Source organism: Peromyscus californicus, unplaced genomic scaffold (genome assembly GCF_007827085.1).
Source record: "Peromyscus californicus insignis strain IS unplaced genomic scaffold, ASM782708v3 Scaffold_10__1_contigs__length_136768540, whole genome shotgun sequence".
NCBI classification, from domain to species: Eukaryota; Metazoa; Chordata; class Mammalia; order Rodentia; family Cricetidae; genus Peromyscus; species Peromyscus californicus.
In genome coordinates this window covers 61,517,439-61,639,334 of record NW_026294391.1, presented here as the reverse complement: position 1 = coordinate 61,639,334, position 121,896 = coordinate 61,517,439, and the positions used below count along the sequence as shown (strand labels likewise).

General features: G+C 44.2%; 1 protein-coding gene and 2 pseudogenes across 1 annotated transcript; all 3 read right to left on the bottom strand.

Annotated features, from left to right (window-relative positions):
- Positions 1 to 5,941: 5,941 nt before the first annotated feature.
- Positions 5,942 to 15,724, bottom strand: Fgf16 (fibroblast growth factor 16). The gene is made up of 3 exons (XM_052745668.1): positions 15,451 to 15,724; positions 7,692 to 7,795; positions 5,942 to 6,325 (listed from the first exon to the last, which is right to left on the bottom strand). The coding sequence occupies exons 1-3, from the start codon at positions 15,722 to 15,724 to the stop codon at positions 6,080 to 6,082; spliced, it is 624 nt and encodes a 207-aa protein (XP_052601628.1). The 3' UTR covers positions 5,942 to 6,079.
- A 545-nt stretch (positions 15,725 to 16,269) lies between these two features.
- Positions 16,270 to 71,077, bottom strand: LOC128116857 (mitogen-activated protein kinase 3-like; annotated as a pseudogene).
- Positions 71,078 to 72,687: 1,610 nt separating this feature from the next.
- LOC128115163 (E3 ubiquitin-protein ligase RBX1-like) lies at positions 72,688 to 73,156 on the bottom strand (annotated as a pseudogene).
- Positions 73,157 to 121,896: the final 48,740 nt, after the last annotated feature.

The window sequence follows — 121,896 nt, the reverse complement described above, 5'->3', positions numbered from 1 at the left end:
CATTTCTCTGAACTGGCCACCAGGGTGTTGACACATAGACCTACTAGAAAAGTTCTTCTATGACCAATCACGACCTTCTGAGCCTTCTGTCGAGTAACAGAATTAGATGACAGAAAATGAATGTGCCTTTCAAAAGAGCAGCCCTCCTGCCTGGTCCCCTCTTCCCTGCTCCGCTGGTCCTCCCCAGCTTATGACGTGCTGAGGGAAGAATAGCAGCTCCAGCCATTTAGGAGAGGAGGAAGATGATTCTCAAGAACCAACCTTTGGAGGGAGAGGAAGGCTGGGGCTGCCCCTAAAACAACTTGGACTGAGCCCAGGTGGCCCCTGACCCCACTGCAAAGCCTGAGCCTGATACATTTCTTACTGTGCCCACAGGGATTTGGTGGCAAGCAGCACAGAGATTTGAAGGTGAGAGTGATTCCCATTCTTTTTTACGTTCTTTGACTAAGTTCCTTTGGGAAGGCCCTGCCTTGTAGCTGCATTGAACTACTGTGTCTTGATCTAGTGGTTCAGTACCTTGATGGTTTTTGAGCATAAATGCCCCTCGTGGCTTGAATGCCTCTACCAAGAGTCCTGTTAAACTTTAATCTCTAGTTTGAGATGTTAAGAAGGTAGAGACTCACTAGCTATGTTGCTGCATGCTTGTCATCCCAGCACTCTAGAGCTGAGGCAGGAGGATTTAGAGTTGGAGGTCATCCTAGGCTACACAGCAAGACTCTTTTTCAAACTAACAAATGAAAGTGGAAACTTGATCTGACTGGTATCTGGTGGTGGGGAGGGTGGTGGTGGTGTCATGGAGGTAATTAAGGTTAAGGAGATTTTAAGGGCGAAGCACTAATACCATAGGAAGATGGCTTCTGTCTTGCCCTGTGATGCCCTGTGCCACCTTGGGACTCTGCCTAGAATCCCTGCCAGATGCAGCTGTCTGATCAGGAATTCCCTAGCTTTCAGAACCCTGGGCCAAATGAATGCTTGTTCTTCATAAATTAGTCTCTGGTATACAGTTATTGCAATAGAAAATAGAGCAAGAGGAGCCAGAGAGACAACTCAGCAATTCAGAGTATTGGCTGCTCTTCCAGAGGACCTGGATTTGAGTCCCAGCTTCCACATGTTGTCTCACAACCATATGTAACCCCAATTCCAGGACATCTGGTACCCTCTTCTGACTGCCTTGGGCACAAGATACATACATACATACATACATACATACATACATACATACATACATGTAGGCAAAACCCCCATATGCATAAAATTTAAGAAATAATAATTTTAAAATGAAGAGAAACAAGCAGAACAAGATATTCAGGACAGTGGCAGTAGGGGGACCCCCTTCTTTGTAAGAAGGGAGTCGAGCAATGCTGCCCCCACTTGAACCTTCTTGTCAAATTTGAAGCTCGCTCTCAGAGCACCAGAGACACCTAAGACCCATATCTTTGGGGTAGAGCAAGCAAGCAAGAGCAAGCATGCAAACACCTAAAGACTTGTTAGCATTTTCACACAGGATGACAATGCCCACCAGTTCTTATGTCAGATGCTTTCTGGCTACAGAAACTCTTAAGGTACCCATCTCTAGCTCTTGAAGGATGCCTCAAGGACCAAATATATATGACTAGACATATTATTTTGGGGAGTTCGGGCCCAGGAGGTCTTCTTTGAACCATTAAAAATCTCATGAACTCCAAGTTGGGGACCTCTAATCATCACTGCTTTCCTTGGCAAAGACAGCAATTGGGCAGCACTTCTAAGTCTTATGTATTCTCTCTAGGACCAACATTGGTGTCAGGAGACTTCTGGGAGCCTTGCAGAATAAATAGGTGGTAAGTGAATACTACATCCTACCATTTATCTAGTATTTACCCTGTGTATGCTAAATGACAATATTCTTGTCAAGTGGTTGTCTAGTCTCTGCTTGAACACTCACAGTGACAGGGAACCCTTTATCTTTCCCTTGACACACTTGTTTGTCATAGTCTTATTTAGGTACACTTAGAACTTGACATAGCACTCTAGATTATTCTGTTCTTTCTAGATTACTAAGTTCTTTTGTGCCTAGGATTTGTATCATATGTATGCATATATACAGAGACATGCATGCCCATTTACTCAATTGCTCATTCATTCTTTCAACTAAATAGTGTTTATTCAAGATTTCTCAAGTGCCTGTTTTGCCCCAGGAATGTCCTTAACCATGAGGAAGGGATACAGAGACAACTAAAATGTGGTCTCCTTACCTGGTTTCATCCAAGACCAGGTTGCAGAGCTTACTTTTCTAGAATTCTCTTTAGGTTGGTGCAACATAACCCACTGTTTCAGCACTTTGGGGATATGGTGTCAATCTGCTGCTGATTGATGGAGTGTGGGAGCTCATGTGTCTTACCTTCCCATTTCCAGACTTTATCTCTCCTTTGGAAAACGAGAGTAGCGGGGATTACTAGTCTCTATCCATGTGCCCCATTGATTTCACCCTGAGGTAATCACCAAGAGCAAGCCCCCTGCTGTGGCATTCTTCTAGTCTTGTCTCTTCTACTTCTATCCAGAGGGAAGAAGGACTGACTTGGCATTTGGGGTATTTCTCTGTCTCACCGCTATGGCATTTTTCTTGCACATCCTGCTCTGCAATATGGTACCCATGGTCTTTCCAAGCTGGAGCTAACGGGCCCATTTGAGTAACAGTAGCCCTGTTTACAGAGAAATGCCACTCTCTTTTTGGTTACAACAGATTTCATGTATCTCACAAGATGTCACAAGCTGTGGCTGGGTATCAAAAGTTCTAGGTAGCTGAACACTGGTAGATAGCATAGGTAAATTTTAGGTTTTAAAACCAAACTGCAGAGCCAGTGAGATGGCTCAATGGGAAAGGTACTTGCTGTCTAGCCTGACAACTTTATTTCAATCCCCAGGTCCCACATGGAAGAATTAGAGAACCAACTCCTGCAAATTGTCCTCCGACTTTCACACATGGCACATGCATGCCTACAGGCAGACAGACACAAACACATACATGTACAGGCTAGATAAATAAATAGTGTAATAAAAGTGAATTAAAACATAAAATCAAGGCGCATCCAGGCATGATGGTGTATGCCTGTAATCTCAGCCCTTGTGAAGTAGAAAAAAGAGAATCAATTGTCCAAAGTCATCTCAGCCATAAATCCAATTCAAGGCAATCCTGGGCTATATAGAGACCTGTCTCAAAAAGCAAAGACAAAAACAAAACAAACAAAACAAACCTAACAACCCAAACCAACAAAAATCACGGTTATCAAGGTGGAAAACTGGGTGTGGTGTTACACATCTGTAGTCTTAGCTCTCGAGAGGCTGAAGCAGGAAGATCACTTGATCAGAGGAGCCTGAGGCCAAGCCTGGACAGCATAGCAGAGCCGGGGCTCTCACAAACCAAGCAACCAAGCAACCAAGCAACCATTAAGGTCTGATGCTCATTACTGACATGATAACCCAGGTGAAGTGGTGCACACCAGTCAAGTCAGCACTCAGGAGGCTGATGCAGAAGGATTGTGAATTTGAGGCCAGCCCAGGATACGTAGTAAGTTTCTGGGCCAGCCTGGGATACATAAGGATACCCTGTCTCAAAAGCACGTAAATTTTTAAATGTAGCTGTGTTTTAATCTTGAAGAATTTTACAGATAGTGTCTCCTTCCCATAGTCTAACATAAACAACAGCTCTTTGTTTTCCTTAATCCTGTTGGTTCTTCAAAGCAGACATTATCCTTGTTGGAAAACACCCTAGAATGCCTAGACCACTGAAATGTCCACTTTGGGGAATCCACCAATCAGTATGCTAGTTAATGATCATACATGCCATGAAATAACTTTTGTGTTTGTTTGTTTTTTGAGACAGGGTTTCTCTGTGTAGTTTTGGTGCCTGTCCTGGAACTCACTCTGTAGGCCAGGCTGGCCTCGAACTCACAGAGATCTGCCCGGCTCTGCCTCCTGAGTGCTGGGATTCAAGGTATGCGCCACCACCACCCGGCCTGAAATAACTTTTTTCAGCACTAGGAATTGAACCATGAATGGGAGGTAAGGATTCTTCCACTGAGCTATAGTCCCAGCCCTCAGTATAGCTCTCACCACACAGTCGAATTTGGTACGTCAGGTATGTATCCCCATAGGTGTGGCTTCTCTATTGGATACCTAAATTTGGGTGAGCTTTTATAGCTCTTTTGGTTTTGGTTTTCTATGGTGCTGGAGACAGTGTTGGGGATGGAATCGAGGGCCTGGCACATACTAAGAAGCATTTTATCATTGATCTATATCAATAATACTGGTTTGCTTTGCAAGTGAGCTGGTATATAATCAGTCTGACTCATACTTTCAATTAATTAGAAAAATAGTCAATGCTTATATGAGGGGCAGGATGAGAAAGAACTATCCTAAATCCTAAACCTTTGCCCACCAGGCCTTCATACTGTTTGTGTGCTCAACAAGACATTTCTCCCTTTGATTCCAATCTCTTCTACCCCTATTTCTGGAAACACCAGTCAAGAGTCCAGGAATTTGAAGACAAGATACCTTAGGACTGATCTGGGAGAGCGCTCCGAGGTATGCGTCCTTCTCTGGACTAACACTATCCAACCAATTCACTTATGAACCATTTGGTTGCAAAACCAAAGTCTCTTTAGGGTGTTAGTTCTCAAATTGTATCATGCTGTGCTTAGGAGTTCCCTGGAAAGTTTGATACCATGCAAGGTGTCTGGCAATGCCCCAGATTTCTGCTGATTTCTGTCTCTGAGCAGTTGCCAGGTGAAGCTCCTGGGCAAGAGACCATGAGCTCTGAGCACTGCTGCTCTAAGGGGATGTGCTGACAGTTTCCCAGAGTCCTCCAGGAGGAGCCCTGGCAAGAGATGCTGGGGGTGGTCACAGCCAGGGGGATAATATCTTCTTAAAGGGAAGCTGACTGGCTCAAAAACTCCTCTCCTTGCTGAGTACTATTTTAAATTGCTTTACCTTCACATCTGAAGTAAAGGTCCACCAATTACATCTTTGCCCTTGGGGCTCAGGGCCCTCATCAAGTCCCTAAGGAGGATTCCTCTATGCCCAATCCTAAATGTTTACAAATAGGAGCTTCATTAAGAGCTGTTGGTTGAGGCCTGCCTTCCTAAAGTTCCAATAAGTCATAGAACCAGAAAAGTGGGCTAGGTCTTGAAGAAGGCCCTTAGATAATGCTGCCACACTGGATGATGGCGTCACCCAGCCCAAGCTGCATGAGCCTGCCCTCAGGAATTCTAATGACCTAGGGAGAAAGAATCTGGTCAGCCTTTCATTCTACTGAATGCACGAATCAATAGAATTAGACACTGGTTTATAACATAAAGACAATTTTATTGCCGATAAAAGCCTTTAATAACTCATTTTTTCCTGTCTCAGTAGGACCTTATTCTTTCTGATGAAAATCCAGTCATAGCATCTCTCATTAAAAATAAAATTATTTTGAAATAAATAAATATATAAAATAAATAGCATATACATTTCATAAATAGTTTGTCCTTATGCACAGTATCCATGCTTACATTTTAATATCATTTCCTTACAACCTATCCCATACCTCCCACTTTGGTGGCAAGAAAACTGCATGTCAGGACGAATGAGAGATCTGCAGAGCCAGGGCAGGGACGGCTTGCAGCAGGGCTGGAGCCCCTAGGCGTGTCCAAAGGACACTTTCCCAAAGCTCTGTAGGTAGCATCTGTGGCAGATTCCTTGGTCTTTCATTTGCACCCCATCTCAAAGTATCTGGGTAGATTGTGAGGCAAGACAGCCTTGGCCCTTAGTGGGGCCCCCTGCTCTTTGTCATGCCACCTCATGGGAAAGAACACGAGTAAAGCGAAAAGTATATACAAGACTCCCTCTGGCCCACCCCTCCCCCCACGTCCCTCCCCAAAATAACCCAACCTTGATATACACTTCGAACAAGGGGACAGCTGGGTTCAAGTTGAACAGTAAGTGCTTCTCTGTTATCTAATTGATAGGAAGGAAGGATTGAAAAGCTACGAGTATAGTGTTTGCAGAGCCAACCATGGCCACAGAGTACATGGGTCACAGAGGTGGCACTAGAGGTCCATTACCTATAGCGGAAGAGGTCTCTGGACATGGAGGGCAACTTAGAAGGATCTACTGGCCTGGGTAAAAAGTGAGTGAATTTCTGGTGTCGTTTAGTCCTGTATCCCTCCCGGGGGGAGCCGTCTTTATTCAGGGCCACATAATACTGTCTTTCCGAGTCCGAGTGTTTGTACAAGGTGGAGGCATAGGTGTTGTACCAGTTTTCTTCAAATTGTTCCCGGAAAACACATTCACGTGTGAGTTTCTTCTGTGAGGGTGAGAAAATAAAGCAGAGCCCATTATATGACTATTCTTCCCATACCAGTTTGCTGGTGGAAAAACCCTGAAATAGCAACAGCACATCGAGATTAGAAAATTTCAGTCCTGTCTCCCTATGTGACCAAGGGAATCTTTCTTCCAAGCAGCACAAAACCCTCCTGATTGTATCTTCTTCATCCTCCTTCACAAGCCACACAAAATGTTTTGAGTGGGATCTTTCCTGAAGGGAAGGGATTTGGAGGAACTGGCCTTGACTGGCTCTTTGAACCCCAGAATTTCCATTATGGTCTTCCAGTGCCCCTTTGGCACCCACCGAGCTCACTTCCTACTTAGGGCTAATAATGTTGAATGCATTGAGATTACAGTCACCCACATCAACTGGCTGGCAAAGGCCATGGGTCTATATAAAGCTGCATGGGAGGTGAGTTGTGATCTCCCCTAATGAGCAGCCTGTCAGTTGGAAAGCTCAGAAAAGATCTCCTTGAAAAGCTCCTCCAATCTGGCTACTTCAAGCTGGCAGCTCCTGGGTTTCCTGCTTCTGGCCCTTTTCATACATGATCGGGCCACCATACTGTTTGCTGGGGTGCCCGATACCAAGTGCTGGGGACAGGCCTATCTTCTAGGTGTCAGAGAAAAATGTGTTCTGATTTCATGGGGGTGTAGCCAGCCAGAAAGCATGCTATGTGACTCAAAGGTCCGAGCCAGGATACTGGGATCCCCTGAAAGGGTTAAGGTCAGCAAAGTCACTTACCATGTCCCAGTGCTGGGCTAGCTTCCAGAACATAGAAAATGTATTGCAGCCAGCCCATTCCTAGCTAGGAGTTGGGGCTGTCACCAGTCTCTAAGACCTTCATTCTTCATTTGTTGGTGTTATTTGGCCTTTGGGGTTCAACTGAAGCAATCTGGAAATCGGGTCGGGGGGAGTGGGCTGGGTTGCTAACATCAAATTCTTATTGGAAGGCTGGCTCTTTCACTGTGTGTTCTTTTGTGCCTGCTCATCAGCTACTGCTCTGGGTACCCATTAAAACTAAGATGTGCTCTTTAGAAGTGTTAATGCTCTAAAGCCTAAGTGGCTACTGACAAACCAGCATGGCTTCCTGTTATCACAGCACTAGCAGGCCCTCTGATGAAAAAGGGAAAAGCAAACGTATCACAGAAATCCTTGCTTGGGTGGAGGGCTGAACGAGCGGAGGCATTATGGAGCATAGCCCTGAGCAGCCAGGAACAAGAAGACACCAATTCTTTACAGTCATAAAAGGGCTTTCAAGTGCTAGATAAACAATTTTATCCTTTGCCTTAGGCTGTCCAAACACTGATGGTAATAGCCTCTGATAAATAGAAAAGCTGAAACTTACCGATCCATAGAGCTCTCCTCGTTCATTCATGCCTAGGTATAGGCCAGAGTCCACTCCTCGGATGCTGATCAGCCCCACAGCCAAGCTGATAAATTCCAGAATTCCTGGGACAAAAAGTACACCACCATTCTGTTACTAACATGGAGCTAGGAGAAAGCTGGCTAGTTAACAAGAACTACAGGCAGACCTGGGTATCCATGGAGGATCATCTGATGAACCTGTCCTTCGCAGCAAGAAATGAAAACCCCAGAGAAAGTGCTCAATCTCTCCAAGCCCCAGTTTTCCCATGTGTAAAATGGGGAAACAATCCTTTCCTCCACTTAACCCTGTGATTTTCTTTATTTTGTGGTGCTGGGCTTGGAACTTGGGGCATGCTAGGAAAGAGCTCTATCACTAGGCTATACCCCCAGGCCTCATAGGTATGCTAGGGTGAGGAAACCATGGGAAGGCTTTCTAACAAATGCCCCATAATTACGGCATCAGTGCAGTGGAATACCTCATTTTCAAGAAATGGTCAAGCAGTGTTCCCAATGCCAATCCATCCTGCTCCTCCTTGGCACCCACCTGCATTCCCTCGCTGCCCTCTAAGCTGAGTGTATTTTTCGCCCTCTCAGCTCTCATGTCCTTAAACACTGCACAAGGCTGTCAACTGCCTGTAGTTGACTAACGAATGCCACACAGGCCATGCACTAAGTTTGTCCACCCTGTTTATGGCAGGAGGGAAGAGTTGGCCTGAAAGCATTCGCAGCTTGTTCAGCCCCAAACTGACAAGTTTGTCAATCTCCCGCCCTCTCTCAAGAATTTAAAGTTGAGCCACGGCTGAGTTGGCAGGTAGTATTGGACTCCAAACTGATTTGAGATGTTGCAACTTTAAGGGGAAAGGGAAGAAATTAGAAATGTCCTTTTCACTGACAAGGTTAGAGGTGAAGATTTGAAAATGTTTTCATGTATCCCATGAGAAAAAAAATCAATTATGAAGAGGGTAACAGGACATAGAAACTAAATCAACAACTAGATTCTTCTTCCTCCTCCTCCTCTTCTTCTGTTTGTTTGGTTTGGGTTTTTGAGACAAAGTTTCTCTGTATTGCCCTGGCTGTCCTGTAAACCAGGCTGGCCTCGAACTCACAGAGATCCGCCTGCCTCTGCCTCCTGAGTGCTGGGATTAAAGGCATGTGCCACCACCGCCGTACTAGATTCTTCTTCGATATTCCTCCCTCTAACGACACTGTCAGCAGAGACCAAACACTGGACACAACTGTCCGAAAGCACACACGGAGCCCACACACCTAGCTATTTTTTCATGGCAAAAGTGCAATGATTAAAGGTAATCGTTTAAGTATTCTACATAGGAGGGGGAACTGATCTCACAAAGACAAGGAAGTTGAGGCTGTTGAGATGGCTGGGAGTGTAGTAAAAGTGTTTGCTGCCATGTCTAATGATTTGAGTTTGATCCCTGGGACCCACATGATAGAAGGAGAGAACTGACTCCTGCAAGTTGTCCTCTGACTTTCACTGTGTGCTATGGCACATGCATCTCTCTCTCTCTCTCTCTCTCTCTCTCTCTCTCTCTCTCTCTCTCTCTCTCTCTCTCTCACACACACACACACACACACACACACAGACCATAGATAAATAAATACATAAATGTAATAAAGTTTTTTTTTTAATGAGAGAGAAAGTAGCTGCCAGTGTAGCCCAGGCTAACCTTCTGCCTCTGTCTCCCAAGTGCTAAAGTGAAAACTTAGAAGCACTGCATTCTGCAGTCAGGTTGAAAACCCCAGTGGGGAGTTTTCTGTGAAGTTCTAGTGGCTAGCCTGGCAATGTAGGGAGTCAGTCAATCATGGGAGCTTTGCGGGTATGTGTTTGTACGGCTCATTCTGATCTCTTAGAAGGATCTACAGTTCTGCTGCCTGTCTATGGGACCCTGGAGGGTTGGTCTTCTGCTTTCCATATTCAAATCCTCCTTGTTTTACCCTTATTCTGATTGTCAGTAGCTTTTCAACAGTTGTTTATTATTGTTGCTGCTGTGTGTACTGTGTTTGACACACAGGTGTGGAGATCAGAGGACAATTTTGGGGGACCACTTCTCTCTGTCATGGGTTCCAGGGACTGACCTCTAGTCCTCAGGCATGCGCAGCAAGTCCTGACTCTTAGTAGCATCAGGCTCCTGACTCTTAGTAGCTCTTGGAGCACAGTGCAGATGGTTTCAGGAAGAGAATGCCATGTGCCAGAAGGAAAGAAGGAGGGAAGGAAGGAAGGAAGGAAGGAAGGAAGGAAGGAAGGAAGGAAGGAAGGAAGGAAGGAAGGAAGGGCAGATGTGATGATGGGGCCAACCAACAATCGACTTAGTGAGCACAAATCTTCAGTTGCTCTGAAAGAGGCTCTGCCCTATTAAACATTTTAATAAACAACTCATCAGAGGACACGGGAACAAGGCTTCCCATCGCCCCAGAGGACACACAGGTGAGAGGGATGAGATACTCAAGAGCCAAAGAGGTTTCAAAAGGTTGGAAAACCGGCTGGCTTCAACAGAATACGCATAATTATAGCCAAAGAAAGTATTGCACCTTGGTCCCCAAAATGAGCTTCACAAGAGGTTTGTGTTTGGGGGTTTTGCCGAAGGAGGGTGAGCATCACATGCACACAGCTAACTTCACCCTTTAGTTCCTGGCCCCTTACTGTAGTTGCACTGTTTGGGGACTTTCCCATCATCTAGCTCCCTCTTTACATCTCTGTATCCTACCTCCATCCACCCTCCACTTCAGAACTGAACTTCGGGCCTTGCCCATGCCAGGGAAGTAATCTACCACTATCTACCTAGCCCTATGGATTTTCTTGAGAGTGTACATAACTTTCGTATTTCTGTGCACTTACAATTCTTTTCTGTTTTGGTGTTGAAGAGTGAACCCAGTACCCAAGTATGTTGCATGTATTTTAATGATATATAAGTCTGTCTGTCTCTATAGTGGTAGAGTATGGCCCAGTGAAACTTAAACAGCAATGGCTTCTGGGATTCCACTGAGCAGTTAGCTCATTATGATGGTGATTAGCAGGATTATTGAAAAGCTAATGTAGAGTTGACAAGTGGCTCAGCAGGTAAAGACCCCTGCTTCCAAACCTGCCCACTTGAATTCAGTTCCAGGACCCCACGTGGTAGAAGGAGAGAACGTCCTCACACGTGCGCGCGGCTGTGGCTGTGGGTGGCGGACATGCCTGGCCCAGCCCCTCACTCATTCTCTGTCTCTGTCTCTGTCTCTGTCTCTGTCTCTGTCTCTCTCTCTCTCTCTCTCTCTCTCTCTCTCTCACGCACACACGCGCACACACACTAATTTTTAAAGTTAAGGTAGGCCTGGCAAGGTGGCTCAGTGGATAAAAGCAATGGCTGCCTAGCCTCCAACCTGACCTTGACCCCTGGGACTCACGACAGAAGAAAGAACTGACTCCTGAAAGTTGTCCCCTGACCTCCACACATGCACTGCTGCTTCTCCCTCCTCCCCAATGCACACAAGGAAAAAATAAAAGTTCAAAGAGCTAATGTAAAACAGCTCAGATAAAAATTAAATATTATCTGGGTGTGGAGGCATACATTTGTACTGCTAATACATGTGGGTCTGAGGCAGGAAGTTAGGCCAGCCTGTGCTGCATAGGGAGACCCTGTCTGGAAAACACAAAACTGAAACAGAAGAACAAATGAACACCAGGTAAACTGACATATGCCCATAATCTCAGGGATTAGGAGGCTGAAAGGTGAGGGTCCCAAGTTTGAGGCCAGCCTGGGCTACATAGTGAAACACTGTCTTAAATCATTTAAATTTGTTTTCGTTTTTGAGACATGGTCTCACCTAGTTCCAGGCTGGCCTGGAACTTGAACACTCTATGCAGCTAAGGATGACCTTGAACTTCTGATCCTCTTGCTCCATCTCCTAGGCATTGGGATTCCAGATTGTGCACCTTGATGCTTTTTTAAAAATTAAAAATATATTAAAACCTAGTGTAAAACAGAAAACAAAAGTGGGGGTAGGCTGTATTCAGAAAGATCTAGTTACTAACATGAGAGAAGGGACTGCCCTACTCTGCTCTGTCCTGGCAGGATCATGCTGAGGTTCTGTGTCGGTCTGCGTCTCCAGAGGGCTTTGGAAAAACAGAAGCATGCTCAAAGTAGAGTGGCCTATCAGGCAAGGAGACCCCAAGCGATTCTTTGATTCTGTTCTGGGTGCTAAACTCTGAGGGACCCCAATCCTTGCTGCTAAAGATCTTTGCTTTGCTAAGGCAGGTTACCTCTGCGCCTCCAATCACAGCAGCTGCCCCTTTCTCTAAGTATCCGATGTCTCAGGCGACTCTGAGCTCATTAAGGAGCAGAGGGCAGCCTGTGATCTCACTTCCAGAGTCCTGGTGTGAGAACAAATCATGAAACTCAAGAGGTGTGGCCATTTGAGTCACCACAGTTTTTTCTCCAACTCTCTGTGAACCCTGATGCCAAAGGACAGATCATACAGGATGTCGCTTGGGTTGTGTCCAGTAACAGGGGTCTCCAACAGCTGGAATCATCCCTGCCCAGCTGTCTTGGGGCATCATTTGCTTTTGCCAACTTTCCTATTAGTTGGATTCAGACTGTGGGAACCCAGTGGCACATGATGATGGAACAGATATTTCTAAACCTTCTCCTGAATCCCAGCCAGCACAAAAGGGGAGAGAAAACAAGCCATTTTCATATTTTCCCAGCTACAGCTGGACAGGGGTGTTAACAGCAAAGTGTTGAGGCAAAGTATTAAGTAGACAAAGTTTGTCATCAGTTCTTACCCCTTCGAGGCCCAAGGACCTCCATCTCCTCTGCCTCATCTTGACCTGCCCACCTTACACTCTGGCATTTTCTTGACAGTTTCCAGACTCTTCTCCTCTTACACCTCTCTCCCCAGGGCCTCAATCAAAACGGATCTCTCCTGGGCCCCACTGTTTCAGGACCTAGCTAGATGACTGGCTAATGTGTCATTTAATCTGGTTCCCTCAGCCATCCTGTCAGACCCATCGGGGCCAAGACAGTGCTGCCCTGGCCCTTTGCCAACTACCAACCAGATCGCTCAAAACCCAAAGCAGCTGCAGCAGCTTGCTCCATCCCACCTGGCAGTGGCCTCTCCTCCAGTCTGGCTCCCAAGCCCTGCTCTGTCAGTCCACAGGTGCCCCTCAGGAATGTCAGGCTCCCTGTGAACCTCATGTAAATGCCACCAGCCAGGCGGGGACTGAAACACTCCTGGCTACTGACTGCAGATGGAGAGCAGGGAGCATGTGCGGTGCCAACAGGTTATTATTTGGAGTCGGGGCTGCACTTGGGCTCAGCCTGACTTGTTTAGAACACATGGATTCCAGGGTAATCCTTGGGGGCCCTGCTCTCCAATTACAACAAATAGCTATTTACTTTACATGGTCTTCGGAGACTCCCTCCTCCCCCCAAGCAGAAATCTATAATATTTTATATCTTAAGTCTGGCCTACTTTACCCTGCTGGAATGTTGACTGCTAAAGCACTTATGGAATGTTAAAGTTTCAATTTATTGAATACTCTGGCTGATTAACTCAAATGTGGAGGGCGGAGAGTGTGAGCAAACTCAAACACCACCTCGTCCTGTGCCAAAAGCTAAACTGAATAAGAGTGTGTTTGAAAGTTGGCAGGGGAGACTACGAAGGGACAGCTTTGACCAGTTATCATTTCCTTTACAGGCAATACACGGAACTGCCGAGAGAGCAGGGGGGGGGGAAAGGTGATGTGGAGGTGGTCTCAGGAAGCTTGTTTTTTCAAAAAGGCCAAACCCAAGCTGAAGCCGCCAGTTAAGCAGCAGTGCAAACATCCCTTTCTCGGCCAGCTTTACTTCCTTTGGTTTCTCCTTAAACTTAACACCCTTAGCAGGTCTGCGAGATGAAAAGAAATCAAGATGTGTCTTTAGGGAGGCAATTAAAGACCACTTATTCCAAGAGCCTATTACTAATTTATGTTGACCTTGTGGATTACTGCGCTCAGCTCAGGCACACAGTCAGACTAACACTTATAGCAGCTCGGAGCAGTGCACAATTTCACCGATTTCATCCCCCCCGCCACATTTCATGACTGTGCTTTTATACATATAAATGCCTACACATATATGCGCTCCTTTTTTTCTATATGAACCAGTCCAGTATCTTTAGGCCATTCCCGAGAGCCTCTGAGTTCAGGGTGGGAGTCCCATTCCTTACGAAGAAGAACAAAAGGGGACTGCAAAATCTCAAACGATGGAAGGGAAAGAAGCCAAGCAAACACTCCCTCTCCTCCCACCCCACCTCATCACCCTTTTGAGGACCTGCTGCAAGTTTATACAGACACCTGCACCCCTCCATTACCCCTCCCAACCTACTGTACTCCAGCTCTGTTTGAGTGCATTTTTCCAAGATGACATAGACCTCATTAGGGTTCCTGCCTGCTCCCAGCAAGGAAGACCAACCCTGGTCCCAGTTGTTTGCTAGGCTTGGCCTTAAGCTGGCCCTTGTCTGCCCGCGGCCTCCCCCCCCCCTCCATTTTCTTTTCTTCTCTCTCTCTCTCTCTCTCTCTCTCTCTCTCTCTCTCTCTCTCTCTCTCTCTCTCTCTCTCTCTCTCTCCTTCTTCTTTTTAAAAACTGAGTACTCCAGATGCAGCTCTAGAAAAGCAGGTAGAATGGGAAGATGGGAAGGATGGGGGGAAATGAAGCATGTCTTGCTTGAGGGTAGGCGTAGAAAATGCCCTTCTTGCATTACAAGGACCTTGGGAGGAAGCAGAGGACATTGAGAGGTGGAGGAGGAGAAAGGGTAACTGTCACAGCACCTGTTTGATGGCTTAATAGACAATAGGAAATTGAAAATAAAAATGGCGAATTATTGAAGAGGGAACACATTTGCTTAAAAGCCTAAAGATTTCTGTCGCAGATCGAGGTTTATATTAATCATGTAATTAGTTCTGTATGTAGGCAGGCAGCTGGGTGCTCTGAACAATCTGTATAGTTTAGGGCAGGCAGAGGCAATCCTGCCTGGAGATTAGACATTTCCTGTCCTGGGCCCAAGGGACACCTGTTTCTGGGGCTGACAGTGGGCTCAGGACAGTTTCCTCACGTGGGCAAGGAGTTAGTTCTGAGCAAAAGATGCCCAAGACTGGTGTCCTTATGCGATAGGTACGCGAGTTTTCCCTAGATTTTCAGGTACCCGGTTCATGCCGTGCTGCCTGCATTGGCTCCTACCCTGGGCAAAGCCACTCCGAGGATGGCTAGTACCATGGCTGCCAGGTCCCTGCCAGATAAAAGTGATCCGGGTGCGGGCCGCCGGCCACCACGCCCATGGCCCGTGAAGGCTCCTGCTCTGAGCGAACAGCTGCTACGGGCCTGCCACCCTCGAGGCTCTGCCAGCCTCAGTCCCCTTGCCTCCTAGGCGAGGACTCCCGCTCCTCTCCCGGCTCCACCTGCTTCCATCCGAGGCCCGACGTTGGGCTCTCTCGAGGAGCCCCTAGGTCCCGGAGGAGGGAGGGTGGAGCGGGTGGAAGAGGCCGCACCGCAAGGCGCCTCCGCCCCCTCCGGGGAGCGTCGCGGGGCGCGGGGGGCCCTCGGGTCGCCGAGAGGCTTAGGGCCCTGCCACCGCGTCCCGCCCCGACGGGCCCGGACGGCACCCGACCCGGAGAGACTCGGTGGGCCCCTGCGCGACAGCACCGCGCCGTCGGCTCCCCAGTACGCGGTCCACCCGCCTCCCTCTCCTCCCGGCCGCGTCCTCACCGAAGCGGCTGTGGTCGTGGCGGGTGCCGTGCACCGTGCCGTTGGGGAAGATCTCCAGGTGGAAGCCTGTGCGGCAGTAGAGCTGGCGGCGCCGCAGGATACCCTTCAGGTGGGCGAAGTCTGTGGGCGAGCCGCGCTGCAGCTTCCCCTCGATCTGGCCCAGGCGCTCGTTCAGGAAACCCGGGGAGTCAGCTAAGGGCACGTTCCCCAGAGACGAGGAGAAGCCGTGCAGGTCCCAGTCCAAGGAGGCAAAAACGCCCCCCACCTCCGCCATGGCGGGGCTGGCGGCGGCGCGGGCCGAGCCGGGGCCGCGGGGCGCGAACTGCCTCTCCCCGCGGCGGGCGCAGGCTGGTCGGCGGCGCTCGCTCGCTCGCTGCTAGGCTCCGTGCTCTGCCCAGCTGCAGCACACGTCTGTTCGCGTCCAAGGAACTTTTTAGCGGCGGGGAGCGTGGGGCAGCGCGCTCCTGACCTTGCTCTCAGTTAAAGTGCGGCTTCCCCTCCGCATCCATCTCTCCTGGCCTCTCATAGCTGGCTTCGTGGAGCTATCAGATGCAAACGGCACTTTATATACGTACCCACTCCCCTTCCATTGACATATTGGATATTTAAATACAAGCCACACCTCACTGGCATCCCCTCAGAGATTGGTGTGTGGGTTCTTTCCTTTTTTCCCCCCTTCTCGTATCCATTTGGCTCTTTTTGGGAGAGGGGGGTGGAGGGGGAGCGAGCGAGCTTCACTCCCTCTTTTATTATGAAAAAAAAAATGGCAGGAAAAAGCTACACATTGCAGTGAGGCATAACTGCTTTTGGCAGGTTTTCTTAAACTGCTGATGAAATAACGGAGCCCAGTACGTGGAGGCCATCGGCGCCCACGGCCACGCAGGCCGGTTCCATAGGGGTCTGCCAGTTGGTCTGCTGCAAGGGCCATCCCCACCTCCCATGCATCCTCTGGTTGCTCCCCTCGGGGAAAGTGCCTGAGACCGGGGCTCCGGGAGGGCGTCCTCGAGCCGCTGAGCCCCTCTTCTCTGGCCCATAAGAGGCTGCGGAAGGGGTGTCTAGCCCGGGACAGGGGCGCTCCGGTTCCTTTGTTCCGCTGTTCCCTAGTTCCACTCCCCACCTGTAGGTCCACAGGGGCTGAGGAAGCAAAAAAAGATCCTGAAGCCGAATGCAGTTGCAACAGTAAGGACTGAGAGGTGGTTAAGGTCCCTGCTGACACCAAAGCCGGGAGGGGGTGGGGGTGGGGGAGGCTTAAGGGGCTTGGGGAGGAGCGGGAAACCTCAGAGGGGAAAGAAGACTTTTAAAAAGAGATGCTGTGGTTTAGGCATAGAAGGGGGGTGTGTGTGAGAAATAGAAAGCGATCTTTTTGAAAAATGATCTCCATGGCTTTCTGGGCACACTTTTACAAGGCTCAAGAGAGCAAGCTTGATGAGAGGCCATTGGAAGCCTGGTGGGGGCTTCCCCCACCTCTTTTCTTGTTGGAAACAGGTGTTTCCTCGCTCTGTCCTGTGCCCTGTTCCAAAATACTCTATCAGGAAGAGCGGCAGTCGGGGTGGGAACTGGCGGTAGCCAGGACGACAGGCTGGGTGGAGAGGACCTGGCGAGCAGGTGCCTGTCTGCCGCGAGCCCCTGCTCCTCTGCCCCTCACCTGAACCCCACGGTCCCTCTGGGGCTCTAGCGCTCGGCCTCCTTCTTGCCTATTAAATGGCGTTGTTGCTTGCAGTTTTCACACGCAGCAGGCGCTGGCCGCTTTCCCAGGTTCCAGTAGTGACTGAACCCCCAATCCTACCCTTCCGCGCCTTTGCTGCGCCTCCTGCTGGAGACCCCGCCGAGCTGCAAGTTCAAATTCAGAGTTACCATAAAATGAGTAAACAAGATTCCCCACAACTCAGGGCAATTCGAGGCCCTACTCTTAAGTTCCCATGTGCGCTCTGTGCTACCTTCCTGTAGCAATTCTTAGTTTGGAAGAACATTGTGGCTTGGCCCTGCTGTGCCTCTTTAGCTCAGAGGGAACCTCCAGGGCCAAGCACAATGCCTGACACATGCAGATACTCAAAAGTAATATTATGCTCTCAGTAACAGAGAACACAGATGCAAGTTATCAACCAGATGTAGTAGACCCACAAATGCAAAAGGTGGAGTCCAGAGGCTGGAGAGATGGCTCGTGCTGAAGAGTGAATATTTCCCTTCTAGGGGACTCAAGTTTTGTTCTTGCCACCCACATTGGCTCATATATGCCTACAACTCCAGCACCAGAGGATCTGATGCCCTCTTCTGGTGTCCACAGGCACCCACATACATGTGCATAGGCACATACATGTACATGTAATTTTTAAAAATAAAAAAATCTTTAAAAGGGTGCAGTCTGCATTAGAATACGTTTAAAGGAAACTACAGGCTGTCTTGGATTACTTTAAAAGTATTCCAAGTAAGAGCTTGGTATGGTGGCACCCACCTGTAATTCCAGCCCTTGTGGGATTTAGAGTGAGGCCAGCCTGAAATGCATAGCAAGAACCTGTCTCAAATGAAGGAATGAACAAACAAATTATCCAAAGTGCTGAACACAGTAACTTACACTTGCAATCTCAACAGTTTGGAGGTGGAGGCAGGAGGATCATGAGTTCGAGGCTAGCCTGGACTTCTTGAGACCCTGTCCCAACAACAACGAAACAAAGGTTTATGATGTGTATATTCATGAAGGAGAGAGAGAGAGAGAGAGAGAGAGAGAGAGAGAGAGAGAGAGAGAGAGAGAGAGAGAGAGAGAGAGAGAACTGATCTAGGTATCTAGATAGGGGGTCCTGGACCCATTCTGAGCTAAGGTGATTCTTGTAATGAATGGGCCCTGAGGCAAAGATGGGAAGAATTTTTTGCAGAGTCAGAAGGATCACTTCCAAAAAGGAGAAAAATAGTAACAAAAGAAAATGAACAATTTTGTTAAAAACTAATTCTTGAAGATTTTAATAAGTGTCAAATGAAAAGAAAAGTAGATGAAACAACTTCAATAAGCACATACTATAAAGGATGGAGATGTTTATAATGAAATAAGTCACATTTTTACATATTTTTCTTTTATTGGACATAGGTTCTTTTCTTTTCTTTTTTTTAAAGATTTATTTATTTATTATATATACAGAAGAGGGTGCCAGATCTCACTACAGATGGTTGTGAGCCACCATGTGGGGGCTGGGAATTGAACTCAGGACCTCTGGAAGAGCAGTCAGTGCTCTTAACCTCTGAGCCCTCTCTCCAGCCCCCAAAGATTCTTTTCTTATACAGCATATCCCAATTATAGTTTCCCCTCCCTGTACTCTTCCCGGTTCCTCTTCCCCCCTCCTCCTCTCTGGATCCACTCCCTTTCTGTCTATCATTAGAAAAGAGCAGGCTTCTAAGAGATAACAACCAAATATGACAAAATAAAATATAAAAACATAAAGCAAAAACTATCACATGGCAACCCAGCAGGAGGAAAAGAGTCCCAAGAGCAGGCACAAGAATCAGAGACCCACTTGTTCTCACAATTAGGAGTCCCATAAACATACTAAGCTAATAGCTGTAACATATATGCAGAGGACCTGGTGCAGACTCATGTAGGGCCTGTGATTGCTGCTTCAGTCTCTATGAGCTCATATGCACCTTGTTTAGTTGATTCAGAGGGCATGGTTCTCCTGGTGTCCTCCATCCCTTCTGGCTCTTAAACTCTTTTTGCCTCCTCTTCCATGGGATTCCCTGAGCTCTGAGGGGAGTGATTTGATGGAGACCTCCCATTTAGACTCTCTCTGTGTATGTCTGGCTGTGGGTCTATGCATCCATTCCCATCTGCTGCTGGGAGGAAGCCAATCTGATGATGACTGGATATATACTCGTATAGCAGAATATCATTAGGAATTATTTTATTGATTTTTTTCTAGACCAGTAGTGTTGATTTTACCCTAGGTCTCTGGGATATCTAGACTCTGGTTCATGGAGTGGGCCTTAAGGTCAAATCAGACATTAATTGGCTACACAAGTTCTGTGCCACCATTGCCCTAGCATATTATTCGGGAAGGACAGATTTCAGGTCAAAGGTTTTGTGTCTGGGTTGGTGTCCACATTTCTCTTTCAGTATCTTGAAGAGTACCTTCCTGTAACAAAGAGATTAGAATGTAGGGGTGAAGGCTCCATGTAGGCACCAGCTAAACTTCTCCATGTTTAATGAGTTGTTTGTGTGTTGTCCTCAGCAATGGGACCCTGGTGTCAGTTTTTCGAGACCTAAGTTCTGTCTTAGCAACAGCTGTAGCCGGAATTTTCTCCGGTCCTACCCAGCCCCACTATCCTGCATTCCTTGGATCTCGCCCACCCTGTGGTCCCTCAGCTGCTTATAAAATAATCATTTAGAGGCTTAATATTAATTACCAATTGCATGGCCTATGACAGGCTTCTTGCTAGTTAGCTCTTATAACTTAACCCATTTCTATTAATCTATAAGTTGCCACGTGGCCATGGCATTACCAGTCTGCTGGCATCTTGCTGCTCCTTCTGCGGTGGCTGGCATGTCTCTCTTCTCCTTTCTTCTCTCCATATATCTGCTTAGATTTCCTGCCTGCCTCTAAGCTGCCTTGCCATAGGCCAATGCAACTTTATTTATCAACCAATCAGAGCAACACATATTCACAACATACAGAAAGACATCCCACAGCAAACAGCCAGGATTGTTTGGGGATTTCAATGGGACCCTCTTGGTCAACAACTCAAATGAATGCAACCTAGCCCTGCCACAGGAAACCCCGCCTGGCTATGAGAGATGGCTAGTTGAGACTCTGTATCTCCCATTACTAGGAGTCCTCATAAGGATCACCCTCATAGATTCCAGGAAGTTTCCACTGCACTATATTTCAACCCCACCCCTAAAAGTCCACACAATTTTAGCCATCTCTCCCTGTACTCTATTCCTCTTTCCCATCTTCCCACCACCTGATCCCCCATTCTTCTCCTGGCCCATCCCCAGTCCACTAGTAAAAGCTATTCTATTTCCCCTTCCAGGGAGATCTCTAAGCACTTCTTAGACCCTCCTCTTTACCTAACCTCTCTGGGTCTACGGATTGTAGCTTGGTTATCATTTACTTAATGGCTAATATCCTCTTATAAGTGAATAAGTACCATATTTATCTTTCTGTGTCTGGGTTACCTCACTCAGGATGATTTTTTTCTAGTCCCATCAATTTGCCTACAAATTTCATGATGTCATTTTTTAAATAGCTGAGTAATACTCCACTGTGTAAATGTACCACATTTTCTTTATCCATTCTTCTGTTGAGGGACATCTAGGTTGTTTCTAATTTCTGGCCATTATGAATATAGCTGCTAGGAACACAGTTGAGCAAGTTTCTTTGTGGTAGGATAGAGAGTCCTTTGGGTATATGCCCAAGAGTGGTGTAGCTGGATCTTGAGGTAGATCAATTCCCAATTTTCTGAGGAACCACCATATTGATTTCCATAGTGGTTGTACAAGTTTGCACTCCCACCAGCGGTGGAGGAGTGTTCCCCTTGCTCCACATCTTCATCAGCATGAACTGTCACTTGTGTAATTAATCTTAGCCATTCTGGCAGGTATAAACTGGAATCTCAAAGTAGTTTTGATTTGCATTTCCCTGATATTTGAGGATATTGAACATTTCTTATGTGTTTCTCAGCCATCTGAGATTCCTCTATTGAGAATTCTCTGTTTAGATCTGTTCCCAATTTAACAATTTTAAAAAATAATTTAATATTTTTATTTTATGTACATTGATTTTCTGGAATTACAGACAGTTGTGAACTGCCATGTGGGTGCTTGGAATTGAACTCAGGTCCTCTGGAAGAGCAGCCAGTACTCTTAATCACTGAGCCATCCCCCATTTTTAAATTGGATTATTATTATTTATTTTTTATATATCCAGTTTCTTGAGTTCTTTTTTTTTTTTTTTTTGGTTTTTCGAGACAGGGTTTCTCTGTGTAGCTTTGTGCCTTTCCTGGAACTCGCTTTGGAGACCAGGCTGTCCTCGAACTCACAGAGATCCGCCTGGCTCTGCCTCCCGAGTGCTGGGATTAAAGGTGTGCGCCACCACCGCCTGGCTTAGTTTCTTGAGTTCTTTATATAGTTTGGATATTAGCCCTCTATCAGATGTGGAGTTGTTAAAAATCTTTTCCCATTATGTAGGTTTCAGCTTTGTCTGATTGACAGTGTCCTTTGCCTTACAAAAGATTTTCAGTTTTGTGAGGTCCCATATATGAATTGTTGATCTTAGTGCCTGTAATATTGGTGTTCTGTTCAGGAAGTTGTCTCCTGTGCCAATGCATTCCTACTTCTCTTCTATTAGGTTCAGTGTAACTGGTTTTATGTTTAAGTCTTTGATCTACTTGGACTTGAGTTTTTTGTGCATGGTAGATCCATTTGTATTCTTCTACATGTAGCAATCCAGTTTGACCAGCACCATTTGTTGGAGATGCTTGCTTTTTTCCAGTATGTATTTCTGGCTTCTTTATCAGAAATCAGGTGTCCATTTGTGTGTGGATTTATATCTGGATCTTCAATTCAATTGTGTTGATCAATGTGTCTGTTTTTATGCCAAAGTCTTGCAGTTTTTATTACTATAGTTCTGAAGTATAACTTGAAATTGGGAAGGTTGAGACCTCTAGCAGTCATTTTATTTTTCAGGATTGTTTTAACTATCATGAGTTTTTTGCTTTTCCATATGAAGTTGAGAATTTTCCTTTCAAGACCTGTAAAGAGTATTGTTGGAATTTTGATGGGGATTGTATTGAATCTGTAGATTTGCTTTTGGTAAGATTGCCATTTTTACTATGTTGATCCTACCTATCCAAGAGCATGGGAGAGCTTTCTATCTTCTGATATCTTCTTCAATTTCTTTCTTCAAAGACTTGACATTCTTGTCATACAGGTCATTCACTTGCTTGGTTAGAGTTACACCAAGATATTTTATATTATTTGTGGCTATTGTGAAGGGGGTTGTTTCCCTGATTTCTTTCTCAACCCATTTGTCATTTGTATGTAGAGGACTACTGATTTTTTAAAATTAATCTTATATCCAGCCACTTTACTGAAAATGTTTATCAGCTGTAGGAGTTCCTGGTGGTATTTTTAGGGTTCCTTATGTATACTATTATATCATCTGCAAATAAAGATACTTTGACTTCTTCCTTTCCAATTTGTATCCCCTTGATCCCCTTCTGTTGTCTTACTGCTCTAGCTTCAAGTACTGTATTGGGTAGATATGGAGAGAGTAGATAACCTTGTCTTGTTCCTGATTTTAGCAGAGTTGTTTTGAGTTTCTCTCCACTTAATTTGATGTTGGCTATAGGCTTGCTGTAAATTGCTTTTATTATGTTGATGCATGTCCCTCGTATCCCTAATCTTTCCAGGACTTTTATCATGAAGGACTCTTGGATTTTGTCAAAGGCCTTTTCTGGACATAGTGAAATGATTTTTTTTTTCAGGTTATTTATATGGTGGATTACATTGACAGATTTTCATATGTTGAACCATCATATGTTGCATCTCTGGGATGAAGACAACTTGATCATGGTGGATGATCATTTTGATGTGTTATTGGATTCGGTTTGCAAGTATTTTATTGAGTAGTTTTCCATCAACGTTCATGGGGTGTCTTAGTTAGGGTTTCTATTGCTGTGACGAAACACCATGACCAAAAAGCAAGTTAAGGAGGAGAGGGTTTATTTAGTTTACACTTCAGCATTGCTGTTCATCACTGATGGAAGTCAGGACAGGAACTCAAACAGGGTAGGATCCTGGAGGCAGAGCTGATACAGAGGCCATGGAGGGGTGCTGCGTACTGGTTTGCTTCCCTTGGCTTGTTCAGCCTGCTTTCTTACAGAACCCAGGACCACCATAGGTTGGGCCCTCCCCCATTGATCACTAAATGAGAAAATGCCTTATATCTGGATCTCAAGGAGGCATTTCCTCAGATGAGGCTCCTTTCTGTGATGACTCTAGCTTGTGTCAAATTGACACACAAAACTACCCAGTTCATGGGAGAACTTGGTCTGTGATTCTCATTCTTTGTTGAGTCTTTATGTGGCTTGGGTACCAGGGTAACTATGGCCTCTGAAAATGAATTGGGTAATGGTTTTTATGTTTCTATGTTGTGGAATAATTTGAGAAGTATCGGCATGAACTCTTCTATGAAAGTCTGATAGAATTCTGTGCTAAAAACACCTGGCCTCAAGCTTTTATTGTTTGGGAGACTTTTAATGACTGCTTCTATTTCACTAGGGGTTAAAGGTCTGTTTAAGTTGCCTATCTGATCTTGATTTAACTTTGGTAAGTGGTATCTATTGAGAAAATTGCCTGTTTCTTTCAGATTTTCCAATTTGATGGAGTACAGGGTTTTTTTTTTTTCTTGGTTTTTCGAGACAGAGTTTCTCTGTGTAGCTTTGCGCCTTTCCTGGAACTCGCTTTGGAGACCAGGCTGGCCTCGAACTTACAAAGATCCGCCTGGCTCTGCCTCCCGGGTACTGGGATTAAAGGCGTGCACCACCACCGCCCGGCTGGAGTACAGGTTTTTAAAGTATGTGCTTATGATTCTCTGGATTTCCTCTGTGTCTGTTATATCTCCCTTTATGTTTCTGATTTTATTAATTTGGATATTCTCCCTCTGCCTCTTAGTTTCAATAAGGATTTGTCTATCTTGGTGATTTTCTCAAGAACCAACTCTTTGTTTCATTGATTGTTTGTTCTTTGTTTCTATTTTATTGATTTCAGCCCTCAGTTTCATTATTTCTTGCTGTTTACTCCTCTTGAGTGTAATTACTTCCTTTTGTTCTAGAACTTTCAGGTGTGCTGTCAAGTTGCTAGTATGAGATCTCTAAATTTTTTAGGTAGGCACTTAATGCTATGAACTTCATTGTGTCCCATAAATTTGGGTATGTTGTACATTCATTTTCATCAAATTCTAGGAAGTTTTAAATTTCTTTCTTATTTCTGTCTTGACCCATTTTTTTTCATTCAGTAGAGAGCTGTTCAGTACCATAAAATTTGAGCTTTCTGTTGTTTCTGATGTCCAGCTTTAATCTGTGGTGGTCTGACAGGATTAAAGGAGTTATTTCAATTTTCTTATATATGTTGAGATTTGCTTTATATACCGAGTACATGGTCAATTTTAGAGAAGGTTCTGTAGATGGAGTTTTCCTGCCTGGCCCACAGTCAAGGCAAATCTCTCTCACAGCTGCTCAGACCTGACGAAGTAAACACAGAGACTTACATTGGTTACAAACTGTATGGCCATGGCAGGCTTCTTGCTAACTGTTCTTTCAGCTTAAATTAATCCATTTCCATTAATCTATACCTTGCCACATGGCTCGTGGCTTACCGGCATCTTCACATGCTGTTTCTCATCATGGCGGCTGGCAGTGTCTCTCTGACTCAGCCTTCCACTTCCCAGCTTTATTCTCCTCCTTGTCCCGCCTACACTTCCTGCCTAGCCACTGACCAATCAGTGATTTATTTATTGACTAATTAGCAACACATTTGCCATACAGAACATCCCACAGCAAGGTTCCATGAGGTGCTGCGAAGAAGGCATATTCTTTTGTGTTTGGGTGAAATGTTCTGTAGATATCTGTTAGGTCCATTTGGTTTATAATGTCTGTTAGCTCTGTTATTTCTCTGTTTAATTTTTTTGTCTAGATGAACTTTCCATTGGTGAGAGTGAGGTACTGGAGTCTCCTATTATCAAGGTGTGAGGTCAGTATGTGATTTAAGCTGTAGTAGTGTTTGTTTCTTTTACAAAAGTGGGTGTCCTTGTGTTTGGGGCATAGATGTTAAAAATTGAAATGTCATCTTGGTGGATTTTTCCTTTGATGAGTATGAAGTGTCCTTCCCCATCTCTTTTGATTAATTGTGGTTTGAAGTCTACTTGATTAGATATTAGAATAGTTAGACCAGTTTGCTTTTGGGGCCTTCTTTGCTTGGAATATCTTTTTCCAACACTTTATTCTGAGGTAATGCCTATCCCTGATGTTGAGGTGTATGTTTTAGATGCAGCAGAAAGTTGGATCCTGTTTTTGAATCCATTTTGTTAGCCTGTGTCTTTTTATTGGGGAATTGAGACCATTGATATTGAGAAGTATCAATGACCAATGATAGTTGATTCCTGTTATTTTGTTGTTGTTGGTGGTGTGTGTATGAGTGTGTGAGTATGTGGGTGTGCACGCACTTCCCTTCTTTTGATTTTGCTGGTGTGAAATTATTTATTTTCTGTGTTTTCATGGGTGTAGTTAACCTCCTTATGTTGGAATTTTCCTTCTAGTACTTTCTATAGGGCTGGATTTGTAGATAGATGTTTAAATTTGACTTTATAATGGAATATCTTAGTTTCTCCATTTATGGAGATTGAAAGTTTTGCTGAGTATAGTAGTCTGGGCTGGTATCTGTGGTCTCTTAGAGTCTGCAGCACGTTTGTCTAGGCCCTTCTGTCTTTTAGAGTCTCCATTCAGAAGTCAGGTGTGATTCTGATAGTTCTGCCTTTATATTTTACTTATTTTTTCCCCTTGCAGCTTTTACTATTCTTTCTTTGTTCTGTATGTTTAGTGCTTTGATTATTATGCATCAAGGGGACTTTCTTTTCTGGTCCAATCTATTTGGTGTTCTGTAAGATTCTGGTACCTTTATAGGCATGTCCTTTTTAGGTTAGGAAAATTTTCTTTTATGATTTTATTGATAATATTTTCTGGGCCGTTGAGCTGGGATTATTCTCCTCCCTCTATTCCTATTATTCTTAGGTTTGGTCTTTTCATAATGTCCCAGATTTCCCAGATGTTTTGTGCCAGGAGTTTTTTAGATTTGACATTTTCTGTGACTGTTGTATCTATTTCTTCTACCGCATCTCAATGTCTGAGATTCTCTCTTTCATCTCTCCTATTCTGTTGGTGAAGCTTGCCTCTGCAGTTCCTGTTCAAATTCCTAAAATTTTCATTTCCAGAATCCCCTCATTTTGGATTTTATTTATTGCTTCTATTTCCAATTTCAGGTCTTGAACAGTTTTATTCATTACCTTATACTGTTTGTGGGTTTTTTTTTTATTTCTTTAAGAGATTTATTCATTTCCCCTTTAAGGACCTCTATCATCTTCATAAAGTTGGTTTTAAGGTCATTTTCTCGTCTTTCAGCTGTGTTGGAATATTCAGGGCTTGTGTAGTAGGATGATGACTGGGCTCGCTCGGGTGGAGACAGATTGCCCTGGCTGTTGTTGATTGTGCTCTTACACTGACATCTAGGCATCTGGGGTTGGCATGGATATAGGTCTAGGTGTTGATTTCCAGGTTTGTCTTCATTGGGTGGGTGTTTTGTTCCTTGGTTTCTGTTTCCTCTCTGGATTTTCAGAGAGAGTGATGGTTGTGTGTTGCCTGTTTTCCTGGCCTGTTCAGCTAGTGTGTTCACAGGGAGTACCTGGTGGTGTTGGAGGCTGGGATAATGGGATGAGTTGGGGGAAGGAAGGTTGGAGGAGAAGGTCTTTGTGATCTGTTGGAGATGGGGTCAGAGAGGAAAGGGAGATCATAGTGGCTTTCCTGTTACAGAGCTGGGGATGAGACTGGAGAGGTGTGGGTCTGCCTTCAGCCTACTTATTGCTCTGGGAAGAGCTGCACTTAGGTTAGCAGGGTGCACCTGGTGGAGTTGGGGTCTGGAACAAATCAGAAGTGGGGGGAGGGAGGTTAGGAAGGGACGATTTGTGGGACATCTGCCTTTATATTTTACTTATTTTTTCCCCTTGCAGGGACTTATTATTATTGAAGGGACGGGAGATGTGGGCAGGTATGTATGAGGGAAGGCTGCCATGGATGTTCTCTTGCAGTACTGGGGACAAGACTGAGGAAATGGGTCTGGTAGAACAGAGAGAGAGAGAAAGAGAGAGAGAGAGAGAGAGAGAGAGAGAGAGAGAGAGAGAGAGAGAGAGAGAGAGAGAGTGTCTGCGGGCAGCCTACTTGGTTTTCTGGCAGGAGTGGCCCATGGTTTAGCAGGGGTGCCCGCTAGAGTTGGGGGCTGGGATGCAGGGATGAGTAGGGGGAGTGAAGTTAGGAGGGGATGGTCTGTGGGATCCACGGAAGAATTGGGCAGGGGAGGAGAGAGAGGCTGTAGCTGGTGTTCTGTTGCAGTGCTAGTGCTGAGACTGAGGGATTGGGTCTGGGGGAACAGAGAGCAAGTCACCCATTCAACAGGCTTTTGTATTCTTTGTTCTTCATTTTGTTGGTTTGGTTTTTTTTTTTTTTTGGTATTTTGAGACAGGATTTATCTCTGTAACTCTGGCTGTCCTGGAACTCCCTCTGTAGACCAGGCTGGCCTCAAACTCACAGAGATCCTCCTGCCTCTGCCTCCAGAGTGCTGGGATTAAAGGTGTGTGCCACCTCTGCTAGGCCAGTCCTTTAGCATTCTTTTTTGTCTTTGTTTTTCGAGACAGAGTTTCTCTGTGTAACATCCCTGGCTGTCCTGGAACTCACTTGTAGCCCAGGCTGGGCTTGAACTCAGAGATCCACCTGCCTCTGCTTCCTGAGTGCTGGGATTAAAGGTATGCACCACCACCACCTGGCTTCTGCTTTCCACTTTTAATTTCGCTCTTCTAAGGATGGGTGGTGGGACCTGACTTGGGACACAGGCTGTGACCCCTAAATTCAATAACACAACCACAGTTGTCAGACCTGAAGCCCTAACTTTATGAAGTTCAGAGATTGAAGAACCCCATTGTCCATTTGGAGCTTTTTTGAGATTAAGCTGACTGATGCTTCTATTTTAAGAAATATTTCTTTAAAAATACTTATTATTATTGTGTGTGTGTATATGCTGTGTACACAGCACTTATGTGAAGATCAGAGTATAATTATAGTTTATGGAGTCAGTTCTCTTCTTCTACCTCACATGGGTCCTGGGGATTGAACTCAGATCATCAGGTGTTTGAGGCAAGCCTTTACTCACTGAGCCAGCCATTTGCTGCCCCTATTCTAAGTAATGTTTCTATGAAGCATTTCAGACAGCAGAACATTCATGAAAGTACTTTCACAACCTTGTGGAGTAAGAGGTGCCACTATTTCTGGACTCAGATCCACTAGAACTGACTACTTTCAATTAATGGATTTGGTGATTATGCAAAATGGGATATATTTCAGCCCAGTGAAAACCCTCACTGTAAACTAATTGCTAAACAGTCTTATTAATAAAATACTTGGAGCCAGAAATTGGGGTTAAAGCCTGAGAGAGATCAGAAGAATAGAAAAAGCCACAGCTAACCTCACCTCACCAACTCTGCAGCTTTCGAAGTGAGCTACTTTCTGTCTACCCACACCTATATGCCTTTCTGTTCTCTCATTTGCTCTCTCAGCCCAGCTACATCACTTCCTCTTCCTGCCCAGCTCTGTCACTTCCTGTCTGTCTGTGTAGACCTCCAGACCTCTATGGTTAGTGCTGGGATTAAAGCATGTGTGTATCACCATGCCTGGCTCTGTTCCTAGTGTGGTCTTGAACTCACAGAGATCCAGACAGATCCCTGCCTCCCGAGTGGTAGGATTAAAGGTGTGTGCTACCATTGCCTGTCTTCTATGTTAATATAGTGGTTGGCTTTTTCCTCTGATCCTCAGGTAAATTTTATTGGGAGACACAGTATATTGGGGGGACACAATACATCACCACACCCTCACTAGGACCCAGCCTTAGGCTAGTGCTGGGCTGGATGAATGGGATTAGAAGAAAATGCACATTACAAAAAGAACCCATCAGGCTTGGTGGCAGATGCCAGTAAAGCCAGCTACTCTGGAAGCTGAGGTCAGAGTATTTCAAATTTAGGACCTGCCTGTCCTACAGAGTAAGTGCAAAGGAAACCTGGGCAACTTAGTGAGAACATGCCTCAAAGTTTTCAAAAAGAAGGGAGGCTGTGGATGTAGCATGCATGAGGTTCCCTAGGTTCAGTCCCCAGTACTGAGGGTGATGGCGCCAAAAGAACACAAACCTTCATTGGATTCAGGGCATCATTTAGAAAGGGCTGATAAAGTGCATCTATTCCCAAGAGACCCTGAGGCTGAATGATGGAAAGTATGCAGCATGGTCCAGCACATGGAAAATGTTCACCCCCCCCATTCCACCTTCCTTCTTTCTTAATAGCTCCCAAGACATGGAAACAACCCAGTAACCTCAGTATTCAAAGCCAGCCTGGGCTATAAAACAAGGCCCTGTCATAATGAAGAAAGGAAGGAAAGAAGAAAAAAGGGAAGAAAGAAAGGCAAGTCTTTTTTTTCTTTGCATGCATAGGCATTGGACCCAGGGCCTTGCACATGCCAGATAATCACTGAGTTCTACTCTCAACCCACAAAAGAACGTTCTGACCTCCACTCTAAGTGAAGCTGGGAACGGGGCTCGAAACAGCCTGCTGGTCTTGATTCCTGGAGGAAGGAGAAGGCGCTGCTGAAGAAGATGGGTCTCACCAGTCCCTCCCCCACCAATCCATGACCCTCCACTCAGGAAGCGGCAAAGCATGTGTAGCGCTGTTACCCCACCCAGTTCTTCATTTCCCCAACAACTCAGAAATGTTTTCTCCATTGTGGTCAGGTTTCCCTGAGAAGGCTCAGGAAGAACTGCAAGGGGGAAGGACAGCCAAGGACATCAAAGGTTCCTGTTTATAGACCATGTGGTAAGCCTAGATGATTTGCATATATTATCTCCAGTGAGCCTTATCGCAAGTGTAAGAAACAGTTTTATTTCCATTTTACATATACAGAAAGCGATCCAAAGGGATCCAACACCTAGTAGCAGAGATAAGACTTAAATCCAGGTGTATTTCCTTTGGGGGAGGGGTGCTGGAGCTTGAACTCAGGGCATCACACATGATAGGCAAGAGCTCCATCATCGCATTCCACCCACAGGCAATCCAGTTACTCTGAATCTTGATCTGAAGTGAGTCCTTGACCAAGCTGCTGGACCACCTCAGTTTACTTCAAAAACCTTGTGTTGCTCTTCTGCCCTCTTTTCTCCTCCTTTCCATTTCCTGAGGCCAGCAGGATAGCATAGTATGTGAACCCTCCATCTTGAGTGTCAGACTGCATAAGTGCAGCACCACACCATCCTAGGAGTTGGAATCTCGAGTTTCCTCCTCTCTAGGATACTACAAACGGCAGGAGCTGCTATGACATTTAAATGAAATAATATGCAGCATGTCCTTAAAACTGTGCCTGGCACATAGTAAAATGTCATTGTTTACAGTTTATTTATTTATCTACTTACTTGTTTGTTTGTTTATTGTGTGTCTGGCATTCATGTGTTGATAAAGAGCAGACTTTATGAGCTGATTCTCTGCTTCTACCATGTGGGTCCCAGGGGGTCAGGCTTGGTGGCAAGTGCCTATACCTGCTGAGCCATCTCTCAGACTCTCAATTTACATTTCCCCAGCTTCGATTATGCTTCTTCTTCCAGGTTCTTTAAATGATGCCGCTTCTTTTCTTATGGACAGGAAGGCATGAAGAGCACTTCCTACTCTTCTAGAGGGCCTGGGTTGCATTCTCAGTACTCAAGTCCAGCAGCTCACAACCACCAGAGAGATCTGATGCCTCTGGCCGCTTGGCGCCTGTACTCATGTGCATATCCTCGCACATGGACATGTAATTAAAAATAGTAAAGACAAATCTTTAAAAATGACACTCTGCTTTTTGCACCTAAGGACAGGTGAAGTATGAAAGAAGCTTGGCTTCCGGTGGGGTCCCTCTGAAGCAAGCAGCTCTAACCTTGCTTATCTTTCTGTGGTACTGAGTCCCTCTTATTCTTTCTGGGCTTTAGAAGACCTGTCTGTCAGAAACAGGGCAACCACACTGTCAGCCCTGGGTGGGCAAACAGTAAAGGAGTAGAGGCCGGGGAAAGTGGGAAGTCGCTCATTGGTATAATTCATTCATTGGGTATCTTAAGCTCCGTACACTTTTGTAAGTGCCTTATGTTTAAATTGTGTCCTAACACCGTGAAGTAGATGCTATTGTTATCTAGGTTTGTAACAAACATTAAAACTGAGGGTAGAGAGGTTAAAGTCACTTGTTGAATGCCATATAGCCATGCCATATGGCGGGGGTGGGGGAGTGCAATTTAGAGACCTGGAGTCTGGTGTCAGTGATCGCTAATGATAAAGCCACTATCTGTAGAATGTTGAGGCTTGATGCAAAAGAGGAACTATCATCCTGGCAAGGATGAACCCAAGTTAAAACATTAGTCTTTGGTGGGTGTGACTCAATGGTAGACCATTGGCCTGGCATGCTTGAGCCTGGGTTCCATTTCCAGTACTGCAATAAAGGAGGCAACATTTCTCCCTTCCCCTCCCCGCCTTCTTGTCTTTCTTTTGTCCTAGGTATCGAGAGCTTGAGAAGTCTTCCAAAAGCCCAACTCCCTTCAATCTCCCCACCCCCAACACTGGGGTCCAGAGAAGAAAGAAAAGCTCTCCGGTTGAGATGAGCCCCTCATCTTTCCTTTCTGCTCAGTCTCCTGCAGTGACACTGAGGAACAAGTCTCCTTTGTGTCTGCTGTCATTTTCCTGTGGGCCTACCTGTAATGGGGGAGGTAATGGACCATTTATTCTGGCTGTAACTTGACATTAGTCGGCAGGTGATGACATCTCTGTGGACCGATCTATTAGTTCTCTGAGAGGAATGGGACACTATGGAATGTGGCTCGAACACTGGCAACCTGCACCACATCTCAGGCTGGTGTGTGTGACCCTGATGACCCTGAATGTGAATATCAATGGTGGCTGTGTGCATGTGGGGCTGAGTGTTGAGGGAGAAGGGTGGGCGGAGGCCTATGCTTGCTTTGTGTTCCCTAATGGGAAGTGTACTTCTGTTTATACTTGTGACGGTGTGAGACATTTGCACATGGCTGTGTAAAATCAAGAGTTTAGCTTTAGGTTTATGGCGTATGTAAGTCTATGAATTTAGGGAAGTCTCTGAGAATTTGAATGAAAAATAGACATGATGGTTACAAAGTTGACAGCAGACAAAGGAGACTTGGGGCTCAGTGTCACTGCACGAGACTGAGCAGAAAAGTAAGATGAGAGGCTCCTCTCAGCCAGGGAGCCTTTCTTTCTTCTCTGGACCCTAGAATTGGGGATGGGGAGATTGCAGGGAGTTTGACTTTTAAAATTCAAGATCTCTCCCTGCAGCCTTGATCAGAGTCTTGCTATCTAGCCCTAACTGGCCTGAAACTCTATGTAGACCAGGCCTTCCCTCCTGCCTTTGCCTCCTTGAGAGCTGAGATCACAGAACACCCAGCTCAAGCTCATTTCATTTTTATATGAAGTGTTTCTTTTAGCCTAGCAGCCTGAGGGAGACAGAGATGTCAGACGGTGTGGGATGAACTGGCCTTACAGCATTTCTCTGTGTAAATGAGGGGAATGCAGTTAGCTTGAACTCAGCCCCTGTGTGTGTGTGTGTGTGTGTGTGTGTGTGTGTGTGTGTGTGTGCGCGCCGCGCGCGCCACAACACATTTATGGGGGTTAGAGGGCGAATTTCAAGAGTTAGTTCTCTCCTGCCACCGTGTTGGGGCAGTGTCTCCTGTTGGTGCTGGGCTGTGTGGATCAGGTAAGCTCGTCCGTAAGTTTCAGGTCATTCTCCCGTCTCCACTTCTGGTCTACCCATAGAATTCTGAGAGTGTGGATGTGCACCACTGCATCAGACCTTTGAATGTGGCTTCCGGGGACTGAACTCAGGTCGTCAGGTTTGCACTGTGAGCACTGTTAACGTCTGAGCCGTCTCACCAGTCCTGCCTGAGCTCAGCTCTGTGGTTTCTGGTGAGCAAAACATTCTCTCTGTAAAGGTCCTGAGACTTTGCTATTTGTGAGGCACACATGCATGCATGCATGCATGCTCTCACATGTGCATGCATGCATGTGTGTGCTCATCATTTACAGGTGACAGCTGAGAAACACATTGTTACTCAGTGCACTTGATGCTATAGAGAGGAACTCCAGGGTCTACCCTGTCCTCAGAGCTTCCTAGCCACAGCTTTCCCTCAGGACAGCTTGTAGGAGCCTCTGCAAAGCAAACAAGGCTAAAACAGACAACAGTCAGCAATGACATACAGTTAGGACAGTAGACACAGGACAAATAACTAGCTGGGAAGAAACGACATTCAGATAGAGGTGGGTTTTGGTTCTAGCTGTTGCTGCAAAGGCACTGAATGTAGCTTTGGCTGAATTATTCATTACCTGTGGGTCCCTGCTGTTATACCTATGAAAACACAAGGTTGAGCTAGATCAGTCTATTTCAAACTTTTATTTCATTTTTTTTTTAGCTGAAGCAACCAAAAATGAAGTCTCTGGAGTCTGGTGTGTAATCCCAGTGAGTTTGGAGGCTGAAACAGAAGGATTGCAATGAATTCCAGAGCAGCTTGGGCTGTTGGGTCTAACTCTGTCTCAAAAGACAAAAAAGCAAGGGCTGGAGAGATGGCTCGACGGCTAAAGTGCCTGCCAGGCAAGTATGAGGCCCTGCACTTGGACACCAAACATTGATGGAAAAACCTGGATCCTGATCACTCGCCAGACACCCTTGCTAAATGGTGAGCTCCCAGTTCAGTGAGACTATGTCTCAATAGTAAGGTAGAAAGGGAAGCCGGAGAGATGGCTCAGCAGTGAAGAGCATGCGTTGCTCTTGCAGAGGACCCAGGTTTGACTTCCAGCATCCACATGATGGCTCACAAATGACTGTAATTCTCATCTAAGGGGTATCCAATGCCCTCTTCTGGCCTCCCATGCACTTACGGATAGGCAGTCAAAACACTCATATACATAGAATCTTACAAAAATAATGTGCAGATGCATTAAAGAAGACACATTGATCTCTGGCCTCCACATGTGTGCGCACACACGTGAATGTTTGATGCAACACATCTTCATGAACACACACACACACACACACACACACACACACACACACACACACCATGAACAAAACAAATGTCCATTTTAGCTAGGGAAGTAGGTAAGCCAAAGCGACCTATTCAAGCTCTAAATGTATCCTTTATCCTAAACATGTGTCTAAAGTTTGCATTCTTCTTCATGACATATCTGTATTTGTTTCAATAATGAAATGTTTTTTAAATTTCTTATATTAGAGTAAAATCGACATTTCAAGAAAGCATATTGCGTTCATCCTGTGGTGTCACAAAACCCCTTGGCTCCCTGCCATGGATCCCAAGGTGTATATGTGCCCCAGTTTAAAAGTCCAGGAGGCAATGACTAAGATTCTTTAGAGCACTAACATTCTCCTCTGATGTTCTGGGAATGCCTGTGCTATCCTTGGTAATTGCTCCACAGGGTGCTGGAGGAATTTATATATTGGGACAGGATCTCATGTATGCAAGACTGGTCTTGAACTCATGATCCTCCTGATTCAGCTTCCCTGGAGCTAGGAATACAAGCATGAATCACCATGCCTAGCTCTTTTTACTATTTTTGCTGTGCTGAGGATTGAACCCACAGCCTTGGGCACACTACCTAAACACTCTACTACTAAGCTGCACCTACAATCCTTAGATTTAATTTTCTAACTAATTATGTAAAAAGAAAGGAACTCCAAAGTCATGTATAGTGGTATAACTCTGAAATCCCAGCACTTGAGAAGTGGACAGGAGGATCATGAGTTCAAAACCAGCTTGGGCTACATAGTGAGACATTGACTCAAGCAAACCAAATAATAACAAAACATCTTCTCATAAGAACAGGAACAGTGGCTTTATTTCTAGAAGAGGCATTTTCAGTGTGTCTTTGCTGCCATTTTAAGTATAGAGCCCAGCTCTTTTCTAAGCACCCTCTCTGAAAGATCAAGTAGGATTGGTATGGGAATCCATATGCCACCTCAAGTCGCTCACATATAACAGGAGAGGTACAGAGTTGACCGGCTTAAAGTGATCAATTATTAGTGCTGCAGAAGGTAGAGAAGCAGGAGCCTGATATGTTTCCTCGAGGATGTGTAAGTCAGGTTGCACACAGACTTGAAATCCTCATGCTCCAGCCTCCGAGCTGGGACTGCACATGTACACCACTAATTGGCCTCCGCTGACCCACTGCATTGCACATGGAGCCTGGGCCATCACGCCTGCTAGGTAACCACACCTCCAGCCCTCTTTATACTCAACTGCCTCTCTCTCTTTTAGGGAGTAGAAAATCCCTGCAGCAAAGTAAAACAACCCTTAAAAGAGGATTTGGGGTGGGGGGAAAGAATGGAGGGAATAAAATATTTTTTTCTGAGACAGGGTTTCTTTGTGTAACAGCCCTGGCTGTCCTGAGATCCCCCTGCCTCTGCCTCCCCAGTGCTGGAATTAAAATCGTGTGCCACCATGCCTGGTTGAAATAAAATATCTTAATGACCCTATATGTTGTCATCTGATCTATTCTGGAGGATGTTTTTCTGTATGCTGTGAATATATGTTGTTCCCATAAATAAGCTGCTTTGGCCTATGGCAGGGAGGAAATCCAAGGAGAGAGACAGGAAAGAGAAAGGTGGAGTCTGGAGATAGACAACAGCCTGCCACCCAAGGAACAATATGCCAGCAGACCAGTAAGCCATGGAACACGTGGCAAAACATGGATTAATAGAAATGGGTTAATTTAAGATAAAAGAGCTAGCTAGCAAGAGGCCTGCCATAGACCATACAGTTTGTGAATAATAAAAGCCTCTGTGTGTTTACTTGGGTCCAAGTGGCTGTGGGACCTTGAGTGAGAGAGATCTGTTTGGACCATGGGGTGGGCAGGACCTGAGAAACTTTCTATTTCAGATCTAGTCTGTGATTGGATGCAGACTATGTAAGTGATTTAGATTTCTGGTGTTCTGGGTGCATGCTGTTTCCTCTAAGTCATTGGTAGATGTGCATTTTTCCAGGCATGATGGAGCACCCCTATGATATCAGCACCAGGGAAGCTGAGCCAGGAGGATTTCAAGTTTGAAGCTGGCCTGAGCTACACAGCATGACCCTCTACAAAAAACCTAAAACTGAGAGTCAGAGAGAGAGAGAGAGAGAGGGAGAGGGAAAAGGAGAAAGAAGGAGCCTCCTTAAACCAAACAACCAACAAAATACCCCAAACTCTAATTTTCCTCTGCAGAAAATTGAGCAGAAAAGGAAATCTTGGGAGCAGGATTAGGTGAGGGTGTCAATGCGCCCCTGGCTACTTGGTGATGTGATGTTCAAACTTCCTTAGAACAGGTGGTCTAAGGAGATTCTTGCATAGAGGGAGCAGAGCCAGTGGGGACTGAGGCTTTTTGCAACAGGCCCCAGGGCAACTCACTCATAGGCCAGTAGTGATGCCGTAGTTTCCAGGGTGGAGAGCGGAGCTGGGATCCGGGGAGGCTAACAGCTAACCAGAGGTAAGTGTCTAGGAAGGGAACTGGCCTTAGGGAAAAACAGTGAGAGGTAGCAGGGTGTGTTAACAGTATGTTAGAAGTGGGCAAAGTGAAAATATTGGCATGACTAAATAGAAGGTGGTAGCATGCATAAAGCTTAGGTTCAAGTCCTCATGTCAATAAAGGGAAAAGAGAGGAGGAGGAGAAGGTAGGGGAAAGAATGAAGAAAGAAAGAGGTGATGAGAGGGGGAAGGGCAGAAACGGATGGGTGCTGATTACCTACAGGAAACCAACAAATAATGTCTGGATTTGGAATACATAGAAACTTAAAATTCCAAAGAACTGCCATGAAGTTCTTAGTCGGGTGGGGATTGGAGGGATTGGGAGGGAAGCCCTCCTCTAGGGTCTGGATGAATTTAGATGTCTAAGGAACTGTACAGAGCCTCAGATACTGAGGGGGTAAGATGAGAGCCAATTATAGAGACTGAAGCAGGCACACATCCATGGAGGAAGGGAAAAGAGCCCAGTTACTAGAACCTAAATTCTTTTTTTTTTAAATTTGAGACAGGGTCTCACCTTGCAGCCCTAGCTCACCGGGAACTCTCTATGTAGCCCAGGCTGGTCTCAAACTCATAAAGATCCACTTGCCCCTGCCTATCAAGTGCTGAGACCGAAGGTGTGCATCACCACCATCACCTCGGCTGAAATTAGAGATCAACTCAGAGCTATCAGCAAAGGGCTTGCCTAGCATGCATGAAGCCTGGGGTTGTTGGTCTCTAGCACCAAAATGAAACAAAATATGTTAAAAATTACTAAAAAATTAGTCTTGATGAGTTATAGATGGAGAGCTTAGATTTTTGTTTTTGAGACAGGGTTTCTCTGTGTAGCTTTTGTGCCTTTCCTGGAACTCACTCTGTAGCCCAGGCTGGCCTCAAACTCACAAAGATCCTCCTGCCTCTGCCTCCCGAGTGTTGGGATTAAAGGCGTGTGCCACTGCCGCCAGGCCTCCCTCTGATTCTTAACATACCACATCCAAACAATAGAGTTTGGATTTTAAATGTCTCCCAAAGGCTCATGTGCTGTGGGGAAGTGGTAGAACCTAGTCAGAGGAAGGTAGGCTCTTGGCAGTGTACCTTTGAAGGACAGTGGGACTTCAGTCCTGCCATGTGCTTTCTGGTTCTTTTAAAACTATATCTCTCCTGGGCATATACCTAAAGGATGCTCAATCATACCGTAAGGACACTTGCTCAACTATGTTCATAGCAGCAGCATTATTTGTAATAGACAGAACCTAGAAACAACCAAAGAATGGATAAAGAAAATGTGGTACATTTACACAATGGAGTACTACTCAGTGGTAAAACAACAACAACAAACAAAAAATAAAAAAACTAATGACATCATGAAATTTGAAGGCAAATGGATGGAACTAGAAAAAAATTCATCCTGAGTGAGATAATCCAGACCCAGAAAGACAAACACGGTATGTACTCACTTCTAAGTGGATATTAGCTGTAAAATAAAGGATAACCAGGCTACAATCCACAGCCCCAGAGAGGCTAGGTAACAAGCAGGGCCCAAGAGGGGACATGTGGATCTCTCTGGGAAGGGGGAATAGAAGAGATCTCCTGGGTGGACTGGTAGAGATGGGAAATTGAGGGGTTGGGTTAGGGGTGGGTGGGTGGAGGAGGCGAGTACTGAAAGAGATGGCTGGAAAGAGTGGGAGCATTTCAGGGTAAGGTAGAAACCTGATGCAAGGGAAACTCCCAGGAATTCATAGCAATAGTGGATACATAGCCTGAAGTGGCCACACCCTGTGATCAGATTGGTGACTACCCCAATTGTCATCAGGGAGCCTTCATCCAGTAACTGATAGAAACAGATACAGAGATCCACAACCAAACATTAGCCCAAGCTGGGGGAATCCTGCTGAAGAGAGGGAGGAAGGATTGTAGGAGCCAGAGAGGTCAAGGACATCACAAAAAACCCCACAGAAACAACTAACCTGACTCATAGGAGCTCACAGAGACTGAACCATCAACCAGGGAGCCTGCATGGGACCAACCTAGGCCATCTACATATATGTGACAGTTGTTTAGCTTGGTCTACTTGTGGGACTCCTAACAATGGGAGCAAGGGCTGTCCCTAATGCTTTGGCTGGCTCTTGAGAATCTGTTCCTCATACTGGGTCGCCTTGCCCAGCCTTAATACAAGGGGTGGGGAGTGTTTACTCTTACTGCAACTTGATATGCCATGCTTTGTTGATACTCATGGGAGGCCTGCCCCTTTCTGAGCAGAAACAGAGGAGGAGTGGATTGAGAGGGGCGGAGGGGGGTGGGAAGGTGGAGGGGAATGGGAGGAGAGGAGGGAGGGGAAACTGTGGTCAGGATGTTAAATAAAGAAATAAATAAATAAAATATTGAACTTTAATTTATTATTGTTACTGTTTGTGTGCATAGAGGGAGGTTGCACACACGTCATGGCATGTGGAGGCCAGAGGACACTTTCAGGAGTCAGTTCTCTTCTTCCACTTTGGTTTTGATGCAGGATCTCTCTTGTTTCTGTGATGCTGATTACAGACAAGCTAGGCTGAGAGCTGCCAAGTGATGCTCCTGTTTCTGCCTTCCACCTCTTCATATGAGTGCTAGGATTACAGATGTGCACTACTGTATCTGGGTTTTCCTGTGAGTTCTAGGATTTGGACTCAGGTCACTAGGCTTATAGGGAAAGTGCATTGACCTGCTGAACCATCTTGCTCACCTGCCTTTTGGATTTAAAAAAATCTTATTTTTATTTTAAGATTATATTTTTACTTATTTATTTGTGTGGACATATGTATGCCATGGTGAGTATATGGAGGTCAGAGGACAAGTTTCCAGAATTGGGTCTCTTCTACCATGTGTGTACTGACTCATTTTATGTCAACTTGACACAAGCTAGAGTTATCTGAAAGTGGGGAACCTCAGTTAAGAAAATGCCTCCAGCCGGGCGGTGGTGGCGCACGCCTTTAATCCCAGCACTCGGGAGGCAGAGCCAGGCGGATCTCTGTGAGTTCGAGGCCAGCCTGGTCTCCAAAGCGAGTTCCAGGAAAGGCGCAAAGCTACACAGAGAAACCCTGTCTCGAAAAACCAAAAAAAAAAAAAAAAAAAAAAAAAAGAGGAAAAAAAAAGAAAATGCCTCCATATATTCCGGCTGTAGAATATTTTTTTTAAAATTAGTGATTTATTGGGGAGGTGTGGGGGCCCACAGAGGCTCCCTAGTAAGACCTTACTCATGGTCAGAGAATCTGAGCTTGCTTTACCCAGCAGGGCTGCATAATGGGATGATTTGGCTACAGGCATGGTTACCAGGTATTTTGAAGGGTCTACACTTGGCTGTACATTGTGCTTTGATCTTGAAAGGGGGAGGTCTTTTGCCTTGCCCCTTGGCATTGTATAAAAAGCCCTTTGGAATAAACCTTGAGACTACTGAGTATTGACCCAGGGCCCTCCCGAAGCTAACCTGTGTCTGTCTTTCTTGTTGTCTCCACCTATATTTCTATTTAATACTTCCTCATTCCTCTCTCCTCCCGCCAAGAACCCTTCGACAGGTCAGAGCTGAACTCTGACAGGGAGGGTCCAGCCCATTGTGAGTGGTGCCATCCCTGGGCTGGTGGTCCTGGGTTCTATAAGAAAGCAGGCTGAGCAAGCCATGAGGGGCAAGCCATAAAGCAGCACCTCTCCATGACCTCTGCATCATCTCCTGCCTCCAGGTTCCTGCCCTGTTTGAGTTCCTGCCCTGACTTCTTCCAATGATGAAGAGTGATATGAAAGTGTAAGTCTTTCCATTCCAAGTTGCTTTGGTCATGGTGTTTCATCACAGCAATAGTAACCCTAAGACAATGTGGGTCCCAGAGATAAAACCTGGGTCATCAGGCATGGCAGCAAGAGTCCTTATCTGCTGAGCCATATTGCCAGTCCCAACTTCTGACTCTTAATGAGATGAGAGGTTTCACACTACCATGTTCTGCTTCATGCCATTGAAACTTGGCACTCACATCAAAGATCAAAAAGCCATGGGTCTGCCTGGTCATGGACTGGAACCCCTCAAACAGCGAGGCAAACTAGTCCTTTTCTTTTTGTAAGTTAATTATTGCAGGAGTTTTGTTGTACTGAGGGAAACTTGATAAACACACCCAGAGTCTGGCTTTTGTAAAGATGGAGAATAAACCCATCAGTAGTGATAAATGGCCCTAGGTCAACAAGACATATTGATGGACAGATCATCACAGTGTTACCCAAACGAGCCCCTATAGGCACACTATTGCTCCAAATCTCCACAGAAGAGTTCTGAGGGACACATTTCCTCAGCTCCCTGGTCTTTCCCATCACCCCAAGAAGGGGATATAAAACTGTCCTTTCAGGGCGTTAACTTCACTGGCTCTTGACTGTCTGGACTTCCCTAAGCCCAGGCCTTTCTTGATTAGCATCTAAGGCCCACAGTGGAGGATGAGGTCAGCCTGGTGTGAGATGAGATGACAGTGTCAGGACTTGGCTGCCCATAAAACAACTGTGTTTAAAGCTAAATTTTGTAATCTCCTAGTTTACCCAAGGGGTTATGTAATACAAAGCCTTGACCATGAAGCTATTTGTAAAACTGTGACTTTTGCCTGAACAGAGTGTGGAGTATGGGAAGGAAGACTGGGCACTGGGGAGGCAACCATGGCTCATGTGGTGCCAGGGCAGGGCCAACCTTGAAGGTTTGTCTTAAAGTGACAGAGGTCAAATCTTCAGATATAAAAAGCTCTATCTTCTCAAGATTTCCAAAGTAGAGGGTGTTTAACCTACTGACCTCGACCTGAAAAAGAGAGAGAGAGAAAAAAAAGAGAGAGAGAAAACCCCAACGGAAATTGCTCAGCTTCTTAAACCATAACTGGGGCCAGCTGGCTGCTTACTCCGGATGGGATAACTTGCCCTCCAGCAAGGGTTTGGAGCTTGGCCATCCAGAAGAGTGACAGTCTTGGAATCAGATACCATAATTGGTATACCTCAGGCTCTCTTGGAGTCCACGAGAGAATTTGTAAAGGCATTATGTATCAGATAAAGGCTTGATAAGTACTGGATGTGGCATGCTTGTAGGCTTGGCTACTTGGGAGGCAGGGGTAGGAGGATCTCTGGAGCCCAGGAATTTGAGACTAGCCTGGGCAACACAGTGAGACCTACTCCAGCTCAAACAACAACAACAACAATAACAAGGACAATGAAGAAATCAGGCCAGGTGCAGTGGTGCATGTCTGTAATCCAAGCACATGGAGCCAAGGGCAGGAGACTCATGAGTCCAAAGCTAGCCGGTCTACATACCTTGTCTCAAAAACCAAAACCAAGAGATGCTGGACAGATCTCAGTGTGGATCTGTCACTCATCAGCTGTGTGACTTTACGCAAATCTCTGAATCCTTCCAATTCTGTCTCTTTGGCTGCAAAATTGAAACAGTATTTCAAGTTAACTCATAAGTGATTGCAGGGCTAAACTATGATAATGTATGATATGTATATCATATGGACTATATAAGCTACATACATGATCTGGCAATCTCACAGTGAGTAAAAAATAAACAATGTAAAAGCCAGAAGAGGGTGTTGGATCCCCTGGGACTGGAGTTCAGATGGTTGTTAGCTACCATGTAGGTGCTAGGAATTGACTCTAGGTTCTCAGGAGGGTCAACCAGTGCTCTTAATTGCTGAGCCATCTCTCCAGCTACTCCACTTCTTTTTAGATAAGGTCTTGCTATTGATGAGTCCTTTGATTCTTTTTCATTCCCGTAATTACTCAAGGAAGTGGAAGTTTTGTTTGTTGAGACAGGATCTCTCTACTTCGCCTAGGCTGCCCTCAAGTTAGCAATCCTCCTGATTCTGCCTTCCAAATGCTGGCATTACAGGCATGCACCACACTAGGCTTCTGACACACAAAAATGTGACCTATACTTTTGTTCCTGGTTTCTCTCTAACCATTGTTCGCACATACATACGCTCCTCAGTAGAAGGTACTCTCTTCTCAGGTATGCTATCTGAATCCTCCACACCCTATGTTTGTTTTCTTAGAAAATCCCATGACCCTTTGGGATGGAGCCACAAGGAAGCCATGATAAACCCTGCTACCCATGCCTACCCATGCTGCCGCCTTCCTTTCCATGCTTGGGAGATAGATGAGCTAGCTCCTGATTCACTGACAATGGTGAGAGCATGGGCTCGGAATCGCTCAGTCTCTTTTCAATCCCTCTCACAAACAAGTGAGCCTTTCCCCTTCTTTCGTACCCGTGTCACTGCTTCCCCTCTGTCAGTGAATGTCTCTTCTTGTGTGGTGGATGGGTTCTTCCCTTTACCTTAGCTCATTCTATCCATAATTCCCTTTCTCTTCCGCACCTTCAACCTAACCATGCACTTCCTTTACTGATAACTGCAGGAGTTTCTTTTTTTCTGAGACAGAATCTTGCTACATAGTGAAGGCTGACCTCAAATTTGTGATCTTCTTGCCTCGGCCTCCTGATGCCCTGAAGGCATGTGCTACCATGTCTACCTGCAGGAGTGTCTTTTAATTCTTTTTAAGGTTTATTTATTTTATTTTATGTGTATGAATGTTTTGCCTGCATGTATGTATGTGCACCCTATGTGTGCCTTGTGCCTGAAGAAGTCAGAAGAGGGTTTTGGATCCCCTAGAACTGGAGTTACAGATAATTGTGAGCCGCCATGTGGATGCTGGGAACAGAAATCAAGTCCTCTGGAAGAACAGCAAGTGCTCATAACTGCTAAGTCAAGTTGCAGGAGCTTCTTTGTGTGTGTGGGGTGGGGTGGGGTGGGGCGGGGTTCGAGACAGGGTTTCTCTGTGTAGCCTTGGCTGTTTTGGAACTTATTCAGTAGACCAGGGTGGCCTCAAACTCAGAGAGATCCACCTGCCTCTGTCTCCAGAGTGCTGGGATTAAAGGTGTGTACCACATGCCCAGCTTGCAGGAACTTCTTTATTGGCCTTCCTGCCTATATCATGGTCCTTCTCTGCTGCAACCAGAGTGGTCATCCAAAGACATGTCTGAGCACGTGAGAATTCATCCATTACTTGCCACAATACAGCAGCACAAATGATAGGGAATGTAATGATATATTTTATTTCATTCATTTCCTGAACATCATCCAAACTGCTAGAGATATGGGCTCTGTAACCTAGGATAGAATTCTTTGTGCCTCGAGAAGCTCTTCCTTGGGGAATAGTGCTGGGGATTGATGGATTTCAGTCCGCTGCAGAGTTCTGAGTCATTACTGTGTAATCAGTCCCTGCGCTTGGGGATCAAGATCCAGGGCAAAAGGACAGAAAGCTGCAGGAAATAGGACATCTCTCCATCTTTGTATTGCTTCTAAGTTTGCATTTATGAAGAATGATCTCGCTATGGTACCCAGGCTGGCCTTGAACTTATCAATGCTCTTGCCTCACCTCTGGAATGCTGCTAGAACTACAAGTGTACCCCTTACTTGGCTTCTTTCTGTTTTTAGAATATCTATTATACTGTGAGACTCCTCTCTGGTGAGGCCAATGAGCATCTATTAGCTCCTGAGTTCCCCCTCTGTGACAGAGAAAGACATTGAGCCCCAGGGCCCTGGGTTCAATCCCCAGGACTACACACACATAAAAAAATATGATCTCAGAGAACTTGCTTATCTTGATCCCCATGTTATGAACTTATATAATGTGTATATCTTATATATGAAGTTTCTTTTTTCTTTTGGGATAGGATCTCATGTAGCCCAGGCTAGCTTTAAACTTACTGTGTAGCCAAGGATTGACATGGTTTGTTTGAGATTAACAGAACCTTTCTCAGCTTTTGGTGAGCTTAACCCTGGCAGCTAGGTATCAAATAGTCATGGCTACCAAAACCACCCCGGAACTGGTTTGTTAATTCATTGCTTCACACCCAAGAAGAATAAGGGGCCACAGACAAGGACTGAGCAGAAAGAATGTAGATTAAGAAAAGTGAGAAAGAACTCCAAGGGACTAAGTCCACCGAATTGCCCCACCCAGTGGTCTATTATGAATCTTACTGTGAGAATTAGATGGATACTGAGCTCACCTTTATTGAGATTGGTTATTTTTGAGTGTATTGTGAGTTGAACCCATGAAGATTCCACATGTTCTATGCATGTTCTCTTCGCCCAGCTGGACAGGTGATCATGTTACTTGTCCCATCAGGAGAGTAGTCAATCACATGTACTATGTGACTAATTCGTGATCCACTATGAGTGGTGATCTGACGTCCTGCAGAAAGTTAGCGATTGTCAAAGGATGACCTTGAACTCTAGCTCCTCCTTTCTCTGCCTCCTCATGTTGGGATTACAGATGTGTGCCCACTGTGTCTGGTTTATGGGGTGTTGGGGTCAAATCCAAAGCTTCCTGCATGCCAGGCAACTGCTCCACCAACTGAGCTACATCTGCAGCTCCTGAATTATCTTCCATGTGTCAGTCACTATCCTAGATTATACAGACCCACTCTGTACCAGTCCGGTATTGTTTGACACCATTTTATAGATGAGGAAACTGAGGCTTGCCAAAAGGTCACACAAAAACACAGGACACCTAGTCTTAAACCCTGGTGTGCTACTTCAGAGGTCTTCCTTTTGTGGACTTCTTGCAACCTATTTGAAAAGTTAAGATTGATTTTTTTCCTCTGCTTGCCTTCCTCCCTTCCTTCCTTTCTCCCCCACTCCCTTCCTTTTCTCCTCTTTTCCTCTCTTCCTTTATTATTTTTTGAAAGCATAGATGAAATTCAGGGTCACATGAGTATCAGCTATGTGCTCTGCCATTGAGTTACAACACCAATCAAAGGGTGCCATCTCTAGCTGGGCGGTGGTGGCGCACGCCGTTAATCCCAGCATTCGGGAGGCAGAGGCAGGCAGATCTCTGTGAGTTCGAGGCCAGCCTGGTCTACAGAGTGAGTTCCAGGACAGTCAGAGCTTTGTAGTGAGACCCTGTTATTGGTTTAAACATTAAGGCAACTCCATGTAGTTAAAAGGGAGGTTTATTTTGTGGGGTAACTTACAAGTGAAGGGATAGGTTACAGGGTCTGGGAAAGGTGAAGTGCAGTCCAGCAGTGTTCTCTGGAGAACTCTGCTCAGTCTACCTTCAGCATCTAGGATCCAGGAACCAAGAGAACTGGCCCATCCGGATCTCGGGTCTTAAGGGCTCCTGTCTCGGCTCCGCCTTGTAGGTGTGACAGTTACTGAAGCCTCAATGGGGGTAGTACTTCCAGGTCAAAGCTGGAACAGCTACCCACTACACCCTGTCTTTAAAAAGAATGTGAAAGAAAGAAAAGAAGGGAGAAAAGAAGAGTGCCACTTCTAAAGGAACTCTTAGATCTTTATACTTTAGTCAATTAAAAATATTCGAGTCTGTCCACATATTTTGCATGTCACTAATTTCAGTTTAAAAAACTGTTTTAGGGGCTGGAGAGATGGTTCAGTGGTTAAGAGGACTTGATGCTATTTTGGACCTGGATTCAGTTCCTAGCACTCACATTGGGCAGCTTGAAACCATCAGTAACTCCAGATGCAGGTTATCTGTCATTCTCTTTTGGCCTGCAAGAGGAATGAACACACACAGTAAACTACACATACAGTCAGGTGTGCACGTGCACGTGCGTGCACACACACACACACACACACACACACACACACACACACACACTACTCAATAATCCCATTTAAACAACTATTATATAAAATTTTCTTTTTAAAGCCATTATTATGACATTTTATTTACTTAGTGGGGAGAGCAGGAGCAAACATGAGCATGTGGAAGTCAGATGACATCTTTCAGGAGTTGGTTCTTTCTTTCCACCAGGTGGGTTCTGGAGGTTGAAGTCAGGTAGTCATGCTTGGCAGCTGGCACCTTGACCTGTGGAGTGACCCTACCAGTCTCTATTATATAAATTAACAAGCCCCTGTTCTTGTCAATGAAAATGTATTGCCAGCATTCGTCATGATAATCATCATAGCCAGCGGGAATGGTGATAGCGAAGGTTCTAGATCATCTCTTTGGGTGAGAGTCTTGATTAAGGCCACAGACTGTGTATACTAAAGCAGTCATTCAGAGCATTATTACTGGAGCTCTCCTGGCCCTTGGGTCCATCTGCTCACCCACATCATGAGAAAATGTCATAATATATATGAGAGTGGGAAAATGAACTTCTTGACAGTTTTGAACAAATCTGGGGAGTGAGAAATGCTCAACTGGTCTCTGCCTTTCCCTTAGCAGTGTTACTACTTATGGAAAAGATGTAACATTAGGATGAAACAACAGCTTGGAGTATACATACGGAAATTTAGATGTTGAGTCCCTTGTGGAGCTGGGAGGTGAGTCTTTCTCCTGACCTAAGGAACATTTTCGCTCCCAGCATGGGATTTCTTGTAGGTAGCCTAACTCCAAGAAGACCTTACAATGTCACTGTGCTGGCTAGTTTTTTGTCAAATTGACACAAGGTTTAGTAGTTAGAGAGAACACTGAAAAAATATCTCTATGAGATCAGGCTGCAGGCAAGCCTGTAAGACATTTTCTTAATTAGTGATTGATGGGGAAGGGCCCAGCCCATTATGGGTGGTTCCATCCCTGGGCAGGTGGTCCTGAGTTCTGTAAGAAAGCAGCCTGAGCAAGCCATGGGAGGCAAGCCAGTAAGCAGCACTTGTCCATGGTTTCTGTGTCAGCTCCTGCCTCCAGGTTCCTGCCCTGCCTGAGTTCCTGTCCCGACTTCTTTCTATGATGAACTATGATCTGGAACTGTAAGCCTAATAAACCCTTTCCTCCTTGAGTTTTTTTTTTTTTTTTTTTTTTTTTTAGTCATGGTGTTTCATCACAGCAATAGAAATCCTAACTAGTAATCCTAGCAATCACTTTGCGTCTGCCTTAGGAAACTTTCAGAGATGTTCTCTTTATGTGGCTCAGCTCTAGTATTTTGGTAAAGTACAGATATTATTAAGAGGTATCTCATTCTAATGATCCCAGGGTGAAGAGCAGTTGAAGAAGCAGAAGTCATCAAGTTCCTCTCTCTCTCCGAGGCAGGATTTTGTTGTGTTGCACTCGTGGTCATGAACTCCTGAGCTCAAGTGGTCTTCCTATCTCACCCCAGCTGGGGCCACAGGTGCTCACCTTTCTCTAGGTTTCAATGAGTAAAAGGCTGGGGCCAAATCAGCCTGTCGGGGCTGCTGGAGTAAGTGCTCCCCACGGCAACCACTCAAAGCACAATGCAAGAGCCTTTGGCTTTCCTGAGGCTCCTTGGCTACTACAATGGGTTTTCTCCCCTCAAAGACAACTGCTGCTCAGTGCATGGACAGTTTCTGGAATGTTACACACTCTATGGTTGGGCTCTGCTATAATTAATGATTTCTTACCTCTGAGGCTTCTCCTCTAGAGAGTGGGGTCTGACATGGGTGGAGTCCCCAAATGCCAGATGTCTTGTGGTGACAAATGTTGGCGTCTGATTTCTGGAGAACTGAGTTTCACACTTCAACTAAAAAAAGGGGGGGGGGTGTAATGTGCTTAAGTGCAGTTCAAGACTCCAGGAACACCTCCAAGATGGAAGAATTATGCTGAGCCTGTGCCCCTACTTCTGCAGCTCCTTCAGTCCGCCTCAACCCCTCCAAGCCCACTCTTTCACGATGCTCTCCTCCTCCAATAAGTACAAGTAAACCCAAAGAAATCAGAGAAAGCTCTCTCTCTCTCTCTCTCTCTCTCTCTCTCTCTCTCTCTCTCTCTCTCTCTCTCTCTCTCTCTTGTGTACCATGATACACCTATGGAGGTCAGAGGACAACTTTGTGAGCTGGTTCTCCCTCTCTAACTTTACATGGGTTCAGAACTCAAATTCAGGTGTCAAGTGGTCAGACTTGCACTATAAATGTCTTTATCCACTGAACCATCTCCCCCCTCGCCCCTCCCGCACCGTGCTGGCTTTCTCTGATTTTTTTGGGTTTACTTGTATTTATCGGAGGAGAAGGAGGAGAGCATCATGAAAGAGAGGGGTTGAAGCACACTGAAGGAGCTGCAGAAGTGTACTATAGTTTTGCAAAGTGTTATTATTAGGGACACTGGGAAACTGTAATAGAAATGTATGTATTTTTCTTTGTGTGTATGTGCAGATGTGTGTGTGTGTGTGTGTGTGTGTGTGTGTGTGTGTGTGTGTGTGTGTGTTCATCTGCTGATGGAGTCCAGAAGTCAACCTCTCTGGTGATGCTCCTCAGGAGCTACCCACCTTGTTTTTCTTTCTTTTTATTTATTCTATGAGTCTTTTAAATCATGTATCTTGATCCCATTCATTTCCCCATCCCTTTGCATCCACCCTTTGCTCTTGCACCCCCCCCAAATAAAACAAAATTTAAGAGAAAAAAAGGAAAAAAGGGGGAAAAAATTAAAAATCTCATCAAGGAAGCTACAATGTGACACCCTTTGTCAGCTGTAACAGAAAAGTGGCCCTTGTATCTCGCCTAGGCGACACAATAGAGCTGGCCCTGATGGTGCAGGTGTTCGAGAGCCGACCCTGAAGGCATGAAAGCAGGAGAACCAGCCCTGCCCCTCACTCATTGCAGCAAGAGGTGAATTAGCTGGGGCAGTGCTGGAGAGCTCACCCTGGTGGTGAGGACAGGGGAGAACTGGTGGGAGGATCAACCCTGCCACTGTCCGGGCCCAGATCCGGGGTTATGACTTGGTCTGCCCCTGCATCCACCCCATCTATGATCTGCTGGAGCACGTGAAGGGACCTGACTCGCAGACCCACCTTGTTTTTTGAGATTTAACAGCTCACTGGGACCTAAAGCTTGCAGATTAGACTAGGCAGCTGGCCAGTGGGCCCCAGAGTCTTCGGCTCTATAACACTGGCATAAATGCTAGGTAGCCACAATGACTAGTTTTATATGTATGTGCTGGGGATTGAACTCCGGTTCTCATGCTTGCAAGGACTTTACCAACTGAGCTACTGCCTCAGTCCTTGTGTTAAAACCCTCCTTCCTTTTCATTTTTTTTTTTGACACAAGGTCTCAATGTGTAGCTCTGGTTGTCCTGGAACTCACTAAGTAGACCAAGCTGGTCTCGAACTCACAGAGATCCACTTGTCTCTGCCTCCCATGTGTTGGGATTAAAGGCATGTGCTGCCACACCTGGCCCCTGTATTTTTTCTTATAGATGCATATGAGTATACAAAGTGTTAAAATCAAAGTGTTACTTGCAAATGAGTGAGTGTGGGGCCAGAGAGCACTTGCTGCTCTCCCAGAGACTCTGAATTGAGTCCCCTGCACCCAGGTCCATAAGCTTACAGCCAGTTATAACTCCAGCTCCAAGATATGCTCTCTGCCCTCTGCACACATGTAGCACACACAGAGAAGCACACATTTAGTGTATGTATGTGTGTGTACCACATGTGTGCAGGAGCTCATGGAGGTCAGAGAGGGCATCGGATTCCCTGGATACTGAAGTGACAGGAGGTTGTGCACCATCATGTGGGTGCTGGGAATGGAACCTGGGTCTTCTACAAGAGCAGGGAGTGCACTTAACCGCTGAGTAATATTTCCAGCCCAACATTACATGTAATTATTAAAAATTAAAAATTCAGATAAAAAATGATTGTACATATAATAATAAAAACAATCTGTACATTTTTTTCTTTTGGTTTTTCGAGACAGGTTCCTCTGTGTAGCTTTGGATTTTGTCTTGGAACTCACTCTGTAGACCATGCTGGCCTTGAACTCGCAGAGATCTGCCTGCCTCTGCCTCCCGAGTGCTGGGCTTAAAGGTGTGTGCCACCATCACCGAGCTCAATCTGTACATGTTTTGGAGACAGAGTCCCCCTATGAAGTTGAAGCTGGCCTTGAACTTGGAACCTCTCAAATGCAAGGATTGTAGGTGCTTTCTAGCACGGTTGACAAATTACACACTTCAAATGGGTGAATTGTGTGATATGTGAAATATATCTTTGTAAATCTGTTATTTTTATTTTTAATTAAAAAAGTTTTATGCAATACAATTTTTCTTTTTTTTTTTTTACTTTTTATATCCTGACCACAGTTTCCCCACCCTCCTATCCTTCCAACCCCTCTCCCCCACCTCCCCTCTGTCCCCCCCCCATCCACTCCTCCTCTGTTTCTATTCAGAAAGGGGCAGGCCTCCCATGAGTATCAATAAAACATGGCACATCAAGTTGCAGTAAGACTAAGCACCTCCCCATGTATTAAGGGTGGGCAAGGCGACCCAGTATGAGAAGTAGGGTCCCAAAAGCTGGCAAAAATGTCAGAGACAGCCCCTGTTCCCACTGCGAGGAGTCCCACAAGAGGACCAAGCTATACAACTGTCACATATGTGCAGAGAGCCTAGGTCAGTCCCATGCAGGCTCCCTGGTTGTTGGTTCAGTCTCTATGAGCCCAGGCTAGTTGATTCTGTGGGTTTTCTCCTGGAGTCCTTGACCCTCCTGGCTCATACAACCCTTCTTCCTTCTCTTCAGCAGGATTCCCCAAGCTGCATCTAATGTTTGGCTGTGGGTCTGCATCTGTTTTCATCAGTTGCTGGATGAAGCCTCTCTGATGACAATTGGGCTAGGAAGAATCCCAGCACATCCCACAGGCAGGACAGACTATAGAAGGTTATGTGGCTGGGTTGCTGTCCCAGTCCCTCCACTGAAGTCTTGCCTGGTCACAGGAGATGGCTAGTTCAGACTATGTATCACCTATAGCTAAGAGTCTTATTATGCAATATATTTTGCTCCTATTCTTTCCCTTCCTCCAACTCCTCTCAGCTCTCCTCCCATACCCCATCTACTATACTTTGTTCTTTCTCTCTCTTAAACAAAACCAAAACAAACATTAAAAAGTATACATACTCACACCCCCCAAACATGGAGTCTGTTTTGTTGGTAAACTACTCCTGAGCATGAGGCCTGACTTGGAGTGTGGTTGATATACCCAGTGTCACGCCATTGGAGAAAACTGATTTTCCCTCCCTGAGAGCAAATAGCTTGCTGGCTACGAGTGGGACTTTATGTCCGTCCACTTCCCTTTCTCAGTGCTGAAGTTTGCTTTGCTTTGAACCTGTGCAGGTCTTGTTGGTGCTTTCACAATCTCTGTGAGTTCACATGGGTATCATCAGGCACATTGGCTAGGGAAGACAGTTTCAACTCCACCCTGAACCCCGGATCCAGCTCTTACAATCTTTTCACCTCCTCTTCTGCAGAGATCTCTGAGCCTTGAGGGGAGCAGTTTGATAAAGGCATCCCATTTGGATGGAATGCTCACACTGTCCATCTGTAGATCTCTGTTAATTACCATCGATTGAAAGAAGATGCTTCTCCGGTGAGGGCTGAGTGATATACTGATCTGAAGCTCTTGTTGGAAGTCTCAGCTCAGGCTCCAAGCAGCCCCCATGAGTGTAGTGTGGGTGCCAGGCTAGTTGGCAAGGGAATGTACTTCTATTTAGCAGTGTGGTCTAGTCCATGAACATAGACCTCTATACAGCTGGATTTTTTTAAAGTGGGCTCACAGATCATCAAAGAAACCTACTAAACAACACAAGGTGAGTTAGTTGCTAACCTACCAGGCGACCTTCATGGTGGACTGAAAGCCATGCCTTCCTCAGCCTTTGCAGATCCTATTTTTTTTTTTTTTTTTTGGAGCTGAGGATCAAACCCAGGGCCTTGTGCTTGCTAGGCAAGCGCTCTACCACTGAGTTAAATCCCCAACCTGCAGTTCCTATTCTTGAGCCAATTCTGAAGGGACAGGAGACATCTCAGTCACTTCAGAGCGCTGGTGACTGCCTGGAGAAAACGTTCCTCTCACAGTGTGGTCCAGTTCATCTGCTGGAGCTCTTGTTCTTTGCATGGTGGACCAAGGTCAGCAGTCAGGGTCTGCATTGCTTCCTAGCATGCCAAGTTCCTCCTTTGGAAACAGTGGATGAGGCACAGCTGGAAATGGGACTTCTATAGCCATCTGTTTAATTGGGAGACATTCTGCTGCTTGCCACCCACATTCTCTGACTGTGATGGGAGGCGGTAGCTACTGTGCCTGCCTGCTGTCTGGGACCCTGCATCCCTATACCTAACTGACTGCTGAGCCCCACATGACTGGTAGCCAAGGTGCATTTTTCTATACCAGTACTACTTCCTTCAGGGCCCAGCCAAAGTGATCTTGGGAGTGGCTCAACCCCATGTCTCCTAGGGCCGATATTGCTCTCCTCCCTCCTCACCTATACTGCATGGGTCACACCCTGACACACAGAAGTGACAGTGAGCTGGCAACCCTATCAGCTTGTCTTTACTGCAGAGACCACATGCAGAAACTACTGACGTGCTGAGCCTGGTGGCTTGCATGGGCTTCTGATTAGAAAGCAGTGTGGATAGGGAAGTGTGACGTAGCTGTCCATCCCAGCCTTCCTCAGTTGCGGATCTTCCCGGGGAAGTGTCCGATAGGCTTTTGTTGAGGACTCACAAAGGAGTTGGGGATGTGGCTCAATGGTAGAGCACGTGTCTACCATTCAGGAGGCCTTAGGATCCAGGTGCAGCCCCACCCCACCACCGGAAAAAAAAAAAGACAGAAAAGTCCCCAGTGACTTGGCAATTTGGTAGGACCAGTCCTGGAAGAGTATCTTGTCTGGTAGCCTCTCCTGCAGAGACAAGCCTGGGGCTCTAAATCCTGTGCCAGGCACTGCTGCTTCTCTCCCCACCTTTGGGCTACTTAGAATGCACGGGTGTCTGTACTGTCATGTGTGATGAGTTCACAAGGGCTGAGTTTACCTTAGAGTGTAAGGGAAAAAATTCCTCTTAATTGAATCTCTTAAATTTAGGAAGGAGCCTTACAAATGGCCATCATCAGAACTCACCATCCTGAAGCAAAAGGTCAGGCTGGAGGGATAATTGAGAAGTAACTGCCAGTGCCCTAGAGCAGACCACTGGGCTTGCCAGGCCAGCAAGGCTGCCACTTTTCACTAGGCAAACTGCTCCCTGCTCAACTGTAGGATCAGGTCTGCTGGAGTATGAAGAGACCAACCTTTGATTCTCTCTTTTTGTTTGATTCACCGTCTACATCTACAATGTGGTCATCAGCATTTCTGACTCATAATTTGTCATTTCTCATTTTTTATGGTTATGGAAACAACAAACACTTTCGTAAGGATTTAGTCTCAAGCAAAAAAAAAAAAAAAAAAAAAAAAAATAGACCTGTGAAATTCTCTTCTGAATAAAGCCTGCAAAGCTTAGTGGGTGAATGCTGACATCTATTTAGTCTTCAAAGAGGACTTTTCCTCCTTCTATTTTTGTGGTGCTGGGGATTGAACCCAGGTCTCAAACATGCTTAGGCAAGCATTCTACCACTGAGCTATACACATAATGGTAGCCCGCTACCTTTGTAGCCCTGCTCTAAGGGACACTGAGAAGTCTTTTTGTTGTGATGAATGTGGAAGCAGGAAATCTGACAGTTCTCTGTTCCATTGACTATAATGAAACCTCTTGGAATTACTATTTTCATGCAATCCTGATCAAGTCCCCTGGGGAACAGCAGAAGGAATTAATAGTCCCTCTCTTCTAGGCAAGGTCTCGATAAGTAGCCCAGGCTTCCCTCAGAACTTTGGGAAATCCTCCAGTCTATGATTCCTTAGTAGCTGGGGTTAGCGTGAACCACCATATCTGGCTTTCAGCTTTGTTGTTGTTGTTCAAGATCTGAGTTTTGCAGAGAAGTTTGTTCCAGATGAGTGAAGTGTTGTTCATTTGAATTCCACAATTTTTGTCTTGGTGGTTTGGGTCTTTTTTTTTCTCCCCTCTGGAACTAGTAAAGTCCATTGCTATGGTCAAAGGTGTGTGTGTGTGTGTGTGTGTGTTTGTGTGTGTGTGTGTGTGTGTGTTTGTGCGCTTGTGCACACGCATGTGTGTTGGGTCAGGTTGTAGAGGTTTAGGCATAGTCATAGCTGGACTGTTTTAGTAGCTCTGTTTTTTAGGGAACATTGAGAAGAGGCATCTTTCTGTTGTGGCGGTGGATATGAGAGTCAGGAAATATGCCATTTCCCTTACTGAAAATAAGGAGAGCACTTGGAATAGCTATTTTCCAGCTATCTTTGCTTGGGTCCTCTGGGCAATGGTAGAGGGAACTAACATCTGTATACACGTTAAACTGGCCCAGAAATTCCTTCAAAACAGTTGAAGTCCAGAGGCTTTGGAGCCCAAGCCAGGCACCTGGGAAGAAAAGAGGGTGAGCCCAAGGTAGGGGGGTGCAGAGAAAGAAGCCTCTCTTCTCTTGGGACACCAAATCATCCTGTGAAGGCATCTTACTCATTTTCAAACATTGGGCCATCCCCCCATCCAAATTGTTGTCCCAGCTTCTTTTCTTTCTCTTTCTCACATCTCACTCTTTCCCCACCCCTCTGTCAACATAGTGAGGGACATTTGTGTAGATAGGGTGGCCCAGTACTGGAGCAGCATCTTTGAAAGTGGATCATGTCGCTGCCTCTCCTGCTCTGCAAGCTGAGCCTTTATGGCTGATCCATTGAGGCCCTGTTTGTCCCTCTCTATGCTGCTCTTTTTAGGAGACTGAAAGAGAGCACTGGAACTGTAGCCCTCTCCTCTGATAACCCTGTTTCTCCGCAGTTTCGCTGACTCACTGGGGAGAATCACACATCTTTTTGGATGGAGCTCTTGGCTGGAGTCAGAAGGCCTGGATCGTGCACTCAAAAGTGATGCTAATTCAAATACTTGGGCTTCTAAGATTTTGCCTCTCACATCCCCCTCCTTTTCCACCTCTGCTCCTCAGGCATCAGTTAACTGAAAAGCCACACCCAAGGCTACACTCTTAGCAAAGGAGCTAAGTTATTGTTTTATTTGTTAACATAAAAGATACAATTGTAGAGTCCCCAAGAAAGAATAGGGTGGGGGGTATGGTTCTGGAAGTATAGAATGTTGCAGAAAAAGGTAACCCCCTCCCCACTCAGTCGTCACAAGTCCTTCCTGTCACAAACTATGATGGCATTTCGATTGCCATTAAATGTGGAATCTGGCCCAGAAGCAGCCTGGGTGGCAGCAGGTGGTAGGCAGGACGTATCCTGCATTGTACCATCCTTCCCTTAAGACTGAACACTTAGCAGTAGGGTTCCAGTCTGCTTTGTCTTGTCCAGCTGTGAAAGGTGCAGGGATGCAGCCCTAGCTGCCTTCCAAGGAGTGCCGGTGCTATCTGGGAGCGTGGAGGCTGAGTCATATTTTGGGAGAGAACTGTGTTTTTATACCCGCAATGTAGGGTGTTGCCATACTATTAATCATTATTATGGTCAAAAACAAACTCACCCCGCAGTTATGACAAATCTGGGTCTTGGCTCTTTCTTGTCCCTACATTGTCCGTCTCTTAGTGTCTGCCTCCTGAAGCGCATGTTAACTCTCTATTGTCAGAAGAGGCAGTGCTCTTTCTTTAATTTTAGTAAAACACATGTTTTGACAGGGTCTCCCTACGTTACTCAGGCTGGCCTGAGTCTCCTGAGCCTCTTGCCTCAGCTTCCTGAGTAGCTGGGCTCACAGGTGTACTACCACACCCAGTAGGCAACTACCTAACATCGTTTAGGGATGTAGCAAAGTCCTCAATGGGATTGGAGTGGAGTGGATTCTACTTTTGTCACACAGAGGACAGAAGCCAGTGCTTCACTTATACTAGGTAAATATTCTACCAGGAGCTTCATGCCCCATTCCAAAGTACCTCATTTATTTTGTAAATTATGATTATTTTTAATTTTTTGTGTCTGGGTGTTTTGCCCGCATGTATGTCTGTGCACCACACGGATGCCGGAAGAGGGGGTCAGATCCTCGGGAGCTGGAGTTACAGATGGTTACTAGCCACCACGTGTGTGGAGGCGAGTGGAAGGGGTTGGATCCCCTAGAACTGCAATTACCAATGGTTGTAATCCACCATGTGGGGCCTCTGGAAGAGCAGTCAGTATTCTTAGCCACTGAGCCATTTCCCCAGCACCCAAAGTACCTAATTTAAGAAAGTGGGGCTAGCCATCTGGGCATGGTGATGCTTGCTTATAATCCCAGCATTCAGGAGGGTAAGGAATGAGGATTGTGAATTGGCTTCTGAATTGGGCTACACAGTAGATCTGTCTCCAAAACAAACAAAAAAATGCAGACCCCAGCAGGCCTGGTGGTATACATCTACAATACTAGTACTTAGGAGGCAAAGAGTCCAAGGCCAGCTTCAGCAACAGAGCAACACCTTGTCTTGTCCTCCTCATTTCACCTTCCCCCTAAACCAGCAAACCAAACAGACCTTCTTCCCTATCGCTAAGACCTAAAATTCCCCCTAGTCAATACACAAATGCTCCACAAACCTCATTAATCACTTGGCACCTTTTGTTTGCTTCTTTTGGGACAAGGCCTTGACATGTAGCTCAGACTGGCCCTGAATTCATCTTTTTGTCTCAGCCTCTTACTACTACGATTATAGGCCTCTATCATCCCTATCAGCCGCTTCAGTCTTCATATTAGTGAGCTTTTATTACTACTTCCTCCACAGAGTACAGAACACAAAACCAGGGGAAAATCTCATCCTCAAGGAAGAGAAGGCCACAGAGAGGGGCTGCTGGCACAGGAGGCAACTTGATGGTTTTGCCATAAAGCAGTTTTGGATCTAAGTTATGGCCACAGTTGAAGTTACTATAGTTACTGTAGTTAGAGGTTAGGTCATAAAGGGAGTACTAAAAGGAAGAGCCACTGGAAAAAGGTTTCGAAAACAGGGTCTTGGTCTGTAGTCTAGGCTGTCCTTGAACTTCAGAGCCTCCTGACTCAATCTCCTGTGTGCTGGGATTTCAGGTGTGACCTGTACAAGGCTCGTTATTGGAAAAGTTTTTGAACTTTTTATTGATTGATTCTTTATGGATTTCATATCACAAATCCTGATCCCATTCTTCTCCCTGCCCTTTGTATCTGCCCTTACAACCCCTCCATCTCCAAATAAAAGAAAAAAAAATGTCATCACAGAAGCTGTAGTGTGACACAGTGTACCCTTTTATCCACATATCTTTACTTGCATGTGTTCATTTCAAAGAGTCATTGGTCTGGTTCGAGGCCTCTGGTTTCTGCTACACCATCAATACTGGGCCCTAACTGGGCCTCCTCTTGGGGCTGGCTCACCCACACCTACACCACCAGGGCCAGCTCTCCTGTGTTGTTCAGGCCAGGGGCAGGGACCATTCTCTGAGTGCTGCAGCTGGTGAGAGGCAAGGCCAGCGCTCTCTCTGGTGACCACAGGGACAGCTCTCCCACCCGCCACAGGCTGCAAGGGGCGGTAGGGGGTTGTTTTCTCTCCCTGGCCCAAGCCACCATATGGCAGATGAGGGGCGGGGCCAGATCTCTCATGCTTATGTTCTCAGAGCTGGCTCACCTGGGCCCTGGTCAATAGGGTCAGCTCTACTGTGCTACCCAGGTGAAGTCCAAGGCCTGCTCTCCTGACTGCTGCAGCTGGTGAGGGCCAGAGCCAGCTCTCATGCTCTCATAACCCCGGGGCCAGCTTTCCTGCCTGTAGCAGGTGGCAAGGGGAAATTATTGAAAATTTTTTTTTTTTGTTTTTCGAGACAGGTTTTCTCGTGTAGCTTTGGTTGTTCTGCAACTAGCTCTGTAGACCAGGCTGGCCTCAAACTCACAGAGATATGCCTCCCTCAAACTCACAGAGATCTGCCTGCCTCTGCTTGGGATTAAAGGTGGGTGGCCACCACCACCTGGCAAGTTACTGAAATTTAATGAGCCGTTTTTCAGCCTGGGGCTCAAGCCCTGGCTGTAGAGCAAGAGTGTGTGTTTTAGGCCGAGCTCAGGCCTTGCGCAGTTTCTGTAGCCAGGCACTGGCTGCAAGGTCTTTGCGTCCTACAGAGCCAGAGAAGCTGGGGAACAGTAGGTGACTCCTGGAGAATTTAGGTTCAGGGAGAGGCCTGAAAGCTAGGGCCAAGTGTGCTGTTAGATAGTACCTAGTCTGCCAGGCTAGGCCCCACCCCTTGTAATCTTATCCAGTGACCCAGAAATCACTTTCCTCTTTTCTGGACCCCACTATATCTTGAACAAATCAGAAAATAGGGCAAATGTTGCCCTACATGTCCTTTACCTGGGCTTAGAGGAAAGCAGATAAACCAGAAGAAATGTCCTGAATTATGGTCTCAGTAACCATTTTCCCTGCCATTTATCCATATCTATCATCGTTGGGGTCATGGTAAAAATCACCTCTCAGAGGGTGTCCTTCTAAGCCCCGTGTTAGGTAGCGTCTCCCAGCACAGCCATTTCCCTGTTTATTGTCAGCATGACACCTATCACCGCCTCAGCTTGCATTTACTGGTTGTTACTTTTCCATGCCCCCATCCTATGGGAGGAGCTCCATGAGAGAAGCCCCTCACTTTAACTCCGTGGCCGGAGTGCGGCAGCACTGGGCAAGCCCTTCCTCTTCCTTCCCTTTTGTACCTCTGTTTAGAGCATGTCCCCTTCCTCTGCTGTATTCTGCCCTGTCCATCTCATCCTTCTTGTCCCGCAATGCTGGAGTCAGTGTTGTGCTCCCTGAGCAAGGCCTCCTGCATGATAGCAGCACAGAATTTTCTTCTTTAATGACAGCTTCATTGTCTATGCTTTGGATTTTGCCCTCCGTGCCCGGCTCCTCTCTCCCTTATTTTCTCCTTAGTTTTGTCCCTCTTCTCTTTTCTCTTTCCTTTCCCATGTCCTTCCGTTCCTTCTTCCCCTCCGCTACCCTTGAGACAGGATTTCACTATATAGCCCAAGCTGGCTTGGAACTCACTATTACAGGTCCAGACTGAACTGGAACTTGTGGCAATCCTCCTGCCTGAGCTCCGGGGTTCTGAGAGCCATCAAGTCAGGAGATGACATATGCATTTTATGTAAGATGCTTCTGAGCCAACAAAGCTTGACAGCCTGGTTCAGCCCCTCACCTCTCCCTTGTCCTTGCCAGGATTCTGCTTCCTTATAGATAAGATGAAGAGGTTGGGCAATGTGACCTCTCAGTTTTTAACATTGGCAAATTTATGTTCTGGAAAGTTCTGGAAGATAATGTCCTTGGCTTGTCTAACTTAGAATCTCTACAGAAGCCTATTCAAGAATAGTATCTTCAATGTAATGGTGCTTAATGGGTGAGTGAGTGGATGGAATGAGTAGCCAAGAGGCAAAGGTTACAGAAGGCCGTCTCACAACAAGCCAGAAACAACAGCATGGTCAACCACACTACCCAGGCCTGGGTTAGAATCCCAGGCTCTGCCAAGTTGGTGCTCTCCAAGGCTTCTTTTCCTCAATCTGTCAACCTGCGGTGTTACTGGTACCTACTGCTTTGGGCTGCTGGAGGACAAAATGAGATAATGTCTACAAAAAAAGTCTGGCACACAGTTTTTCCTCACCTTTTTTTTTTTTTTTAATTAGCTCACGCCAGTAAGGAACAAACAGTTCGTTTTCAATGCAGCAGAATCTGAACTTCAATCACGTCCCTGCCTCCTTGCATGCTTGGAAGCCTGGCTGACCTGAGTTAGGGCTTGGGAGCATGGTGCTGGTGTCTTAGAGCATGTTCTCATGTAACCACTGGCTGGGAGAACCAGTGTGGAGGCAGATGAAGCTTATCAGCAAGGCGAGAAGACCACAAGGAGAATGTCTCTCTTCAAGCCTCAGCTGCTGCAGCAAGACATCCCCACCTACAAGTTCTCACATGGAGGTCTTTGCTTGCCATTGTTACTGCTTCCTGAGGGTCACCGGGGGTAGATTCGGTGCCTTGAAAGTGGGGATGATGTCTTGACCACCTCTGTAGCCTCTGTATCCTGGACAAAGAACTTACTGCCTGAGTGGAGCAGAGGTCCGGGAGTGTTTTTAAAGTGAACTGATGCACTGATTAGCTTTGGGAAAGTCAATTAGCCTCTGCAAGCCCAGGTGCCTTTTCTGAGGACTCACCCGGGTTACTGTGAGGATCAAGCCCTCTGTTATCTGGAAGAGAATCACTGTAGCTGCTTTCAAGCTTCTTCCTTTACCTAAACCTATTTACCATCCCTTTCAGGACTGGACTTTCTGTTCTCTAGGCTGTTTTGTCACCAAAGCTAGAAAAAGGCATCGGTGCTGATGTGTTAATAGGTGTTAATTGGACGATGTATTTACATTTCAACAGGGAGCTTTTCCAGGGTGGGCAGGAATGAGTAATGGTGGTGGCCAGGTGTTAGCGCTGGGGAGGCAGGGTTTGTTGTTGGGGACGGAGTGGGCTTCTGAAGCCATTTCTCAAACTGCTCATGCAGGGGCCCTGTGCTTTTTAGTCAGGCAGCAGGCAGTGAATTTGCATTCAGAAAATGCCTGAGGCCTGGGGAGACACACTGAAGACACATCCTACATGGTCTCTAAGAGTAATGGAAGGCTGGCTAACAATTTACCTGCTTCCTCTCGGAGCCCTGAGTCACACTGACTCAACAGGCCTGATGAACTTGTTCCAGGCTTGGAGACCAGTCCTGGGGCCCACAAAAACCACTATCCTGGAAAGATTCCTTCCTTAAGTCCCCCTCGGCAGCTCCTGAGGCTTTGCACATGCTCACCGAGCCTGGGGCTTTTGCTGGGTCGAGGGTTAAACTCCTTTGGAAAGAGGTGTAATTTGGGGTTAAAAGTTCCTCTGGTGCTATTAATGTTGAGCAGAAATAGGTTCTGTGCCTGAAATATCAATGCATGTGTTAAAAACACGGGAGGGGAAGGAAAGGGTTTAGCTGGCTAAGGCTAGCTGGAGTTTACAAGTGTGGGCAGGAGCACATGTGGACATGCACAGGAGTGCACCGCCATTGTTATTTCTCAAACCAGGAACAAATGGCTAACCGAGGTACCAATAACAGCTAAGCAGTCGCTGACTGCCAGGTTCTTCTGGATCCCTCAGTCTCTACCCTACTCCCTAACCTAAACTCTCCAGCCCAATTATTGGGCTGGGCTGTCCTTCCCCCAGCTGTCCTTCCTTATATAATCCAGTCATTTTGCAACACTGGTCCTTTTTTCATTTTTTGGTCTACCCTTTACTCTCTTGGCCAGTCTCTTGGCCCAGGCTGCCCCTCCTGGTTGACAGCTCCTCTCCCCTCCTCTCGTCTGCTCTCTCTCCTCACATGGCCCAGCTCAGTCTGGTCATGTCCACTCAGGACTCTCCCAGATGTCTCTGCCTCTGGCTATGCTCTCCCACATATCTACAATAAACCTTGTCCCTCATACCTAGGAACAGTCATGTCCTTCCCTTTTTATTTTTCTTTTCATTCAGGCATGAGTCTGTTTCTGAATGTGTGTTCTGTATGTATGCTCTGTAATTTATCTTTTGGTTCTTTTCTGGAGTTGGTTGTGGAAATATCCTGTTTTCTCCCCATGGTGTCAAGGTTGGAACCTAATACCTCATACACGCTAAGCAAGTGCTCTGCCCCTGGGCTTCTCTCTAGTCCTGGTTATGAAAATAAATTGATTTTCCTTGCTGCCTGACATCTAAAGAAAGCTACCACCTAGGCTCCTCCAAACGTGGTTCCTGAGGCTGTTGAACTACCCAGGACATGATACAGCTACTCTGGGTCTTACTGTTCTCTGCTCAGAAGGCGCTGTTCCTGAATACATTCTGAACATACTCCCCATTTATGTTGTCTCTTGCTCACTGCTCCTGAAGAAATGCGAAGAAGAGGAGCCTCATGGCCCTTCAGTTTGAAAATGACTCTACCTACAAAGGCTGAGAAAGAAATCAATGTCACAGGTGCAGATGGAGCCCCTGCTTGTAAGTACATGGGAATGTGTATTTTGTGAGAGATCCAGATGGATCTGGTCTCTGAATGAGGCTGGCTACAGATAAATGTGGGTTACTCAAGCTGAGCAGTACTCAGCAGGTGATGAACAGATGATTTTCGTAGAGTACATTAGAACTGTAGGCTAATTCCTGGTTCGGCCTCGGCATTAGAATAGCTACTCGGAACGCCTTTGGCAGTGGGGTGGAGAGTAAGCAGAGAGAGGCAGGTCTCCTTGGAATGAGAGTAGAAGCTACCAACTGGGATCGAAGGCTCAATCCAGCATTCACACTCCATGTGACCTACAGTCTTTTGAAACATTTTGCATTGGTTGCCCACATGTAAAAACTCAGTGAAAATAATAGGACCAGGTAACACTGGGCAAGTTGCCTGCTTGGCAATGATCAGGATCAGGTCTACTGAATAGTGACTGGCACACTGAGGTAGGATCTGCACTCCCATCTGCCATGGTTCCCACATCTCCTGGTCTTTTATACCCTGCATATTTCCCTTGTGTTGACCCTCTGGCTCCTTTGGGCTAGTTTGTGTCCCTGGGCTTTTAACACTTCTCCTGGTGGCAAAGGCCATAGGCAAAGGCAGGGGATAGGAGACCAGCTGAGACATTGGGTCTGAAAATAGGCAAGAAGCCTGAGAGAGGCAGCCCGAGGTCCTCAATGGCCATCCTGTCAAGGCACAGACACTATAGCAATAGTGAACCTGGATTTCAATGTCCAGTGAAGACTGAGGCAGGAATCTTGGTGAGCAGGGATTTAGACAAGTTGAAGGATACAGCAGCGTGTCTGAGGTCCAGTGACCATGCATGCCACAGTCGTACTCAAACCCTCAGTGCCTTCCCTTCCTGTTGCTTTTATGAAAACGAACAAAGCCGTATTGTGGTCAACAAGGTATTGAAGTTTAGCCTTGCCGGGGCAAACTCTGCATCATGGGCCCTGTACATTTGGAAAAGCAGCAATAATCAAGATGCTCCCTAGCCTCGTGTGAGGCTAACTGCAAAGGGCCACTTTGTGTTTACATCTGAAGAAGGCAAGAGCCATCTCCAAAGCACCACATGTGGTGGACCACACACCTTCAATCTCAGCACCTGCAAGGATGAGGCAGGAGGCTGAGTGCTTTAGTTTGCTTTCTGTTGCTGTGATAAACACAACGGCCAAAAGCAACGTGGGGAGGGAAGGGTTCATGTGGTACACTTCCAGGTCACACAGTCCATCATTGAGGGAAGTCGAAGCAGGAGCTCCAGCAGGAACTGGAACATAAACCATAGGGAACGTTGCTTATTGGCTTTCTCCCACTGGCTTGCTTAACTAGCTTTTTTATACAGCCCAGGCCCACCTGCCTAGGGCTGGCACTACCACCAGTACTGGCACTGCTGGGCCCTTCTAAATCAATTAGCAATTAAGAAAATGCATCACAGACGTGCCAATATGACCAATGGAGACTCTCTCAGATAACTCTCAGCTGTGTCATGTTGACAGCTGAAGCTAACTAGGAAAGCCAGTCTGGGCTGCAAAGACAGACCTTGTCTCAAAAGACAAAATAACCCAACCAACCAAATAAACCCCCAAATAGAAAACAACATGGAAAAAATACCCCACAACAATAACAAAAAAGCCATGCCCACTGGAGAGAGGAGTGAGTTTTAGAATTCTGTGTTTACACTTGCGCCATGGATAGTATTTCAGAACCAAAGCCACAAGCTCCTCTTGTTTCCCTGTTGCCGAGAGGTGAACAGCTTTGCTGAAAGTCACCCAGTAATTGAATCATTTGTGCACTTCCAGGGAAAAAGGTCACGAGAGCCAATTAGAGGGATGCTGTGCGAAGCCAGCTACTAAATAAATCCCCTTCAGTCTGGCCTTCCCAATTTCACATCATTGCACAGGGTTGTGAGCAGAATCGGAAGTTTGTGTTTGTCTTACCAAAAAACCATGAGACAGGAATTGGTAGAAGGAAATGAGTTTATTTATAGTTTGGACAAGAAGTGAGGAGAGAAAAACTCTTGGCGTCTCTTTGCCTTCTCTGTAGCAGTGTTACAATCTACAGATAAGATGGACAGAGCCAGAAACCATGTATCTGGAGACTTGGTTGTAAGGTAAGTTATTACAATTGTGAAATTGTTTTTTTCCTGGGAGGTAGTGCTTTCTTTGGCACACCTTCCTGGCACAAAGGAATTTCCAGGGATTTCCTGGAGAAATTTTCTTTTGGGTCTCTGTGGTACCCTTGTAGATGATGAGGATTTGTTGTTTCCTAAGACAGCTAGATTGGCTGGGCTGGGCTGGGCAGCCTCAGGGATGGAGAAGACAGCCCTGCTCTTTGCTCTTTGGTCTGTTTTGCCCATGACATTTGTCTCAGCAGGGAAAGCCTGTCTCAGTTACACATCATCTGCACACTTCTAGGAACTCTTCTACGAACTGGATGCATCTGAATCCAGATGCCAGTTGTGTTCCCTGCTCTGGCTAGGGCCTCTACATGCTCAGCCACCAGTTCTGAGAATAACACAAAATTGTAGATCAGAAGGGTCTGTAGCCAAATGTGACTTGGCCAGGTTCCCACTCTTGTTTCCTCCCCATGCCTCCCTTTAAAGGCTTCTCTTAAAACAGTGGTTCTCAATCTTCCTAATGCTGTGGCCCTTTAATACAGTTCCTCATGGTGTGGTGATCCTCAACCGTAAAATTATTTTTGTTGCTACTTCATAACTAATTTTTGATACTGTTATGAATTGTAATGTAAGTATGTGTTTCCTGGTGGTTAGGCGACCTCTATGAAAGGATCCTTTTGACCCCCCCAGAGGTGTTGTGACCTACAGGTTGAGAACTGCAGGCTTAGACCTTCTGGGCTGCTGAATGGCAGAGGGTGAGCAGCTCACAGGGATAACTGACCTTTGCTTTGGATCGTTCTTTTGTGGTACATAAGGCAATGCCTATAAAAGGCTGCTTTCAGCATACTGCTTAGAGCAATCACTGGTATCATCCTAGAACATGGTCACAGGGAGACTGTTGTAAGGCAAATTAGGGGTGGGAGGGAGTTCTGCATCCAGTGAGTATAGCCCTATGAAACAGCTCCTGGGCTGTAGAGGTATATGTAGGTTATTTTTTTTTGGGGGGGGGGGCTGGTGCCGTCCAGCTCCCAAATAAATACATGGAGACTTATTCTTACTTATGAATGCCCAGCCTTAGCTTGGCTTGTTTCTAGCCAGCTTTTCTTAAGTTATCCCATCTTTCACCTTTGGACTTTTACTTTTCTATATACCTTTATTTACTTCTTACTCTGTGGCTTGTTGTGTAGCTGGGTGGCTGGCCCCTGGAGTCCTTCTCTGCTCCTTTTCTTGCTCCTCTATAATGAGAAATCCACAGTCTGCTTAAAAAGTGAAGGAATTTATTAGGAAGGAAAACTCACTACAGAATAGAAGATTTATTGTAGGGTCCTAGAAGGCTGAGGTACAGTCCCATACTGATCTTCCGCTTGAGTCCATCCCAGTATCCAAGCCCAAGAGGGAGAGAAGAGGGAGGCATAGTGCAGCTCAGATCTTAAGGGTAGCCCTGAGGCTATGCCCCAGGGGCAGGTACTTCAAGGTCATAGGTAGGTAGGACACTTACCTGCTATATTTCTAGGGGCTGTTTTGTTGTAGAAGCCATAGCCAAACAGGGTTCCAGATGCCTTCCTCACACAGTATAAAGTATTTATTTGCATCTTAGCAAGTGGCCTTAGCTTGGTTTAGTTTCTAGTCAGCTTTCTTTAACTTAAACTATCCTGTCTACATTTGCCTCTGGGCTTTTCCCATTCTCCTACTTCTGTAAATCTTTTTTTATTTTTTATTTTTATTTTGCAATACGATTCAGTTCTACATATCAGCCACGGATTACCTTGTTCTCCCCACTCCCGCCCCCTCACCTTCCCCCCCAGCCCACTCCCATTCCCACCTCCTCCAGGACAAAGCCTCCCCCGCGGACTGAGATCAACCTGGTAGACTCAGTCCAGGTAGGTCCAGTCCCCTCCTCCCAGGCCGAGCCAAGCGACCCTGCATAGGCCCCAGGTTTCAAACAGCCAACTCATGCAATGAGCACAAGACCTGGTCCCACTGCCTGGATGCCTCCCAAACAGATCAAGACAATCAACTGTCTCACCCATTCAGAGGGCCTGATCCAGTTGGTGACCCCTCAGCCATTGGTTCATAGTTCATGTGTTTCCATTCGTTTGGCTATTTGTCCCTGTGCTTTATCCAACCTTGGTCTCAACAATTCTCGCTCATATAAACACTCCTCATTCTTGGTAATTGGACTCCCAGAGATCCACCCGGGGCCTAGCCATGGATCTCTGCATCCAGATCCCTCAGTAGTTGGATGGGGTTTCTAGCACGACAATTAGGGTGTTTGGCCATCCCATCACCAAAGTAGGTCAGTTCAGGCTGTCTCTCGACCATTGCCAGCAGTCTGTTGTGGGGGTATCTTTGTGGATTTCTGTGGGCCTCTCTAGCACTTTGCTTCTTCCTATTCTCATGTGGTCTTCATTTACCATGGTCTCCTATTCCTTGTTCTCCCTCTCTGTTGTTGATCCAGCTGGGATCTCCCGCTCCCCCAAGCTCTCTTTCCCTCAACCCTTGCCCTTCACTACCCCCACTCATGTCCAGGCTATTCATGTAGATCTCATTCCATTTCTCTGTCTTTGGGCGATCCCTGTGTCTTTCTTGGGGTCCTGTTTTCCAGGTAGCCTCCCTGGTGTTGTGAGTAGCAGTCCAGTCATCCTTGTTCCACATCTAGTATCCTCCTATGAGTGAGTACACAACAAAAAACCCAGGATAGCCAAAAGAATCCTGTACAATAACACAATCTCTGGAGGCATCATGATCCCTGACTTCAAGCTCTACTATAGAGATACAGTAATAAAAACAGCTTGGTACTGGCATAAAAACCGACATGTGGACCAATGGAATCGAATTGAAGACCCTGACATGAATCCGCACACCAATGAACATATAATTTTTGACAAAGAAGCCAAAAGTGCACAATGGAAAAAAGAAAGCATCTTCAACAAATGGTGCTGGCATAACTGGATATCAACATGTAGAAGGCTGCAAATAGATCCATATCTATCACCGTGCACAATACTTAAGTCCAAGTGGATCAAGGACCTCAACATAAATCCAGCTACTCTGAACCTGCTAGAAGAGAAAGTAGGAAGTAGTCTTGAATGCATTGGCATAGGAGACCACTTCCTAAATAGAACACCAGTAGCACAGACACTGAGAGAAACAATAAATCAATGGGACCTCTTGAAACTGAGAAGCTTTTGTAGAGCAAAGGATACGGTCAACAAGGCAAAGCGACAGCCTACAGAATGGGAAAAGATCTTCACCAACCCCACATCTGACAGAGGACTGATATCCAGAATATATAAGGAACTCAAGAAATTAGACATCAAAATGCCCAACAATCCAATTAAGAAATGGGCTATAGAGCTAAACAGAGAATTCTCAACAGAGGAAACTCAAATGGCTGAAAGACATTTAAAGAACTGCTCAACATCCCTAATCATCAGGGAAATGCAAATCAAAACAACTCTGAGATACCACCTTATGCCTGTCAGAATGGCTAAGATCAAAAACACTGAAGACACCTTATGCTGGAGAGGATGTGGAGCTAGGGGAACTCTCCTCCACTGCTGGTGGGAATGCAAGCTTGTACAACCACTTTGGAAACCAATATGGCGCTTTCTTAGAAAATTGGGAATCAATCTCCCCCAGGATCCAGCTATACCACTCTTGGGCATATACCCAAGGAATGCTCAACCACACCACAAGAGCACTTGTTCAGCTATGTTCATATCAGCATTGTTTGTAATAGCCAGAACATGGAAACAACCTAGATGCCCTTCAACTGAAGAATGGATAAACAAAATGTGGTACATATACACAATGGAATACTACTCAGCAGAGAAAAACAATGACATCATGAGGTTTGCAGACAAATGGATGGATCTAGAAAAAATCATTCTGAGTGAGGTAACCCAGAGTCAGAAAGACAAACATGGTATGTACTCACTCATAGGAGGATACTAGATGTGGAACAAGGATGACTAGACTGCTACTCACATCACTTCTGTAAATCTTACTCTTACTCGGCCATAGCTTGATGTGTAGCTGAGTGGCTTGCCCCTGGAGTTCTCCTCCTTCTCTGTCTACTTCCTCTTTTCTCTTCCCAGTTTTCTCCATATATGTATATATGTGTATGTATATATATATTTTTTTCTCTGCCTGCCAGCCCCGCCTATTCTTTCTCCTGCCTTGCTATTGGCCAGTTCTTTATTAGACCATCAAGTCATCAGGTGTTTTCGACAGGCACAGTAACACAGCTTCACAGAGTTAAACAAATGCAACATAAACAAAAGTAACATGCCTTAAAATAATATTCACCAACAAGTTTGGATTCTCCATGTTGATGATACAATTTCTGTCATCCTGGAATGGGGAACCCCAGGATACATGGAACGTGGTTGAACTGGTCCAGGTAGTGTTTGCCAGGGAAGATGGGTCAGTTGGAGAACATCTCAGCCAGAATGCTGCCATCAGACCAGATGCTGATAGACTTGGTGTAGCCAAGTGTGATCTTTGGGCCTGGGTACTAGCATGTAGACACATACCATCAGAAAGCCAATGTGATCATACTCAGGGCCAGCAATTTAGGCCAGATCTTAAGGTTGCAGTTGTAATGTGGGAGGGCTTCAGTTTCCTGTGGAACACTGGCTGAATGTGTGTATGTCCTAGAGTCCCTGCAGGATCTGGTAGAGGAGGTAGCAGATGTGGCCATTGCTCAACTGCTAGCTCTTGAGCCGTTTGTACAGGTTTGTCTCTATTGTGTCCTGCATGATGTAAAGATCCCTGAAAGCTTTCAGGGTGGGTGTCTGAAGAATGTCTCTGATGCCTAAGATGCTCTCTCTCATGGTGTCATCACAGCAAGATCTGAATCTCCATCACTGTGTGTCCTTCCAATGTTTGAAGGGCTGATCTCTTGATGGCTATTGGAGTCTTGTGTATGTGGTCATAAGCTGAGCTGACCATGTGTATGCACCTTTGTGAAGTGCTGCCGATCTTCTAGAAGGGTTACACCTTCACCACTTCTCCCAGGGACAATCCCATTGGCTCCTGGGGGCTCCCCACACCTACCTCCCCAAAGCTACCCTTACCTTGAATTACTATCTCAGTGTAGGGCCTGCCAATCTGGGAGCTTCTGAAGGTTGGCCAGCAGGGTAGAAGTAAAAGAATTCTAGGTGAGAGTTTTGTTGTAGAAGCCATAGCCAAACAGGGTTCCAGATGCCTTCCTCACACAGCATAAAGTATTTATTTGCATCTTAGCAAGTGGCTCCATTCATTTAGAGATGAAAGAAACTGTTTACAGAAAACCTGGGCCTGGACCTCTGGATTCACCAAGGTCAGTTGTGGAAAAGTTTGTTCGAGTCTGAATATGCAATGGAAGATGTTAGACGTTGAATATTAACCTCCCCCAATAAGGCACTTCTGAGCAAATCTAGAGTCTTTATTGTGGGTATAGTGAAAACGAAGTAGAATCTTGTGCTTTCTTGCTGGTTCTGCCCCGGACAGTAACTCTCTTCTACACAACTCCTAAAGTTAAAGCTGTGGAATGCATTACACAGCCTTGTGTTCTAGTTTCGTCCTATTGCTGTGATAAAACAGTCTGGCCAAAAGTAACACAGGGAAGAAAGCGTTGGCTTGGCTTATTCTTCCAGGTCACAATCTGTCACCAAGGGTCAGGGCAGAAACTTAAGCAGGGACTTGAAGTGGGTATACTACTTGCTGACTGGCTCTTTGGCTCACTCAGAAGGCTGATGCTTAACTAGCTTTCTTATATGACTCAGGACTACTTGCCTAGGGATGGTGCCACCCACATGGGCTTGGCCCTCCGGCATTAATTAATAATCAAGATCATTCCTCACTGACACCTCTTCAGATCAATTTTATCTAGGCAATTCCTCAACTGAGGCTTCTCCTCTGAGATGACTCTAGGCTGGGTAAATTTGATATTTAAAGCTAACTATAATTCCTTATAAATTTCAAGGCATTATACAAATGGAAATAAGTAGTTATCACCCTGGTATGTGGAGATCTTTTTTGGTATGGATATTTAAAAAGTTTGAGTGGTTTATTAGCGTATGTTAATTATAGTTAATACTGGGTTTGTTATGTTTTCATACATGTATGTGATGTATGTGAGTGGGAGAGGAAGACACTGACAAGCTCAGAGGTGAAGGCAATGGGAGGCTCTGCCTGAGCAGTGAAGCATATAGGGAACAGTAACCGCATCTGGCTGCTGGAGTAGTTTTCATCAACTAAGAATAACCCTGGAGTTTGACAGCTGGAGTCTGAGGTCCGCTTGGGCCACCTAGCTGCCATTCATGGGTAGAGAGCCCCAAGTTTCTGTGGCTCCAGAAGTCTACCATAGCTGCATCCTTTCAACAGGTTGATGAATACTTTGAAGGTCTTGAAAATATGAAGACATGTCCTCTGTCCATATCAATCTCAGTGCCACAATTGCTTGTCACTCGGGAGACATCCCCAGATAGAACATTAGCTGACCCAGGGGGTGCAATCTGAGGAGTGTCAGGAGGGGAAGAGAAACTGCCCAACTCATAGGCTGTAAAGCTAATTGTGCATGACAGAGGCCCTTGGTATGAAAAGAAAATGAAGACAACTCTGCTGGACATTGGACAGTGTCCAGTACAGGTTCAAAACCAGTATGTGCCATAGGAAAGACAAGAGACCACACCCCTTCCCCCCACCCTGTGCATGTAACTGTCAGTTTCTAGTTTTTGAGCATCCAAAAAAAAAAAGCTGTTTCAACATTTCACCATCCTTTTTCTGTCCCTTGTGCTTATTGTTTTTCTTTTTATCATATTGTCAATAGAACTCTTATGTTGTGGGACTAGAAATATGTCTTTAGGGGCTGGAGAGATCAGCTCAGCAATGAATAGCATTTGCTGTTCTTGTAGAGGGCCCAGGTTCAGTTCCTAGCACCCATGGGGTACATCATGTAACTCCAGTTCCGGAGGATCCAGTGCCCTATTCTGGCCTCTGCAGGCACGAGGCATAAACATTTTACACACACACACACACACACACACACACACACACACACACACACACACACACACACACACACAAGCAGGCAAAGCATCTGTACACAAAACGTCTTAAAATATGTTTTTATTCTCCTTCATACATTCATATGATTTTATTTATACATTTTCTTACTGCTGGTTAATCTTTCTTTTTTGCTCACTTATTTTTCATAAAATGTTTCTTTATCTTATGCTCTCTTTTTTATTAACATAAATATTTTAATTAAAATTAACTTGGAAAACCAAAAAGACAGCATTGTTTCACACATTTTTGCAATCTTTTTCTGACAACAGAATACAGTTGGAGTCTCAAATCTGCTTCAGCTGACCACTGCTTTGACTGAAGTAAATGAAGAATGCTTTCACCTGGAACTGTACTGTAGGAAGGAAAACCGCCCAGGATTTCAGAACCCCTGCAGAACAATTAGCCACACAAGAACCACAGCAACAAAACGGTTTCTCAGTAGAGACTGCAGCCATTGACAGCATCAGGCTGGCAACTCCTTCCATGGCCAGCATGTTTAAAGGAAACTTGAGCTCTTGTTAATTCAATCTGAACTTTTTTTTTTTTTTTTACTTATTTAGGCCAACAACGGAACCCAGGGCTTTGGACAAACACCCTACTATTGAACTATACCCACGAGCGCACAAATAAGAATTGTAGTGTTTTAGAGCTTACAAAGCCCAATTACTCATTCTTAGGCTTCCTCATGAAAGACGAAGGCCCAGAGCAGACCTGGCTGGTCCAAGGCTGTCACTTCCTCATTCAGCTGCCCAGTGCTATCTCAAAGGAAGACAAGTGATCCACATTTCCAGACTTTAAACAGATTCCTTGTGTGTGCCCTTGTGATGCCCCCGCAGGACAGTTCTGTTCTGGTGTTGAACAGTGCACTTTTTGAGGTTGTTTCTGGCATTGAAGATGCCCCTTCTCAGGTCACTCTTTCCACATACATGAGACAGCAACCATTCTCAAACTTAACAACTTTATTTGACACAAAATACAATATGGCTGTGGGAACAGCAAACTCCCAAGACAAAGGAAAGAAAAAAAAACCACGGCTCTATCTAATTTATAATTAACAGGAAGGCGAGTCACCACACGAGTAACAAACGGGTAAGCTTTAGGGAGAGTCTTTTCTAGTGACCATACTTTTGGAATTCCCACTCTCTGTTGTCCAACGGACACACCTGCCTCGTTTTGAGCCATCGAGAGATGCAGTGGAAATGAAAGGCATGATTACAGACGCCCCACGCGACGGTACACTCTTTGGAAGTAGCAGATGACTGGTTGGCCTGACATTTAATGCAAAGATCCATAATATGGTTCCTTCAGATATCAACCACAAAATCCCAGGCCCAGAGGGCTACTGCATTCCACTTTTTCACTTCAAAGTGCTTCTTGCCCGCACCGCTGTTTGCGCCGCTAGGGTACCCACATCCACCGCTGCCGCCATTTTGGAAAGACACTGCCTGTCGCCAGCCGGGCCCATGCTCTCTTTATTATATTTTTAGTTGTAGTGTGACTTTATCTTATTGAGCTTTTGTTTTGTTTGCTTAAAACTACACATTAAAAAAAAAAAAACCAGTCTCATCATGTAGCTCAGACTGGCCTTGAATTGCTGTGTGGCTGAATGTGGTCTTGAACTCCTGACCCCCCTGCCTCAGCACTCCAAGTGCTTTATTACAGGTATGTGCCACCATACCCAGCTAAGAACTCATGTTTGTTTTTTTATTCTTCTTTTTACATTTACCTAATTTTGTTTTCAGACTCTCTCATTATTGAAAAATCTTTTGTTTTACAATATTTATTTTTTCAAAAAATGATTTATTTGTTTTTATTTTATATGGATGAGTATTTTTGCCTGCATGTATGTGTGTCCACAATATGTGTGCCTGCTGCCTGCAGAGGCCAGAAGAAGGCATCATATTCCTTGGAACTGGAGTTACAGAGGGTTGGGAGTCACCGTATGGGTGCTGGGAACTGAACCCTGGGAGCCATCTCTGCAGCCCCATTTTTTCTTTATCTTTTCTAATCTCTTGCTGCTTTCTCTTCACTCTCTAACATTTTTCATTCCTCTTTTTTGTTTGCTTTTTAAAATAATATTTTTATTAATTATTTGGCAATGTATTTTGACCATATTCACCCCTCTGGCAACTTATTTCCTTTGTCTTTTATTTAACCTTGTTTCTCCTCTATTTTCACCCTTTTCTACTTTCTTCATCTATCTTGCTCATTTACTATTTCTAATTTTACTGCAAATCATTTTTAAAATTAATTTTTATGTGCGTTGGTGTTTTGCCTGCATTTATGTCTGTGTGAGGGTGTCAGATCACAGAGTTACAGATAGTTGTGAGCTGCCACGTGGGTGCTGGGGATTGAACTGGAGGCCATTTCTCCAGCCCCCTAAATAATTTTTAAATGTCCTTCACATTCTACAGTATGTTTCCATTTGCTTGAGGATGTGCATCGGTGATAGTAGCCTTTAATCAGCTTTAAGTACATTTCCTATATTGTAAAGGCTGATGTTGCTGTTACAGCAGTTTGTTTTCTCCTGGTTAAGTAGAATTGAGCTGCTCAATAAGATCCCTAAATCAAACAGGAAGAACACCAACAGATTATCAAACTGTATCACAAAAAACACATGAAACATGAAAAAGTAAATCAGCATAAGTCCTCTTCAACTACCAACTCAATGATACTGAAACACTTAAAATGCTAGATAAAGATTTCAAAAGTTTACTAGTAGAAATGATCAATGACCTTCAGGTAGATACAAAAAAGATCATTTCATTAGGAAAGTCAACAACATAGAAGAAAGAGTAAAGAAATAGATGTAAAATTCAGCAGTAAGGATGAAGACGTCACCACCCTGGAAGAAAAATTCCACAATAAGAATGAAAATAATAACATGGAAGAAAAATTCAACAAGGAAGTGGAGATTTTGGAAAAACTCCTAGAAATACTGGAAATAAACCTTAATGAATAACAACAACAACAACAAAAAACAACAACAGTAAAAAGCATCAATTATAGAGTTGACCAAGCAGAGGAAAGACTATTAAGGATGGAGAATAAGGTCAAGGAAACACTACACTCAAACACCAATAAGGGAAAATAAAACAAAACAAAGAAAACACAGAAACAAAATACTGAATGTGACCCAAACATCTACAACAGCAAGCCTATGAGTTCACAGGACAGAAGAAAGAGCTGAGATAAAAGCTAAGAGAATAACAAAATTATAGCATAAAATTTCTCAAATCTAGACAAAGAAATGGATATCCAGATTCAAGAGACATTTGAGTCCCCTTATAGACAAGCAGAAAAGAATCCCTTACAACATATCATTGTTAAGATGCGAAGTGGATGGGAGGGGGTTGGGGAGGGGCAAGGGGAGCAGGAAGAGGGAAGGGACGGGGAACTGTGATTGGTGTGTAAAATGAATAAAAAAATAAGCAAACAATATTAAAAGCTGAAAAAAGGGAAAAGCCAACCTACTTACAAAAGTATCTGTTAACATCAAATCTCTCACCAGCAACATTAAAATACAGGAGAGCATGGAATGGTGCATCTTAGGTCCAGAAAGTAAATGACTTCCAAGGATGATTGCTATATCCAGAAAGGCTATCTTTAAAATTGATTGTGAAATAAGGACATTTCAAGACAAGCACAAACTAAGGCAGTTCATGACTGCCAATCTAGAACTGCAGAAGGCACTTAAAGGAACATTACATGTGCGAGCCCACGGAGGTTCTCTAGTGAGAACTTACTCAGGGTCAGAGAATCTGAGCTTGCTTTACCCAGCAGGGCTGCGCAAGGAGATGATTTGACCACAGGCATGGTTACCAGGTGTTTGGAAGGGTCTACACTTGGTTGTACGGTGTGCTTTGATCTTGCAAGGGGGAGGTCTTTTGCCTCTCCCTTTGGCATCTTATAAAAAGCCCTTTTCAATAAAGAATGAGGCTGTTGGGTATTGATCCAAGCCCTCCTGAAGCTATCCTGTGTTTCTGTCTTTCTTCTTGTCGGCTAGGTGTCTCTATCTGATATTTTCTTATTCCTCTCTCCTCCTCCTAAGAACCCTTCAAAAGATGGGAGCTGGACTCCCACAACTACATATGGAGAAGGAAGGAAGGTTGTGAGAGCACAAGACAATACATTTCCTGAGAGGTACAGATGAACAAAAGAGAGATAGGAAGTAACGCATCATGTCCAACACAGTGATTCAGCAAATAGTAACAGGAGAGAAAGTAAAGAAGCAAACAATAGTCCACCTTACAACAAAATCACAAGAATTAATAACATCTCTCCACAAAACATTGAATATAAATAAACTCAAATCACCAACAAAGAGGTGCTGATTCCATTAAAAAACCAAATCCGACTATCAGTTGTCTCTAAGCAACATGTTTCGTTGGTATAGATACTCACAGACTGATAGCTAAAGTCACTCTATCAAGTGAATGTAAGCCAGAAACAAGCTGCAATAGCTTTTTCTGATATTGGAGAAAGTGGCCTTTAGACAAGATTTGACAGAAGATTAAAAAGGCCACTTTATAATAAAACAAACATTCCACCAAGAATATACAATTCTAAATATCTGTGCACTGGATATTGTGGTTCCAGGTTTCATGAACAGACTCTAAAGGACATAAAAAGTCTAAGAGCACCTGTTACAAGAAAAGTGAATGACTTCTCTATTCCACTTTCATTTTTAGATGCCACCACACTGCAGATCAACAAAGAAACAGGAGCATTAAAGTGGACTTAACCAATATCTACAGAATATTCCACCCAAAAGAAATGTACACATTCTTCTCAGCAGCCCACAGGACCTTCTCTCTAAATTTGATCATAGAGCTTCAGTGCAAGCCTTAAAAATACAACAGAATCAAAGCAATTTCTTCTATCTTTTTGGATCATGGTGCAATAAAGTTAGAAATTGATAGCAAGAGAAATCACACAAATACTTGGAGACCGAACAATATACCTGTTTTCTTCAATATGCTCTTGAATAAGAAGTAAGTCATTGAAATCAGAGAGGTGATTAAAAACTTCTTAGAATCAAAAGAAAATGAAATACAACTTATCAGAACCTTTAAGATATATTTAAGACAGTTCTTTCTAAAATTATTTATTATTATGTATGTGTATGTATGATGTTTGTGTGGAGAGTAGGCATGTGGCACACACAGCACTCATGTGGAGGTCACAAGACTCTGGAATTGGTTCTCTCTTTTCACCTTTATACTCTAGGGACTGAACTCAGCTCACCAGGCTTGTATGACAAGCGCTTTATCTTGTGGGACCTCCACACTTCCATTTTAAGTTATGGCAGTTCTAAGAGGACAGTTTGTAGCCATGAGGGCCTACATTGAAAAAATTAGATCTAAAATAACCCAGCGGTGCAAGTCAGGTCTTAGAAAACAAGGACAAGCCAAGCTCCAAAGCACTAGGCAGCAGGAAACAATGAAGACCAGCATGGGAATTAATAAAACGCAGAGTAAAGCAACAATGCATAGAATCTACCCAAGAAAAAGTTGGTTGTTTTCAAAGATAAATAAGATTGACAACCTCCTAGCCAAGCAGACCTCAGACTGGAGGAAAGAGAGAGAAAACTCAATAAAATTGGGGATAGCAAGGGGGAAGTTACAACAAATTCCAATGAAATCTAGAGGAACTTTGGGGAACACTTTAAAAAATGCCTAGACACATATAACTTGGCAAAAATTCAACAGACTTGGGACAAGCAGTGACATCAAGGCAGTAGTAAAAACTTCCATACAAGGAAAAGCTTAGCATCTTCCAAACTTTTATAAAGAGCTAACACTAGCACTACACAAACTATTCCACAAGACAGAAAGAGATGGAGCACTTATGAAGACAGTGTTATCCTTATGCCAAGACCAGATAGAACATCAAAGAAAGTCATACATCAATTTTACTGATGAACACAGACACAAGAATGCTCAATAAAATTCTTGAAAATTGTATTCAAGAACACATTAAGAAGACCATGACCAAGTTGGTTTCATCCAAGGAATGCAAGGTTGTTTCTACATATGCAAATTAATAATTATAAACTAGTGTGTTAATGTTAGTGTTATAATGCCTTTGGAATGTTAGGATTAAAGGTGTGTGTGCCACCATTTTCTGGCCTCTATGCCTAGTGGCTGTTCTGTTCTCTGACCCCACATAAGCTTATTAGGGTGCACAACATATTGGGGAACACAATATCACCACATTTCCCCCTTTTTTTGTCTAAAATTAAAAAAGCTTATAACTAATACAAGAAAAACTATATCCAATAAGTATATACAATATATACAGTCAAGAATTACATTAACAATGTCTAGTCCATTAACATTTGACAGATTCAGACAAAAAACTCCATTATATATATTAACAATGTCCAGTCTATTAACATTTGACAAATTCAGAAAAAAAACTTTTCATTACTTATTCTATTTAAAACAAGTAGTTCCTTTTTAAAAGTAGATTCAATAATCTCCCTTTTTATCTTATCATATCCATATTCTTTTTTTTGAGTACATCCAAAAATCTACCTTTTATCTTATCATTTCTTTATCTTCCCTTTTTTCAGAGTAGATTCAATGATCTACCCTTTTCTATATCTTTTTTCTTTTTCTTTTTTTAAACAAGAACCCCGAATCTAATCTCCTTTGTTTAGTTTTTTTTGCCATTAACAATTAACAACTTGTAACCAACCATCGTAAAAATTGACAATATCCATAACTCATTAAACGACCAAAAAACACCCACCCCACCTTTTGGGAATGTGGGCATCATTTTCTTAAAATTACTTCCTGCTTTCTGAGGCGAAGATATCTTTAGGGGATCTTGAAAAGAAAATTTTGGGTTAATTGTCAAGTCCTGAGAGAGTTAGCTATATCATTTGTCCATTCTCTGCATAATGGGAAAGTGCAGGGTTTGTCTTAAGTCCTTGCTCCAGTAGTCTGTGAATCTGGATGGTCTCAGCTAGCCATCTTGAAATTGTCCTGAGCAGTTTGTAGTTCAAAGTAGATCTTACCGTGGTGTTAATCAGCTCAATGGCTTTATCATAGTTCATATGGAATCATCTTTGTGGGGTCCCATCATCCTTTTGAAGATTTCAAAGTTGCTGTTAGGCGTGGTCATGGTTCCTGCAGACTTTTTTTGTGTGTGTGTGCCTCCTCTGTGGTTTGGAGCAATCACAGTCTGATGAATGTGTGTCTCTCGGAACCATGAACATTCTTCCCTAGAAGAGAAAATCTTCACAGCAATTTCTCCCCACCATTTGTCTTGCCAAACTTTTCCAAACTGACCTTGGCCGATGCTTTCTTGTAACATGATGGTCCTGGCAATTCTTCTCTGAACAAGCAGCGGTAAACCCTTTGTCCCAGGTAGCAGCATCACCACAGTCACCAACACCATGAGAAGGCGCCAGTAACTCAGAGCAGCAGTCGCTGCCTCCATGGTCCCACCGCCACCGTTTGTGGCTCGTGCTTGGCTGCAGCTTCTCCTTAGCAAGCCTCCCAGGCTGGCCTCCAACTTGGAATCCTCCTGCCTCTGCCTCCTTCAGCAAATCCTACCAGCGTGAACCACCACTGGCTGAGGGCAGCTCGGGTCTGAACTGGGGCCCTTAAGGCCACAGGCAAGTAGCTTTTTCTCGAATTCGTACCACTGAACGTTGGGCACCAGATGTAGCATGAATTGTTAGAAGGTCTTATTAATAAAAACAAACCTGGAACTGGGTATTGGGGTTAAAGCTGGGAGATCAGAGAAGCAGAACAAGCCACAGCCACCTCGCCTCACCAGTTCCTCAGCTGATCCTGATTCCTCAGACTGCAAGCCTCTGAGTCCTCACCTGAATGGATCTCAGCTGAACTGCTGCTCAAAAGCCTAAAAGCTTAATCAGCTCTAGTTCCTGGCCCTCACGCCTTGTATACCTTTCTGCTTCCTGCCATCACTTCCTGGGATTAAAGGCGTGTGTCACCATGCCTGCCTGTTTCCAGTGTGACTTTGAGCTCACAGAGATCCAGACAAATCTCTGGAGCAGTTTGTAGTCTGCTTCTGGAATGCTAGGGATTAAAGGTGTGAGTACCACCATTTTCTGGCCTCTGTATCTAGTGGCTATTCTGTTCTCTCATCTCAGATAAGTTTATTAGGGTATACAATATTTTGGGGAGCACAATATCACCACAGGAGGGCCTGGCTTACCGTGGGGAGTGCCACCTCTAGGCTGGTGGCCCTGGAAAGAAAATAGGCCAAGCAAGCCAGTAACCAGTGTTCTTTCATGGCTTCTTTATCAGTTCCTGCCTTGAGTTCCTGACCTGACTTCCTTTCATGTGGAATTGTAAATGAAATAAAGTCTGTCCTTCCAAATTGCTTTTGGTCATGGTATTTTATTGCAGCACTAGAAACCCTAAGACAGGTGCTTACTTTCAGCAGTGTTATTCAATATGGTTCTTGAAGTTTAAGCTAGAGCAATAAGACAAGAGTACAAAATACAAGGAATAAATCAGGAAGATAGAAACAAACAGACTCATAGCAACCAATAAGACTGAACCATTAAGTGAAGTCTACTTTGGACTGGGTGATTCACTGCTGAAGGATACCAAACTTTCATTAAGACCAAACACTATCCCTCTCAGACTTTCCCACCAACTCATTCTACAAAGCTTGCGTTACCCTGATACCAAAAATGGAATAAAGACACTACAACAACAAAAAAATTGTGGACCAATTTTCCTTGCTGAACATAAATACAAAGATCCTTAAAACATAAACTTCGACCATTAGAATGTATGCATACAAATTCAATATCAATGAAGCTGTCACAAAAAAATCAAAACAGGGATTGGTAATGTAGCTTGGTGCTAGAGTGCTTGTCCAGTGCTCCCAAGACTCTAGGTTTGACCCTACTACATTTGGGTCCTCTGCAAGAGCATGTAGTTTCCAGCACCCATGACATGCAGTTGCCTGTAACTCTAGCTCCAGGGGATCTGATGCCATCTTCTGACCTCTGTGGGAACCCTCACATAAACTGTATACATGTACATAGCACACATATACACACAAATAAAATAAAAATCCTTTAAAAATTGGCTAAAATAAGAGGTTAAGGGTAGGCATGGTGGTACATGCTTTTAATTTCAGTACTTGGGAGGAAAAGGCAGGCTTAAATTCTGTGAGTTTATAGCCAGCCTGGTCTACAATAGTGAATTCCAGGCCAGCCAGGGCAACATAGTGAGACCCTGTCTCAAAAAGCAAAACACCCCCAACACACACACACACACACAAACAACAGAAAAAGAAGTTTCTTCAAGGGTTCTAAATCAAATCAAACCATGCTTGGTGGTACATGCCTGCAATCCCAGTACTTAGGAGGCTGGTAGGAGTAGTTCAGTTGTGGAATATTACTTTAATAGGCAAAGATGTGTTACACTTGCTCATGCTGTATTTGTTTAATTATGTAAAGATGTGTTGCATTTGTTTTACCTTGCCTGCCTAAGGCACCTGATTGGTCTAATAAAAAGCTGAATGGCCAATAGCTAGGCAGTAGAGGGATAGGTGGGGCTGATGGGCAGAGAGAATAAGTAGGAGGAGGAGTCTAGGTTTGAGAGAGAAGAGAGAAGGAGAGAGAATGAGGGAGAAAGAGAGGGAGATGCCTGGGGCCAGCCAGGCAGCCACCAGATAGACAGACACAGAGAAGGACATACAGAATGACAGAAAGGTAAAAGGCACTGAGGCAAAATGTAGATGAAGAGAGTAGGTTAATATGTTATAAGAGCTAGTGGGACAAGCAAAAGCTAAGGCTGAGCATTCATAATTGATAATAAGTCTCTGTGTCATGATTTGGGAGCTGGTTGGTGGCCCAAAAGAAAGCCTGGTACATTCAATGACAAAGGTTATATATAGGGCATTGTCTACAAAATTATAAGAGAATGATGGATCTTAGAATTTTATATATTGTCTAGACACTTATTTGAATATAACAGCAACTGGCAGATGAACTGACAAAAAAGTTGCTCAAGGGTGGAATCTAGCCAAAGAAGAAAGATTTAAAAGAACTCCACAATGGAAAAGGCAGGAGGAAAGGACTAGATAGAAGCAGAGTCAAGTTAAGCACAAACCAAGATTAGATCATATGGACAACATGTTTCAAAACAGAACACAAATATAAACTGAGGAAGATAATACCCTCTTTTATTTTAGAGACAAGAGGGATGTGAAACTTCCTTTGTCCCTGCCTCTTCCTGCTGACTTGGCAGTCTTTCTTTTTGGTGTTTGGATAGATTATGATGGACTGTTTTTCAGGAGCAAGCAACTCCAAAATCCTAGTGGTTCACTAGTACCAATCCTATTTGTGCATGTTGTGTGTCTAACACAGATTTCCCAGGGTTTCATTCCAGTCCTATTGGAACCCAGCCTGACAGAAGGGAACTTTTTGCAGCCATCATCACAGGGATATCTGTTCCTCACTGATCTGAAAGTTTGGAGCCAAGGAATTGGAGGCCAGATTTGCACACAGATTTTTGGAGAGCTCACACTGATAACAAAAACTTTGGCCCCAAAGTGAGCCTTGTCGCTTTCTAGACAGTTGCCGTGTCTTAACTGCAAGGTGGCAAGAAAGCATAATCTTCCAATGTCTCTGGTAGAAAAAGATGTCTAGATGTGGCTGGTATCTAGAAGGTTCTACTGTGGCAGTGCCTGGTATTACTCTACTATCTATACTTCCTGGATGGGGAGTTCATCACTAAAGTGCAAGAGGTCAGGAAGGGTTGGTCTCTTGTCCTCTAATGATATTGAAAAGACCCACAGTGTTCCAGAGCACTAAGCCAGTAGCATAGAGCCAGTGTGGTGAACTTTGAGGTCTTGTGTATATTACAGGAAACCTTGTTCTCAAAGACACAATGCCTTTAAAAAGGTTTTAATCTATTCTTTGAAAATTTCATATAAAATATTTTGATCATATTTAACCTCAACTACTCCTCTTCCCCTCTTTCTCTCTCTCTCCCTCTCCCTCTCCCCCCCTCTCTCTCCCTCTCCCTCTCCCTCTCTCCCTTCTCCTCCCTCCCCATTGAATCCAGTTTGTCTTGGCTGACTAACCCTGAGTACAGGACATGCCTTTGAGTGTGTTCCATACATCAGGAATCACTCCATTGAAGAAAACCGACTGTTGTTGTTTTTTTCTTCTTTTGGGGGGCCTGCCACCCAGCTCTCAATCAAATCACACATAGAGGCTTGTACTTAATTATAAATGCCCGGCCTTAGTTTGACTTGTTTTTTTACCAGCTTTCCTTAACTTTAAATTATCCCGTCTATCTTTTACCACTGGGCTTTTCCTCATTCTTTTACTTCTGTAAATCTTACTCTTACTCTGTGGCTTGCTGTGTAGCTGGGTGGCTGGCCCTTGGAGTCCTCCTCCTTCTCTGGCTACTCCTTCCTCTTCTCCTTCCAGATTTCTCCTTCTAAATATTCTCTCTGCCTGCCAGCCCTGCCTATCCTTTCCCCTGCCTTGCTATTGGCCATTCAGTTCTTTATCAGACCATCAGGTGTTTTAGACAGGCACAGTAACACAGGTTCACAGAGTTAAACACATGCAACAAAAACAAAAGGAACACACCTAAAATAATATTCTACAATTGACTTTCCCTCTCCCAGCAATAATCAAATGCCAATAGCTCCTCATCTAGGAGTTGGACTTTGTACCCACCTCCCCTCCTCCATGCTGGGATTTTTGGAAAGACTCAATGTTTTGCCATTGTTCTCCATGTCTGTCTATAGATGTTTACCTTGGTTTCTGTCCAGGCTCAGCTGACTTCATTGGTGTGGGCCTGCGGAGGCAGAGCCTCACGAAAGGAGCTATGTGGTATAATGAAGCAACTCACAAAATGACAGACAGGAGGGAGGGAGAGAGCAGTTTGGTATTTTTGGTTTGCCATACTAAACAGCCATACCTTTTCTGATTTATCAATGTTAAATGTAAGTGTACATTAAAACATTATTACTTTATTTATTTATACGTTAGTATGTGTATGCCATGGAGCAGTCAGAGGACAGCTCTGACTGAGAGAGCTGGTTCCTTCCTCCTACTATGTTGGTCCTGTGGATAGAACTCAGGCTTGGCAGCAGGAGCCTCTACCTGCTAAGCTATGCCACTGGCCCAAGTATATATTTTTATTCTACGTGTGTGTTTTTAAAAATCAATATAAACTTACTAAATAAGTGACCATGGCTGTAGTTTGGGACTCTCTTGTCCCTTGAAGGCCTACATGTTAAAGATTTGATCCCTACCTGGAGTGTCATTGGACGTGTTGAGACCTTTAGGAGATAGGTCCTAGGAAGTGAAGAAAGGTCCTTGGGAGCATGTCTTGGAAGGTGCTTTTGGAATGAGCCTTTGTTTTTCTGTCTTAGCCACCATGAAGTGAGCATCTCTACTGTGTCCTCTATGCCATGATGGTCTCTCTCACTGCAGGCCCAGAAGCACCACAAATAGTATTCTACTGGTTAGAACCTCTGAAACCAAACAAATCTTTCCCCTCTTAAAGTTGCTTATTTCAGGCATTTCACCTTCATAATTTTGGGGTTTTCTTGAGATAGAATTTTTGCTTTATAGCCCAGGCTGGCTTGGAACTTGTGATTCTCCTGCATCAGCCTCCTGAGTAATGGGATTATGTACCACCACTATCAACTCTTTTTTGGGAGGACAGGGTCTCACAATGTAGCCCAGGCTAGTCTAGAGCTCATTATGTTGCTCAGGCTGCCATTGAACCTGTGACAGTCTTCCTGCTTCAGCCTTTCAAGTGCTGGGATTACCGGTGTGAGCTTTCATACCTATCTTTTTTCCTTCTTTTCTTAAATTGTGCTTTGTCATGTTAACCAGGCTGGTTTTCTGTGCTCAAATGATCCTTCAGCCTCGGGTTCCTGAGTAGCTTGGGACAATAGGCACATGCATGCTGCCATGCCTGGCAACAATCTCAGGTATTTAACTGAGCAATGCATGCTTACATAAGACAGAAGGCTTCTAATATTTTGGTTTTAACAAAACTGAGGAATTAATTCAGTTTACAAATCATTAAAATAGTTTTTGAGACAGGATTTCACAATATAGTAGGTGCTGACCTCAAATACATGATCTTCCTGCCTTAACCTCCTAGTACTGAGATTACAGACATGTGCCACCATGCCTGGCTATTGTCAGCCCTTTAAAAGTGTTCTTTCTCCAAGTGTTCCTAACCGGCATGCAGCAAAGACAGATAACAAAGATAACATGGTTGACAAGAAAACTGTATGGTTTTAGGCCCAAGTGACCAATTGCCTGGCAGGGTAAAGAGTAGAGAAAGTTATCTCTTTTAGGAAAAAGCCTCTTATTAAGGCAGAGGTCCTTGAGAACCCAAGAAGTAACTCATGAATAAAGTAACTCATACAAGTGGGGAGAAGAGGGGAAGGAAATAACATAACACGGGTTGGTTGCCTTGCTTTTCTCAGTAGCAATTTGGGGAATGAGGCTTGGTAGAATAACACTAACAATAGCATTTGTTTCACAGTACTGGTGTAATGGTTCATCTTTCCTGTCAACTTGACTGGACTTGGAATTACCTAGGAGACCCACCTCTGGGCATGTCTGCAAGAATATTTCCAGAGAGGTTTAACTGCTATGGAAAGGCCTACCCTATGTGTGGGCTGGAAGCCCAGGCTTAATGAAAATGGAAAAAGGATAGGAATGCCTGATGAGCACCAGCATTAATCTTTCCCTGATCCCTGGCCTGTCCAAATGTGAGGAGTCCTAGCTATATACTTCTGCCACCATGAAGTCTGTCGTTCCTTCTCTTCAATGATAGACTGTACATTCTTAAACTATAAGCCAAACTAAATCTTTCTTCCTTAAGTTGCTTTTGTATGTAGTCAGAAGTTTCTCTGGTCCCACCTAGCCCTGCAGTCCCGCAGCCACTTTTAAAATAATCACTCAGAGGCTTATATTAATTACAAACTGTGTGGCCTATGGCTTCAGTTTCTGGCTGGCTAGCTCTTTCATCTTAAATTAACCCATTCCTATTAATCTGTATGTTGCCACGTGGCCATGGTGTTACCGGTCTGCTTGCATCTTGTTGCTCCTTCTGCAGAAGCCGGCATCTCTCCTGACTCTGCCCTTCTTCTCTATCTCCGCTTGGATTTCCCACCTGGTTGTAAGCTTTCTTGCCATATGCCAAAACAGATTTATTTATTACCCAATGGGAGCCACACATATTCACAGCATACAGAAAGGCATGCTACAGCATTTGTCAAGTATTTTTGTCACAGCAACAGAAAAGTAACCAATACAGATCCTCATACATGCCAGGTGAATGTTGTACCACTGAGCTATACCCCCAGACCCTGACTTTATTCTTGCTTCTCTGATCCATTTCTACCTAGGTGTTCTTTAGACAGTTCTGTTGTTGTTTGTTTTTATTTTTTGCTCTTAGCTCTTTGGGGGCCTGCCACCCAGCTCACCCAAATAATGATACACATGGAGACTTATTCTTTCTTATGAATGCCTGGCCTTAGCTTATCTTATTTCTAGCCAGCTTTTCTTAATTTAAATTATCCCCTCTGTCTTTTGCCTCTGAGCTTTTACCTTTTCCTATTTCTGTCTATCTATTCTTTACTTCTTATTGCATGTCTGACTGGGTGGCTGGGTGGCTGGGTGGCTGGCCCTTTCTTTTCTTGTGCCTCAATCTTTCCTCCTCTCATTTTTCTCCTATTTATCCTCTCTGCCTGCCAACCCCGCCTATCCTTTCTCCTGCCTTGCTATTAGCTGTTCAGCTCTTTATTAGACCAATCAGGTGTTTTAGACAGGCACAGCTTCACAGAGTTAAACAAATGTAACATAAAATAATGCAACCCACATTTGCCTCATTAAAAAAATGTTCCACAGCATGAACAAATACAACACATCTTAAATTAATATTCCACAACACAGTTCAACTCAAACTTGTCTTGACTCACAAGGCATTTCTTCAAGTCTGTGGGTGTCTCTATCCTCCAATGCCGGTACATGCTACTGGAGGGCAGAGCCTGGATTCTTCCTCTGTCTTCACACACTGGAACTAAGCTAAGAGCACAGTGTGAAGACTAGGTCTTCTTTTTACAGAAGCCACAGTGAAGGCTGTTCTTGCCAGAGGAACGAGTTAATAGCAGATACAAAGGAGGTCTGGGTGAGGCTGAGCACTGATGTGCTTTGTGCCTGAATGTGATTCACACACATTGGGTGCTCCAGCCCTGTACTCTTGGCACCCCTAACCTCTCTACTCCAGTGCTTGTTCATGCACATATGGACACATGCCCAGACCTTTCTCCTGTCTGCTGGGGAACCACCCCCCCTTTCACACATTCTTTACATGCCTCCCCCATCAGCTTCAATTTAGATAACCTTCAGACTCAGGGAACAGAGTTCTGGATGGGCCCTGGGAAGACAATGCATGTATTTGTGCATGCATGCCTCTGTGTATGTATGTGTGTGTGTGTCGCTGAGGATGGAACTCACGTGCTCTACCACAGCTCTGTTATTTGTTTGTAGATAGGATTTTTCACTTGTGCAAAACTCTGTGGAGGCTGGCCGGGAAGTCATCATCATTCTTGTTTTCTAGATGAGCAAACTTGGGCTTCAAAAGAGGAAAAGGTGAGTGTAGAGTCTTGGACTGCTCATTTCTGGCTCAGAGATTTGCCATTGCCTGGCATGGCAAAGCCAAGAATCACTTTCTAGGAGGTCCTGGTTTCTAGGTTAGGTAAGCAGCCAGCACTTTAGGGAGACATTGCTGGGTGACTGAGCTAGGATTCTGTTTGCTTTGCTTAGGAAATGATGGGGCAGTCAGAGAGCAGAGGCATATGAACTGCCGTGAGAAGGGAAGGAGGGACTTTGTGTAGCAGCCCAGGAATTCCAGTCAGGAATGAGACCCTTTCCACCTGCTGCTGTCCAAAGCGCCTAACGCCGTCATGGAATTTGCGTGCAGACAGCTAGGTTGGACTTTGGAAACAGAGGATGAAAAACGAGTTTCCTTCTCTCTGTTCACAGAGGCCAGCCAAGAGCCAGATCCAGAGCTGGAACCAGGCCTCAGATCATAAAGTGAACAACAGAACCAGTCAATTATCGGTTTCAAGTCCGACTGCCTCCACTTATAAGGACTTTGGAACTTGGGGAGGCTCCCCTGTGCACTATAAACCACAGAAAGTTAGACTCGTGGTTGTCAAGACCCCAGATGGAATGGCAGACACAGGCAAAGGTGGAGTGGGAGGCAGAAATGCTGCTCAAAATCTAGTTAGAAAATTGGTACTCTACTCCTTCCATTATGTCTAAGAACTCTGATTAAGGCCTGATGTATGTTATGGAGGTGGTGTTGAGTAAGCAATAGCCAGACACTAGGTATCTTAGAATTGGGGACTTCGAGTTTTAAGAGATACAATTCTCTAGGACCTGGGGCCAGTCTGTAGCTTACTTCCATAAGAGTGCTTTGATTTGTATTTCTGTTACTTGTAATTTATGTTGGGGGCTGATTGCTATTGTCATGGTATTCAGAAATGTTCCTTTGGGAGATGTATGGGGCCTAAGGACTCCACTGTCATGAGTAGGCAGATGCTGGTATTGTAGAAGTAGGCTTGTATTATGAGTGGGTTTGACCCCTCTTGCTCTGTCTCTCTCTCTATCACATCCACTTTCTCTGCCCCTTGTGGAGGGATTCTGCAAAAGGTCCTCATCAAATCCTGTCCCTCAATCTTGGATTTCCCTCTCTCCAGTACAATGAGCTAATACATTTCTTTCTCTATTCTTTTGATCTTGGAAGTAGTATTATGGGTACCTATTTAAACATTTTGTTTATTTAAGTATCATCTTTGTGTTCTTTTGGAAGTTTTTAAAACAGATTTTGACCATATTCATCCCCCCAATCTTCCCAGATTTACGTCTACCTCCTCACCTCTCATAACTTTGTGCCCCTCTTTTTATAACCCACTGAATCCAGTCTGTGCTGCATATGCTCTCATTGGTGAGGGGTCATCCACTGGAGAATGATAACCTATCAGGGACCACACCCTTAAAGAAAACCGACTAACTTCTTAGAAGCTATCAGCTGTCAAAGGCTCATCAATTAGGAGTGAGGAGCATGTGAGCCCCTGTCTCTCCATGCCAGAATGTTGACTGGCTTGATCTGGTGGAACTAATAGATTTCTGTTTGTTATAAATTGTCCAGTCTGTGAGGGTTCTGTCACAGCAGAAACTAAGACAGCGTCCCAGGACACTGGTCCTCTAATCCAGTCTTGACCTCATGGGAGCCAAAAATATACCATGAAGTATCAACAAATCACTTATTTTTACTCTTGGCTCTTCTACCGATGAATTATGGGACAAAAGGCATGCCTGGTTATCCTTCTGGTTCTCAATCGCCTTCTCTGTTAAATGGACAATAATGCTGATATACTTCACAAGACTGTCGGGAGGGTGAAAATGTTTTATAAACCATAAAGCCCAGTGCAGACATGAGGATTTAATGTCATTATTACCATGTGATCTTCTGGCTATAGAGAGAGCAAGGAAATGCCAGTATAGAGGGGAGATCTAAACCAGTTTATTTTAGTCTAGAGGATCTCTAAGGAGGGGAAATATATGGTGGGGGGAGGCAGCCCTCTCTCAATGATGTATGGTCTCCTGGGTGGATGTTTCCTTGTCCTCAGGGTGGGGGTGCCAAGTCGGCCCTTCAGCTTCGGCCATAACTCGTTTTGGATGTCATCGTCAGTTGTTTGATTGCCTGGATGGAATTTGAACAGGCAAATAAAACTAAGTTCAGGAGGTAGAGTCCCACCAGAAGTAGGTCAGCTTTACATCAGAGTGAAGCTAGAATCCATAAATACCGGCTGAGCCAACAGTCAGCTCAGCTATAGAGGCAATGCAGAGGCCAGAAGTGTTTGACTAGGAATCAAGCAAGCAGCTCTGGGTTGGCTCGACTGACTAGTCAGTTCATCTCACACGAGTCTCAGGGGTTTATGTTCATTATCAAATGAGAGTATGTGAAAATCTCTCCTAATATGTAAGGCAGGGTATATGTGGAACATATTATTTATATTGTTGAATGGCCTGCTCCTCCGAATTCCCATTCCCTCAAAATAGAAACATTTGCCTCAGGTGGTCAACAGAGGGTAAGCAAAAGGTCACATGTCCAAGAACACTTTGGGAAGATTCTCTGGGCCCCTACCAATAGTATAAAAGAGAGTGCCAGTTGCTGGGGGTGGAGACTGACCAGCCAAACTGCAGAAAGAAAAGTGTTCACACCACCACTCTGGAGCTCTCCAGGCAGCTGGTGGTCCAGAGGCGCAGTTCTCCGGGATGGTCTTAGATGGACTTTCTGGTGATGCTTCTGCTTTTGAGTTATCCCTGCTCCGTGTAAGGAACTATACTTCTGTTAGTAACCCCAATAAGAACTCACTTTCCACCACATTGGACATTGGTGCAATCTTTACTTTGGTCTGGGCTCCCTTTCTGGGAGTAGATGGGTGTGTGTTGCATCTCCCAGGAAGTCTGCCACACAACAACATGATGCACTTCAGTGTAGACAATTGTTACATTCATTATTCTGTTCTGAAATGTGGGTTATTTTAGTCGCAGAGGAGATCAAGTATGTTGGAGGGATATGTCACTCCATTTATTGAATAAACAATTGGCAATGAAGGAGCAGTTGGTTTTTTTTTTCTTATCAGTTTATGTTTTTATCAGATTATGTTGTATTTACAGAATCACTTTTGAGGAGCTGGTTTATTTAGTAGTAGGGGAAATCAAAAATCTCTACTCTGGTATTGGCTTTCTTTTTAGTGTGATGAAAAGGTTCTAGCATTAGCAAGTGATGATGGTTGGACAACACTACAATTAAAAAAAAAACACCAAAAAAACTTTAAAATGGTAAATTTTGTCTTGATGAGAACAATGTAAATGAACTTCACAAACGAGTTCTAATTGCAAGTCATGCTGGCAATGAAGCCTGGCTTTGAGGCAGTGACAGCAGGGTGGATGAGTCAAATGCTACTTCTTACTGGATGAGGAGAAGGGATGGAGAACTGGGGGAACCGTTACTATCAGTGTCAGAGAGGGAGAGGGAAGAGCGGAAGAGAAGAGAGAATGAAGCCAACAGCACCTGCCACAAGCACACAAGATGTAATCGAGGTGTAAACATTCCCAGTGCATTTTTTTTTTGCAATCTCAACAGGAGGCCCCACTATTGGCTCCACTGATGAGGATGTCCACATTTTCTTATGTGAGGGGCAGGACAACCAGATATAGTTGCAAATGCAAACTTAGAGTAATCAAGCACTTTTGCATACTGAAAGACTAAGATGCATTTTCTATATGAAAGGTAGAAATGTCCTGGGCAAGCCAGGTTGTCCTAAAATTGGTACCCTTGCAAGTAGAGAGGGGAAAAGGGATGGAGGATTGTGATTTAGGTGACAGTGAAATAGTGTCCCTAGATGCAATAGCTGAGAACCATCAGAAGAAAGAAAAACAAAAGTGTGTCTGAGGTGTGTCTAGCAATGAAAGCCGTTGTTAAGAGGTTGGGTATACTTGTTACTTTTCTCACTGCTGTGATAAAACACCATGACAAAGGCAACTTAAGGAAGGAAAGGCTTATTTCATCTCACAGTTTGAGGGTACAGTCCATTATGGTGGGGAAAGCAAGGTGTATATTGTGTCCACAGTCAGGAAGAAGAGAACCATGCATGTTTATGCCCAGCTGGATTTCTCCTTTTTATGTAGTCGGGGACTCAAGTCATGGAGTGGTGCTTCCTCTAGTTAGGGTGGGTTCCTGCCCCCTCAATTAATGTAGTCAGGGTAAGGTCTCAAAGGCCTGCCGGGATGCTCCCCTAATCTACAGAATTCCTCATGGGTGTTGGCCAGAGGCTTGTCTCAGGTGGTTCTATACCCTGTCAAGTTGGCAATCTTAGTCATCACACTGGTGAAGAGGAAGCCATGAAGGATGACAGAGAAGGCCCTTTGGTGACAAGGGATGCCAACCTCAGAGGGCACAACTCTCAGCAGCAGTGGCTGTTTGAGGTGCAAAGCTCAGGAGTGTGCACTTGAACTAGGAAGCAGGGAAAACTGGGTTCCTGGCTCTCTCTCAAGAGGTAAGTTGGTGATTCATTTGTTTTGAGGTTGACGGGTTCTTACACCCGAATCTTAAATGCCAATTGAAGTTAGGTTTGCTCTGGGACTTGAGCTCAAGATAAGACATTACTTCCAATGTTTACTGGCTACCTACCTTGAACTAAGTTATGTGCTAGAATATGTTAGAGATAAAGTGGTAAATAGGATTGACTTAAACCTCTGCCCCCACTGGAGCACTAGCTGGATGTGAGAGACTCTAGGAGGGATAACTAACATGGCCCTGGGAGTCAGGGAAGCTTTTCCAGAGGAAGTGAGATGGTCTAGGCCTGGAGAATAAATAAGAACTTGCTAGATGGTGGACAACAATTTCAGGAATAGGGAACAAATAGCATGGGTAAATACAAGAGAGAACATGTGCATTTGGAGAATTATGATGTGGTCCAATATAGCTAGAATGGACTGTAATCCCCCAGTGTGGTCCACAGAACATCTCTATTTGAGTTTCATAGGTTCTTCTTAAAATTTTTTTTTTCTCCATGCTGGCTCAAAGGTTAAGAGTGAGTGCCATGCTCTTGCAGAGAACTATGTTTGGTTCCCAGCACCTGAAACTTCAGCTCCAAGAGACCGTTGAACCCCCTTCTGACCTCTGTGGGCACGCACGGGTACAACATGTGTGTGTGCATGCATGTAGACAGACAGACAGACAGACAGACACACACACACACACACACACACACACACACACACACACACTCTTTTCCTTGATGAGAAAGGAGTTGTTTAAGACCTAGTAGATTAGAGAGGCACCCAAATTTTGAAAGGCTTAATTCCAAGTATTTTCACAAGTTGAAAGATTGCTTTTTCTATGTCCCGGGTCTCAGTTCCAGAGCTGAGTGGATCCACATCAAGAGAAACTTGTTACCTCTTGAAAGCACACTGATTGTAAAGGGACCCACTGAAAGGGTTTGGCCAGAAAGTGACTTGAAGTGAGCAGTCATTTAGAAAAGTTATAAAGTCTTACAGACAATGATGAACCAAGGAGATGGCTCGGTGAATCAAATGCTTGCTCTGCAAGTGTGGGGACCTGAGTCCCAGGCCCAGCTTTAATGTCAGAAGTTGGTGTGCTGGCACATGCCTGTAATCCCAGAGCTGAGGAGGTAGAGGTGGGTGATTGCCTGGAGCTAGTCTAGCCAACTGTTGAGTTCCAGGGAGAAGACCCCATCTCCAAAATCAAGGTGGCTGGCTCCTGAGGAACAGCACCTGTGGTTGAATGTTGACTTCTACCCACAAATGCACCTGTACCCATATGAATACACTCCCATACACTTAGTACACCCGCTCCCAAGTATACATGAACACATTGGCACATGCCCGTTTTCTGTTTCTCTCTTCACACACACACACACACACACACACACACACATACACACACACACACACACACACACACACACACACACACACACACAAATGATTGTGATGATAGATTCATTTTTAAATTTTAAGGTTTGTAACTTGGAAATCTGGGAGGCTAAATGTAGTATGGTCATTCTTTTCCTTGAGTGACCCTAGGACCTGCTCAGCAGACCCACCTCAGTGAGTGAGCAAGGCAAGATCACAATTCCTGAGGTAATGTGCAAAAGGAGAAGTCAAGAAGATGCTAATTGGCACATTAGTTTGCAGAAGTCGCAGGAAGCCAAGCATGACAGACAATGGAGAGCAAGTGCCATGAAGCAAGTGGGGTATATTCTGGCTGGAACCTCACCCACCCTGCCAGTCCCTTGTGACCCATGGATAATACAATAATTCCTTGCCTTCTAGGGATGGCTACCTAAGCTAAGGTGATCTGAAGGGCATCAAGGGCTCCACAGAGCAATGCTGTGTGAACCTAGGATTTGCTAAGCTATTATCTAAGAAGCATTTTTCATTTGGGTGAGGGACTGACTCATTTGGGGAGGAACCTGGATCTTGGAGATGTGTGGTGTGGCCTGACCTTCTAGGGTCAGCATGACTTGCTCAGGGTCAGTCCTCCCACTCTAATTGAGATATTTGCTGCAGGTGAAAGAAACAGCTGCTCTTGTCCAGAGTAAAATAGTCACAAAGAAACCTGCTCCTCATTCTGTCTCCCAGCTTCCCAGAAACGTCTGAAGCCCAGCCTTGGAGCTGGTATGTACTTTTAATTATTTCAAGAACTGGCATCGCTTGCCTCATAGTAAAAGTGTCATGAAATTACTGTAAAGTTGCATGAGTTTGGGCCATAAATCTTATTCACTTCAGTTACATCTCATACCTTAATTCACTGGAGTATAAAATGCCATTTACACTAGTTCTTAGTTCACTTAATCATAATTAAATGACCTCAGAGGGCAGTAATTCGTTGAGGCCTTGGCTTTGATGTGACATAAATAACAAACTTGGTTTGCCATGTGGATGGGTTCCTCCACACTTTTACGTTGACCACAGACCTCGTGGAGCATATAATGCCGGCTTTTTGGGGTGGGCATGTGCTCTGGTTACACGGAACATCTGGGCCACAGATGTGGTTGAGGGGACCGTCTAAATGGTCCCCTTTAGAATTTTTTTCACCATCTTTAGGCCCCTTCTTGATTCTTTGAATTCTCTGAAGGAAGAGTCCTGCTGAGCCTAGGGAAGAGGTGATGAGGACTCACAGTCCTGTAGTTTCTCATCCTTGTGTTGTTTCCTGTCTTAAAGGAGCCTCTCTAAGGGATCAGCTACTAAAGGACTTTCAGACTTCATGTCCAGTTATACAGTTCCTAAAGCCATGTCTTGAACATATGCTATGACTTGTCTCCTGGGATCCAGACCTTCAAGTCCATCATCCCTGGGACCATTGCCATGTGGTCACACCATTTGACTTGGCAAAACCTTGTCTTCCCAATCAAATGGCTTCCTCTCATCTTATCCACCATCATCAGTGGTACTATCACCCTCTTGGGTTCTTAAATTCTAACACTTAAAGCTTATGTAGACAATAATAGTTGCTGAATCCCCAGAGATGTCCACATCCTAATCTCCAGGTGACATGGCAAAGGGGAATTAAAGTTACAGGTGGAATTAAGGTTGCCAATCAACTATTTAAAGTTGAGGGGTTTAGTATATAGTTCAATGGCTGAGCTCTTTTCCTGTCATGCATAGGCTCTGGTTCCATCTTTAGCACTGCAATAACTAACTAACTAACCAACTAACTAGTTAACTAAAGTGGCTTATGATTTAAAATAGGAAGATGATTTCACCTTTTCTCATTGGACTCAATGAGATCACAAGGAAGGAGGAAGGAAAAAAGAGAAGAGGGAAGGAGAAAGAGAGAGCGAGGGGGTGGAGGGAGAGCGCACTGTGTAAGAGAGATTCAAGGTTTCAGAGTTTGAAGGAAGAAGATGATTGTAATTCTAGGGCTCTGGAAGCTGATCAAGGAGGATCACAAGTTGGAGGCCAGCCTGAGGTACATAGGGAGTAAAAGGCTAGCCTGGGATATTGACTCAGACCCTCTCTCAAAAAATGGGGAGGACAAGAAAGTATAATTTAGGCAGTGATTGTGATAAAAGAACATTATCTGTTTGTATGGAAATTACATCATGAAACACCTTACTTTATAAAATTAATATAGGCAAATAAAACCCTGAAAATATTGCTGGTCCCAAGTATTTTGGATAAAAGGTACACAACCTATATTTTTCAAGTACTGTCAATTGTGTAGATTTTCATGAAATTATTATTATTTTTTACCTTCTTAAAGGAAAAGTTCCTGCTTTAGTAATTTATTGTTGTTTGGAAAACCCACACCAAAACTTAATGGGTTGAAATATCAATTTATTATTTATTATGCTATTGGACTGAGTAGTTCTGGCCTGGGTGATTCTTCTGCTTTAGTAACTTTGTTGGGATCCTTCTGTGATCACAGTTCAGCTGCTGAGCATGAGGTCATGTGTATATCATTACAGTACCATATAGAATAGTTTCACTGCTGTAAAGATAGTTTGTTTATGCACCCTTGTCTCCTGTCCCAATATCCCTGGCAACAGAGATCTTTTTTACTGTCTCTGTAGTTTTGCCTTTTCTGGAATGTCAGATGATTGGAATTACACAGGGCAGCTTTTGCAGACTAGCTTCTTTCACTTAGCAAGGAATTTGTTTCCCTTTCCTTTCTGTTGGCGTTTGGTGGCATAAGCAGGCTAAAGATAGACCTAACTTTATCCTTGGAGCCTTCTCCCTCTTGGGATTTCCTCCAGGCATTGTGTTTGGAAGGCATTTGAATAAATTTCATGAGTAACCCAGACGGGATGAGAAAATAAACAGACAATTGTGCCAGCCATTGGATGTGTCTGGCTAACTTCTGAAAAACAGCTGTGGTAGATCGTTAAAGTAATTGTCCCTAATGAATCATGCCTCCTAGGATCTGCCTGCTTTAACGGTTCCCTCCCTCTTCAACTCTTGGCTAAGTAACTTGCTTTGGCCACTGAAACATTAGCAAATGTGACATAAACAGAAGCTTGAAAACCCCTTGTGCATTGGGGCTGTCTTCTTGCTTCTGGGAAGTCTTTGTGCCACATATGAAAGACATGAGGCTGGCCACTCTGAGAAGGAGAGGCCACATTGAGGGAGATAGAGACCTGCGGATGGGAAGCATTGACTGTAGCACACATGAATGAGGCCATCCATCCATCCCCAGCTGAGTTAGTGGATTCCAATTGCCACTTGAGTAACCCAAGGGAGTGCAGACCAACTTCTTACCCACTTCCCAAGTGATTGTAAGCATTACAGACTGCTTGTTTTCTGTCACCGAGTTTTCCTTTCTTTTGAGATAATGTCTTGCCCAGACTGACCTTGAACCCACACTCTTCTTGCTTTACCTTCTCAAGTGCAGGCACACTCAGCTTCTGCCACTAGATTTTGAGGTAATGTGTTAATACTGCAGTAACTGATCACTAACAATAGCCATTTGCAGTATACATTCGAATTACCTGTTATGGGATATTTCCTGAGAGTAATGTGCCTGTAAATGTGCTGATGGTACCTGCAAAAGTATAAAGAAGAGTTATTTAGACATACTGAGAGAATCCCAAAAACATTATTCTTAATCTGATCTTAAAGACATCTCAGGTGCGTGCACGTGTGTGTGTGTGTGTGTGTGTGTGTGTGTGTGTGTGTGTGTGTGTGTGTGTGTGTGTATTGCTGGCTATGAAACCCTGGATCTCATGTATGCTAGGTCAGGGCCTTACCACTGAGCTGCACCCCAGCCTCATCCTGCTTTTACAGATGCATCTTAAAAGCTCCATAGTATAAAGGGCTGACTGGAGACTGCTTAGATGAGAGGGGAAGCTGGATGGGAAGCTAGGATTCCTAACCTAACTGATTGCCACACATGCTGTTTGCTCTCTCCCATGCTGAGGGGCCTTAAAACAAGCTATTTGGGGGAAGCTGACTTCCTCCACTGGTACTCAAAATTTTGTATTCTTCACTTGTCTTTCACAGGGTATAGAGCAAGATGTGAGGGCTGTGAGCCAGCTGAGGAACCTAGAGGGGCTGGGGACCATTAGCTGGGTTTACTATGTTGAACCAGGACGATCCAGGGCCAGGTGAAGCCTAGCTTTTGCTAGGAGGGAGGTTAGTGGAAAATAAGCTTGGAAGCTGAAAAGGAGGAATGCGAACACTTGAGAAAAATATCTACCTCATTGCTCAGCAAACTCTGAGACCACCCTCCATGCTGGTGGATAAAACCCAAACACTGGCAGATTTTCTTCTCATCACAGTCAGACTTGAGTACCCGAGATAACTTAATATACTGCAATAATGCAATTAAGCAGGCTCCTCAGGCCCAGCTTCCAGTCTCACTCACTTTAACAAATATAATTTGGGTGACATCATGAAAAACAACATTCTTCTTGTGAGTGGATGTAGATTACAAGAAAAATGATCACATGGCTTAGCCTTGGCAAGCAGAGAGAAAGCACTAAATTTGGCCCTTAAGAAAATGTGTTCTGTAAATGTCCAGTGCTTATACAAGTGACAGGGTTTGTTTAAAACACTGTGTGTGTGTGTGTGTGTGTGTGTGTGTGTGTGTGTGTGTGTGTGTGTGTGTGTGTATTCATGTACATGCATCCACACAAGGCTATGACTCTCACCACTACTTTTAAATTCAATTTACAGATGACAGTGCAGCTCTCAATGCAACATTATTTATCTAAGATTTTTCTTTCACATAAAAATGGTAAAAGCCAAGATTGAGAAGTGGGCATTGATATATCCAAGGTCACACAACCATCCATGACAAAACCTGGGCTAGAACATGAGTGTCCTGAGTTCCAGTCCTAACTCCCACTCCCCTTTCACTCAGCACTGGTTTGAAGGAAGTAGGAGCCACTTCAGCCAACTGTGGTCATGCCTCTGTAAAAAGCTACCTTCTCCTGGTTGCAGCACTCCCCTGTAGTTGCATCACACGGGAGGCTGAGACCAGCCTGGGCTACACAGGGAAGACATGGTTCAAAAAACTCTAAACAGAACAGAGCTAAACCAAACCAAACACAACACGTATGCTTTTTCGTTGCTTCTGGCAGTAGCTTTTGTCTGTTGTCCTTGAAATAATGCCTTTCACCATAGCAACAAGGATTGTCTGGAGCCCGAAGCTGGCTTGTATTTTGCTGCAAAAGCCTCTGCTACCCTGCAGAGGCCACAGGTTGGCAGGGGAACAGTCTGTGTTTGGCTACGAGAAGCCATGTGACGACAGGCCCCAAATATAATCCTTCGAGTTGACAGTGGCGGCAAAGGACTTTGATATGACCACTGTGCCTGATTTATTAACTTCCAACATTGTGGCTGGTACTTTGGTGTATGGAAGAATACAGTCTTCAGCATCTGCTGTCAACTCAAATTCTACCTAGACCACTTGCTAGAGATGAGATCTTGGACAAGTCATATCAACTACCTGAGTCTTGGCTTCATTATCTAGTAAATAAACTGAATAACAGTACCTTACCTACCTTGCACAGTAGTTGTATAGAATTTATTAATGTTAATAATATAATTTATTAGTGCTAATATTAGTATTTGCTTTGTGAGACAGAGTCTCAGATAGCCCAGACTACCCTTGAATTTGCTATATAGCAAATGATGAACTTCAGGCTTCTACCTCCTGAGCGCTAGGATTACAGGCTTATGCAACCACGCACAGCTTTAATTAATTAACTAATTAACTTTGACAGTTTCATACATGCATGTAATATACTCTGTTCACAGTCCTCTTTCCATCCTTTCTTATCTGCCTCCCATTTCCACCAACTGTATCTTTTGAGACATTCTCATTATGTAGCTCAGGCTGGCCATGAACTTGTGATCTTTCTGTCTCTGATTTCTGAGTGCCAGGATTACAGATACCCTTTCTCAAAAACAAAAACTAAACCAAAACAAAAAACCACCCTAAACCCCTAAATCAAAACCCCAACCCCACACGAATCAAAAACCTCAAACTAAATATACACTAAGTGCCTAGCATATAGTTAGTGTGGAATAACATCCTCTGCCTGTTGTGTGGAATGGAGAGATGAAGAGCTAGCCAATGATTTAAAAAAGATTTAGTTAAAAAGCAGGATCTGAGCAATGTACTCAGGTCATTCTTGTCCATTTTCATAGCTTTGGCCCCCTGACTCTCCATATCTATGGTAAATATCACTCACTATCTGGGTAACGTCTTTCCTTATTCTTATATTTAACTTATTTTCTTCTTGTTGTCCACAGTGCTACATATTGAATCCAGGACCTTTACTTTCTTCTGCACTAACCTTCTAATCCCACAGGGAAGCCCTTTTTCGGTGCGCAGAGACAATGGAACAGCTGTTGGGAGCCTCTGCCATCATATGAGTCCACCAACAATAGGGCTTTGGATGCAATGTCATTTCTTCCAGGTGTGCTAATCAATTTTAGTGGTGGTGGTGGTGACAGGAGCAGAGGATAAAAGGTATGGTGGAAGCCTTGCCAATGCCAGACAGAGGGAGGCTCATTGCTTGAAGCATCTTGAGAAAACCGATATAAAGAGCAGAGTGTTATTAGAGTTGCTTGGCTTTGGTCCTGGCTACCATTGTTAAAGACCCACATCTTTTCTGAGTGACTTGGAGCCTTAGGGTGCTAGTAATAGACACTTGCTTTTGGCATATCATTGCTGTTTTCATGGCCTCCTGGCTCTAGATGTATAATCTGAAGTTGAGAGTACTCAGGGCCTGAGAAAAGACCACAGAAAGGGTATGGGAACTAAGATACTGAGGGTATCTAGATGACTTGACTTACTGGTAACTGTTATCAGAATGAGAAATTGGAAGTAGGGTGGTGGTGGCGGCACATACCTTTCGTTCCAGCATTTGGGAGGTAGAAGCAAGTGGATCTCTGTGAGTTCGAAGCCAGCCTGGTCTACATAGAGAGTTCCAGGACAGCCAAGGCTCCAGTGTGGCACTGTCTCAAAAGCAAACAAAAAAAGAATTAGAAATTAGAGGATGTCTCATATAGTGTATGTGAGGGTGGGATGAATAAAAATAGTGAGCAGGCCTTGCTCCCTTTGGAAACTTAGGTGTTAAGGAAACTCCAGTAGGGTCCTATGCACCTCCACTAAGCCTTAGAGTCTTTTCCTGGGGTTGACAATTTATTCTAGTTCTAGGCATTGTGCAAAGCACATGTTTTCTCCCTCCCCATTCCAAACCCCCAGTGGCCTCTCTTTACATTTATAAGAAGATCCACAGTCCATACCATGGTGTTAAAAAGAAATTACAGATGCTATTTATAGGACTGTTGTAAATGTTCTTTGAGGAGAGGGGCCAAGGGGCTGGAGTCAGATTCTAGGAAGTACTGACTGAAAAAAGCAGATGGCTATGCTCAGCAACACTTAGACTTGCTTAGCTATTGGGGCTAGAGACTAGGCTCAGCAGTTAAGAGGACTTGTTCTTGCAGAGGACCTAGGTTCAGTTTCCAGTACCCACGTGGTGGCACCACCATGTTCCAGGGGGATCTGATGCCCTCTTCTGACTTCCATGGGCACCAGGCACACACATAGTGCACATACAGGCAAAATACTCATACACATTAGGTTAAATAAATGAATCTGAAAAAAATTAGACCTGGTTAACAAGCTGATGGCTTGTGAACATTACAGAAAGGGATTGGTCACTGGGATCTGTCCTGCCAAGGGGAATCACACTCTTCTCCAGGTGTGATTACTAGATTTAAGGACAAAGGGAATACTTTAGACAAGATGCACACTGATTTTTTTCTGTAATATCTTTATGGACAGAGACCAGTGTTGTGGAATATTATTTTAAGATGCATACATTCATTTATACTGTGGAATAGTTGTTTAATAATGCAAAGATGTGTTACATTTGTTTGATTAAATAAATTTAACCTAGGGTCAGGAGGCTGAGTCAGCAACTAGCTGACAGGAAGTGGTGGGGAGGAACCATGTGTAGCTAGGGTTCTTAAGTGGGGGTTGAACAGAAGGACACATGGTTTTTCGGGAGAGAAGGTTAGCTACTTGCTATTCAGCGTCTGTGAGCAAGCAGAATTTCACCTCAACCTTTGAATCCTGAGTTCTATAGAGGGTTAGAGATCTAGATAAAGTTTTGTTTAGTGGCCATGATAGAGCCAGTGCCTGAGGGAAAAGAATTCCCTCCTGGCTATGGCCAGTGCAGCAGAACCGCTGCTGGTAGCTGTGGAGTTGCAACTGCCAATTAGGACAGCAGTTGCTTAAGGGGCAGCTACTGAATTTAAATGAAAACAACATTGGGTGCCCAATGTGAGGTGCCGAAATGTTGGTTGTTTTTATTCTTTTGGCTCTTTTCGGGACCCCGCTACCTGGCTCCCAAATAAATACGCGAAGGCTTATTCTTACTTATAAATGCCTGACCTTAGCTTGGCTTATTTCTAGCCAGCTTTTCTTAACTTAAATTATCCTCTCTACCTTTTGCCTCTGGGCTTTTATCTTTTTCCTGTATCCCTTTCTTTACTTCTTACTCCATGGCTTGCCGTGTAGCTGGGTGGCTGACCCCCGGAGTCCTCCTCCTCCTTCTCTCACTCCTTGATCTTCTCTTCCCAGATTGCTCCTCCTATTTATTCTCTCTGCCTGCCAGCCCCGCCTATCCTTTTCCTTCTTTGCTATTGGCTGTTCAGCTCTTTATTAGACCAATCAGGTGTTTTAGACAGGTAAAGTAACACAGCTTCATGGAATTAAACTAATGCAACATAAGAGAATGCACCACATCTCTGCATCATTAAGCAAATGTTCCACAGCATAAACAAATGTAACACATCTTAAAATAATATTCTCCAACAGACCAGAAATGTGTAGTAGCTCAGTACAAGATTCATAATTTGAACCAAAAGATGTTTAATTCAAGAGGCAACCTCTAAGTGCCTCAGTGCTGATTTTTCAGTCAGCACTTTTGTTTGTTTCTTTGAGACAAGGTCTTGTACTGTAGCTTTATCTGGCCTAGAAATCCCTTTGCCTCAGTCTCCCAAGTGTGGGACTACAGATATGTGCCATCATGCTCAGGCTTTCAAGCCACATTTTTCTCGTTATTAGTTCTTTGAGAATTTTATACAATCCATTTTTAACCATATTTACCCTTTTCCCTTACTCTTCTCAGATCTATTCCCCCTTTCCTACCCACCCAACTTAGTGTCCTCTTCTTTCTTTTAAAAAAACCTTTGAATACAGCTTGTTCTGCTCATACACTCCTGGATGCATGGCCTTCACTGGAGGGCAGTTAAGCAACAAGAGGCCTCATCTTTAAGAAAACCGACCCCCTCTCCAAGCACCTATCAATTGCCAAAAGTTAGGGGTTAGACTTTGTGCTCACCTCCCCTCTCCATGCTGGGATTTTGTCTGGCCCAAGTCGCAACAGCCGTGAATTCATGTTTAACTTCCCTGGGGTGCCCAGAAAACACTGTTTGCTTGTAGTCATCCATTGCCTCTGGCACTTCAAATTTACCACCCCATCTTCCACAATGATGCCTGAGCTTTAGGGGCAGGAGGTGTGCTATAGTTATCCCATTACAGCTGAACATTTCTGAACTTTCTTATTATTTGTACCCGGATCAGTTCTGGGTCTCTGTGTCAACCACCATCTACTACATCAATCTATGGGTATAATAATAAGTCATCAGTAGTCTGTTTACTATTATGTCCATTTAGCTGAGTAGTAGTAGTAGTAGTAGTAGTAGTAGTAGTAGTAGTAGTAGTAGTAGTAGATTCTCCCCTAAGGCCTATGACCTGTCTAGGCACAGTTCTTGGCCCCAGTAATGGAGCCAGGTGTGGGTTTCAATCAAATGAGCTGGTCAAATCATGAAAAACAGAGGGCTGGGAGAAATAATAATGGTAGATTGCATAAAAAGATTCCTGGACAGACTAGAATAGTAAGTCCAAATAAACAAAATGACATTAAATAGGAAGAAAATAGGTGTTGGTTTTGCAAGAGGAAAAGTCTAGGATCGTGAGATCTAACTGGACCACAATTGTTGTAGCTAAGACTTGAGAGTTACAGTTTACAGAGTTAGTAGGAGCCAAAGTTATGATGTGGTTATTAAACAAAGCTGCCAGGAAAGTAATCTGCTTTGTTGGTATGCAGATCAAAAGGAAGGTTAGCCCCAGAGTACTCTAGACTTCTGACCCTGACTTCTGGGGCATTTGCTTCCCTGTTTCCCATAGTCTTTAGATGCACTTGGGAATCTCTCTCTCTCTCTCTCTCTCTCTCTCTCTCTCTCTCTCTCTCTCTCTCTCTCTCTCTCTCTCTCTCTCTCTCTCTCTCTCTCGCTTTTTGAGACAGGTTTTCTCTGTGTAACCGTGGCTGTCCTGTAACTTGCTTTGTAGACCAGGCTGGCCTTGAACTTACAGAGTGCTGGGATTAAAGGTGTGAACCACACTGCCCGGCTGCACTTTTTTGAGTGCTGGTCTGCCCGGGGTTTCTTCTGTTTTCACTCTGTATTTTGTGCTAGGGTGTGCCCATTCATCTTCATAGCTGTGGACATCTTGTGCTGAGGATTCTTGAACCTTTTGTCCATTTTTGCATAACCATTGTCACCACCCTAGCCCAGGCTGTCATTATTTCTCTCCCAGGCAGTGAAGTTGCCTCTTAACTCACTCTTCTTTCTGTTCCAGGCTCAGTGCCTTTACTCTGTTTGCAACACGGACGCTTTCTTTCTAAGGCAGAGACTAGATTCTGACCTTTCTCTTGATAATTCCTAAATAGCTAAATTCAAAACCCTTAACCTGGCATTCAAGGGCCCTGACAATCTGGACTCTGACTTTCATTTCCCAATCTCTCTATCCCCCCTCCCTCCTTCCTCCCTCCTGTCCCTCTCTCACCCATGCAACCTCAAACTCATGATTTGAGTGCTGAGATTACAACTGCAATCATCCCAATGTCACCTCCCATATTTTTCTAGGAGTTCTACACATAACCATCATCTACTGAGTGCTGGGGTCCTTTCTTTTCAGTTACAGTGCCTTTCTTTTCAGTGTGGCTGATTGCTGGTCCTTAGCTCAGTACTTCACTTGCTTCTCTGTGCTTGTGCCCTTTCTAAAGTTTCTCTCCCAGTCAGGACTCCATTTTCTGTCTGCTGAGCTCCAATTCATTCTTCAAGCTTATATCCTTTGCCAGGTGCTCTGGGAAGTTGGCTGTAGTCTCCCAATCGAGTAGTAGTTTTCTTTTTAATCCCTGAGCTCTTTGCTTGCATTTCCCATCATTTAATTCTCCCTGGTTGGTGTTTGTGTGACACACACACACACACACACACACACACACACACACACACACACACACACACACAGTTAGTCAGTCCTTGACTTTTAGAACGGTGCTGTCCTTCTAGGTAAGCTCTTGGGGTGTATGTCCCTGAGAGGATGGGAGCACATCTTCCATCAAGGATCATTTTATCTTTCTCTGTTTCTGGGACCCAGCAGGCTAGATAAAAAGCCTGAGAGATGCCCAGATGCTCTTCTTCAATACATAACTAAGCTGGTGGGCAGAGGAATGTTCCTGGAGAAAGGAATTTGGTCAATGCAATAAAAGCCCAGCAATGAAGGCACGCTAATGGGAATTGTCAGCAGTGGGGGGGCTGGCTCCCACTCTCTGGAGAATGCCAAACGCCCAGGAGTCTATTTTAGGGAGGAGAAAAGGAGAAGGACACCCATTTATACAGACGAGAACGTTTCTCCTCCCTATGACCTTTTTGGCTGCCAGAGGGCCCCTGGCAAGCTACACAGTACAGCTCCCCTAGGATTCTGTAAAGGTGAGGATTTGGGGCCAAGAAGGGTGGGGAAGTCTGCAATCTGTTTGGTGTTAGAACATCCCTTCTCTCACACAGACACACACTTACCTCTCCCAATTTCCCCTTGGAAAATTGGGATCAACACACCCTCATTTTGTTGGCCATCTCCCCACCTCCAAGTACTGAAATCTTTGGGAATGTTTTTCCTTAACTACCTCTCAAAAGAGATGTCAAAGGCATCTATGATGAGGTACTGATGAAAGTTTAGTACTTCCTGGGAGACATGATATTCTTTAGGAGAATGATGGAGAGTGAAGGGTAAAGGGCGATGACTTGGAGTTTTCCTGACAACGGATATGGATTCACTGTATCTTCTGATTGCAAGTATTAAGAAAGTCAAATGTTTTCAAATAAAAAAGAAACAAAATAAAATATTAAAATCTTACCACTCAGAGGAAATAACCACTAACTTCAGAGTGAACTTCCTTTCAATATTTCTTCTTACACAAACACAAACACACATTCAAAATTTCATGCAAATGAGATGATAGTAAATATACTATTAGAATTAAGCTCCCTAAGATAAAGATAATAGTCTTATTTTCCATTCTCTTCCCAGTATCTAGAACTATGCCCGGCATGTAACAGATGCTCAATAAATACTTACCTAATAAATGGAACAAGAACTAAATAGCACTTATTTTGAAATATGCTTAAAAAGCCTGATAAAGTATCTTCCCACTTATATAGCAATATGTATTTTTATGTATATAAAAATTTGTAGAAATGGTCTGCTTTCATCCATTCAAATGCAGACTAGCTTACATAACTAGCTCTCTATTGGTGCATCTAAGTTATTTCTAAATTTTTGCCTCCACAAGTCATTCTGATGCACACTTTTATACCTACAGCTTCTTTGATTATTCTCTGATTTTCTTTTCCTTAGGCTAATATTCCTTAAATGGGAACTATTGGATCTAACGCAATGGGTATTTCTAATTGCAATTCATCATCAAACCACTTTAGAAACAGTGTGAAGTTCTTTTAATCAATTAGGTCTCCTATCAATTACCTGCTTAGTCAGGCCCAGACTCACAGGCCTGTATATGTAGAATATCATGCAAGAATATGTGTGAAGGGCAGTCTTAGGACAAGGGAAAGAAAGTTCCAGGCCAGGAAAGGGTGTGTGGGGGAACTACTTAAATGACCAGATCACTAGAATTCTTCTTCTAATTGAAGTTAGCTCCATCCTTTGCAACAACCCAAAGTGATTAAGAAAAAAAAAAGAAAAAAAGACTAAAATAACATCGTTGGCTCATAAAATCAGATAAAATGATAGTATTAAGTATTGCCGAGGCTGTAGGAATGTATTCTCTTTCATCCTTTGTAAGGATGAAAAATAGTTTTTCTAAAGGGAAATGACAAATTTCAAAGCTTTAAAGTCAATTTTGTTTTGTAACCCTTCACTCTTGGTTGTAAATTATATCCTTAGGAAACTATAAAGAATATGAAGGCTTATTGAAGGTTAGTCAGTAAATCATACGGGGGTAGTTTCCAATTTGTAAGAAAATATACTTAGATCCCCATATTTTACCATCACAGATGTCAAAAGGTAAATTAGAGATTTTTGTTTTTCTAGCAGTGGGGGTGTATATAGCCCAGGTTGGTCTCCAACTCACTATACAGCTGAGAATGACCTTGAACGTCTGATCCTCCTATTTCACTTTCCAAATGCTGGGATTACAGGGGTGTACCACCATGTCCTGTTAGAATTGTAGGTATTTAGAGAAAATATAGAATATTTGTGTGGTGGTTTAAAAGAAAATGACCCCCATAGGAAGTGGCACTATTAGGAGGTGTGGCTTTGTTGGAGGACGTGGTCTCTGGAGACAGGCTTTGAGGTCTCAGATGCTCATGCTCCGCCCAGTGTCCCATTCACTTCTGCTGCCTGTGGATCTGGATGTAGAACTCTCGGCTCCTTCTCCAGCACCATGTCTGCCTGCATGCCACCATGCTTTCCACCATGATGATAATCGACTAAACCTGTGACTTGTAAGCCAGCCCCAATTAAACGTTTTCCCTATAGTTTTGGTTGTGAGCCTTCCTTTATAAGAGTTGCCATGGCCATGGTGTCTCTTTACAGCAATAGAAACCTTCTAACTAATGTAATTCATCTAATTTCTTGATTTTCTAAAGGCTCACACTTTTTAGCACCTTCTTATTTCGTGGTGATCTCAGGATAATATCAGTTTTCTTCTGCCTTCTTTATTTCATTGTTTCATCTGATTAAAAAAATCTCAGTACTGGAACATTTCTTACAAGAATAGGGCATATCATCTGCTAAGATATCTCCAGTCACCAGCCAAGTTCTTGGAATTAAAATGTTTGTCTGGCATGTTGATGTTTGTGGTCTGTGGTGCCACCAGAAGCCGTGTGGAAGCTCACCAGCTCCTATGGGCCAGGAAGCTCCTTTTGCAGTGGTGTCAATGACAGCAGACTCACAACTGAGAATGAGAGACATTGAAGGCTTCTGGATGACCCCCACAAAGGAAACAGTCAGGACAAGAAACTCCTGCAGAGAGTCCTTAAAAACTGTGATAAAGATGCTGAAGTGTAGCTCTTCACAGCTGATGGCTCCTGGTGGGGGGTGGGTGGGTAGGGAAGGACTCGGTTTTCTTTAAGGGGCTGGCCCACTGCAAGTTTGATCATGCTCCAATGAGTATATGGGTGACACAAATTAGACTTGATATTTTTTGGGGGCGCACAAGGGTGAGAGGGTGGACTTCGGAGGGATGGGAAGCGAGTGTGACCTGGGTGCGTTGTATGAAATTCCCAAATAATGAATTAAAATATGTTGGTGAAAAAAGTTTGGCCTGGCTGAGGTGAAAGTAGGAGGGGGTAGTTAGAGATTTTACTGAAGACTTCAATGCTTTCCTTTCTCAGTGTGACGATTATTTTTTTTTTAATTTTTTTGAGAATTTTGTTCAATATATTTTGATCATATTTCTTCCTCTCTTCTGACTCCTCCCAGATCCTCTCCTATATCTCTACCTACTCAACTCCATGGTCAGTCTCTATTTATTCAATTATTTCTTTTATTTTTGAGATTGTAATATAATTACATAATTTCTCCCTCCCCTTTCCTCCCTCCAAATCCTTCCATATATCCCTCCTTGCTCTTTTCAAATTCATGGCCTCCTTTTCAATTAATTGCTGTTATTTGCATATATGTATATATACATATATTCTGCAAATATGTGTATACATATACATATGTATTCCTAAATATAACCTGCTGTAGCTAATGTTTTCCTGCCTGGCCCACAGTTAGGACAAATCTCTCTTACCTGCCAGTCCCACAGCCGCTCAGACCCGACCAAGTAAACACAGAGACTTATATTGGTTACAAACTGTATGGCCGTGGCAGGTTTCTTGCTAACTGTTCTTACAGCTTAAATTAATCAATCCATCTATACCTTGCCACATGGCTCGTGGCTTACCGGCATCTTCACATGCTGTTTGTCATCGTGGTGGCTGGCAGTGTCTCTCTTACTCAGCCTTCCACTTCCCAGCTTTATTCTCCTCCTTGTCCCGCCTATACTTCCTGCCTAGCCACTGGCCAATCAGTGATTTATTTATTGACCAATCAGTAACACACTTGACATACAGACCCTCCCACAGCAACCTGCTCATTCTGTATGTTACTCATATGTGTGTTTTCAGGGTTGACCGTTTGGTATTAGATAACCAGTTGGTGTGCTCTTCCCTGGGGAAGACTATCTCTCCCACTCTCAGCATTCCTTAGTTGCCTTAGTACTTTGTGTGGGGTGGAGGCCTTGGGGCTTCCCCCCATCGTCTTTGGCATGTCAATTAGTGTTGTCCTTGTCAGCTCTTGATTAGGAAGTCATGTCGGTGAGAACTTGCAAATGTAACTTCTGACATTACTCGGAGACACCATCTTGTAGCAAACTCCCCGATTCTCTGTTTCTTGCAAGCTTTCCTTGCCTTCTTCGGCAATGTTCCCTGAGCCTTAGGTACAGGACCTGCTTGTTTTGTAGAGATGCCTTGGCACTGGGCTCCATAACTTTGCATTTTGATTGGTTGTGGTTTTCTGTATTGGTCTCAGTCTGTTGTAAATAGGAGTTTCCCTGATGAGGGGTGAAGACTATACTCATCTGTGGGTATAAGGACAAATGTTTGTAGACTGTAATTAGAGATTGTGCTGGTATAGTAAAGTGGTAGTTTCAGGTTCTCCTCCAAAATCCATGACTTCATTAGCCCTGGAGAGTTGTCTAGGTTTCTTCTCATTGAACAGGCCGGCCATAAGTTCAATTGGAGAATTGTTGGTTACTTCCAAGGTATGTGTGCCACTACAGCACTCTTAAGGTTATTGTGTCATGCTGGTTATTGTGGTTCATAGGCATCATAGCTGGTAGGATTGTTGGTTGCTTCCCTCCTTTGGAAACTTGCATGGTGCCATCTGATGCATTCAGGTCAGTTCCAGTTTAGGGGCATATTGGCCTTTGTCTGAAGTGCATGGTATCTCCTGCAGTAGAGACTTACCTTCCACCTCTGGGGGACAACCAAAGGCAACAACAATAGTCTGTAATACTTTACTTTTGACCGCATTTGCTTTCTTGGTGCAAAAGAAAATCACATCATTGACAAAGAGTAAAGATAGAGAATACATTTGAGATTTGGCGACAGAGAGCAATATAGAAAATATTTATGAGTGAGGGAATATATGGACTAAGGAAATGTAGCAAAACTGCTGGACTTCCTCAAGGGTTCTTATTCTAAATCTATTAGATTATGACTGCTTCATAATGTGGATTTTCATGGGGATGAGGAACATGATCTCACTATGTACATGTTAGCCTTGAGTTCACGATCTTCCTGACTTACCCTCTTAGTGCTGGGGTAACAGGAATGCACACCACCTTGCTCAGCACTCATGTTTTGGATTTTGGACAATCCCAGGAAATATGAAGAACAGTATCCTGATTTATTAATGTCTTAGAATCCTAGAAGCCAAATACGATGGCACATATCTATTATTTTAGCATTTGTGAAGTTGAGGCAAGAGGATTGTCGTGACTTTGAAGCCAGCCTGAGCTACATGATTCTTATCATGTTCTTTCTCTTAAAATATGTACACACACACACACACACACACACACACACACACACTCCAAAACAAAACCGTGGAGTCTGATTTGTGTTGGCCAAGTACTACTGAGCACGAGGCATGCCGTGGAGTGTGGTTGATATACCCAGTGACACTCTGTTGGAGAAATTGATTTTCCTTTGCCAGAAGATATCAATTGCAAATAGCTTCTTGACTAGGGGTAGACTTGGTGCCCACTGTCCCCTTCTTAGTACTGGGATTTTGTCTGGTTTGAGTTTGTGCAGGTCCTGTGCGTGCTGCCACAGTCTTTGTGAGTTCACATGAGCATCAGCCCTGCTGTGTCTGGAAAATGCTATTTCATGGGAGCTACCCATTAACCTTTGGCTCGTACAGTCTTTCCACCCCTCTTCTGCATAGATCTTTGGGCCTCTAGACTGTCATTTAATGCTCCTATTTTCAGTATGGTACCCTTTTCTTATTTTTCTCTGTACCCAGTGTTCTAGATCAGGGACTTCTGTAGATTAATTTTCTTTGAAGAAATTTCCTGCATTCTATCAGAATGAGGAAAGTGTATTTTCTTTGCTGAGCGGGATAAGGTAAGGGGCCTCAAAGTGATTATTTGCATCTTGTACACACATGTGCAAACATGGAAAGAATCACTAAAGCTTTGATAGTGATTATAGCAGAGGAATGGCTTAAGAGGGAGAATGGAAAATCTATTAATTTTGCTTTAAAAACTTGGTATTTAAATTATTTCAGGTAATATGCATTGCTTTTACCACGCAAATGGCAAAAATACTCACAAAATAAAATGAAAAAAAAAATCCACAACACTCTAGAGCTCCAAACGCTTAAAAATTACTGTAGCTAGTGGCATAGTTGAGTGGTGGAGCATGCTGCTAAGCATGTGCCAAGCCCTGTGATACCCAGTCCCCACACAGATAGAGTGGAGATTCATGAGGCATCATTTATGACTGAAAAATTGAAAAATAATACAGATGTCTAATAATAAAGACAATAAATGTTTATATGGTAGACTATCATGTGCCCATTTTCATAATATTTTAAATGACCTTTGTATTTTGAAAGTGTCTCAATGGTAACTCAGCCCATCCTCAAACTTGTGATCCTCTCACTCCCATCTCCATAGTGCTGGGACTACACGCCAGGATTAAGTACGTTTTAATCCTATGAGAAAATGACAACTAATGTAGAGTTTAAAAAAAGGAGGATAAAAAATAGTATATGCATCACGGCTCCAAGACTGTAATTGAGAGATACGTGCACACAAAGGATCGTTTTATGCTACATAACAAATCACCCTCAAATTTAGTGATGCAAAATAAGAGCAGTCACTTTATGGCTCTCACTCAGCACTCTTGGGGTTGCCTGTGACGAGCAACATGGTCCTTCTTTGAGCCTCTCGCACAGTTGCAGTCAGACAATGACTTCCTCATCCACATGTCTGGCAGTTGATGCTGCTTGCTCGCTAGGAACTCAGCTGGAACTGTTGGCTGGGATGCTTACATGTGGCCTCTCCATGTGGCCTGGGTTTCCTCATAACATGACAGCTGGGTTCCAAGAACAAGTGTCCCGAGAGAGTGAGCCAGGTGGAAGCAGTGTTGCTTTTGTGACCTGGTGCCAGGAGTCATGCTGCATCCTCCTCTGCAACCTTCTCTGTTGGATACAGTTGCTAAGACCAGTCCATCCGTGTTCCAGGAGCTAGGAATGGGACCCATCTCTGGATGGGGGTAAATGGCAAAGAATTTGTGAACTTGTTTTTTAAACTACCGCATATGTTGAAATGTTTCCACTTAATGGTAAGATTAAAGTTTCAGATGAACTCTTCTTTTTGGAGTTGTCCAAATTATATACAGAAAGCATATATGACTTTTAAAACAAGAGAAGAAAACGTAGCCAAGAGCTGTCAACTAGGCAAAAGTGCTAGGCAGAATTGAAAGCTCTGAAGTTTAGTTCGGACCAAGTCACTGTGAACCTGGGCAAGTTTCTTTCTCTTTTCTGGGATTCTTTCTGTCTTGACTTCCACAATCGAAGGTTTGGACGATGGGATCTGGAAGCTTCTTGAGCCTCTGGAGTTTTGAGGATATAATTCCTTTTATGACACTACTGGCTCCCATCTCCCCCTTCCATTTACCTCCATGCTCACCTTTAGTTCACCTTGTATGTTTTGGTGCTCCTCAGGGCTCTACGCTGAACCTGGGAGCCTCATTTCAAACATTCTAACCAAGATCCCGGTTTCTATGGCTATATCTGCTCTGTAGATCCACAGCTCAGGGTGAGGTCAAGTTCCCACCACTTTTCTGTTCACTACTCAGGCTGTTAGAAATACAAAGATCACAGTTATGAAGTTTCGAGCCAATACAAATTTATGGTTTCCCGTTCTTAGCTAGGTCATCAAATGGGCAGCCCAGCAACTCTGTATGTCCCCAGGCAGTTCATTCTTGGCTTTCTTAATTTCTTCCTTCCCTCCCCTCCCCGCTTTGAGACAAGTTCTCCTAATGTTGCTTGTCTGATCGCAAACTCATGATCCTTCTGCCTTACTCTCCACTATAGATGCTTATAGGCACAGGCAACTATGCCAATCTAATTCTTGAATTACTCTTCCTCTGTATCTTTTTTTTTTTTGGTTATTTGAGACAGGGTTCCTCTGTGTAGCATTGGTGCCTGTCCTGGAACTCTCTCTGTAGACCAGGCTGGCCTCGAACTCACAAAGATCCACCTGGCTCTGCCTCCTGAGTGCTGGGATTAAAGGCGTGCGCCACCGCCGCCACCGCCGCCGCCGCCGCCGCCCGCCCCCTCTGAATCTTGAAAGTCTCACTATGTACACTCTCAACATGCCTGCCTCTTCCTCTCAAAGCTGGCCTCGCAGGTATGTGCCACCATGCTTGTGCCTTACTTTTCCTCAACTTTGCACCATCTCTTTTTTCTACTGGAAGTTGACTCTGTCTCTCATTTAACTGAAAACCTGAGAACCTGCAAAGAGACAGGGCACTGCTTCCTTAGTTTTCTCTTTCAGTGCATGGAAACTCAGTTTTTGTCTGGATCCATTATTTCCCCAGTTCCTTCTGTCCCAGTGGAACAAGTATGGTCTTCCCTGCTCAGAGCATATCATCTACTCAGGCTTCAGATTTCTTTCCCTTTTTCCTCAGACGTTTTGTTTTCAAACAGGGTCTCACTAAATAGCACTGGCTGGTTGACTTACTATGTAGAGTAGACTGTCCTCCAACTCACAGAGCTCCACCTGATTCTGCCTCCCAAATGCTGGGATTAAAGGCATGGGCCACCATGCCCAGCAATTACTCAGATATTATGGTCAAATAATATTACGTTCATCTAATAATGGACACTGGGTTATTTTTACCTTTCGACTAAAAGTTTTACATTTATCATCCGTGAAACTTCCAGTTTCTCTATTAGTAAATTTTAAACAAAGTCACTGTATTTTAATTAACTCACAAATAAAAACATCATCATTAAGGAACCCACTCACACATTTACTCAGTCTCAAGCTCTATACATGGCAATGAACTTCTAGATGGTTAGAATGGCCATTCTGAAGCCATGGAGCTTCAGGTAGGGTTTTACACTTTCACCATCAGTCACATTATTTATTTCTTTTATGGTTCTTGCTACTTCAGTATCTAGAAAGTTGAATCCATTTATCCACCATGAATAAACAAAGAAACAAACTTAGGAAGGAATTGAAACAAGAAAAAATAGTTTTGTAACCTCTCTTGATTTGTGTTCTCTTGCCTACATCCTATCCTTTATCATCACCTAGTACTATCCTCTCTGGTCTCTTGTTTACATGCACAGGTATATATTATGGATTAGGATTAACATATGAAGGAGAATAGTACTTTTCTTTCTAGTGTATTTTCCAAGTCCACCTGTTTTCCTTGCAGGTTTCATGATTTTATTTTTCTTTATGGCTGAATAATACTCCATTGTGTATATGCTCCACATTCTCATTATCCATTCATCTGTTGATTGCTGTGGGATGTTCTGTATGGCAAATGTGTTGCTGATTAGTCAATAAATAAAACACTGATTGGCCATTCGCTAGGCAGGAAGTGTAGGCGGGACAAGGAGGAGAATAAAGCTGGGAAGTGGAAGGCTGAGTCAGAGAGACACTGCCAGCCGCCATGATGAGAAACAGAATGTGAAGATGCCGGTAAGCCACGAGCCACGTGGCAAGGTATAGATTAATAGAAATGGATTAATTTAAGCTGTAAGAACAGTTAGCAAAAAGCCTGCCATGGCCATACAGTTTGTAACCAATATAAGTCTCTGTGTTTACTTGGTTGGGTCTGAGAGGCTGTGGGACTGGCAGGTGAGAGAGATTTGTCCTGACTGTGGGTCAGGCAGGAAAACTCTAGCTACAAATGGCGTCCAACGTGGTGGCAAGAGTTTCCACCTAAAAACTGAGAAAAAAGATTCTAAAATGGAGCTAAAAACAGTTCCTAATTGTCTCTCTCAAATGAGCAGCAGCTGCTGGTTTGAGCTACTAGTGGGTTCCTGGTGTGCGCGCTTGACCTGCAGTATGGCGGGAATGAGGCCTCTGCAAGTGGCACATTAAGATGCGTGGTGGATTTAGCCTTTGCTAGTAGAAAACAAAAAAAAGAGGTTTCTGGGCTACACGCTGCTTGGATAAAAGCATAGAGACCCACGATAGCTCCCAGAGCTGGTAGAAAACGCCATGTTGGGAGGCTGAGGTGGGCAGAGCCAGCAGCCACAGCTGCTGCAGTTTAAAGCAATAGATTCACAATAAGACAGATTCAGATGTAATAGTTTACAATGTGTGTAAAATATACATAGGCTTGAAAGAGACAAAAAAAGGTGATATATACAGTTATAGAAACAAATACATAGTTTTAAAAAATAAAGTCTTTAAAGAGAAAATAAAGTTAATATAAAAAATAAGCCACGTGAAGATGAATATTACACAGAGAATCTGGATTGTGTTGTCTTTGGGATTTTTAACTGCAGAAAAACATTTGATTGTAAAAGCTGTTGAGTTATGCCAAAATGTATATTTTAAAGGTACCTTGACTTCAAAATTTGGATATAAGGATATGTTGCTTTGGAAAGGAGACTCTGCTTTTGTTCCCACAGAAAGCCAAAGGCTATGGATTTGTTCCAGATTAAGATACATCAGGTTTGACCAGCCAAGACCCCCTGAAAGGTCTCCGATGACACCATGGCCCAGATGATCCAACATCCAGAATGGTTTGAAGGCAACTGGCTCAGACGATACAGCCTCACGGACTACTCCATGATCCTAAAATTTTCTTTGTGTCCCCATAAGATACAGCACCCCCCTCCAGCAGGAAGTAGTAAGAGAAGCTACACCCAAATTCCCAAAATATATGTAATTTTACTTTGTTAAGGTTAAAACCTTCCTTTTTGAAAAAAAAGGGGGAAGTGCTGTGGGATGTTCTGTATGGCAAATGTGTTGCTAATTAGTCAATAAATAAAACACTGATTGGCCATTCGCTAGGCAGGAAGTGTAGGCGGGACAAGGAGGAGAATAAAGCTGGGAAGTGGAAGGCTGAGTCAGAGAGACACTGCCAGCCGCCATGATGAGAAACAGCATGTGAAGATGCCGGTAAGCCACGAGCCACGTGGCAAGGTATAGATTAATAGAAATGGATTAATTTAAGCTGTAAGAACAGTTAGCAAAAAGCCTGCCATGGCCATACAGTTTGTAACCAATATAAGTCTCTGTGTTTACTTGGTTGGGTCTGAGAGGCTGTGGGACTGGCAGGTGAGAGAGATTTGTCCTGACTGTGGGTCAGGCAGGAAAACTCTAGCTACAGTCGATGGACATCCAGATTGATTATATTTTTTTGCTATCAGAAATAGAGAAATAGGCCAGGCTGTAGTGGTACATGCCTTTAATCCCAGCACTTGGGAAGCAGAGGCAGGCAGATCTCTGTGAGTTAGAGGCTAGCCTGATCTACAGAGCGAGTTCCAGCACAGCCAGGGCTACACAGAGAAACCCTGTCCAGAGAACAACAACCATGAGAACAACAACAACAACAACAACAAAATTGAGCAATAATTATCTATCTGTCTGTCTGCCTGCCTGTCTGTCTAGCTAGCTAATCTAATAGCCATTCTAGTAGGTGTAAAATGTCATTTTAGTTATTTTTTAAAGCATAAAACTATTTTTGCAAACTATATTTTGGAAGATAAAAATCTGCACTGTATTATCTTTAAAATGCTATTAGGTTAAAGATTTTTTTTAAAGTTCTAAAACTGTTCATTTTACTCCAGCTCACTTTTCTTTCCAATTTCTCTTTTTAAATATTTCTCCTTCTATATTCTATTGGAATATATTTATTATACATTGTGCTGTGTGATTCATGAAGATATTTTTCATTGTGTATATTTGTGATGTGTGTATGCATGTTTACACATGTGGGAATGCACATGTGTGCATACATGTGGTGGTCTGAAGTTGATGTCTAGTGTTTTCCTTGATTGCTTTCCATTTCATTTCCTGAGGCAGGATTTCTTGTCGGGCCCAAAGTTTCAAGATTCAGCTAGTCCAGCTAGCCAGCATGCCCTGGGGAATCCCGTCTCTACCTCCAGAGCAGTGGAATTGCAGGCAGGCAGACTTTTTTGTGTGAGCTCTGGGGATCCAAACTCTGGTCTTCAAACCTTTACAGCAAACACTTCCTCTGTTGAGTCATCTCCATGACCCACATAAAGATATTTTCATTTGAGTATATAAAAGACTTTGATTATGTTCCTCACCATACCTCCTTCCCCTCCCCTTTATTTCTCTTCCCATTAGTTCCCTAGATATTTTCATGTCATATATACATAGGTCAGAATTTCCCTAATGACTAATGATGTTGGGCATCTTCTCACATGCTTATTGTCTGTTTTAAAACGCTCTTTGGAGAAATACATAGCAAATCCTTTGCCTGATATAATTGGGCAATTTTTATTACATTTAAAAATTATTCATTTTTTCAAAATTGGGTAATTTTGTTGTACAGGTAAGGAAATTCTTTATGTATTCCAAGTATTTTAATACTTATCAGATAAATAATTTGCAAATATTTTCCCCATTGTATAAGCTGTCTTTTCATTTTTATGATAATACAATCTGATATATAAAACTTTTTTATTTTAAAGTGGAGTCTCTCTGCCTCAGCCTCCTGAGGAACTTGGATTATAGCTGTATATCATAGTACCCAGCTTTACCTAAGCCCTTAATTTCAAGTAAGTATTTGCTTAATTAACTAACTAATGAATTTTGCTTGTGTTTTCGGTCTCAAATCTAAGAATCTATGGCCAAATCCAAGGCAATGATTATTTACCCTTGTTTTCTTCCAAGAGTTAATGATTTTAACTTGCATGTTGGGTTGTTGACACAAACTGAATTAACTTTTATGTTTGGTTGAAGTTGAGGTCCATTTCCATTCATTTACATCAGAAACCTAGCATTGCTGGCACTCTTTCTTTCTGTCTCCAATGGGCCAAGCACCTTTATTAATATTAATTGGCCATATGCATACAGATTCACTTCTGGACTCTCAGGATTATTGCATTGGTCTATATCTGGATTTCAAGGTTTCTGAAAGTTTTTGCACTATAGACACTTTTTGTCCAAGAATTTTTTTTTCATTCTTCTTTTGAACTAATACAATTTTTTCATTGTAGATGTTTGGTATTTCCAAGGTAAAGCACACTCTGAGTTGTTTTATATATATATTTTTATTTTGCAATACAATTCAGTTCTACATATCAGCCACGGATTCCCTTGTTCTCCCCCCTCCCGTCCCCCTCACCTTCCCCCCAGCCCCCCCCCATTCCCATTTCCTCCAGGGCAAAGCCTTCCCCACAGACTGAGTTCAACCTGGTAGACTCAGTCCAGGTAGGTCCAGTCCCCTCCTCCCAGGCTGAGCCAAGCAATCCTGCATAGGCCCCAGGTTTCAAACAGCCAACTCATGCAATGAGCACAGGACCCGGTCCCACTGCCTGGATGCCTCCCAAACAGATCAAGCCAATCAACTGTCTCACCCATTCAGAGGGCCTGATCCAGTGGGGACCCCTCAGCCATTGGTTCATGGTTCATGTGTTTCCATTCATTTGGCTATTTGTCCCTGTGCTTTATCCAACCTTGGTCTCAACAATTCTTGCTCATATAAACCCTCCTCATTCTCACTAATTGGACTCCCAGAGATCCACCCAGGGCCTAGTCATGGATCTCTGCATCCAGATCCCTCAGTAGTTGGATGAGGTTTCTAGCATGACAATTAGGGTGTTTGGCCATCCCATCACCAGAGTAGGTCAGTTCGGGCTGTTTCTCGACCATTGCCAGCAATCTGTTGTGTGGGTATCTTTGTGGATTTCTGTGGGCCTCTCTAGCACTTTGCTTCTTCCTATTCTCATGTGGCCTTCATTTACCATGGTCTCCTATTCCTTGTTCTCCCTCTCTGTTGTTGATCCAGCTGGGATCTCCCGCTCCCCCAAGCTCTCTTTCCCTCGACCCTCGCCTTTCACTACCCCCACTCATGTCCAGGCTGTTCATGTAGATCTCATTCCATTTCTCTGTCATTGGGCAATCCCCGTGTCTTTCTTGGGGTCCTGTTTTCCAGGTAGCCTCCCTGGTGATGTGAGTAGCAGACAAGCCATCCTTGTTCCACATCTAGTATCCTGCTATGAGTGAGTACATACCATGTTTGTCTTTCTGACTCTGGGTTACCTCACTCAGAATGATTTTTTCTAGATCCATCCATTTGTCTGCAAACCTCATGATGTCATTGTTTTTCTCTGCTGAGAAGTATTCCATTGTGTATATGTACCACATTTTGTTTATCCATTCTTCTGTTGAAGGGCATCTAGGTTGTTTCCATGTTCTGGCTATTACAAACAATGCTGATATGAACATAGCTGAACAAGTGCTCTTGTGGTGTGGTTGAGCATTCCTTGGGTATATGTCCAAGAGTGGTATAGCTGGATCTTGGGGGAGATGGATTCCCAATTTTCTAAGAAAGCGCCATATTGATTTCCAAAGTGGTTGTACAAGCTTGCATTCCCACCAGCAGTGGAGGAGAGTTCCCCTAGCTCCACATCCTCTCCAGCATAAGGTGTCTTCAGTGTTTTTGATCTTAGCCACTCTGACAGGCGTAAGGTGGTATCTCAGAGTTGTTTTGATTTGCATTTCCCTGATGATTAGGGATGTTGAGCAATTCCTTAAATGTCTTTCAGCCATTTGAGTTTCCTCTGTTGAGAATTCTCTGTTTAGTTCTATAGCCCATTTCTTAATTGGACTGTTGGGCATTTTGATGTCTAATTTCTTGAGTTCCTTATATATTCTGGATATCAGTCCTCTGTCAGATGTGGGGTTGGTGAAGATCTTTTCCCATTCTGTAGGCTGTCGCTTTGCCTTGTTGACCGTATCCTTTGCTCTACAAAAGCTTCTCAGTTTCAAGAGGTCCCATTGATTTATTGTTTCTCTCAGTGTCTGTGCTACTGGTGTTCTATTTAGAAAGTGGTCTCCTATGCCAATGCGTTCAAGACTACTTCCTACTTTCTCTTCTAGCAGGTTCAGAGTAGCTGGATTTATGTTGAGGTCCTTGATCCACTTGGACTTAAGTTTTGTGCACGGTGATAGATATGGATCTATTTGCAACCTTCTACATGTTGATATCCAGTTTTGCCAGCACCATTTGTTGAAGATGCTTTCTTTTTTCCATTGTGCACTTTTGGCTTCTTTGTCAAAAATTATATGTTCATAGGTGTGCGAATTAATGTCAGGGTCTTCAATTTGATTCCATTGGTCCACATGTCAGTTTTTATGCCAGTACCAAGCTGTTTTTATTACTGTAGCTCTATAGTAGAGCTTGAAGTCAGGGATTGTGATGCCTCCAGAGGTTGTGTTATTGTACAGGATTTCTTTGGCTATCCTGGGTTTTTTGTTTTTCCAGATGAAGTTGAGTATTATTCTTTCCAGGTCTGTGAAGAATTGTGTTGGTATTTTAATGGGGATTGCATTGAATTTTGCTTTTGGTAAGATTGCCATTTTTACTATGTTAGTCCTGCCTATCCATGAGCATGGGAGGAGATCTTTCCATTTTCTGACATCTTCTTCAATTTCTTTTTTCAGGGACTTAAAGTTCTTGTCATATAGGTCCTTCACTTGCTTGGTTAGTGTTACCCCAAGGTATTTTATGTCATTTGTGGCTATAGTAAAGGGTGATGTATCTCTGATTTCCTTCTCCGCTTCTTTGTCCATTGTATATAGGAGGGCTACTGATTTTTTTGAGTTGATCTTGTATCCTGCTATGTTGCTGAAGGTGTTTATAAGCTGTATCAGTTCCTTGGTGGAATCTTTGGGGTCGCTCAAGTATACTATCATGTCATCTGCAAATAGGGAAAGCTTGACTTCTTCCTTTCCAATTTGTATCCCCTTAATCTCCTTATGTTGTCTTATTGCTCTGGCTAGTACTTCAAGTACTATATTGAATAAGTATGGGGAGAGTGGACAGCCTTGCCTCGTTCCTGATTTTAGTGGAATTGCTTTGAGTTTCTCTCCATTTAATTTGATGTTGGCTGTTGGCTTGCTGTAAATTGCCTTTATTATGTTTAGGTATGTTCCCTGTATTCCTGATCGCTCCAAGACCTTTATCATGAAGGGGTGTTGGATTTTGTCAAATGCCTTTTCTGCATCCAGTGAGATGATCATGTGGTTTTTTTCTTTGAGTTTGTTTATATGGTGTATTACATTGACGGACTTTCGTATGTTGAACCACCCTTGCATCCCTGGAATGAAGCCTACTTGATCATGGTGGATAATTGTTTTGATGTGTTCTTGGAGTCTGTTTGCCAGTATTTTATTGAGTATTTTTGCATCAATGTTCATGAGGGAGATGTCCAAGAAATTTTTAATGACCCCAGGTATATAGGCATATAAAGTAGATACAGAAATCAAACATTTACTGATTATACATCATAAATTTCTTTAAAAAATTATTTGGTACATATGTAATTAATTTCACTATTTATTTTATTTATTCTTCTCTCATATATTACATCCTGACCACAATTTGCCCTCCCTCCTCCCTCCTATTCCCTCCTTTCCCCACCTCCTCACTCCCCCAGATTCACTCTTCCTCGGTTTTCCTTCAGAAAAGGGCAGGCCTCCCAGGAATATCAACCAAACATGGCATATCAAGCTGCAATAAGACTAGGTACATACCCTCATATCAAGGCTGGACAAGGCAACCTAGTAGGAGGAAAAGGGTCCCAGAAGCAGGCAAAAGAGTCAGAGACATCCTCCACTTCCAATGTTAGGAGTCCCATAAGAACACCAAGTTATACAACCGTAACATATATGTAGAGGACCTAGTCCAGACCCATACAGGTTCTCTGATTGTCAATTCAGTCTCTGTGAGCTCCTGTAAACCCTGGTTACTTGATTCTGTGGGCCATTTTCCTTTGGTGTCCTTGACCCCTCTAGCTCCTACAATCCTTCTTCTCCCTCTTCCATAGGATTCCCTGAGCTCAGCCTAATATTTGGCCAAGGGTCTCTGCATCTGCTTCCCTCAGTTGCTGGATGAAGCCTCTGTGATTGATGATTATGCTAGGCTCCTGTTTACAAGTATAGCAGAATATTATTAGAAATCATTTTTGCTGGCCATGT

What these genes read in the sequence shown, in the direction of transcription:
- Fgf16 (XM_052745668.1), bottom strand. Translation starts at nt 15,724, where the DNA reads ATGGCGGAGGTGGGGGGCGTTTTTGCCTCCTTGGACTGGGACCTGCAC. An exon ending in CCACGACCACAGCCGCTTCG is followed by an intron (nt 7,796 to 15,450) that starts GTGAGGACGCGG and finishes TTTTTGTCCCAG; the next exon opens with GAATTCTGGAATTTATCAGC. An exon ending in GAGGAGAGCTCTATGGATCG is followed by an intron (nt 6,326 to 7,691) that starts GTAAGTTTCAGC and finishes TCACCCTCACAG; the next exon opens with AAGAAACTCACACGTGAATG.